The 143,700-nt window shown below is 47.4% G+C and overlaps 5 protein-coding genes and 2 pseudogenes across 5 annotated transcripts in view; 2 read left to right on the top strand and 5 right to left on the bottom strand.

Annotated features, from left to right (window-relative positions):
- The window catches only part of LOC149328184 (uncharacterized), a 14,307-nt gene extending 9,485 nt beyond the window's left edge, over window positions 1–4,822 (bottom strand). The window contains exon 1 of the mRNA XM_089558921.1: window positions 4,463–4,822. Within this exon, the coding sequence (XP_089415047.1) occupies window positions 4,463–4,822 (360 nt within the window). The remainder of the gene's footprint in view (window positions 1–4,462) is intronic.
- Window positions 4,823–20,486: 15,664 nt separating this feature from the next.
- On the top strand, window positions 20,487–64,808 carry LOC149328182 (uncharacterized). The gene is made up of 2 exons (XM_089560838.1): window positions 20,487–22,186; window positions 64,775–64,808. The coding sequence occupies exons 1-2, from the start codon at window positions 21,186–21,188 to the stop codon at window positions 64,791–64,793; spliced, it is 1,020 nt and encodes a 339-aa protein (XP_089416964.1). The 5' UTR covers window positions 20,487–21,185; the 3' UTR covers window positions 64,794–64,808.
- On the bottom strand, window positions 40,301–49,240 carry LOC149328183 (uncharacterized; annotated as a pseudogene).
- Window positions 64,809–76,256: 11,448 nt separating the features above from the next.
- On the top strand, window positions 76,257–86,543 carry LOC149328181 (uncharacterized). The gene is made up of 3 exons (XM_089560137.1): window positions 76,257–76,616; window positions 80,211–81,490; window positions 86,168–86,543. Exons 1-3 carry the CDS (start codon window positions 76,257–76,259, stop codon window positions 86,541–86,543), a joined length of 2,016 nt encoding a protein of 671 aa, XP_089416263.1.
- A 155-nt stretch (window positions 86,544–86,698) lies between these two features.
- Window positions 86,699–91,171, bottom strand: LOC149328180 (uncharacterized; annotated as a pseudogene).
- A 6,087-nt stretch (window positions 91,172–97,258) lies between these two features.
- On the bottom strand, window positions 97,259–134,668 carry LOC149328178 (uncharacterized). Its single transcript, XM_089558920.1, has 9 exons — window positions 134,650–134,668; window positions 123,466–123,522; window positions 117,172–117,397; window positions 105,182–105,338; window positions 103,929–104,041; window positions 103,277–103,403; window positions 102,513–102,713; window positions 101,304–101,432; window positions 97,259–97,459 (listed from the first exon to the last, which is right to left on the bottom strand). The coding sequence occupies exons 1-9, from the start codon at window positions 134,666–134,668 to the stop codon at window positions 97,259–97,261; spliced, it is 1,230 nt and encodes a 409-aa protein (XP_089415046.1).
- LOC149328179 (uncharacterized) lies at window positions 110,236–111,633 on the bottom strand. Its single transcript, XM_089561078.1, has 2 exons — window positions 110,809–111,633; window positions 110,236–110,295 (listed from the first exon to the last, which is right to left on the bottom strand). The coding sequence occupies exons 1-2, from the start codon at window positions 111,631–111,633 to the stop codon at window positions 110,236–110,238; spliced, it is 885 nt and encodes a 294-aa protein (XP_089417204.1).
- Window positions 134,669–143,700: the final 9,032 nt, after the last annotated feature.

The raw sequence follows: 143,700 nt of genomic DNA, 5'->3' as shown, positions 1-143,700 counted from the left end.
GACGATCGTCTGTTATCTTGCCTTCGCATTACATGTTCTGTTCATGGCCATTTCATGTTTCTCATGTTCTTGATTTCGAGTAGGAATATCAATAACCCGTGTTTTACTATCATTAACCCACTGTGCTTTCATCGCGCCTTTAACTGTACACCTATAATTTTCGTGTCCTTTGGTCGCTGAGGTTTGCTGAATATAAGTTAAGAAATTAACCCCCCCTCCCCCTTCCGGGCGGGGTACTCCAGGAGCTTGAACAAGACAGGGTGGCGAAGCTAACAGAAAATTGCTGTGCGCTTTTAGTTCTCCCCGATTATTGACCGGTATAGATAGCTGCTGGACCAACAAACAGTACAGTGTATATAAATATAGAGATGTCAAGAGTTGGCCAGTAGGGAAGAGTTTACAATATAAATAAACACATTGTGAGCAAATTGAAAGCTTGCATTCTATTGTCTCACGTAAAAGTACTGGGCTTCTACGACCGCACATCTAACTTGCTTTTGTCTAATGTGAGCTAATTAGGCTATAAGTAGATACCAATTCGAATTGTGTGATCACGCAAAACAACACTCACGTGTGTCCACTTTGCAATTGTTCATTCTTTCTCTCTCATCCCCGCACTTCGCAATTACCAGATTTGAGTATCTTGAGATATAAAAAACAGATGTGCCGAAACTTTTACAGGCCTAAAAAAAGTGCCACCCCCTTTTTTTATGAACCATGTTTTTATGCCTTGATAAGTTGTAGAGAGAGAATGCCAGCTGATTTAAACATCCAGTCTTGCCGCCTGTAGCTGCCTTCTCAAGATGAGCAGAACTCCGATATAAGTTTTGCTCTGCCTTAGTTAGAATGGAATGAAAAAGGCAGCTTGCGAGAATACGGCACGCCAAATATTTCTTCCCGCATTCTTTTAAGAGTGTTATGAATTGACAACAAATCATGATATCATGTCTAAACTGCGAGTTATTTTTGTGCTCTATGATAATAACGTGCAAAGTAGGTAAGTTCACTTACTCACGTTTTCTCATCCCATTCTCACTGTTGATTTGAATGATTGCTGTCTGTGTTTGGCAAGGACTTATAGACCAGCTCCCATATTTATTTTCTAACCTTCCGAACCACGCCAAAAAACCTTAGAGACCGTAGTTTTCTAAAGCTTTCGCCTTTTTTCTGAGACATTCCATCTCTGATTGAACCGAGTGCACTAATCCGACCTTTTAGTTTCTTGAGAAGCGTCTGTGAGTTGTCTTTGTTACATGTCAACTGCGAATGATGGGGTTTTAACGCCCCGAAGTACACATGGCCAATGAGACTCCGTAGCGGTGAAAGCGCCTGCACCATCGGCGCGACTGTCAGCTGCCGGCCATTGAGTTGCAGTCCGTTACCACGCGACGCTTACAGCGCATGCGCAAGCAGGCTGAGAAACTTTTACACCCAGCTTCAAAAACATGTGTCGTAATCGCCTTCTGCAACTTTTTGCTCTCCCATGGATTCAGTGGAGCTAGTTTGCATACAAATTCTTGTCCGATAGAAAATGAGGATTCCCTCAACGAAGGCATTGTTCGCTAGCGCTCGCACCGCCGCCCTGTGAGTACGGATTGAGTTCAAACCTCCAGTTCCTTAAGGGGCGCCGACATCGAGCAGCGCGCTGACGTTTTTGAATTTTGCATATGTAGAAATATGGCCGCCACGGCCGGGATAGAACCCGTAACTTTGCGATCAGCAGGTGAAGGTGTCTGTTGACTGCGGCCAATTGAATCTGACCAGAGCTTCTTTTGGAAAATGTTAGGCTTCTTCTCAAAAAGTACAATAGCAATTCACTCTCCTATCAGGTCCAAATATAAACCGAACAGTTCGCAACTCTACCCGTAATGAGCAAGCATGCTTTGATTATCTAACATACACATGGAAGTACTGAGAAAGGGAAGGCCTTTTTGAATAGTGAACGATTTCTCGGCAAATTTTACAGAAACACGGAGTTTGTTTTCTTCTTCCAAGTATAAAGGGCACATGGTTTCAGCTATCATAGTCCGAGAGCCTCAATCTCGAGAGTGTTAACTAAGTGGTGAATTTGATATCTATCACGCCAGGCGGCATTTCACAAAACTGTCTCGTGCGACCACCTGGGCGGTGGGAGATTTTTATGGCGTCAAAATTCTCCAAAAATGAGCGAATCGATAAGGAATGCAAATTGTTTGCAAATCAATACCAGTCAGAAGTATTGGCTGCAGACTCGATTCAAAGCCATATTTTAAAATTGCCGCACCATAGCTCCCGCTGCGGTGGCTCAGTTGTTAGAGCGCTCGGCTACTGAGCCGGAGTACCCGGGATCGAACCCGACCGCGGCGGCCGCGTGTTGATGGAGGCGAAACGTAAAAGACGCCCGTGTGCTGTGCAATGCCAGTGCATGGTAAAGAACCCTAGGTGGTCGAAATTTCCGGAGCCCTTCACTACGGCTTCTCTCATAGCCTGAGTCGCTTTGCAGCGGTACACCCTTATATACTAATAAACCAATCTCATCCTTTCTTCTGTCACTCTCTCCTCTATTTCTTTCTTGCGGCGCGGTTCGGGTATTCACCAAAATGTCAGACAGTTACTGCGCCATTTTTTTCCCCATAAATCCGAAACAGTTTGTGCTATCTTCGCTTCCGATACTTATGACAGGAGGGCTTTTGCGACTGGAACACCACAGCAGCCACTTCCAAATACCCGGGAAGGGCAGAAAATTGCAACGTATTTCTGAAGCAGGCGTTACTACTGGCGCTGCGCTGCTCACGAACAAATTAACAATCAATGCTAAGAAAACTAAATACATACTGTTCCACTCAAAGAAAAAATCAATTCTTTCAACTGATATTACATTAACTATTAACCAGTCCCAGCTTGAGTCAACAAATAATTTTACATATCTTGGAGTCACACTGGATAAACATTTACACTGGCAACATCATATTGAGGCGACTTGCACTAAGATGGCTTCCGGTTGTTATGCTCTTCTCCAGACGCGCGAATACTTTGACATCAATATCCTCCGTGTCCTATACTTCACATTAATACATACTCACCTTTCATATTGCATCGAGTCGTGGGGCTGGACGTATAGCACATACCTAGAGCCTATTAAAAAGTTACAGAAGCGAGCACTTAGAATAATTTCATTTTCTAGTTACACTGTACGCAGTAAGGCACTATTTACTAAACTACGCGTATTACCCCTCAATTTACTTCGTGAGAAAAGAACTGCTGAATGTGTCCATAAAATAATAACAAACAACCTCCCGTTTGACATATCAATATTTAACATCCCGCCACATCCAACACGGAGCCGCACGTACGGCAATTTTAACTTGCCAGTGAAAAGAAATGTATATGGAGAGCGTCTCCTAGAGTTTACGGGCGTAAAAGTTTGGAATAATCTACCACATGACCTAAAGACTGCCTACAACTTCTCCATTAGAATAAAAAAATATTACCTTAAAAAGAATGACACACTTTGAGTTCATACTTTCATTTTTTAATAGTCGTCTTAGATATTTGCCAGATATTATTTGCATGTAGCCGAATCCTGATACCTTGATTTATTTACAGATTTGTACATTTGCGTCTATTCTAAGGATGTTTGTGATTAAAAAGTGTGCACTGAAATCATTTTATCCTGTTCTTGTGTGTTGTACCCTTGTGATGCTTTGTAAATACTTAACAGCTATTTTCCCTTCGCTTTTTGTGATGCCTTAATTTTTGTATAAGTTCTACGCGTTTTGTTTGATCTAAGTTTCTTAGTTTATATAATCTGTAATATATGTATTTCTTTTGTTGATGCTCTTACAAGTGTTGAGAGTGATGTATAGCATTCTTTATACTAACTTACTGTCTTTATTTTGGTACATTGTTGCCTGCATGTTTGTATACCTTTTTTTCCATTGGACCCGTTACTAGCCGTTGGCTATGGGTCCGGGCAGTGTTTGCGTACATTTTTTGCAACAAAGACCAATAAATAAATGAATGAAAAAAAAAAAAAAAACATGAATATTGTAAGAACCGCCGTGGTGGCTCAGTGGTTATGGCGCTCAGCTGCTGACCCGGAGGACGCGGGTTTGAACCCGGCCGCGGTGGTCGAATTTCGATGAAGGCAACATTCTAGAGGCCCGTGTACTGTACGATGTCAGTGCGCGTTAAAGAACCCCAGGTGGTCGAAATTTCCGGAGCCCTTCACTACGGCATCCTTCATAGCCCGAGTCGCTTTGGGACGTTAAAACCCCATAAACCATGATATTGTAAGGCTTGCCAGACGTTGCTTCACTGCAACGGTATAAACCAGCAGGGATACGACCGGAAACACTGTAAACCTGACGTGTCTAGTGCTTCGGACATAATTTTTTTCTTTTTGTGTTGCGGTTCTTTTTTTTTTTCGCTAGTACACCCTCGCGGAAACTAGAAGTGTGGTCTCCGTGCCCAAGCGGCTCACCAGCAAGTCGCGTGCCACGTCGCGCTGGACGAAGCCTTCCTCGAGGGCGTTCTTGCAGATGTACGCGAAGAAATTTGTGCACGGCTGCTGGTTGGCGTCGATGGCGGCGAACAGCGTGGCTGCCTCGCTGGGACAGCAGAACTTCGTCCCAGTGTCACTTGTGTTCACCCTCTTGGCAGCCCAGTGAACAGCGAGCCAGGCCAGCGCGGTGGTGGCGGTGGCTAAAGCGGCCCCAGATGCGCAGCTCAGGCAGAAGCCTGCCGATCGTAGATCCTTACTTCGCAAGATGGAAGTCCGAGTCGCGGGGCGACCGGTGCCAGTTGGCGAAGGTAGGTCTTCTCTCGTCGGCCGAGCTTCCATCGTAGCTGTCTTCTTCTTCTTCGTCTGGAGGAAGGCCTCGAGGAGCGCGTGACGCTGTTAGGGTCCAGCGCCCTCTTGTGGAAGTGTTGTCTGCTATACGGCTCGTTCCTGCGGGAGCTGCCCTTCTGTAATTTTCAAGGTCGGCTGAGAAAAAAAAAACAGCTTCTCTTAGCCCTCTGACTTCTCGCATGAAAGAAAGAACGACCTATTTCATTCACAGTTTTGACAGCGCTTTTAGATAACTTCCGCTAACTTCCGCTCTCTGAATGGAACCGTTGGGCGTCCACATTAGTTAAGTGTTTTGAGATCCAAAATTTCCAGATTCTTCTAATGTCCAAGAAATTTATTTAAACCAGATTGTGGTAGTTCTGAAAAAATGGAAGTCTGTAGTAACGGCGACGTTTACCGCGTTTACTTAAGGAGTCGCACGAGTGCCTTTCATTGCTGCCTGACTTCAAGCATATGAGATGTGCGTTGCCTCGGCTCATTTTCTGTTTGGAGTAGGCGCTTATATAAGGTGAGTTTGGGGTTGTGGTCACAGTGCAGCTACTAATGTCGCTTGTTCGCCCACAGTGGGTGACTAGAAAGAAGAATTTTTTTTTATCTCCTCGCAGATGTCAGCGCCCGTTCATGCTACTAGTTGCAAAACTTCCCATAGGAAGGAAAGAAAAAAACGTTTATTCAGAGGGAAGAAGAAGTTGGTTGAAGGCAAGCAGGCGGAGTCCTGCCGAAATCCCGCCATGGGTGTGTGCCATTAAGACTGTGGACATCATCACCATCAGCATCTTCAGCTCAAGACTCCTGTGCCTCTGGCCGGCGTCGTGGAGATGGCGATGAACGCCCCTTGGGATGCCAGGGTGGCGCTGGTGAACCGAACCTCCCACTGCATCAAGAGAGAGAAACGGAGAATAAAATTTTATTGTAAAAAAGGTGGCCGGAGATGATTGTGGGTGGGGCGCTCAGTTCAGGACTCCAGCAGCTTCCGCCGACGCTTTGGTGACTAGCGCCCCCTGGTTTCCCAGGGTGGCATAGGGAGCGTCACCTCCAACTTCTCCTGCGCCACGATGGGCTGCTTAAGAGGCTGGGGTTTGCTGTGCATGTCCATGTAATATGTGTGAACATATTAATAAGGCCACATCAGGGTCATGTATCTGCGCATAATGTAGGGTGAATGCGGTGTGGGTGGTGGAGATTCGGAAAAGTCAGTGTTTGGATGCGTTTTGGTTGATAGGAGTCCGCCGGGGAATGCTGTGTATGTGGCGAGGTGTAGAGTCGCTGATTTAGGCGAACGGTCTCTAGGCGGGTTGAAAAATGGGTTGAGACGCGGTAGAAGATGCCGTTTCTGTACGCCGTTCAGAAGTTATATTCTCGAGCTAGCGCGTCGGCCCTAATACTGCCTTAGACAAGTGCATGTCCTGGGGCTCAGGTGATGCCGTGATTATGCTGGAGATGGCTGCTCAGAACGCGGAGAGTGGCGCGCGGTACACGACCACTACAGTGGGCTCCGCAGGTGGCTTGGGATCCTAAAAATGTCACAGCTGTGTTTTTGGGTATTGCTAATTTTGATCGTGATGGCTATAGCGATGGCTTCTGCCGTCGCCGGGTCCGATTCTGTGAACGACGCTTCAGGACATACGAAACTGTAGCTCACCAGAAACGGTAGCTGAACCGGTGATACACCGACTTAAAAAAATGTGACAGGGGAAATGCAGCGCCTGAATTGTGTTTGTTGCGCCGGATAAACTTGTAATACTGTAGAAAGTTGCTAATGACGTCTGCAATAAGAAAATTGCTAGTTGCTTAATTCTTCTAAAGCTACATGCCGGAAACTAACATCCTTCGAAACCAACGAGGAAAGGGATGTCTTTTTTAGTTTGTAGTTTTTAATCAAATGGGAGATTAATAAAAGCAGAAAAACAACAACTACATGCCGCCGGTGGGGTCCGAGTCCATGATCTACGAATTTAGCTTCTGGTGCTTCACAAACTGCTAGGACGGCGGCTGTCCAATCTGCTGCATTGGATGGTATTGATGTGTAGTGTAAGCGAAACTTTAGTGTGTTCACCAGCGCCGCCATCATCCCCAGCGGCGGACGTGGTACGTCCTTTAATACTACGAGCGCTGCGTAGGAACGCGGTCGAACGCAAAACTCGCAGGTCATGGGTTCAGATCTCACCGGCGGCATGTGGTTGTTTCTTTCTTCTGTTATTATTAATCTCCCATTTGATGAAAAACTACAAATTAAAAAAAAGACATCCCCTGTTGGCCTACGTCATGTGTGCCATAACCAGTACCTCTTTTCTCTCGTATGCTTCGAAATCTATTCAGACAGAAAGAAAGCTCCATTACGCTTGGCTAGCTTGATTAGACGCTTGAAATGCCTCGCAGGCGTTTCAGCCACAGTATCAACCGCGCTCTCATTCATGTCAAAACTGCATGCGAGAGCGACGTCGTCTCCTTAAGCGAACGTCGAGTGAGGTGCAACCCCCTAAGGTTTCCCTCGTGCCTTGTAAGGGGAGGCAGGGTTTGCCCCTTCTGCATTGCTTGCAGTAAATGTTTCAACCACCACCACAAGGTGCATAATCACATGACCGCATGTGGCGAAGCGGCGGTAGGCGCACAGCGGTCGGAGCAGCCGCGAGTCACGTGGTCTGACGTCACAGCCTGTAGAGGGTCTATGAGGGGTAAGTATGAAGGAAAGTGTGGAACCTACAGTTCTTGTGCTGCAGTTTAGCAGGGATGTGCTAGCACGCAAAGGGAAACTCTTCACAATCCGCATTTTTCACAAGACGTGGCGCCCTCTGGGAAGTGGACAAAATTCGTTTGCTACTTGTTGAAAACGCACGTGGAAGACGCCAGTTGCGCGTGCGAAGTGGTAAGTGTGTGCTTGACAGCTGCCGCATGTGCCTTTTACTAACGTGATCTGCGCATGCATAGCGGTAGCAGGCGGTTTCATTTTTAAGCAGTGTATCTGAAGGAGAATACGTACGCATGCGCAGAGCAGCCTAGGGAAAAAAGCTTGTCACGATATACTCGGTAATGCGTTGTCAGATCGGAGTTGTTGCGGCCGATTTCTGCCGTGATAGACGTGAGCGCGCCCCTCAGCTATCTGCGAGTGATCACGTGATCTCGTTACTTCACCATCGTGTTCTACGCTGCCCTACCAACGAAGGCGTCATTAGCAGCTGTGCTGCATTACTTGCGGGATGGTCACCACCTGTAAAGTGGATTTCAGCGGCAGTTTCGGCGTAACGTGGTGCTGAATGCTATCGCCTACGTCACATTGCCATACAGTCGGCGGAAGGTACATCTGATATTAGAATCTGCCGGAACTTGTCGTGCAGCGTATCTGCGGGTAGCGTTCAGCTAGAGCGCTTTCACCCTCGGTTCCACCCGCCGGACGTTTATGGCTTTGTTCTCGTGCCCACGTGCAGCGTCCGGCTCGGCATCTCGGCTTCTCCCGTGCACCTTTTGTTGCTCCCGTGCGTCTCGGTGCCCGTGTGCTGTGCGATAAATGTGGCCGAACAGATACGCGAAAGAGTGCGTGTGGTGTGGGGGCTACGCCACAACGTACCACGCCACCTGGGGCTGCGAAAAAAGCCCTTTACTACCAAAGGTAAATAGCCCTAGTCTAGAGCAGTGGGAGGCCCTCCTGGCTGACTCCGACCCGAGAACACAGCTTATGCTGGTGACGAGGGCCAAGGCAGCGGCGGAGGCCAACGGGATCCTGGACTAGGGAAGACCGACCACTGTAGCTCCACATCTATCTATCCCCATCCCCCTACTCCCTAACTCTTCCTTTTGAAAAAAAAAATAAATGTTTTTACTACTACTACTAAAGATCTCTATAGTCGGATACAACTTAAGTCCGCAGTGAAGCACCGCCCACAATCAGCCTCCGCGCACAGAATTCCTCCACGACAAAAAAGTAGTCCACTGCTTAAACGTTTCTTGTTACTTAAACAAGAAGCTCATCACAAGAAAAATATTACAAGCTCTAGAATTTCGATATCTGCATTGTTTGATATAGTGAAACATTAAACGCTAATTTTGTTTACAGTTGCGATTGGCAACCGAAGTAATACCGGATGCAGCCGCTCAGTGTTAGCAACTGCTTTTCTTTTTTTCAGTTAAATTATTCTCGAGCGGTCCATCGACATTCGCTCATCAAAACAATGCTGAGAGTGTCGTCACAACGTTTGGATCTGGAATCCGCGCCCAAACATTGATGCCGATCGATTGAAGTATAATTTACTTGCATAACCGGCCGCTGATTGCGGCACCAGTACTTCCATTTCTTGGTCTTTTCTAGCTTAAACGAGCTCCGTTTTTGGTGAGAGTGGTCTCTTTTTAAATTGAAGTATGGTACCCAATTGGTACAGGCAAAATTCTATTCGTCCTGAGTGAACCGTCAAGAGTCGGTGCCACTAAAATCGCCATCAGAGTGTAGACCGAATATTGTATATGTTTCGTAAGTGTACAGTCTTTTGTCATACGTTTAGATCCCAAGGACTTCGCATTCTGAGCCATGCTGCGAGGATATCGTATCCTAAAAAATTAACTTTCTTGAAGATGGGAGGAACTCTCACTCTTAACCTTCCGAGAGCTAATACTTCGAGTGTGTTGCAATTAAGAGCTCCGCTGCGCTCCTTGCAACCAAAGTTTTTCGGCTCTTTTATTTGGTCAAAGGCTGTACATTTTCTGAAGAGTAAGCCCGGAAAGTATGAAAAAGGCCGTCACCCATGCAATCTACAAGTTAAATGAAAGATTGAAACAGACCTAAAAGAGTTGAAAAAAAAACGAGCCTACAATATTTCTCAACGAACCATTATTTTGCGGCAGCCCTAAAATACGCATTAAGCTCTTTATTCTACAAATAACTTAGCACACGACACTCGCATTGCTTTCGAGGCGAAATGTTAGAGGAACGGATACTGCGCGACATCAGTGCACGCTCATTAAAGAAACCCAGGTGGTCGAAATTACGCGCATCCCTCCACTGCGGCGTCCCTCATAGCCCGAGTCACTCCTGGACGTAAAGCGCCGTTGAACGAACACAGCATACACCTGAAGGAAATAGTTGCTTGCTTTATTTTAAGATACCACGGGACTAACGCATTACAAAATATACTGCACCAGACTTAGTGTTTATCTTCCTTCTTAACAGTATCAACAGTTCTTTTCTTGAGTTATGCATTTCCGTGTAAGGCACCGGTATACAGAGCCATGCGCGTTGTAAGCAGTGACTTGCATTGGCAAGTTGCCAACGGGAGTGGCAGCTGAGCGCACTTCGAAGAGCGATTCGGCCAAATGGGCACGGGCGTGATGATTTTTCCTCACTGACGCACGAGGCTGAGCCGGCAGCAGTTAACTGCGCAGATGTTTTTACAAGCTATCCTGTCACATGGCGCGGCTTCACCTTGGTGGGTTGTTATGACAGAGATATAAATCGACGCAGCCAAAAAAATATTCTTTCTAATTTTCATCTGGTTATCACTGCACCTGCTACGTTCGCAGCGAAGCCCTTTAGTACGGACCACGTGATTCTATTTTTGTAGGACGTTGCACGCGGCTGCACCTGCGAGTACTGTAAGCCAGCGTCGTATGAAAGCATTGTCGCTATAGTTATTAAGACACCCTGTGTGCAGTCATCTTTGTCGACAAGGAAACATGAGAACCACGTCTTTTTTCGTGTTAGTGTTTGCCGCTTTCATGCGCGCGGAATCTGCTTCCCGAGGTAAGTTATCCAAAATTTCTATACTGTTGGTGCGCTATCGAAGTAGATGTAGAGCATGAATAGTGCAAGAAAAGGGTGAACTTTTGTTGGTGAGAGAATATAATTTTTTGCTCGTTATTTTTCACACTGCAATATGGTTTGCAGTTAAGCTTGCCTATTGGCCTGTAATCGATAAACCAAGTACCTGCATAAGAATAACCGCCATGCTACTGAGGCAACTGAACTGAGATATGCTTCAATTCCCTAATAAACTAAAGCTTCTTGTGCTTCTGAAAGGGGCAGAGACAACAAATTTTTGCTTGGGTGCTTTCTTCTTTTAAGTGACGCGTTAGAGAGTAGTGTACGTGATCAACCTTTTGTAGCCACCTACGACCGCTAAATTATTTATAACTTCTTGATGCTGTTTCGGTTTCGTTTTCATGAGCTGAACGGGAAAGCTTCCTTTGAGCCCATGCGTACCAGTAGGCAACGCACGCATGAACGCCGCCATGATCCAATGGTTTGCGTGTGTTGCCAGCTGTTTTGACGCTTGCTAAATCTGGGCAAAGAACGGAGTTGGAACCTGGCAACGTAGTCCGTGGGAAGATGGCGGTATCCGGAGTAGCTCTCGACGGCGCTAAACTGCTATAAACACCGCGAAAATCGCCGCGTTTGGATCATTTCCAATTGCATGTAGTGTCGCATACCGACCGTAATTTCATACAGGTGGCTTGTGTCTAGTGAGTTGTTATTCGAAGGCAAGTACCGCTATTGTGACGCGCTTGGAGTGTATTTCGTCCGTAGAGCGCGTGGGATTTTGTATGTCCTCTGTTGCCGAGTGCAAATACACGTCTGAAATTTGCTTTAGCCCCAAAAGGACAAACACAATTCGCAAAGGAGACGTATGCCCAAGGTAAATGGAGCAACTGCTCTGCCTGGTTTGTTTTGAATGTTCAGCATTTTGTTATATTAAATGTCGAAGGTTTGTTAAATTACCGCAGGCCTCTCGCATTTTTTTTATCTTTCTCCTTCGCCGAGGAAGACTGTGCTGTGTTTTTTCTGGCGAGGGACGAGCTCGTAATGGTTTTTTCAGTACGCAGCAACGCTCAAAGCTTCATCACGAACGACTGAAACAAGGTGGAGGTGGAAACGTATGCAACAGCATGTACCGCTCCGGAATCTTCCCGTTTCATGTCTAGCATTGTGCGCACTAAATTATGGGTGCTTGGTTGGTTGTCATGGTGCTTTTGTGTGTGTGCTTTTGCTGCTAATGTATGACTCTACGGTAAAACACTGACCAGAATTAAAGCGCAAAAAGACGGCACAAAGTACGAGAAAAAAACGACAGGAGCGCTCTACGTTTTTCCTGAGATTGTTTTTTATTCCTCTGGTTTCAAAGCCTATTTATGAGAATCTACTGCCGCTAGTGCTTTATACGCATGGGATAAAATGGGTCTTGCGTTTACATGTATGCTGTCTTGTTTTCATGCCCCATTTCCTGTCACTGGCTCTGTTCGGAGGGATAATGCGCGGTGTCACATGCTTGAGCTGAAGATCATAAGTGTGCCTCTTCTCCGTATAATAAACATGTTGGTAGAGTGCGCATGCATTGTCCTTGCGCGGTTGTCGTTGCGCGGCCGTTCATTTCAACAGCGTTACGGTTTGGTTTATGGTTTATGGGGTTTAACGTCTCAAAGCGACTAAGGCTATGAGAGACGCCGTAGTGGAGGGCTCCGGAAATTTCGACCACCTGGGGTTCTTTAACGTGCACTGACATCGCACAGTACACGGGCCTCTAGAATTTCTCCTCCAAAGAAATTCTAGCCGCCGCGGCCGGGATCGAACCCGCGTCTTTCAACAGCGTTGCCTTTAATTACCGCATGCATTAGGGCTAAAAAACGTAAAGGTAATAAAAACGCACTTAAGCAAGAACACCTACATCCTTTATAAGTAGCACCAATGTGTACCCTTTCAAGCAGACTGAGGACATGGCGTTAAGAAACACAAATACCGTGAAAAAGTAAACGGCAGCAATGTTCATTCGCCTGGTGTCATCCGCCTTTAAAGAGAGTCCCGAGAGCGGGAGATTTTCGTTCACGCGCTATGCAGTACACAGTTCTCGCGAAACGTGTATATGTATCACTTCCCGCGTTTACTCACAAATGATGAGAAATGCCCGATCCTTTTGGAGCTTTTTCCATGCATCAACGCACGAAGGTTGCAGCGCGGTGCACGAGACGCTAATTACTCTTTGTTGTATGCAGCTCCTTGCATTAAGTGCCTTGATTCCATAGCTTAAGCAACTTGTAATCAGATTCGAAAGCAGAAGTTTGAAATCGAAACTCCGAGAGCGTTCACTCCGGAACATGTTCAAAATCGTCCGACATTAAAAGAAATGACCACAACCAGTAAGCTAAAGATTACAAAATATGTTTAATACATTGAAAATAAGCGTAGTAAGAGTGACATATAATTAATTTCTCTGCCGCAGTTTTCCGAATTCAAGTTCATACTTCACCCATCCTTGACATTGCGAGAAAAAACTATGCTGGCCACAAAAGTGTGTTTTAAGATGGCGTCCAAGATGGCAACTTACAAGCGTGGACCGCTTTGCTAGCTCAGCTTTACCCCCGTGGCTGAGCATAGTAACTCTATGGGCTGAACGATAGTGTTATAGGTAGTGTTTAGGTCACGTCAGATAGAAAAAAACAAACAGCATATAACTGATGATAAGTCGTTCATTGTCATTCCAGCTCTTGATGCAGGTTAGTTTGTGTTGTAGTGAATTAGAACTACGTATCAAAGACAGTACTTTGTGTTTTCTTTTGTGGCTCAAGTGACATACTATGCGTCACAGCCATCGGTCGGTTGATAAAAACGAAACCGAAAAAAGCGTAGAGAAGAAATTCAATTATATAGTGCTTGTAGCTGAATACCACGTAGTAAACTATGTATTGTAATGGCTAGTGCATCATTTGAAAGAAGAAAATATGTAGTTAAAATTAGTGCCTATGGAGTGTTTCCAGATCCTTAATTCCGCCTCATCAGGGCTCGTCTTTAGGTCTTTGGTAGCAAAAATGTCTGTTAGCATTCCACGCACACTGGTAACTCCCATGGTATTGAAGCTGGCGCTAAGGAAGACCAGAGAAAAAGGACGAAACAGCAAACAAGAACGCTCTTCTTTGCAGTCGTTCTTCTTTTGACACAACAAAGCGTTCTTTTTCGTTGCGTCGTCCTCTATCTATGGTCTTCCTAACAGCGCTAACTTCAATTCAAAGAATGAGTGACCAAATAGCTCTGCACCAAGTTCTACTAACACTCCTATGACCGAGATCAAAGTGATAGCTTCCGGTTGTTTATGTTGTGCGTGCCCATCTACCAAATGGCTCAGCTCTCTACTTTTTTGAACAGAAAGTTGCCTATTCCTTGTGCTTACGTTGTGGTCGATGTGTATCTGCTGATACCGCCTGAAATGAACTCTGAACATGCTTCTTAGACACCCTTATGCCGTTAAAATGTATGCATACGGTTCCTTTTCTTGCAGCGTCTTGCATTACCGTTACTGCGCCTGATTTCCTTACGATCAGTGCGGTATGTCCATTTACGTATTTAATTTATGCAAAACCATGACACTCTTCATTACTAGGCAAGAAATGTAGCAAATATTCACATTTAAGTAAGGAATCTTGCATTCCATTTTCCATTGGCTATTATTAATGAACATAAAATGATGACCTACAGTACTGAATATTTTAAATGCCGCTATGAAGTATGTGTCAAAGCAATGTTTCAATGACTTTTTAGTCAGTTTAATAATAGCTAGTCTCTTCTTCCGCATGTTCCAATTTCGGAACATGGACGTTACCCATATAGAAAATGCAAATGTACTCTCCAGTATAACGAACTGCGCTTTTCTGCCAGACCGACTGCTACGAGAACCAGACCATCGATATTTGCACCCCTTTCAACGTAAGTGATTGTTTCTTTATCGCTAATTCTGACAAGTTTTGCCCACAATTCATACCGCAAGATTTCGGAGTGAGCACGTGGGTATTGAAACAGTGTTTAATTTTTTGCCGCATACTGGTCTTCTCATTTCAGGAGAAGGATGCAGAGAAATTTCGCGATCTGATAAGAGTGAGTTTTTTGAAAAAAAAAAAGCCATTGAATTCTGTATTCTGTTAACTAGTGCAACGAAAATTGCACCTTCGCACGCAGATAACGAAACTGGATCTTCATTCTGAGGCTGTGTACATTTATCATTTATTTCGAATGTGCACGAGCTCAGTAAACTAAAGATTTGTCCTCAATAATTCCTTTTGTTCTTTTTCAGTGCATTATCTCCGACACAGAAGACAAGGTACAATCCCAGGCGTATCTGCTAAAAGATACCGTGGCTTCTAAGCTTACAAAAGAGCAGCGAGGCCAGAGCTTCTGTACGTCCATCGGGCAGGGAGTTCTTGAGTGCAATTCATTTGGCGAAAAACTATCTTGAGAGGTTCAGGTAAGGGCTATACCGACTGGCGGAGTTAAGTTTTGCTGTACTCTCTGAAGTATTCCACGTGAGAGTTTCTCAATAACGTCATTTTATACTAATGGACTGCCGCCCTTAGATAACTTCTTTATACCTTCAATTTTCAATACAGAAAAGAACGCGAGGCTGCAAATTCCAGGTAACGGGCAAAAGAGGCATATGGATCATCGACAATGTTTTAATCTGGGAGCTGTTATAAGAACAGAATACTTGCTAAGCGCTCTGAATGCCGCCATACGAACAACTTGAGAATCACGCTACTGCAACTGCTGCCGGACAAAAAAAAAAGAATGAGTGGAATTAAGGCTACGGATGTTAGACAGTCACATAAAGCACATAAAAAAAATAAAAACAGGAAAGTAAAAGATGTGTTGAAAAATGCGAAAAAAAGGTGCTTTACGGCAGTTTTAGTCTTTTCCCCCGGATTGCGTTCTAAATTCGCTGAAATAACTGAATTCAAGATGAAAAACAAATATCTGGCTGCTTGAAAGAAAAAAAATGGTGAAAGAAAGGCCAGAAAAGCAATAGCAGAAAAGCACTAGCACTAGCAGAAAAGCAAAAAAGCGCTAGCAGACCGCCGCCGCCCAGAAAGCAGGATTTGTTGCCGCTCAAGTCACCTCATTCTCCCACAGCTTTCCTGTAGTGGGAGGGATGGAGGAGACAGCGGATAAGTGAGCAGGCCCACACAGAAGGGTAAAGTATGGGAATGGTGTCTGCAGCGCGGAGACTGAGGGAAGCCCGATAAATCCCGCAAATAATGGAGAAGTATAGATGTTCAGTTGCTTTTCGAGGCTGAAGGAGGTTTGCCGACCTATGTCGTGAAAGCAACAGATGAGGAGGCCGACAGCTCTGCCTAGCGAGGCTCAACTTGCAGATAGAAGTAGACACGGGAAGGGGTCTGCGGCTTGAAGCTACCTCTCTGACAGAATGTGAAAACGTTACTAGAGTCAGCTAAAATGAGCCTGATGGCTTCACTCTGTGCTAGGAGGGCCATGCAAATAAGAAAACAAAATAAAAGTGCTTTCCGGGACGGCTTGAACAGTGGACATATGTGATCGGGAAGTATATAGCGGCAGGCCAACCGTTAGTCCACATAGGTGTTATTTTGACTGCAAAAAGATGTTCACATGCGTTTTGAGCAGTCGACCTACCGCATTGGTTGGTGTATTTGTAATGGCGCCTACGTTTAGTTTCATTCTACATTTACATCTGCGCGAGGTTGTGGACTCGAAGCCTCCTCCGCGTTGAGGCCAGTATATTTGCATAACGAGTCAGTTCTCTTCGGTTAAATGCAGTTCAGTGGCTTGCACACACTGGTCGTCGTCATTGTTTCAGCTTGGTCGATGGCTGCGATGTGTGTTGATACTATTATTAAAGCGATAGCTTCACTACGCCAGCCACTTGGCCACGTGGTCGCACCTCGGCCGTATGCCCGTGGCTGCAGCTGTGCGCCGGAGACGCCGCAAGAGCCGTTGCCTAGCAACCGCCGCAGTGAACACCCGAACCGCAATGTAGAGGAAGAGAGGAAGTGAAAGAAGAAAGACAAAGAGGGGCGTAGTGAAGAAAATGAATTTGAGGAAAGGAAATCACGCTGTACCTGTCTGGCATATCTCAATGGACTCCCGTCATCCTTTTGTAGAGGCAGGGGGGAAGTGGCAGTGAAAGAAGGAACAAAAAGCGGGCCGTAATGAAGAAAATGTATTTGAGGAAAGGAAATTGCGCAGTACCTGTGGTGGTGGCGGATGTGTTTATTGCCAGTGATGTAAATCGTGGGGGCGAAGCCCCCTACTTGGCACTTGGATGCCTCCTCAATGTGAGGAGGAGGCACCCTTACAACGCGAAGGATAGCCCCTGGAGCGCAACCCTTCTGTGAGCGCTGGAGATGATCCGGCGCTGGTCTTGAGCGGACGAGCTGGTCAGAAGACACTCCCAGTAATTACACTCCCCTTATATACGCTCGCGCTATCACGAAGTCTTCACAAACCCCTTCTGTACCCTCCGCCACCATTCCAAAGCCAGACTAGACCATATCCTTTTCCTCTGTCCGGCGGATCCTCCCCAGCGGGGCCTGGAGCACCTTACCACTTGGCAGGCTTGAGAGACCCTACTGCGTTCTGAGCACCCGGCCAAGCAAGCGATCTCCACCGGCCGGGCTGCCAGCGTCATGATCCTCCGGGACATGAAGGTTTGAGTGCAGTGGGGCCGTGCGGGGGCCCACGGACCTGTGTGTCCCAAACTCCCCAATTGTAAATAAAGTTTTCACCACCATCTCCCAATAAGACTCCGCCACGGTTGGTGATGGGGGATGAGGGAAGGCGGGGCATGTGAGAGGAGAGTGTTTAAGAAGTCTCCTCGTTTGCCGCAAAGTTTGCATGATGACGGGAATTGGTCTGGGGATTGTGCATGCAGCAGTATTGGGTATGGAGCTGTCCGGGTTTGTAGTTGTTGCCAATGCGCAGCCTGCGCTATGGTGAGGGATGGAGCTGGGGGTGCGTATTCCCTTCGTTTGTCTCGGTAGTACGAGAAAATATCACGGAAGGAAAGCAGGCGCTCCGAGGCTCGTATCGTAGAGGGGGCTCGACTCCTGCCCGGAATGTGAGACCTCGGGCTAGGCAATGAGCCTCCTCGTTGTCAGGGTGGCCAGCATGGGCTGGCGTCCAGATGAGGTATATGAGGCGCCGGGGCTGCCAGAAACGTAGTAAACGAGCAGCGGTGCTGGATATGTAGCTCTTGGCATAATTTAAAATGGCAGATTTGGAATCGGAGATAATTTTTGTGGCAGATGTAGAAATGAGAGCAAGCACCATGGCTGCCTCTTCTGCCTCCGTGGTCGAATTGGTAATGATTGAGCTGGAGGTTATAAGCTTTGCATTATTGCCGGTATACAGTCAGGGCCATACGGGAGCCTGTCGTATATTCCGCTGCGTCTACATAGACCACCTCATGGTGCTCGCTGTACTGTTTGTGGAGGGCCCGAGCCCTTGCTACTCGGCGTTCTGTCTCGCTCAGGGTGCATGTTCTTGGGGAAGGGGGTTACATTGGGGTTAGAGCGGAAGGTAGCAGAAATGGGGACCCCCTCGGTAGGCTCTGTAATTGGGGTCAGGCTCAACTAGGAGAATAAAGTACGACCATCCGCTGAGTTTAATAGACGGGATATTTGTGCCTTAAAGGTAGCTAAGCTTCCTTGAGGTCCTCAAAAGTGTTGTGTACACCGAATTTGACGGGTCGGTCGTTGGATGTGCTGGGGGGAAAACGTAGAGCCGCTCTTGTGCAACTACGTAGGAGCGAATTACCCGATCTCTCTCCTTATGTTTGAGGGGTAGGTATGGAAGGGCATATGTGGTGTGTCTTATGATGTAAGTCTGGGTGAGGCGAGTCGTGTTTCGCAGGCCAGCCCTGCGGTTCTCTATGCGGCGAATCAGTCGAGTGGTGTGTTGAGCGCGTGTTTGAAATGTCTTTATGACTTCTCCATGCACACCGTGGGAGTGGAGAAGTAGGTCTAGCACGCGGATTTTGTGTACTAGAGGGATGGGATGGACACCTACGGTGAGGGAGATGGGTGCATTGACTGAATCGTGTTGCTTGGGCCGGTAGAGAAAGAACACCGATTTTGAAGGGGGGCAGGTCAGGCCACGCTTCGTACGTATGCGTCGATGGTGGTTAGTGCCATTTGTACGCATTCTTCTATTTCGGCATCACTACCATGGTTTGCCCAGACGGTGATGTTGTCGGCGTAGAGGCTGAAATGGATGTCGGGAATTTGAGCTAGCTATTGAGGTAGGTGAAGAAGTGCTATGTTGAATAAAATAGGGGAGAGGACGGCTCCCTGGGGCGTACCTCGTGCTTCCAGCGGGATACTTGGTAGGCTGTGGTCGCCGAAGGTAAGCGTGGCTGTGCGGTGGCTGAGGAAGTCTCGGATGTAGTTGTACATCCTGGCGCCATCTCCAAAAGTCGTAAGGTTTTCTAGGATAGCTGAGTGTGTAACGTTATCAAATGCCTTATTGAGATCCACCCCAAGGATAGCTGTAGTGTCGGAGGTCTGTGAGTCGAGAATGTGATGGTTTAGCTGCAAGAAGACGACCTGTGTGGAAACCCCTGGTCGAAATTCAAACATGCTAGTGGGCATGAGATTGTTGCTTTCTAGGTATTGGCAAAGCCTGCTCTGGAGTATATGCTCTATGAGTTTGCCAACAGAAGATGTGAAGGAGATGGTTCTGAGGTTAGAAGTGAGCACAGGTTTGCCAGGTTTGGGTATGAAGATGACTCTCACCTCTTTCCATTGTGGTGGGAGGGTGCCCAGTTGCCAGCACTCATTGAAGTATTCTGCAAGTTCAGCAATGGATTGTGCGTGGAGATTCCTGAAAGCCTTGTTATGTACCCCGTCTGGGCCGGGGTCTGAGGACGCGTTAAGTGTCTGGAGTTCAGCCTGGACATTTGCTTCTGTAATGGGTTGGTCAAGCTGGTCGTTAGGGGGGCCTACATAATCAGGGTGGTTTGCAGGAAAGTATGTGGGGAAGTATTGATTTCGAAGTTCTTAGAGGAGGTCTGGTGGAGGTATATCGGAAGAATGTATGAGTTTGGTGAGGGCGTGTAAGGGTTCGGTAGCGTTCGCGGGGGTCATCGGAACGCGGCTGGGGGTGCTCAAAGCGAAGCGTCTCCTTTCTTGGAACGCGGCCGCTCGCGAACGCGCCGGCAGGTATACGGGTGTCCCCCCACCCGCGGTACTGATTCGCACACGTGCTGGCACGGATGTCTATTTGTGTTTGTTTTTATTTTGTGGTGGAGAGAGTGCTCTACTTTACGGCAGCTGGAGAGCTGGCCAGGCTCTTGAAGAACCAATCATGTTGAGAGCACAATATGATTGGAAGCTACGAAATGTGGGCCGGGCCTTTAGGGCTTTAAAACCGGGCGCCGGAGCTGGAAGCAGGGTTCTGCGCTAAGGTGAGATGCAACGCATCTTCGGCAACGCCGAGTAGGGGCCTCCCCAAGTATTAGCCAGTTCCGCCCTTTTTGTTGTTTGTCCTTGTGCCGTTAATTTGTCTCGAGTGTCTAAACTTCTGTACGCTGTAAATATCTGTACATAAACCTCAGTTATTGCCTTTTCTTTATCCCTGCGTGTCAACACATCTTGAGACCGTCTCTGACGGGGCACCGCTGGTGCAGAGATCAAGCTTCAGTCTTCGAGTTACCAACCGTCTCTGACGGGGCACCTCTGGTGCAAAGAAGAAGAAGAAGAACCTGTGAACTGTGAAAGATCCACAGGTTCTTTCGTCTTCCTTATTGCACCAGCGGTGCCCCGCCAGAGACGGTTTGTTCCAACTGGAAGACTGAAGCTCTTCGCACCAGGGGTGCCCGTCAGAGACGGTCTTGTGTTCAGTTGAGACGCAGGGGTAAGGCGAATCATTGACGCTAAGGTCAGATGCAACGCATCTTCGGCAACGCCGAGCAGGGGCCTCCCCTAGTATTAGCCAGTTCCGCCCTTTTTGTTGTTTGTCCTTGTGCCGCTAATTTGTCTCTAGTGCCTGAACTTGTATCTATTGTAAATTGCTATACATAAACTGTACATCAGTTGTCCCTTTACCCCTGCGTCTCGAATCATCGAGAGACCGTCTCTGACGGGGCACCGCTGGTGCGAAGAGCTTCAGTCTTCCAGTGGAAACAAACCGTCTCTGGCGGGGCACCGCTGGTGCAATAAGGAAGACGAAAGAACCTGTGAAAATTTACTGGCGCAGTCGACAGGATCCTGCGGCCATCGGAAGACGGCGCAGGAAGAAGACAAGGCAGGGAGAAAGGTGACGACAAGGCGACAGGTCAGCGTTCGTGAACGGACCTGCGGAGACACGGCGGCAAGGACGCAAGGACCACGACAGTAGTCCAGCGACGCGGGACTGCGTCCGGTCAAGGAAGCAGCGCGTCGGGAACTCGACGATCACCGGCGGCGGACCAGCGGCGTGCGACAGCTCATCGCAGCGTCCGGGGAAAGTGGCGGTGGACCCCGACGCCAAGGAGCTGGCAATGCGGATCGACGCATCGAAACCGTGAGTTTCCTTGGTCGCATTGTTCACGTCCCTGTGTTCGAGCCGATAGGACATCTGAGGGGTACGGAAGGCGGTATGGAGAGCTATCCAAGCCTGCCCTCACTTGATGTGAGGTACCAAGTGGAATTAGCGAAGGCGCGGTTAGCGTACTTTCAGGCTGAACTTGCGAAAGTGAATGGAGGAAAGGCGCCGCTGTGCGAGGAGAAACCTCAGGATGTTAAGTGCGTCTTGGAGGAATTAGAAACAAAGCGCCAGCAGCTAGCGCTGGAGCTCGCTGAGCTCAAGGAGGCTAGGAAAGCTAGTGAACTAGCCAGGGAGAACTGCTCTGAGTCCCGAGAGGCGAGGCCGCCTGTGCTGGAAGACAAAGGAATATACCTGTCAAGCACAGGTCAAGAAAACAGCCAGGCAGAAGAAAAGAGGGAGCCAGCTTTCCACGAAACTGTAATCTCTCGTGAAGAAAGTATCGTGACGGAACGCAGCGTCGCGGTATTCGAGGCGGTGAACGCGCACTCCGACGATCCAGCTGCACAAGTTAGCTCAACCCCTAATGAGACCAGGGACGCGGACGCGAGTTCAGGATTGTTGGAAGTCACTCTGACAATTCCGAAAACGCAGTCCCAAGCAAGCTGTGAAAAAGAGCATTTCGTGCAGCAGGAAACGGTCGGTGAGGACAGACGTCAGATCGGCGAGCGAGTGAAAGGAGGAAGTCTGGCGTCGCCGCAACCGCACACTGTGTCGGGCATAGGGTATGAAGTGCCCCATTGCGTTGATAGTGGCAGGAGCGTTCCATCCGAGGCAAAGAACGAAGGTTGGCCTGCTGGGCCGACGGGACCGAGCGCCACACATTTGTTGAACGCACTCGACGTGTGTCCCACCAGGTCCTTGGAGGACAAGGAGATGCGTGGCGAGTTGTCACAAAACATATTCGGATCAAGCGACTGCGAGAGAGCTCATGCAGCCTCAGACTATGCCACGAAGCCGGCAAGCGCCGATCAGGCACGGAGCGGCGGTTTCAAAGTTTGCTCGTGCAGTAAAGGTGCAGATGGCCCCGGGCGAGGTGGAGTGGCAGGAGGCAGGTGCGTGGCTTTCAAATTACAAGTCGGTTCGAGGAACAGTACGCTCCGGGCTGCGGTATGTCAAATTAGATGTAGCAAAGCCGGCCGCACTGTTATAGTTAGACTGGACAAGGCTAATGTTCCTTACGCAGTACGCTGTTCGTACTGGTGCGCCGGAGAGAGCGTTCCCTTAGGGGCGTCGCATGGTCAAAGATTGGGACTTATCGAGGATCAGGACGTTGTTTTCGATCCTGGAGGGCAGCAATTTTTGAATTCTTGCCCTGCTGTGGCACCAGCCTAATGAGCCGAGTGGCAGTTAGGCGTTAATTGTGTTGAGACGCGTAGTGGCTCGAACGCACACAAGGACGCTCGGTGCGACTAAGGAGGCTCACGTGGCCACTTACGGACGTCGTGCGAGTGCTACTGAACGCTCTAGTTGCGAGTGTCGGTGTGTGTGTCGAGCAGGACGCGGGTGTGCATGCTGGTGGACTGGGTGCAACCCACCAATTTGGACGCCTTGTTACGGCGCACGGCAGGCATGCCACCGTGTGTATTTGTGGAATTTGCTTATGTTGTGTGTGCATTTTGCGTAATGTTGTGTTGGTGCCCGTGTGCATTTTTTTTTGTTTTTGGTTTTGTTCGTGCCAGTGTTTGTGTAGCTGCGGTATGTCACCCACAGGGTGGTTTTGTGACCCGTACCGATCCCTTTGTTATAATTCTAAAAGTGGCATTTGAGCCCTTTGTAGAATCTTGGGAAGGGCGTGTAAGGGTTCGGTAGCGTTCGCGGGGGTCATCGGAACGCGGCTGGGGGTGCTCAAAGCGAAGCGTCTCCTTTCTTGGAACGCGGCCGCTCGCGAACGCGCCGGCAGGTATACGGGTGTCCCCCCACCCGCGGTACTGATTCGCACACGTGCTTGAACGGATGTCTATTTGTGTTTGTTTTTATTTTGTGGTGGAGAGAGTGCTCTACTTTACGGCAGCTGGAGAGCTGGCTAGGCTCTTGAAGAACCAATCATGTTGAGAGCACAATATGATTGGAAGCTACGAAATGTGGGCCGGGCCTTTAGGGCTTTAAAATCGGGCGCCGGAGCTGGAAGCAGGGTTCTGCGCTAAGGTGAGATGCAACGCATCTTCGGCAACGCCGAGTAGGGGCCTCCCCTAGTATTAGCCAGTTCCGCCCTTTTTGTTGTTTGTCCTTGTGCCGTTAATTTGTCTCGAGTGTCTAAACTTCTGTACGCCGTAAATATCTGTACATAAACCTCAGTTATTGCCTTTTCTTTATCCCTGCGTGTCAACACATCTTGAGACCGTCTCTGACGGGGCACCGCTGGTGCAGAGATCAAGCTTCAGTCTTCGAGTTACCAACCGTCTCTGACGGGGCACCTCTGGTGCAAAGAAGAAGAAGAAGAACCTGAAATTTACTGGGCGTGTTTCTTGGTAGTAGGTGGGGAAAATTGTCTTTGGATAGGACCAAGTCTTGCAGCGGCGTTTGTAGGTGGTTTGGCTGTTTCTGTGTCTGGTGGAGGTTTCGTCCTTGCAGGATCGCGTGCCTGTCAGGTGCGGGCCCTCGCACAAAATGCACTTGGGCGTGCAAAGAGTGCCTTGTTCAGAGTGTTGTGTTCCACAACGGGGGCAGATATTTGTCTTGGGGCTGGGGCATACGTCGTGGCGGTGACCCGGCTGTCTGCAGTTAGTATAGGCATCCGGACTGCCATGGTATGGGGTGCAGCGTTGGATGGCTCCCGTGTATTTGATGGAGGGGGGTACTGTGCTTTCGTAGAAGGTGATCGGGATGTAGTGTGTCTTTCCCATGCGTCGTGCTGCTAGTGTGGTGTATTCCGGATTTCTTTTGACCATGTCTTGGTAGAGTTGTGTTCTCGTCTCGTCGTTATAGACGTTCGTGGTGACTCCTCTGGCAGCCCCGGTGGTGGTGCCACGTATGCCGCGCACGGACATGTTTTGTCTCCGATGGTGAGGGAGTGGAGCGTCTTGAGAATCTCGACTGCTGGGAAATGTGTTGTTGCCATGGTGAAAGTATTGTTGGTCGGGTGGATGCGCAGGCAGAAGTCGTCCGGTGGAATGATGTTTGAGCTGGGTCTGCACGGTGTTCAAGAGCCGGAGTGCTGGGACATCTTGGAGCCGTAGTGCACCTCGCCGGCGAACGACTACTTGAATAGCGTTAGGTGGGAGCGGTGGCAGCCGCTTGCTGCGCTGCACTGCGAGACAAGCCTCCTTAGTGGCAGGTGGTAGACGGGCCGGCGTCTTGCCGCTGCCGGTTACGGCTGCTGCGTCGCGCGACGCGTTGTTGGCGTTCGGGTGAGCTGCGTCTGAGGTAGTGCTGTCGGAGCGTTAAGGTTTCGGCGAACTGGCCAGTCGGGAGGCGTAGGCTTTATATATAACCTGTGTCCAGTCACTTGAATTTCGCTCTTCCGCGGTGATGGTGCGGCCTTCAACCGTTACCTCCATGTCAACGGCCGCCGTCGCCGACGGAGTCGGCGGAGGGGAGGAATCCGAGTGCGGCCTTGCTGTGCGGCTTAGAGTCTCGGTCCGATAATCACTCTTCTCTCAGAAAAGGTCCGAATTTGCCCGTAATGGGTGGCTTCCCTGTCCTCCTTAGGCACTTATGACGATTTTTGAGCAATTTGTGGCCGTAGGAAACATTGGGTAGGAGAAGCACATACCGTTCGCCGGAGCCGACGTTGCAGGCATCCGCTCCCGTTAGCCGCTAGCGGCGAATCCCAGTAACTGTGAATTCGCGTCCAGGGACGATAGGATAGGATAGGAAAACTTTTATTGTCCAACAGAAAGAGGGTAGCCAGAGGGCTACCCGCCTAGACGACAGCCGAAAGGTCTTTACTCTCGGCGGCGGCTTCGGCCAGTCGGACGAGTTGTAGCTGAGTTGCCGGGTCGGAGCTTAGTAGTAAGGTCTCCCATTGGTCTTTCGTGTTTTTACCTCGTCCATCCCTGGGGGCATGAGGACGTTCCCATAGTGTGTGGTCCATGGTGGCCCTAAGTTCGTAGCTTGCGCATTTGTCTGAAAATTGCCATGGGCACATAAGACTCTAGAGGGCCGGGTTTGGAAAGCTGTAAGTTTGTAACTGGCACCAGTTGATGGCTTGGTATCTGAACAAGGATCTATCCGCTGGAGGAAGTCTAGCTCGTTGCAAACGATAGTGCTGTGTAATTTCTCTCTAAGTCACCATGCGATCCCTGTCTTGAAGACCACCTCGCTCGGGTCGGCCCGGAAGGAAAAGCCTCGGGCGAACTCGTGGGCCGTCTCATTACCAGGCAGGGATGCATGTTGTGGTGTCCAGACTAGTGTGATTTTCCGGTCTATTACATGACGGCTTAGAATTGTATTCGTTAGAGGGGAGACCCTGCCCCTGCTGAAATTTAGTATGGCAACATTGGAGTCACTGATGATGTACCTCGCTTTTGTGCCTACACAAGCCAGTGCTATGGCAGCTTCCTCTGCAGTCTCTGCGTTACCCGAGAGTATGGAGGCACTTATTTTGAGGAGTTGTTTATTGTTGACGACCGCGAGGGCCATCGTGTTCTTACCATACTCCGCGGCATCCACGTAGACCACGTCCTTGTCTTTGTAGGAGCGGAAGCGTTTCTCTAGCGCCTCTGCCCGTTTGGCCCGGCGCACTAAGTGATGAATAGGATGCATATTCCTGGGTAATGGGGGTACAACTATATTGTCCCGAATTTCTCCGAGGTTATCAACTTTGGCGGTTGTTCTGTTATCTCGGCTCAGATGGAGTTTTTCTAGAATGGCCCTGCCGGTTGTGGTCCCGGATAAGCGTTCGATTTGGGACGTTCTCGCTGCTTCCGTAATTTCTTCCAGGGTATTATGCATGCCTAGCTCTAGGAGGCGGTGAGTGTATGTACGGATGGGCAATCTTAGAGCTTGTTTCGTCCACCGCCTGATAATTCTATCTATGTTTTCCTTTTCTGAAACTTTAAGATCAAGGCAGGCGGCAGCATACGAGATATGGCTTACTACGAACGCCTGCACCAGCCGCAGGAGATTCTGCTCTTTCATGCCGTGTCTCCCGTTGGCAATCCGCTGCATCAGTCGCATCGTTTGTTGCGCGCAGTTTTCCATCTTAGTTATTGCATCACCGTTATACCCGCTGCTTTGTATAATGATGCCTAGAATTCCGATTTTTTCAACATGAGCAATCACCGCCCATTGCGTTTCTAATTTGATGTTAGGGATGGTTCTAGTTTGTCTTTGATGCAGCGGTCGATAAAAAAGTTCAGACTTCTGCGGCGAGCATTGCAAGCCCCTACGGCTGACAGTTTTCCACCTCATTTATTGCCTTCTGTAGCGTACGTTCGAAGTGCGCGTCGTGCCCACTGGTCATCCACATGGTGATGTCGTCCGCATCCATGCAGAAGTTCAAGCCATCTATCCCCTCCAGCCTCTTCGGTAGTCGTATAATGGCCACGTTGAAGAGATGAGGGGAAAGTACCGAAACCTGCGGGGTGCCTATGCTGCCTTTCACTTTCACCAAAGTGAATGCGCGCAATCCTGACTGAAAGGAAATTGGCATTGTAGTGGCATGTGCGTTCCCCGACGTTTAAAAGAGCCTGGTTTTCTAGTATCGCCTCGTGTTTTACATTATCGAAAGATTTAGTGAGCTCAAGTCGCACTATTAATTTCGCATCGAGCGACTTATTGTCTAATATGTCATGTTTGAGCTGTATCATGATATCCTGCATGGACAAATGCGATCTAAAACCTATCATCGAATGGGGGTATAAGTCGTTGTCTTCCATGAAATTGTTTAGTCGCGTTTGTATCACATGTTCCATCAGTTTGCCGACGCAAGATGTGAGGGATATAGGCCTTAGATTTTCTAGATTAAGCGGTTTCCCTGGCTTAGGTATGAAAATTACCTCAGCGGTTTCCCACTGTTTGGGAATCTCACCCTTCTCCCAGCATTCTTGCATGAAATTGGACAGGGCTATTATAGATTTGTCATCTAGGTTTCTGAGCATTTTGCTGGTTACACCATCCGGTCCGGGGGCTGATTTGGTTTTCAGCTTTAGTATTTCTGCTCGGACCTCGAATTCGTGAATAGGGGCGTCTAGTTTGCTGTTGGACTTACCCTCATAACGTGGTAAGGACGTTTTGGTGGCGGAGCCAATATATCGACAACGAATTGCACCGAGGAGCTCCTGCTCCGAACCTTCAAAGTTATAACCTAATTTCTGTTAATTTTGTCGCTGTGTTAATTTACTACCTTCTGGATTGAGGAGGTGCCGAAAGAGGTTCCATGTTTTGGCGAGGCCGATATTGCCCTCAAGCCGGTCACAAATTGTTTCCCAGTTCTGATCGCAGAGTCTAAGTGCATATTCCTCAATCTCTTTGTTGTGGCGCGCTAGGCGCCTTCTGAGATTGCGATTCCACTTTTGTCTCTTTAATCGCTTTTCCATATTAGCTTTGGCCTCCCACATATGATGAAGGCGGCTGTCTAGTACTTCAAGTTCCGCACTGTCGTCGAGCGTTTTAGTCGCATTCTTAGCATCACTGCGGAGTTCCTCCGCCCATTGTTCTATGTTGGTGATTTCTGCCTTTCTCCCGTCCTGGTTACGAGCGTCGCGAAAGCGTCAAATTTGATAATATGCGGGGAGCGCGTTTGGCGGTTGGCAGGGCAAACGTCAGTTTCCGTGACAAGTATATAATGGTGACTGCCTAGGCATCGCCTGGTTAACCTCCCTGCCTTTCCGTCCTTTTCTCTCTCTCTCTCTGTTGACCTATGAGCTGTACCCGCATTCTTCACCAGGGTGAGGTGTGGGGACGTGTCAGCGCACACGCTGTTACCCGTTCTTGTGGGGGTGAGTGGATCCGTGAGCTGGGTGAAGCCCATTTGCTGTGTGTCTAGCCATAGCTCTCTCCCCTTCGTACAGGGCCGCGGGTAGCCCCAGGCAGGGTGGTGGGCATTGAAGTCACCTAGAATAACCAGTGCGTGCTTGTTGCCGATACGCATTGCTTTTCTGAAAAGCGAGTCGAATTTAACTTTCTTTTGACTTGGAGTGCTATAAATACTAAGAATGAAAATACTTATTTCGGTCTTTTTGGCCGGAATAAGTTCGACGAGGACGTGCTGTATGTGGCGGATGCCCGTGTCATGCTCAATGGCCGTAATGTTCCTTCTAACGGATGTGGTAACGTTAGGTTTGTTGCCTGCGGAGTTAAAATCCTGATAACCAATTAATTTTGACGTGCCTCCAGTTTCCTGGAGGGCGATAACCTCTGGGTGGACCTTCAGAGACGCAAGGAGCTGCTGGAGGATCGGCCTTTTCCGCCGAAACCTCCGGCAGTTTCATTGCCACAGCGAATAGCTGTTATTATTTGTGTAAATGGCCATGTTGAATTTGCTGAATGGTATTTTTCACAGTTTGCTGCCATATGTTGATGGCTAAGAGCTCATTCCTGTGTCCTTGTGTTACGTCTGTGAATCCCTGTATTGCGGAGAGAATCGACTGAATTTGGCTTTGCATGTTGGTTTCCAATGCCTGAAATTGCGCTTGCATTTTGTTATCCAGGGCCTGAATCTGGGTCTGAATGCTGGTCTCCAGTTTATGGCAGTCTTCCTCTAGCGTAAGTTCGGGTTGTGCGCCTTCTAACGATTTTCTCTTGCTGGTTAGTTGTAGGGATTTCTCCGCCACCATCGTACTCTTCAGGGTATTATTTGTGGGTTTTTCCGGTTCTGTGGTTTCTTACCTATCTGGATCTTAAGCTGCAGCAGCTTCCAAAGTTCCGCGTTTTCATTTCGAAGGGCCGTAAGCGCACCGGTTAATTTTTCCACCATGCGTTTAAGTTGTAAGATGTCCTTAGACCCTCAGGGTGGATGATTATGGGAGACCTTATCTACAAAGCTCACCCTCTTGTGGTCATCCGGCACGTTGGTCTTGTCCGTGGGTGGCGTTGACCTTTGCCGATGAGAGTCAGAGTGTCCCTCGATTTTGGGCCGGGCTCCGGTGTTCCATTTGTTGCCACTGTTGTACCGCCCCCTGGAAGCGGAGCGCTTTCGGGAGCTGCAGTGGCCCCTGTAGCTGGAACGACCCCGGGAGCCGGAACGACCCCGGGAGCTGGAATGACCCCAGAAGCCTGAAGGGCCTTTGCAGCTGAGACGGTCCCGGGAACTCGAGCGACCCCGGGAGTTGGAGCATCCCGTGAACTGGGCGTGACCACCAGAGCCTGTCCCCGACTGAAGGCGCGGGAAGGAGTCCTGTCGCAAGTGAAATCCCCCCTTTGCCCTTGTTCTTGGTCTGCTCTGTCTTCCAGACGCGTTGTTCTCGTTGTCTGTTGTTGCCTTGCTCTCACTGTCTTGCGTTCGTTCTTCCCACTGTCTCTTCTTAATTATGTGCGGGGTCCTGCACAGTTCCCTGCACTTCTTGTCTCCGAGTATGTGCCCTTTCCTAAAGAGGGCGCACTTTGGGTCACAAGTATGTTCCTGAAGGGGGTTTCTCATACCACATCTTCGACACTTAATGTTGTCTGGCTTCGGGCACACGTCGGCTCGATGTCCGAGTTGGCCACATGTCACACAGACCTCATATTCCTTCTTGTAGAGATGGCAGTGTAGCGGCATGCCTCCATAATAATTCCAGTGTGGCACTGTCTCATCTTCAAAGAGTAACAACATGGTGCGAGACTCACGGCCATGTCGCCTGGCTCACATCACCTCCGGGTTATGCGAGCACTTCAACATATCTTGAATGAATTCAACCGTGTGCGAGACCGGAATTCCATGTATAACTTCTTTCCCACAGCCATCCGGAGTAGCCAGGTAGACGAACGCTTCGACGCGTTCCTTTGACGTTGGAATGGAGCCGATTTTCAGGGACTTTTGCATCCTCTCCGGGCTGTCAGTGCCGCTAAGAACCGAGTTTTGCTTGTGGTTGACGAGTACGATAGCTTCCTCAAATTCCGCCTGTTTAAAACCTGCCGCCACCTTCGCCGCGTCCGCCACTGTTGCGTCAGTGCGTTCCATGATAAGTTTGAGGCCAGCTTTCGGTATGAGCACGATTTTATGGATCTCGGGGGAGAGGCGCGTCTGCTGCATGTCAACAGATTGCCTCGCCAGCTTCCTTCCCTCTCTCTTTATCGCCATTCTTTGCGCTGAAGCTTTGTCTTGCCTCCCATCTCGGCTCGGGTCGCCAGCTTGCTCTTCCTATCTTGTCTGCGAGAGGGCCTTGACTTTGCAATTATTAACCTTGAACCAACCTTCTTGAGAGCAGAGCTCTTCAGGCTGGGTACTCTCTCCTTCTACAGTTACCTCCATGCGAGTCATAACCGCGACAAGCCAGCCAGTGCGTCCACTTGGCGGGCGGCTCGGAGAGCCGCTCACCAAGTTAGGCTTAGCAGCCTGGCCGGGTGGCGTGAGTCCAAAAGTCTCTAGGAATTGCAAACGAGGGCTTCACTTGCTAAAAAAGTGGTATCCCGGTGGTCGCGAAGACTTCCGACGTTGAAATAGCGCAGTAGTTTGCGAGCACAAACGACAAAACTGACGAAAACATCGAATATTTGCGGAGCGCACATGGGATGCGTCCACTCTTCTCGACGCCGGCGTCCGTCGCCCCCAGCCGTGTCGACAGCCGTCTCCAGGGACGAAGAGGAAGAAGGAACGCCCAGCGAAACGCAGCGGCGAAAGACCTACTTTGCAATTCGACTCAGCGAGTTCCACTCGGCGAGCTGTAGCTATAGCGTCACTCCAGGTTTAATCAGAGCTAAACCACAGCCATTTTTTTCTCCTCCGCTGACGTCACCCACCTCTGTACACGTGGTAGTGGTAGCGGCCCAGTTGCTGCCAGTCCACTAGCAGTGGGATGCTGTCGGCGGTGGTCACAGTCGCGCTTTATAGACTTGCTGTCCGCGGGATAGGATGGACGATCAAGCGATAAACCGAGCACCGTAGAGGAGCTGCAAGTACGCAGGCACCACTGCTGCTTATATAAAACTTTCTCTTTCCAACTCAAGGTTGTTACTTAAAGAAATTGGTTCTCATATCCGCGTTTTGTCCTCGTGGGGAGTTTGAGAAGAAAAGAGTTTTAGTTTTAGTTTATGGGGTTTAACGTCCCAAAGCGACTAAGGCTATGAGAGACGCCGTAGTGGAGGGCTCCGGAAATTTCGACCACCTGGGGTTCTTTAACGTGCACTGACATCGCACAGTACACGGGCCTCTGGAATTTCTCCTCCAAAGAAATTCTAGCCGCCGCGGCCGGGATCGAACCCGCGTCTTTTGGGTCAGCAGCCGAGCACCATAACTGCTGAGCCACCGCGGTGGCTGAGAAGAAAAGAGGTGTTTCAAGTCTCTTACCCCCCCGCCCCCTTCAGAGCAAACACTGGAGCACAACGGCATCCACTCAGCTGTGAAGGCATACATCGGTGAACACTAAGATTCCGTCAGGGCAGCCGTAAGTGAGAAGAAAAGAGGTGTTTCAAGTCTCTTACGGCTGCCCTGACGGAATCTTAGTGTTCACCGATGTATGCCTTCACAGCTGAGTGGATGCCGTTGTGCTCCAGTGTTTGCCCTGAAGGGGGCGGGGGGACTGTATACATCGAAGGGGTAGCAGCACAGTACAGTCTGCCATCATTAGTCATGTAGCCCTAAGGGGTCGTAATTCAAAGGCGGTACTGAGAGCGTGTATGAAGCTGGTGTTGAGGGTTTGCGGGGTCGCGGCGGAGCACCAGACAGAGACGACCAGCGTGGCAGGCTTCTAGTTCCGGACTGCCCGTGCCGGGCGTGCGCCACGAGCACGCGCTGTCCGACTTTATTCTCTTTCTAGCGCGCGCTGTAACGCCGATCTTAGCGCCGGCGCTTTATAGCGTCGCCGGGCGCTATAGGAAAGCTTTGCAGGGGATCTAATTTGCTGTCGTCTGGGTCAGTAGGGGACACGAGCATGCGCATTCACGGTGCCGGGGGCGAGTGCGTCGAACGAAACGCACTCATTAGGCCAGTAAGAGCATGTTTGCCGCAGTTTCCTTCCCGCGAAGCAGACAGTACAGCCGAAGTTGTTAACTTGAAATGCTCTGATTTCATGCAGCTAATACTGAATCCATCGTGCGAAGGTGCGTCACGGGAAACCGTCTGCGAGAATACCTTAGCAGCCTGACGTGCGAGGACTATCTGGGCATGGTCCAGGTTACGTGCGAGAAACCTGATACCCTTATCGTTCCCGACGTCAACTACCTGGGCCAAGTAAGTGTAGAAAAGGAAGTCCTGTTTTTAATGCGGCAGCACAAAAAAACCTCAACGGGATAAAAAATATGCCGTTGGTAACAACATTCGCCCATTAAATGGAGTGAAGTGCCGTCCCCAGAATTCCTGTAGAATTGAGAGAAGTGGCGTCACGAGAGCGGAAATGACGTCACTAGCGGCAACAGGCATCAACAGTTTCTTGCTGTTGCGTTGCAAACACTTTGGTAATTAGGTATCCTCGGAACTTTTTTGCAGGTCTCACTGTGAAAATAGATTGCATCATTATTTCATCCTGACATATATAAACCAGCAAATGACTACTGTGGTTATCACATCCGAAACTTTGTCCAGTTGGCTTTCGCATTCTAGTTATTGACTTGCATATAACTGCGTAAGCGGGTTCATTGGAATACAGCATTGAGGCGTAAAGTCCTAGGCCTGAGCTGTAAAGCCGGGGCCTGCGTCGTTAAGTGTTTGTGTCCCCGACGTAATATGAAGAGAATCCGCGGCCGCTGAAGGGAGCCATTAAAACTATCGTGTCCCCCGTATTTTCGCAGACTACCGATGATGAATGTTACACTTCCCTTTGTAACTTCCGTTACAAGGTTTTTTGGGGGTATCCTGCGTTGACCTGAGTATGACGTGAATGCGTGTCTATTTTTCTTGTTTTTAAGTGCGTCCAGAACCTTGAAATCGAGCAGCTCTATACGGAAGGAGAAAGTTTGACAGTAACTATGGCCAGTTATTGCCGTCTGAATACTTAATTCGGCAAAGCTGCCAGAACCATAATATTCAACAGACTTTTTTTGTCTCTTGTAACAGGTTTTCATTTTTATACATGTCGCAGTCGGCTGCTAAAAAGCAGTTTTATCTGATATCGGAAAGGCACCTACTTATAACATAAGCATCGCTGCAACGAAATGCGTAATTGTGAGCTCTGCAAAAGCGGAAGTAACTGTCACCTGAAGACTGTCTCTTCTTTGAACCATGCACAGTATCTAAATGCAGAATTCCATTGTTTATTAGGGCTTCGATAAACGTTCAGCATTGCTGTTCTAAAAAGTTTTTGATTGTGAAAAAAAAATTATTTACATTTACCGCGCTGCATGGAAGCCGCCATTAGTCGTGCTTAAATATTTAGAGCAAGATCATGCAAGTAGAATTCAATACATTTGATATAAAACGAACAAAATCGATTGCGACGGTGCGGTATAAAGTACCGCAGCCTAGGAGTTATTGAATTTTGTGAATAAAAGGCCTTGAGTGTGGTTGATTCGTGAGCCTTAAATAACAGCCATCAAAATCGCAATGGATTTCCTTGGAACTGTTTGGGCTCAAAAATAAGCTAAAAAAATAAGAAAAAGTGACAGGATGGTATCACATTGTAACGCGAGATTCAGGAGATTCAGTGGCAGCTGACAATGTATTTATATTTCATGGTAGATTAAGATAGCAATCATGAAAGAGACTTCCTATCTTCGTAGTCCTAGAGAGCTGTTTCTGGTTTTACACGCATACTTGCTTTTTGACTGCCTCGCCTGTCAAGTCCGTCGCTCTACAATACCCGCGCAGTGTTTCCGATGATCGCCTCCTCGGGTGCGCGCGTCGTAGCAGCTGCCGCAAACTGACCGTGCGACAATCCTCCGCTCTGACTATATACCCTCCTCTTTCTACTGTAACCGCCCTCCGTTTGGTTCTGGTGGCAACCACTCACTAGTTACGCTCACATCAGACCATCCTCTGTCCACGAGAAGCCGACGTGCGAATGGTCCATAAGGTAACGCACCCACCATAGACCATGGATACTAGTACGCCGACGCGTGCCGTTATAAAAAGGAGCGATCTCTCCCTCGGTGCCAGAACAGGTTAATAAGTTGTCTCCCGATATCATCATCTTTATCATATTCGTCAGCTGGACTACGCCCACTGCAGGTCAAAGGCCTCTCCCATGTCTTTCCATGTAACCCTGTCCTTTGCCAGTTGCGGCCAACGTATCCCCGCAAACTTCTTAATTTCATCCGCCCACCTAACTTCCTGCCGCCCCTGCTACGCTTGCCTTCTCTTGTAATCCTGTGCGTTACCCCTAAGGACCAGCGGTTATCTTGCCTTAACCTTCCTGCCTTTCCTCTTCTATATCCTCCTCCTCCTCATTTACATGCCCTGCCCAAGCCCATTTCTTCCTTTCGATTTGGACTAGGATGTTATTAACCGCGTTTGTTCCCTCACCCACTCAGCCCGCTTCCGATATCTTAACGTTACACCAATCTTTTTTTTTCCACAGCTCACTGCGTTGTCCTTAAGTTAAACCCTTTTCGATAGCCTCCACGAAGGATGTATATCGAGTCACAAAGTACGGGTATCCGTGACCTGTGGCGACAAGGTTGCAAAGCACATCTTCAGATGACCTTGAAGTGAATATTGCAAAAAATAAACTCATAGGCAATTCTTCGCGAATAATTTGAATGCGTTAGAAGCCAAGCGTTCGTTATATCCGAGGTGGTACACGTAGGTTTGTTATATGCGAGATAAACGCAAAAGTACGTTACATCCTAGGCCCACACACAATTGTTCGTTGTACCCCAGGTAAGAACGAAAACTTCTTATATCGGAGGTTAACATATGAAAGTTCATTGCCACCTGCCCCAATGGCAGGTGTGCCACCTCTTACTGCTCATACGGACAGACGGCGCTCGCCATTCCCATTTGCACTGACCCTACAAATGCTAACTTATTAATAGCGTTAGCCTGCTTTAGTCAGCAAGTTAAATAAAAAGTTTGGCTCAAAATGAAAAGTCAGTTTCAGATTCATCAATTCTCGCACTTAAAAAACTGCACATAAAGCTTCGTTGAAGCTATGCTGATCGTGACCAATAATCACAAATGCCACGCATTATTTCCAGACGAAAGACTTATCTAACTTGGCTAATATAGAAAAGGTAAGTTGTAGTCTTGCTATTCATGTTATCCTACAAAGGAATCGCATTTGTTGCTACCATACTCAAATTCTGGAAAAAAGCATTTTTCAACGGGAGATATTTTATGCGCGCAATTTTTTAATATATATCAAAATTTTACTATAGCAATAAATATATCTTCAACTCTGCAGTCAGCAGGTTGGCATTTTTTTTTGCTATTAATGTTTTTGCTATGGTCAGAAGCCTTTCCCATTGTTTTTCTATGGTGATCTTCACTGCTCGATGCAAGCGATGGGAAAAGTTTGAAAGATTTTGCTACACATCGGAAGAATGGACTATTGCCTTCAATATTTAGAACACAGTACCTTAGAATATTCCAGTACTCAGAAATCTTATCCAAGAATGTTGGACACGGATAAAGGGGGACCTTCAAGTTTCGATCGCTCCTTTTATGAAAAAGGTCCTGATACGGTGTTTCATGTTGATAATTTCAGGTTATTCTACTGGCATGAAATACATTTATTACCGCTATTTGAGCCTCTCTGTGCGGGCAAGATGGAGGCACTTTCTTATGATAGCGATAACTAATAAACGGTATTTCACGCAATCTGAGGTAAATCCTAGATAACTTCTGGAATGAAAATTTTTGACCGCCTTTTTCTGTGCAGGATAGAATAAGGTTGCTTTCGACAAAAAAAAAGTAGCAATCGCTGTTGTCATTGCCTTCGAATGTGTAGCTCTACTTTTCTTCTATCGTTCCACTGGAGGCTTCACTGCATGACGAATAATGGATTGGAGAAATAGTTTTTTTTTTTTCGCTGAGTAAGTTGACTGGTTCAGTATCCGCTGAGAAATGCTGCCAACTGAACCTTGCGCTGCTTTTAAATAAAACACAAGGTTAACAGACGTTATATGCGATAACCCAAGCGGCACAGGCCGACTGCCAACCATCGGCTGTTCAGTGGCTTCTGGTAGGCAGCCGACTAAATTGACGAAACATGCTCGGCAGCTGACTGGGCCTTGAACACATGCCAGGCTGCTCGGCTTAAGACTGGCATGAGAGGTCGGGCCCGCTTTCAGCTCTGACGTAAAGCCAGCCGGGCCTCAAAAAGCTTGGCATATGCAGATGGCCCTATGTGGAACCTGCATGCACCACCGGGCTACATTTACCACGGCACCTAAACACTGAACCTAAACACTGCGCTTTGGTTTTATTCATGACTTTGGCGATAAATGAAGTTCTTTTAGTGATTGAATATCGGATTTTAAAAACAATATTTTTTCCAGCGTTATTATATCCAGCATCCCTGACATCCTACAGTGTGAGCAACATCTAGAAAGGGAATGTGCTCGTTCCTGCTTGGCTAGCTCCACATACTTTTCGTTAAATTACATAAAGGTGTCTTTCTGCCCGCACTGAACTTACACGATAACATAGCACAATTGTTGGATCACATGTAAGTCATCCGAAAGCACTGTTTTAAATCAAGATACACTGGATGCACCGGTTCACGAATACGGATAATTGAGTCTTCCACTGATAATCATTTTTTTTTCAGTGCATTTACTCCAGACTCACGCCATTTCTTTGGTACCTAGGAATCTTCCGTGGCTAATGGCTTTCAAGAGCTTGAAGTGGAAAAGTACAAAACTAGCTATTAGAGTAGTAAAGTGCAAAGAGTACAAAAAGTAGTAAATCATAGAAAACTTACGTTGTCGGCTGGTTTTTATTTTTAGTTATGTTTCCAATTAAGCTGGCCATGCGCTGCAAATAAACCAAAATTCTGTGGCACCCAAATGAAGCACCAAGACGCTCGCTACTGAGCAATTCTTCATTCATTCATCCATCAATGCTTTTGTACCATGGAGGAAGGGGAGAACTGAGGAGAGGCGGTTCCGTCACAATTTTTGAAGCCGGCTCTCCCATGCCCGCCTGCTTGGCACACGTCTCCGCGCGCTAGCGCATGCGCAGCAAACAATGCAGCAGACGACGCTGCTCTACTTAGCAATGGTGCGTATAGCCTAGCTGCGCCGTCGGCCAAACACTCCCAGCAGTCCTTGCGAAAGCACGTGACTTCCGGCCTACATTTCTGGCGTGCAGCTCGGATAGCGAGGGCCTCTCCCGAGTTTTTCTTCCTCCATGTTTTTGGCAAAGGTGACCTGAACCTTAAGTTGGAAGTGAGGTAAGGTTTAGATGAAGGCTAGGACGTCGGACTCGGAAACGAAGTCAAGAAGGTCGCTGATCTTGCGTGTGGCGTCGCCACTGGATGCCGCCCAATATCCGTATGTCTGAACGTGGAGGGCAGAGGACGGGGAGGCTCGCTTTGCCGGGGCAAGTCCGGATGTGGTGCCGTAAATCGACGTTGCAGACAGCAGGGCAGTTGAGGCAGTTATTCATTTTACCATCAAAAATAGCTCTGCTTACCCAAGAGAGAGCAGCTAGCGTCTACGATGCCTCACTCGCTCCATATATAAACAGGCTGCTACGTCCCCACTCAGTCATATCCACACCGTTAAGTACCTCCTCTCCCAAAAGTAACTGAGAAATAGGTCTTTCCCTCTCAACCATATAACGGAGCCGTTACGACACCGCTGAAGACCGAAAGGTGCCAAAACGTGAGGACACAGATTCAGAGCTTAGGGGCTGCCGTAAGTGCTTCGCTACGCGGCTTAGAAATAAACCACCGTTGCCCGGTTATCTTTGGCGCTGACTGTACATGCAGCGTGCCCCAGCGCCTGTAACAGCGACTGCGGAAATTCATTCGCGCGTTCCACTTAAAGGGGTCACGTCGTGTGTGTATTTTGGCTTTGATGGCGAATAACGAGCTAAGGCAATCGAGCACAATGCTCAAGACTAAAAAACCTTTATCCTGTCGGACTATTGTTTTTTTTAAGTGTTACAGTTTGTATGGTATATTTCCTTCTTTAAAGGGACACTGAGGAGAGCTCTGTTAATATTTTATTTACAGCAAAATCCGATAGTTCGGCTTTTTATGGCTTTGTTGCCACTTGCCCGGCAGCGAAAGATGCATTTATTTCTAAGAAATTTGGATTCGAAGTTGAAATAGTTTTTCCCGCCGCTCTGATTCAAACTTGGGATTCTGCTATGACGACACAGAACTAAGTGACGTGAAACATGACATTCACATGACGTAAACCAGACTCCGTGATTTCTGGCGGCCAGCAGTGCGGCCCAGCAGCAGCCGAAAAGAAAGCTACCGCCGGCCGCACGTTGAAGGCATCTATCGGCTATTGCGGCCGTCGCTTCGTTTACATTTGCACCGGCGTTTTGCCAGTGTTACAATGGATCCCATTCTCGAAGTCGTCAACGAAGTTCTCGCAAATAGACGCCTTTAGCGTACCGTGTACCTTGTTACCGTTAGCGGAATACCGGGAGCCCCCATACCGCTGAGAGCAAGCGCTGATTGGTCCCGGCGCTGCAGGAGCGCGCGTAGCTATCGGGTACGTGGCGCCATCTGGCGACGTCAAGGAGATTTGCGCATGCATTTGCTGCGCCTCAGTGAATCGTAGCTTCTCGTGCCCTAGAGTTGCTAGAACTATTGGTTCTAGCAACACTGTTTTGTTCTATGACGCCATGAAGCTTGTAATTGCGAGTTCGGCCTGTGGCGGCGATACCTGTATTTTGGTTCTTGCTCTTTTCTATGTTACAGGAGCTTTGTTGTCAGTATGAATGGCGTTTTTGTAATCAGGAGCTGGTATTCTGTCGATGCAAGTCAACTTCAATTTCTCCTCAGTGTCCCTTTAAGGAACCCTGCAACTTGCGATAACTCTGAAATTGCGTTCTCTCCGAAGAATAAGTTGAGGTGGAAATAAATTGCGTCCGTGTGACGTATAGACCTAGACGGGCCCTCAGTGGTACAAAGAGCATTTGCGCATGCGCTGTTAACACCACTTCTCCCACTTCAATGCAGTTTTCGCAATGCAAGCCAAGCAATCGCATGACATTCTCTCGTTTTCCTCCGTGATGGCACAAGCGTACAAAATCTGATACAGCTCGCATAGCAAAGCCTTTATCGTCACAATTCGCATCAACCGCCTTCTTGTACTGCGATGGACATAACCCAATAAGATAGGATACAATGCAGATATGTGTGCTGTTGAGCTTTGTGCGACACTTTCCTAGTTCATTTTCAGTGCTCACGAGAACGTATTTAGGGTAGGGATACAAAGGTTGGGTGCCAAAAGTTGAATTATTATAATGGCCTAGAACATTCGATCTCGTGTTGTCATCAGCAGAAAAGTTTCATTTATTTCAAACATAGCAGTGAATCTAAAGTGCAACTTGCATTCGTGAAGCTACGGTATGTCCAGCAGTACCTGTGACCAAAAAGAGCCTTGAAATCAAGCCGAAATAATAGTTATTGCTGGATTATGGGTGAGCTTCATTGAGATTTTCTGACGTGCGCTCGACTCAGCACGCGGAAGATCACAGAGCAGAATAACAGCACATGAAAATTCCAGACACGGGAAATTTAATTTGGCGTATTCAAATCACCCTAAGAAATAAGACCTCTAAAGCTTACGCCGGAGAACATTTATAGTGGAGGATAATGACACGTTTTAAGTGTCGTTAAATGATGCGTTATTTTCACGCTCAGAAATGGTCAAAATTGCATAAAGGAATATTTGATCACTGGACGGTTGGTGTCGAAAGCAGGTAAGTTTTTGAAAGCCCCTCAGGCGGCGGAAGAGCTCGTGACGTGAAATATATCTTTGAACAAACCATCGTGGATATAACAAATGAGAGATTTCTCGAAAGTGTAAAAAGCTAAACCAAGCTAAGCAGCATACATGAACAGGAAAGAGCAAGTAAGATAATCATCCGATCTTAGAAATCTACAGTACGGTGGCCGCACGTCTGCAAAGTAACCTGGTTAAGAGCCTATGCAAATAAGACAAAAAATAAACGGTAGAAAAGGCGGGTACTGAAACAGATCCAGTAATATAACCAGGCGGGTATGTCCGTCACAACAACATATTCAGATAATTCTATGTCCATCATTCGGCCTAGTAAGGTTGACGCAGTCACCGTAATCAACCACGGGGCACTGAAATGCCGTGGCAAAGTCAGCGTTGCCCCTGACAAGTTCGTTCACTACGGCTCTAGCCTGCAAAGCAATGCTGCAACGGTAGTAGGCGAAGCGGGCGTAGAAGAACTGGGCTTCGGACATCCGGTAGAGGCTCCAGGCGTCCTGCACTGTGTACCAGCTAGCTCTTGCAGCCACTGGTGTGACGGCCTCACCACGGGCTGTGCCAGCAGCCCCGACAATGGGCGGCGATTTGCAGCCCCATTTTCAGCTCTACCACACGGTGCATGTTGTCGAGGTACTCGGCGCCTGAGGCTCTCAGCACGCATTCCCTGCATGAAAAGTATTGTGAAAAATAACCTTAAAATAGGAATGAGGGGCGTTTTTAGTGCGAAATCATTGGATGGCTGACTTTCAGGGTCATGTCCGCAAGATACGGCAAAGTGTGACGTCACGAGCTGAGGAGTCTCGTCATGAAAATGACGTTACAACTACATAATACTAGTTAGGTAACGGCAAGACTAGTTAGTATGGTTAGTGATGACATCATATAAGTGTGGCGTCATGACAGGCCACGTGACATCGATGTAATGTGACGTCACACCAGATCATGTGACAATGGCGTAATGTAACGACATACCTAGCCACGTGACAACTATGCAATGGGAGTTCGTACCAGGTCCCCACTCAACCCCCTCGCCACCCCCTAATTCATGAAGGTCTAGATGACATCCCGGCGATGATCCGCCAGGGTGGCTTAGTGGTTAAAGGGGAGCTCCGGCGGTTTTTCGATGTTCATCTCGACCGATGAAAATGTGCGAAAAGGAGCGACAGGACAATCCTGAGAGGCACGAGTCGCATAACCTAGAGGGAGTGGAACGTCCGAAGGTCATTTGCGCGAAGTTGGTGCGTAGCTGCGACGCCAACGAGATAGTTTCTCGTCAACCTGGAGAGAAGTGTACCCTTAGTGAGTGTGGGAAACCTAAGGAGTCAGTTGTCGGTCCCGAGGTGCACGCGGGAGGCTCGCAGCAAAGAGGAGAGATGAACGCACCACTGCCGGAGCAAAAACAAATGAAGGGCTGTTATCTTGAGTTGGCAGGGCTATCTGTCACTGATATAAGGAAAGATGGGGTTGTTTTAAAGCCTAGAGAAAAGAACCGCATTGCGTGTCAGAAACAAGGTTCTGAGCGTGCGACGCGGGCGGATAGGTCAGACAACAAACCCCCCCAAAATGCCAGGAAGTTGTCGCCTAAAGGCGAAAATGGCAGTAAGGCCACAAAAAGCCCCAGACATTTAAATGCCATTTTTTACAAATTTGTCTGCAGGTTACGCGCAAATGGTTATCCGGATGAAATAATTTCCAGGGCTTCCGAACAGTTGATTAAATTTGTAAAAAATGGGCGACCCAAGAAGGCAAGATGGTGAAAAGACCAGCGGTGGTTCCTTACACGCACGGCTTGTCTCACGGTCTCAAGAAGGTTGCCGGCAGGTATGATGTCGATGTTGTGTTTTCTGCTCCCCACAAACTGAGCTCCATGTGCAAGCAGGTTGCACAGGCAAAGGAAGAAAAGAAGAAAGGCTGTCAGGTACGCCATGTTTCACCCTCTGTACCATGTGCAGAAAACGTGGTGTACCAAATTCCCTTCTCTTGCGGTGCTGTTTACGTCGGGCAGACCGGCAGATGCTTAAACAAAAGGCTCATGGAGCATGAAAACACAAGGAAAAGTGACCCTCTTAGCCACGTTGCCGCTCATTGTGAACAGTGCAAATGACATCATGAAAGGGGGCAAGAAAGGAAATCGGAACAAGACGGCGGGCTTCCGCGCACAAAGTTTCGCCGCAAAAAGTGCAAGTGCGCACCTGAGTACAAGAAAACCTAGGTTCTGTTCCGCCATAAAGATAAGCTCACACGCGAAATAATGGAAGCGCATCACATCCACAGGCAAGGTGACGAATGCATCAGCAATCCTTCCGTGACACTTAGCAACAGGAATTAGCATACATCACTTCACATGTGACATAGGTTTTGTTGTTCACTGCCCTTTCACACTATCATCTTACTTTTTGTGTTATGTTTTCGTATATATACCCTTCCGTCCTTCAGTAAACCCAGTTGATAGTCAGCGCTTGTCTTGTCATTGTCCCGTCTTTTTTGCGCTGTTCACCAGTATGTATGGGTGCGGGTTGAAGTGCCTGATGTGATGTGTACGCCAGAGTGATGGGTGACAGCAACTTCTGATGTGCTGTGGGCTGCACAAATTCATCTGTGACAACGGGCGTGATCTACCATTGGCTTCCTAGCGATAAGAACCTTCGCGACAATTGGATGAGAGCTGTCCGCCGTGTCAACTGGTCTCCGAGGAATCATTCCCGCTTGTGCTCGGAGCATTTCGCGCCAGATTGCTATGAAGACAGCGTGTACCTCAGAGGGAGCTTTGGACTCGCTAAGGCTTCGTTCAACCGGCGCTTGAAGGCAGATTCTGTGCCAACGTTATTCAAGTATAACCGCCCATCGCAGCGGCCAGCTGAACGAAGCGCGGCTGTCAGCTGCAGACCCGAAACACGCTGGTTCGATCCCGGTCGCTACGCTTGGACGAAATTCTAGAGGCCCGTGTACTGTGCGATGTCAGTGGACGTTAAAGAACCCCAGGTGGTCGAATTTTCCGGAGCTCTTCACTACGGCGTCTTTCATAGCCAGAGTCGCTTTGGGACGTTAAACCCCATAAGCCATAAACGAACCGCCCTAACACAAACTTTGTTCTAAGGTCGACACTGCCGAACTGCAGACGCGAGAAAAGAAAACACAGTAATGAAGAACGGGCTCATTTTTCTGCCACAATTTAGAAGACGAACTGTTTTTTGGTTTCACGGCACATAAGCAACGGAGGCTATCTTAAGTGATTAAGGCTTAGCTGTCACCAAAGAAATGATTCAAGCATGTACAATGTGGAGTACTGGTCACTGGCCAAGATCAATGAGGATGAAAATGTTGAAGTTCCGGGAGCACTATGGCTCCCTTGTTTACTAGAATTGTTCATTTTAATTGTTACGATGGTGAACAAGGGAGCCGTAGAGCTCCCGCAACGTCAAAAAAATGTTCATCTTCATTTTCCTTGTCCAATGACTGCACTCCATCACCATGATACCTGACTAGACGGTATGCTGTCAAACCCCCATCTAAAGCATGTGAAAATCTACCAGAAGCGGTGGACCAGAGGCGTCTAAAAATACGTTCGCAGCGAAGACGCCTGCCTCCGACGCCACTTACTCTGTAACCATTTTGACGACGCTAGCGTGCAAGGAATAGAGTAAATTTCATCTCGAACGTGATGGGAGCCGCAACAAAAAAAGTCTGCTGCATGCAAGAACGCGTTCTTTCAGGAGTGATCGCTTCCTTTCCGCATTATCGTCACCTGTGGGATTGTAGAGCTGTCTTCGTTTCTCGTGACCAGTCCTTCCAGCTGACCAGTTTGAGCCACATCAAGGCGGCCATGCGACTCGCAATCACCGAAGCGTCGGCGAGCAGTGGGTCAGTGGTACCGGAACTCAGCCACCCGTAGCTCAGTGATGACACGTACAGACTGGTCTCATTCGCAAAGAACATGCGGTCCGCCGTTCTGCTGTGGGGGTGTCTCGAAACCAGGGCACGCCCCGTCGAACTGTCTCATTTTTAGCGTCGAACTCGAAGTTCAAAGCCAAGAACAAGTTCCGGGGGAAGCCCTGGGAGGTCAGGTGCGGCACGGCTGGCTCTCTGAAGACCAGGTCTCCAGGTAGCATGAGCGATATGTTGGCGACTACGGCCCGGAAGTGGTCTGTGTCGTTTCCGGCTGCCATCAGCCGCCGAAGTGGGTCATATTCAATGAACCGTTGCCGTGTGGCTTCGAAAATTTTGTGCAGCTGGCGGTCTTTAGCGGGAGTCGCGAGTGCCGCCACGTACGTTACGCGCCATAGGTGGTAGCTCCGGCGTACGTGTTTTTGACAGACATCCTCGCAACGCATATCAGGTGAACTTAGCGTGTTGCCCTGTGTAATGTAACGCATGGCTTGCAGAGTGACAAGAAGCATCAGGTACAACGACGCCAACGGCTGATGGTCTGCGTCTATCAGAAGCCGAACGTCCTCAAAGAGGCCCGCTTTAGCTATGGCAGAAATTATTTTCGCACTGTCGACATCTATAAGAAACTCGAGCAATATGTTCTTGAATTGGGACGCTTCAAGATGTCCAAAAGCATCTCTAATCTCCTTCAAAGACACGGATGATCGTTCTGGCGAGGCAGCCGGAAATTTCTGTTCCCACTTCGAGACGTCCTCATTGGTATAATTGGTGCCAAAGTGCGAATTAAGGATGGAGAGAGTGACATCAGAGCAGGAAGCATCGCAGTGATGTTGGTGGTCCCCGACACGAGGTGTATATCTAACGAACATGAGCCACGGTGTTTTGCCTGCTGAACTCAATACATCGAAGATGAATGGCAGGCCGTACCGCTTATTCACCACAAGGCCCAAACGAAGTAAGCTTGCGCCACTTGTTCGCGTGGTGGTGTTGGTGATTTCTAGCACGGCCGTCGCAACATCCCGGACTCGCTGGTGCTCCTGCCATATCTCTTTGATGCACGATGTGTAAAGGGTGTGAAGTGCGACTGCAGCCTGACTGCCGTAGTCCTGGGTGCCCTTGATGATGTCAGAGGTGAGATCCAACTGCAAAAAAATGGCTTGGGTTCAACGTGGCTTGAAGCTAGTTACACGAGGGGAAGCTCTGTTAGAGATGGTCTACACTGTCTGAAATAAAATATCAAGATCAAGGGTCAAGGCTAAAGGTCAAGGTCAGGTACCCAATGGTCAGAGCAATATGATCTCGTGGTCGTACTAATATAGCTCGGGGCATACCACGACGCAGTTAAGTTTCTTTTGACCTTGTGATGCATTGAAGGTCATTGTCAATGTGGCGCCCACTGTCTCATATCAAAGGTCAAGGCCAAGGTCAAAGATAAAGGTTAAGGTCCGGTACCCTGTGGTCACGGTCATATGATCACGGGGTCATATACTACCATAGCTTGGGCCATACCACCACGCAATTCGGTTTGACCTTGTGAGGCATTGAAGATCACTGTCTGATCCGCATCGAAATCGTAAGTTGTACCACGAGGAGTAGGACTCTGGCTTTAAAATAGAATAGTGGCATAGAGCTAAGCGCCTCATAAATTATCTGTTAAGCAACTTACAAAGTTGCCTAGCAGGAACCCAAATATCCCGAAACGCGGCCACTCAAGGACACTCGCGTAACATCATTCCGTCATTCACTGCAGCAAAGGGCATCTAGTGGAAATGAAGAACAGAATTGTTGATAGCAATTTTGTGTGTGTGTTTTGTAGGTAGCTAGTACTAACGATATGACAAGCTCGAGAAATGTTAAACCGAAGATAATGTTATTGTTAACCACATGTCTTAAGTAGAACAAGACGCCGCGTCTCGACACTAGACCGTTTCATGCCACAGCTGTCAAGCAGAGATGCCCCTGTTCATAGCCACTGGTTAGTCCGTTGATGATGCGTTGCGGTTGTGCAGGTTGTGGTTGATTGATATTCAACACGAACTACTCTGGCCAGTATTTCCGGGAAACTATCCGGGGTACTGCATGTCAAATATATAAACCTCCGCGTTCAATTGCTAGGAAATGAAAATATTGGTTGGTTGGTTTATGGGGGTTTAACGTCCCAAAACGACTCAGGATATGAGAGACGCCGCAGTGAAGGTCTGCGGAAATTTTGACCACCTAGGGTTCTTTAACTTGCTCTGTCATCGCACCTACGCGGTTAGGAAAGTGGGCGCTAGTTGTGATTGGTCAAATGAGGTCATGTGACCGTAGTGCGTTGTGACCAGAAACATACAACTGTCATATACTTTCCTCTTGAGGAATAATCGTAAACTGCCGTTCATTATCTGAAAATACCTCCGCAATGCACTCGATCCGATACCCATTCTTACTCTCCTGGTTGTTTCATCTCCGGGATCCGGACCTACGGTGACTACCTGTCCTATGTAGTGGATATAGGTATTCCCTCACCAATCCCAACGCTTCGCTGCCTGTGTTATATAAGTTGGGTTCTCTTCCGACACTGTTGAACATCAGTTTACTTGATAATCCCGAAAGACGCTTGTTAGATCCCGGCCGCGGCGGTCGAATTTCAATGCAGGCGAAATTCTAGAGGCCCGTGTACTGTGCGATGTCAGTGCACGTTAATGAACCCCGTGCGGTCGAAATATCCGGAGCCCTTCACTACGACGTCCCTCATAGCCTGAGTGGCTTTGGGACGTTAAACCCGCATAAACCAAACCAAACAAAGCCACTTTTCTTTATATTAAATTTTCGACCTAATGTTCTGCTTTGCGTGTTTGGGTCTTTGATCATACTTTGCACTTTGTCCCTTGCGGTACCTAAAAAGGAAATATCAGCGAATCATCGATTTACACGTTAATCTCCATTTAATTTTATTGCCTACTCTTTCCAATCCAGATCATTAATACTTCGTGTAAACTCATGGTGAAGAGTACCGGAGAGATCGTGTCTCCCTGCCTGACATCCTGCCTGATTAAGATCTGATTTCTTTTTCAGAGAAGAGCTATGGTGTATGTGCAGCCGCTGGAGATATTTTTCAGTACTTTTACGCATGCCTCTTCCATGCTCCGGCTCCGCAATTCCTGCATGATAGCTGTAATTTAGACTGAGTCAACTGCTTTCTAGTAATTAATGAAAGCTAAATACAGCGATTGGTTACATTCTGCGCATCTCTCTGTGATCTACTTGGTAATGTGAATATGGGGTCTTGTGGGGTAGCCTTTGAGACTGGAAGCCTGGTTCTTTGGTTGTTCCGTTCGCGATGACGTCAGTAAATACCTTGTAGGCAACGAAGAGTCCGAAATAGTCGATTGTGTAATAAAGGCAGTTCCGGTGCCTTCCGGTTTTTAGAAATTAAGAAAATTGATATAGATTGCATTCAGCAGGTAAACCAGATTGTATACTTTGGTACTGCGACCATTAAATAAAAGTTACTGCTCATTTTCGCCATCGTGCTCTTCGTAGAAAATCTCGAGGTGTAAAATTATTGGAAATTTTCCTACTCGTACTAAGCAAGCAAACTTTCATTATTGAGCATACACGTCGGAGTTATGCGAAACGGTACGGCTTTTTGAATGGTCAGCAATTTCTGGGCAAATTTTTGAGCAACACGGATTTTTTGTTTTCTTCTTGTGGGTTTACACCAGGGACATGGTTACGGCTCTCAAAATCCGAGAAGATACAGTTCTAGAGTGCCGACCAGTTGCTGAATTTGATATCGCTCACACCGGGCGGCTCTCCACAAGGCTGTCTCGTGCGACCACGTGAGCAGTGGAATATTTTTATGGCGTCGAAATTCTCCAAAAAGGAGCGCATCGATGAGGTATGCAAATTGTTTGCAAATGAATAGCAGTTAGAATTATTGCCTGCACACTGTATTCCAAGCCATATTTGTGTGCGATGTCACTGCACGTTAAACAGCCCGAGGTGGTCGAAATCTCCGGAGCCCTCCACTACGGCGTCTCTCATAGCCTTAGTCGCTTTGGGACGTTAAACCTCATAAACTAAACCAAACCAAACTAAGGCCATATTTGAAAATATCCGCACCATAGCTGCCGCTGCGTTGGCTCAGTGGTTAGAGTACTCGGCTACTCAGCCGGAGTACCCGGGTTCGAAGCCGACCGTGGAGGCCGCGTTTTGATGGAGGCGAAGCGCAAAAGACGCCCGTGTGCTGTGCGATGTCAGTGAATGGTAAAGGTCTCCAGGTGGTCGAAATTATTCCGGAGCCCTCCACTATGACACCTCTATCATCTTTTCTTCTTTCACTCTCGTCTTTGTCCTTTCATTACGGCGCGGTTCGAATATCCACCCAGATATGTCAGACAGCTACTGCGCCATTTCGTTTCCTGAAAAACAAAATTTTCACCATAAATCCGAAACAGTTTGCGCTATCTTCGCTTCCGATACTTGCCAAAACAAAGACTTATGCAATTAGAACACCACAGCAGCCACTTCCAAATGCCTGTGGAAGGGCAGAAAATTGCAGCATATTTCTTAAGCAGGCATTACTACTGGAAGCAAAGGGGTAAGCCAGCAAGGATACGACTGCTAAACAGAAAACCTGCCGTGCCTAGCGCTTCCGGCATCCCATTTTTCTGGTTTGGTTGATGGTTTATGGGGGTCTAACGGCCCAGAGCGATTAAGGCTATGAAGGATGCCGTAGTGAACGGCTCCGGAAATTTCAACCACCTGGGGTTCTTTAACGTGCACTGGCATCGCATAGTACACGGGCCTCTAGAATTTCGCCTCCATCGAAATTGGACTGCCACGGCTGGGATCGAACCCGCGTTTTTCGGGTCAGCAGCAGAGCACCATAAGCACTGAGCCATTTTCTCTTTTCGTGTTGCTCTTTTTTCATTTTGCTAGTGCACCCTCGCCGAAACTAGAAGTGTAGTCACCATGCGCAAGCGGCTCACCAGCAAGTCGCGTGCCACGTCACGCTGGACGAATCCTGCCTCGAGGGCGTTCTTGCAGATGTACGCGAAGAAATCTGTGCACGGCTGCTGGTTGGCGTCGATGGCGGCGAATAGCGTGGCTGCCTCGCTGGGGCAGCAGAACTTCGTCCCAGTGGCACTCGTGTTAACCCTATTGGCAGCCCAGTGAACAGCGAGCCATGCCAGCGCGGTGGTGGCGGTGGCCACAGCGACCCCACATGCGCCGCTCAAGCAGGCGCTTGCCGATCGTAACTCCTTACTTCGCAGGATGGAAGTCCGAGTCGCGGGGCGACCGGTGCCAGTTGGCGAAAGTAGGTCTTCTCTCGCCGGCCGAGCTTCCATCGCGGCTGTCTTCTTCCTCTGGAAGGCGGCCTCGAGGAGCGCGTGCCGCTGTTAGTGTGCAGCGCCCTCTTTGGGAAGAGTTGTCTGCTATACGGCTCGTGCTCCTGCGGCAGCTGCCCTTCTGTAATTTTCAGGGCCGGCCGAGAAAGAAAAAACAGCTTCCCATAGCTCTCTTATTTCTCGCACGAAAGAAAGAACGACCAATTTAATTCACAGTTTTTACAGCACTTCTAGATAACTTCCGCTAACTTGCACTCTCTGAATCGCACTGTCGGCGTCCACATTAGCTCAGTGTTTTAAAATCGAAAATTTCCACGTTTTCGTAATGTCCAAGAAATTTATTTAAACCTATTGTGGTAGGTCTGAAAAATTTGACATCTGTAGTAACGGCGACGTTGACCGCGTTTACTTGAGGAGTCGCACGAGTTCCTTTCATTGTTTTCCTGACTTCAAACATTTGAGATGTGCGTTGCCTCGGCTCATTTTCTGTTTGGAGTGGGCGCTTAGATAACGTGAGTTTGGGGTTGCGGTCCCAGTGCAGCTACTAATGTCGCTTCTTTGCCCACAGTGGACGAATAGAAAGAAGAATTTTCTTTTTATCGCTCGGCAGATGTCAGAGCCCTTTCATGCTACCAGTTGCAAAACTTCCATTACGAAGGAAAGAAAAAAACATTTATTGAGAGGGAAGAAGAAGGTGGTTGAAGGCAAGCACGCGGAGTCCTGCCAATCCCCCGCCGTGGGTGTGTGCCATTAATACTGAGGACATCATCATCATCAGTCCACGACCCCAGTGGCTCTGGCCGACGTCGTGGAGATAGCGATATGAGCGCCTCCTGGTATGCCAGGGTGGCGCTGGTCAGCCGCACCTTCCACTGCTTCAAGAGAGAGAGACAGAGATTAAAATTTTATCGTAAAAAAGGTGGCCGGAGAGGATTGTGAGTGAAGTTCTCAGTTCAGGACTCCAGTAGCTTCCGCCGACGCTTTGGCGACGGCGACTAGCGTCCCGTGGTCTCCCAGGGTGGCGCTGGCCAGCGTCACCTCCAACTGCTCCAGCGCCGCGTTGGGCCGCTTAAGTGGTTGGGTTTAGCTGTGCATGTAATATGTGTGAACGTATTAACACCGCCCCACCAGGGACATGTATCTGCGTATAATGTTGGGTGAATGCGGTGTAGGTGGTGGAGGTTGGGGAAAGTCAGTGTTTGGATGCGTATTAGGTGTTACGAGTCCGCCGGGAAAAGTTGCTCATGCGGCGGGGTGTAGAGTCGCTGATTTAGGCGAATGGTCTCTAGGCGGCTGGAAAAATGGGTTGAAATTCGGTAGAGGATGTCATTGCTGTGCGCCGTTGGGTAGTTATATTGTTGAGCTAGGGCATCGGCCCTAATACTGCCTCAGACAATTGTATGTCCTGGGGCCCAGGTGATGACGTGATCATGTTGGAGAACGCTGGTGGTGGTGGTGAAAACTTTTAATTTCTGAAATAGAGTTTGGGAGCCACAGAGTGGCCACGCTACATGGTCGGCGTCCCTAGTCCGGGACACCGCATGACAATGCCCCGTCTCTAGCCCGTTTCACCAGAGCCCTTTGGGACTCAAGCGAGGAGCAGTTGAGAAGGGCAGTCTCCCATGCCTCTCTGGAAGGGGTAGGGGAAGGGGGGAGGTGGGGATTTTGAGTACATGCCCACACCATGTGGAAGATATCACAGGTCTCCCCACAGTGTGGGCATCGCCCATCCGTGTTAGGATCGTAATGCTTTAAGATTGCAGGACAGAGTAGAGTACCTGTCTGCAGGCGCCTTAAAGTTCGCTCCTCCGTCTTACTCAGCCCCTTTGCAGGGGCCGGGAAAAGGCGGTGGATGTCGCTATAATGCGTTATAATTTCCTTGAATCGCAGCAGCGGCTGGTTAGTCTCCGAGCCAGAAGAGCTGGGATGAGGAGCCCGGTGAGTAAGCGCTCGGGCAGCCGCGTCAGCGGCCTCATTACCTCGTAAGCCCTGGTGGCCAGGAGCCCAAATGATTCTTTTGGGTGTTGGATCAGTGGCGGTCCGTCTTAGAATGCAAGCAGCTAAAGGGGAGATCTCCCCTGCCAAGTAATGATCACATGCTTTTCGGGAGTCCGTAATGATGATTCTCGAATTGGCGTGGGCGGCAGCAAGCGCTATCGCTACTTCCTCGGCTCGCATTGAATTCGGGGCTCGAAAAGAGAGTCCATCAACGTGCATTTCCTGGTGAACGACAGCGGCCGTGTAAAATCCCGTGGGCGATGGCCCTGCTACGTCTACATAATATACACCGTGTCGGGAGCCGTGTTGTCTCTCAAGAGCCCGAGCCCGCGCTTGTCGTCTGTTTTCGTGCATGTCGGTGTCCATGTTACGGGGTAGCGGGGAGACCCAGAGCATATGGCGCCACAGTACTGGGATACGCTCCGCCTCCTCTGGAGTGCAGTGAGAGTGGCGCGTGGGACACGACTACTAGAGTAGGCTCTGCAGGCGGCATGGGAGTCTCAAAATGTTGCAGCTGGGGTGTTGGGTGTCGCTCATTTTGATCCTGATGGCTATAGCGATGGCTTCTACGGCCGCTGGGTCCGAGGCTGTGAAGGACGCTTCAGGATAAGGGGTTTGGTTGGGCGTACGAATCTGTAGCTCACCAGAAACGGTAGCTGACCTGCTGACACATCAACTCTAAAAAAATGTAGCGTAGAAAGGCAACGCCCGAATTGTGTTTCAGTGAGGAGGTGAAGACTGCAGGTCGAATTTACGCATTAACATTCATGAGTTATAGGAAAGAAATAAACGAGGCGGCATTTGCAGGAAAGGAAAATCTAATTGAAGTATAGACATGAAACTGAAAAAAAAAACAGACAAGAGAGAGAACAAGGAGGAAAAAGGAAAGGAAAACAAACACTCGCGAGAAGACAGTCAAAAAGGAAAGTCACACTTAAATTTCTTTGTGTCCCAGTGATGAGCCTGGTGCGTCGATCGAGGAGGCGTGGCTGGGCGTCGGGGCAGACTTTAGGCACGTGTGTCGGGTTCCCTTCGTTGACACCCGGTTGGCGGCGTTCTCCACGGCGGCCTCAACGCTGCCGACGAAAATAGCGCCTGTGTGCTCCGGGCACGGCCCTCAGGTCCGGTAGCCCAGGTACGCCACGGAGATGTCAGAGGCGGCCCGTGTCGAGAAGCTGTCGGCTGGGCGGGAAGAGAGGCGCCTGGATGTGACGGCCGAGGCTCCCGACGACGGCTGCCCGGGTCTGGTCACCCGGACGTCTGCGGCTGAGGCCCAAGCCTCGTAACTCGGGGCGCCAGCAGAACAGGTTCACCTCCGTCGCCGACCGCCGTCTCCCTCTTCTCTCCCGCACGTTCGTTGTTGTTGCCTACGACAGAATGGCACATACCCACACGTTCTCTCTGCCACGTATTTCTTTCCTTTTCTTCTTCGTCCGCCTCCCGTGCGTCTTCTGTAGCCGCAGTGTGGCGCTGGCTCCTTACAGTTTGATGCGCTGGATAAACTCTGAAAACTGTGCACAGTTGCCAATGGCGACACAAATACGAAAATTCCTAAGGGTTTAATTCTTCTAACGCAGGTATGACGGAAATTTACAACCACTGAAACTAAGGAGAAAAGGGATGTCTTTTTTAACTTGTAGTTTTTTTAACTTGTAGTTTTTTTAACTTGTAGTTTTTAATGAAATGGGATATTAACAAAAGCAGAAGAAAAAACAACCACATGCCGCCGGTGGGATGCGAACCCAGAACCTCAGAATTTAGCGCCCGGTGCTGCACCAACTGCTACAGCGATGGCTGTGCAATCTGCTGCTTTGGGTGGTATTTATTTGTAGTGTAAGCGAACCTCTAGAGTGTTCACCAGCGCCGCCCACATCCACAGCGGCGGACGTGGTACGCCCTTTAATACCACGAGTGCCGCGTAGAAACGCCGTCGAACGCAAAATTCGGAGGTCATGGGTTCGGATCCCACCGGTACCATGTAGTTGCTTTTTCTTGTTTTTACTAATCTCCCTTATGGAGAAAAACCACAAATTAAGAAAAGGCCATCCCCTGTTGGCTTCCGTCATATGTACCCTAACGAGCACCTCTTCTCACTTGTATGCTTCTAAACAGTTAGACAGAGCGAAAGTTCCTTTACACTTGGCTACGCTTGGTTAGACGCTTGAAACGCCTCGCAGGCGTTTCAGGAACACTTTTAACCACGCTCTCATCCATGTCAAAACTGCATGCGAGAGCGACGTCGCCTTCTTAAAGGGCAGCTGCAGCATTTTTTTGAGAATTTTGCGGTATTCAAGGATTCAAATCTATGTAGGCTGTAGGTAAAGCACGCCGAGTTTTTTTGCAGTAGCCTTTAAAATAGTGACGTAATCGACAATTGAAAACAAATGTATGAGTTTCAGATACGCCGATTCACGCTGACAAGGCGCTGACAAGCCAGAAGGCCGTTGGTCGCACGATGCTGTTAACAAATTTGTCGGGTGTACCTTGCAGGACGAATATGTGGTCTGCAGAATCCCATTTCCGTGCGAAAAATGCTACATCGGCCAAACCGGCCGTTGTGTCAATGTTTAGATAATGGCGCACAAATTGGCTATTGAAGACCCGTCTGGATCAGGGCACTTGGCGACACATTGAAAATGACTCGTGCTCTTCCGAGAATACAGTCAGTGGATGTCTAGGATTAAAATGAAAAAAAAAATGCAGTTAGCGGTCCTTTTTCTCTCCCAGTTCTTGCTGTTAAGCGCTGGTTACTACTTTCTATTTCTCATTAATTCTTTTTAATTTTATTTCACATATTTTGACGAACGGGTTCACAAAACGTACTATAAACCAGAATATGACCGAGAGGAAAGTCTGCAGGATTATTCGTTTTCACCATGGCGCTAGGCTGCTGGCCCACAAGACGCGGACTCGATCTCAGCAGCGACGGTCGCGTTTCGATAGAGACGAAATGTTAAGACGCCTGCGTACTACATGACATGACATCCTAGTTGAAATCAAGAGGAAGAAATCGGCTTGGGCAAGGGCATGTAATGCGAAGGCAAGATAACCGCTGGTCCTTAAGGGTAAAGGAGTGCATTCCGAGAGAAGGCAAGAGAAGGCCAGGACAGGGTTAATTGGAGAGACATAGGAGAGGTCTTTGCCCTGCAGTGGGCGTAGTCAGGCTGATGATGATGATGGCGATGATGATGATGTACTGTATGATGTCAGTGCACTTACAGACACCACATGTGGGCGAAATCAACGGAGCACGGAGCCCTCCATTACGGCGTCCCCCATAGCCTGATTTCAGCTTGAGGCGTCAATCCTCAGAAAACCATAAAATCAGTCTTTATCACCTTTTGCAGAATGCTAACCACAGCAGCAGCATGAGTAATAGACAAAATCACAACGTATACTACGGTGAAACTGCGTTGATCTCACAGACACTGCTGCACAATCCCCATAAAAAAAAGTGCCGCGCAGCCCAACTTGCTTCGCTTATAGAATTTCTTTTCATCGTACTTTCACTTGAATAGTAAAAAGAGTTTCACCAGGGTCGTCCATGATTGTATCATAGACCCCGCTATCGTCTTTTTGTTACCAGTCAGGTGCGAGCGCAGTGCAAAGAAGCCAACAAAAAAATTCAGGGGGGGGGGGGGGGGCACTTTGTTGGCCTAAGCCGCCGCGGTGGCTCTGGTTATGGTGCTCGGCTGCTGACCCGAAAGACGTGGGTTCGATCCCGGCCGCGGCGGTTGAATTTCTTCGGAGGAGCAATTCTAGAGGCCCGTGTACTGTGCGATGTCAGTGCACGTTAAAGAACCCCAGGTGGCCGAAATTCCCGGAGCCCTTCACTACGGCGTCTCTCATAGCCTGAGTCGCTTTGGGACGTTAAACTCACAAACGAAACCAAACCAACCACTTTGTTGACCTAAAGTGCTGTGAGGCGAAAGCCTTTAGCGCGGTGTTGCGGCTTGTGTCACTGATGTGTGGTCAAGATGTTAATTAAGTACACAATTGTTTTCGAATCGTAAATTCTGGAGACACAGGAGGGCGTTTGGGGATGCATCCGTCTGATTAGGCGCCTTTCTGCAAACACTCCCCAGCGTCTTAGACAAGGAGAACTACATATTCCAGCCCGCCGCGGTGGCTCAGTGGCTACGGCGCTCGGCTGCTGGCCCAAAAGACCCGGGTTCCATCCCGTCCGCGGCGGCTGATTTTCGATGGAGGCGAAATTCTGGAGGCCCGTGTGCTGTGCGATGTCAGCGCACGTTAAAGAACCCCAGGTGGTCGAAATTTCCGGAGCCCTTCACTACGGCGTCCATCAGCCTGAGTCGCTCTCGGACGCTAAACCCCAATGAACCGAACCGAACCAAACCTTCAAGTTTCTTTTGATCGTCCCTGTGCGCATGGCGTCCCTTCGCTTGGCTTTCCAACCGCAGGCTATTAGATAGCGACGAAATTCGTAAATTCTGGCTATTGGGCTATTATATTTTTTATATAACAATATAAAAATATATTACAATATAAAAATATAACAATATAAAAATATATTACAATATAAAAATATAACAATATAAAAATATATTGTTATATTAATATATAACAATATAATAGACATCAACAATCATAATTTCATTACCCCTCACACACTACGCACAAGCTCGCGTTTTGATAACGGGAAAATGATTCGTGAATATAGCCCCCTAAACGATACCTTTAAGTATTCATTTTTTCCGAGAACCATACGCGCTTGGAATAAATTACCTAAGAATATTGTCGACAGTCCCAGTGCGCAAGAGTTCATTAAAAACCTAAAAATGCTGGGGTGAAGTTGTACTTGTATTCTTGTATTGTTTCTTGTATTCGTGTATCCTTGTATTAGTGTATTCTTGTATTCTTGATTCTTGTAATTGTTTTTTTTGTGTCCACTCCTGCTTGGAGTCAACCGACTCTGCAGTATTTCCAAATAAAATAAAAATGTCGAGCTCAAAGTCAGCGTACTGTAAAATACGAAAAAAAGGGAATGAGAGATAAAGCTGTAAGTCCTGCGTCTTGTATGGAAGTTAGGCTCAAACCTCATGGTATCTGCTCGGTAGCATAGAAGAAGGCTACCCATTTGATAAGCCAGATCCGCACACTTCGTACATCGCGTGCTTCCTACACCTAGATTAATGCTTCATGGTGAAGAATACTGTTGATATATGATTTTGCGTGCATATCTTTGTTTAGTGTTTCAAACGCAGAAGATTTCTAGAGATATATGCGGAGCTTCTTCGTGCTCTTTGTGGCTTCATGGTGAGCATGATATTTGGTATTCAATGCCCGCCATTGGCTCCGCTTTTGTGACGTGGCCGATGCCCTAAAAACGTGATGAAGCGTCAGAAACAAGCTCAAGCGCTGAAAAAACTTAGACGCCTTTCGCTGGTGCTTCCTGACGTTTACAGTGAGCTTGCGCGCTTTGCTTTCTACTAGCAGTGTAGTCGGCTTTTAGGCCTACGTTTTGGCGGCTTCGAAAGCATCAGAGCTGAGCGAACAGAGCTGCAGAGCCTCTACCGTCGAACGTTATTAACCGTTCTATCGTCATGACATCCAAGGACCTCGAGACACTACGCGACCATCTCTGCCGTTTGGACCCAAGCGTGCAGCAACTTTACCAAGCGCTCTATTTGCCACGACAGGCGAGTTCAGGCGGCACAGTGCCGTCAGGTGTGGCTTGGAGCGAGGTATACGATTCCCTCCTGGGAGGCGTTGCGATGGAAGAGCGTTTACTTCGTATGGCCAAACTTTACGTTTGGCTGATGCCACGTAACCAACTAGGCCCGTGGCAGGTGTATCGCCTGAAGCGCGACGCGTCCCTGTTCTTCGACTGCCCAACACTGTTCCATCACGTCACAGCCGCGCTGCGCCTTCCTCACTATGACGTGGCAATGGCGGGCAACTCTCTGCACGGTGTGTTCTATGCGTGCCTGCTCACCGCCGACGAAGAGACTGGGCAATCCGAACACAAGGTGGTGTGCGTCGCCCTTTGGTCCGGACTGCCGTTGCTGGCGGTCCGACTTGAAGGAGCCAGCATTGGACACCGCTTTACGGCCGCTCTGACAGCGGCGCTGTACGGCGACACCTTCTCTCCATTGTGCGAGAACCAGGAAAACCTGAACAGCGCGTTCTCCGCGGGACGCAATATTTTAGACCAGCTTCCTAGCCTTCAAAGCGGACACCAGCAGTAAGGTGCAGCTTTGCGGAAAGCGCCGGCTGAACAAGGTCAGTTTTCCGCCGATGAAGTTGGCCTAAAGAGCGGTAAGCACTCTGTTCTTTTCCTTGTCATAAATATTGGTTCTTTGGGTGGTCACTATATCCTAAGTGCAAATACATCGCTTCTTTAATACACTTCGTTTCGTGGGTTCCTTTCGTTTAGTTTCAGTTCGAGGGAATTGTTGCGTACTTTTCATTCGATGTCGATGAGATAATGCAATTACTCTGAGGCTCTCGGGATGCGTGAGGACTAAGAATTCAAGACCACATTTAACGCTTGGAAAGACGAGGGTGTTACATTAAAATGGAGGTAGAGCGCCGATTACGTGTTCACATATAAATTCGCCAATTAATGAAGTAAAGCAGAGTTCACGCGGCTGTAATTTCATTTAGCTGCGGGCTAAGGATTCTTAAATTTAGTAATGGGATAGTTAGTGTGCGGGTGCATTGACAGGATGCAGGCCAATATCTTGAGCATATTTCGCTTCTCAGCACATGAACTGTGACGAAGCGAGGAGCTTTTATTAATGCGTTTATTTCGCTGAAATTTTCTACAGAGAATAAAGACCCTATTTTCAAACACTGCCCACCTAAAAGTACTAGCCCTCGACCCTACAATGACTCTAGGAAATGTCAGAAGGGTGTTTTCCATTTCTGAATCGTCCTTGACATTGCTTCGGGTAATAAAGCGTTCAGAGTGACGATATGCTCCTTGAAGGAACCTGGTATGGATATTGTGCATAGTAAAAACATATTTTATAACCCGGAAAAAAACACCAACAATATACCAGCCTTAAAGGCCCCGTTGGCTAGAAAATGTGGCGTCGGCGTTGTGAGCGAGAAATAATGAGAGCATGGCTTTGACAGGTGGTGTCCAGGGAGCAACCTAGGAGACAGGTGGCACACCCAGGTCACGTGACCGTGGGTAATCATTGCAACCTGCCCACCGGATAGTGAGAAAACTTTACCCCCTGGCAGGTGTCAATTAGATTAATGATTGGTCGCTCTGGGAGAGGAAACTGGGCCCGCACAAGGCAGCACCTGCCATCGTAGGGACGTGGCAAATCACTTAACCGCTGCACCACTGCGCCGGAAGGGGTGTGAGGAGACCCCATGGATCTATCAATGTATAGTACAGAATGAACTTCGGCGTATATCGAAATTAGCTCGTTACGCCATAGCGTCATACCCTTTGGCATTTTTCGAAAGCGCTAAAACAACGTGGACAAACAAGGAACAGACAGGGACGAGCGCTTTGTCCGTGTTGTTTTAGCGCTTTCGAAAATGTCAAACATGCACCAACTAGTCCGAACTGCCACTCTTCATACCCTTAAGGCGTAGATTAAGTGTTGCCTCCAATTTTAAATGAATTTAATTAAGCCACCCCGGGACTTTGTATTTAATTTTAGGTACGCGCTATGTCTACCTGCCCTTACTTTGTATTTTAGGCACTTGTTTGAAAGTTTTTGATGCATTGGGGAAAAAACTACTGTTCTAAGTCTCTGTATTGAAGGTGCAGCGGAAACGGGACAATGCTGTGCGTAATCGCATTTGGTGTCAATTCCACTCAATAGTGAATGAAATGCACCCCTTCCTGAATGCGCAATTAACAGACTCGCCTTTGTGCGCATGTGATGAGTCGCTGATTGTGCGCTCATGCACGCGTTCAGGCTCAGGAGCGATCTGCGGAAGCGGAAAGGAATCGCTGCTTCCGCCTTCACAGATAGGCGCTCTAAAGGAGGCCCGACAAAGGGATCCTTTTGATAAACCATGTTTAGATATTGAGCGATGCAATATCCGAAAAGATTCCGCGCCAAGCGGTTCGGCCAAACGGCAGTGGGTTGACCACAAGGATTTCGCCAAGCACACTTTAGAATTTCCATTGTGTCTTCGGCAATTTTTCTCGCCTAGTCATTGCTTGCTGGAGGACACAAAATTTTCGCAAGGGCCGAATGTTCTGCTTCAAAGCCAAGAGGCAATGTGCGGCATAAAAAGTATAGGAATGATAAACGTAACTGATGCATCAAAATGCTTAGTGGCTCGAGCGTTCCTTGTTGCTTGCGACCTTGCTGCGGTGTTTCAAATGTCCCGCTGTTCCGCTCCTCTCACGCCAGATGAAGGTTCACTGCGCGTTTTGTTTTAGCACTCGGCGTTTGGTTTATGGGCTGTAACGTCCTGAAGCGACGGACGCCGTAGCGGAGGGCTCCGGATGATTTCGACCACCTGGGGTTCTTTAACGCGCAAGCACACGAGCCTCTAGCATTTCGCCTCCACCGAAATGCGACTGCAGCGGACAGCATCGAACGCGCGTCGTTCGGGCTAGTAGCCGATCGCCGTAAAAACTGAGGCACCGCGGCTGCTACCTATGCGTTTGGAAGGGGATGGAAGTTGACCAAGAGGACGAGAATCAAAGCATAGCGCTAGAGATTAACGCTTAAACACACCTGATGGCAGTCGTATTGGTGCAATACAGTGGCCGGCTAAGTGGAACTGTTCGCCCCGCCAAGGGTTCGAATACTGTTCGAGGATAAATCTATTGGTTTATTTCACGCCCCGACAGGATGTGACATAGACGCTGGATGCCAAGGGTTTGTTCCAGTGCGGCTTCTATGCTATCACATAGTACTGCACTATCAGTACAGCTATACTGCGCAGCTTGCCAGCGGCAGTTACTGCCCAAGCTCAAGCACACTTGCCGTCCTGAAAACAGGCCGTTGCCATTGTCTTGTCCCCAGGAACTATGAGTGCGTCTTGCATTTTCATCAGATTTCATACTTCGCGGAGCTGCAGCGTGCTGCAGCTGTAACTTGAGAATGAACTTAACGGAGCTGCAACATTGGTATGACGGCCTAATATCAATTCTTCGTGCCAACTGAATGACGCAACCACCAGTCTTTAATGACCGCAAAAATCGCCATTTTTCAGGCGTTTGTTTCGGCAATTCGTGTCGAAGCAGCTCAGGTGTTTACAACTTTTCAGCCACTCACACCCTAACATTCACGTTCATACCTGCAGTTTCCCCTGACTGGACACGATTATACTAATTGATGGAACAATAGAAAGGCGGCGAAACAGAATTAGCAATTACAAAAACTGTCTTGAGCAAGTTTAAAGCAGCTGGATGGCAGCGTTGAAGTGCTACGGTCCTATATTGTAAAGAGGCTTAACTGTCTTCTAGCAAATCCTGGTGCCACTTCCAAATACCAGATTTAGCGACTAGCTGGCAGCGGTGGTCTGTCACGCTGAACTACCAATAATTTAGCTCAATGGGGGGAGCACTGGACTTAATAATGGGGGGCACTTCACACAACATTGTTCAACGCAGCATTCGGTGATGACTCTGTTACTATATATGACATGATTGACTCCAAAGAACCCAGCGAAACTTTTTCGGGAAAATATGCTATCTCTGATTTTTACCCCCTTTTGTTATGGACAGCGCTAGGGAATTCCTAACCGCTCGGAAAAGCTTTCCAATCCTCCATAAAATCAGGGCATTAGTGCGCCGTTGTATTAGCGGCAAATTACAAAATTACATACCGAGTGTGCGCACAGCGTGCAAATTATTGGCTGCCTACGTTGGTTTTTCTGCATTTTGGCTGCTAGTTTATATCAACATACAACTGAGCAATAGCGCCAGCCCGAATTGTGATATTTAACGCGGGCATCATATAATTTGTTTATGCCTGCAGTAGGTTATCGATCCACTTTCTTATAGTGACGACTATCTCCACAAATTCTTCAATTTCGTAGTTGATTTTCACACGTTGGCCACCCTTCATCGCACGTGTGCGCCTTTGCTACCATGCCTGTAGCGCTGTAAAAGCATGCAATTCACCAGCGCCATCCAAGGATTTTTGCGGTTGGTGATTGCTTTTCAATAACCTGCACTGACTGCGAAAACTTCGAATCTCAGCATACTTATGGGCACAGCATCAGAGAGCGAATACGTACTTTGCTGCTGCTATCAAGATGCGCACTTTGCATCTGCCACCTTGAACTAGTAACGCTTATTTCAGAGCGAATTACGCGACGTGAAAAAGCGTTTTAGACCATGTGGCCTTTTCCCCCAGAAGTGCTACAGATATGACCACTCTTATCGCGGGATTACCTGTGGCATGAGTAAAGTTGATCATTTTCGAGCGCCGGAGATATTGCTCATCTGGGTGATGGATTACCTTGAAAAACAGCGCTAGATGAAGCGGCGGTGAAGCCCAGATAACGGGATGCTCGACGCTGACAAGGAAGTCCGCACTTGGCGCAGAAGCGTGTCGCGTGCTTCGCATTCGAGTGTTTTGGGCATTTCGGGCAGCGAGCATTTTGTGGCACCTGGCTGAATTGCGGTAGCGTGAGCCCAAACGTGGCTGGCGCTGGGATTACGCTTACCTCTCGCGCATGTTACGCGGTGGTACGCCGTTTGGCACGAGTAGGCGTAATTCTGAACTGTCCGTTTAAAAGAAAAGGATTCAGCTTCCTTTGATACGCGTAGTTTCTCCCAGTTAAAGGGCACTCAGGGAGCAAGAGCCGTAAGACCCCTGTCCCTACGTCCTAAATTGGGACCTTCATTTTGATTTAGTCCTAAGTAAGCAAAGTTTAGCACGTCCATTATATCTTACTGAAGTGTGGACCGAGGAAGCGGTCTCGATGACAAAAAGGCTAAAAGCGTGCAATAAACTTGTCACCTCCCGTGATCAACAAGAGCCAAGAGTTCTACAAGAGCAAGGCTGCGTGTCGTATACGCTTAAGGCGTAGTTTAAGTGTCCCCTCCATTTTATTCTGGCTCAGCTGCACATTATCTTCACGTCAGTTTTTACGTCGGCTGTGCTGTCACCAGTCAGTCCACCGCAGCTACTTTCGCTCTCCCTTTCTCTTTTCTCCTTGCACTGCTTTTTGCAGCGAATACAAAGCGTAGCAGGACACGTGGCCTTAAACGGCTGTGGATGTAAAAGAAGAAAAGTGGCCACGCTTTTCGCTCTTTCTGAATTGTCAGAAGCGACAGAGCGAGGTGTGCCACGCCTCAACTCCAGCTTCTATGAGTTTAACAATTGGTTCGGTTTATGGGGTTTAACATGCCAAAGCTACTCAGGCTATGAGGGACGCCATAGTGAAATGCTCGGAAAGTTTCGACCACCTGGGGTCTTTAACGTGCACTGACATCGCACAGTACACGGGCCTCTAGTATTTCGCCTCCATCGAAATTCGACTGCCGTGGTAGGGATCGAACCGACGTCTTTCGAGACAGCAGCCCAGCTCCATAACCACTGAGCCACCACGGCAACGATACCGAACAGCTGCGCGGGCGACCAGCGCACTCATGAACGCCATCCGACTTGTTCACGTGGACGTTTTTCTCCGTGCTCTTTGATAAATAACATGCGCTTTTAGAGATACATCAAAATGGGAGCCTTTATTTACTATGCACGGGTGCACTGGCGCCGTTTTCCTGGAAATAGCAGCAAAAACGCAGTGTTTACAAAATCTAACCCAACGCCCGAATGTTTAATTAAAAATCTGTCTTTAAAAATTTTTTTCGCGATTAAGTCCTGGTCACTAAAGCGCACCAGGCGTCACTGCTTATCTAGAACTTGCCACTAACGTTCTGAGTGCTTTGTTCCTTGAAACATAAAAGTTACACCTGCTTACTCTCAGGGCTGAACGAATGACAAACGATGTCTGGTTGTCAAAATTATTAACTCAGTGTTCAAGCAAAGCTTGACTGCTACTGCACTGCACTGCCACTGAATATAAATTGCGGGTTCAAATATCTGCAATATACAATGGATGGTTTATGGCTCATACTTTATGGTTATTTAACGTCCCAAAGCGACTCAGGCTATGAGGGACGCTGTAGTGAAGGGCTCAGGAAATTTTGATCACCTGCGATTCTTCAACGTGTGCTGACATCGCGCAGTGCTCGGGTCTTCAGCATTTCGCCTTTATCGAAATTTGACAGCCGCGGCCGGGTTCGAACCCGCGCCTTTCGGGTTAGCAGCCGATCGCCATAACCACTGAGCCACTGCGGCGGCCTTATCCTATGAATGATTCGACGTATGTGCTGCTGAGGGGTAATGTAATACGCATGATGGTCTGAATAAGGGCCGCAGGTTTGAAATCGGTAGCCAAAGTTGGCCTACCTCGGAGGGTGGAGACCCTGGTGCAATTGCCAAGCCCCAGAGCGGGTACCTTTAAAAGCATGCATTTAGCTGTTTCTCGTTTTGCTCTTCATTTTGGTAGTGGACGTGTGTGCGTGTGCGGAGAAAATGGAGATATTGCTAGTCGTGTAAAGTGAAGAACCCTCGACACGAATGCAAAGAATGTCGCTGCATACGACGCGATATCGCAAGGGAGTGAATGATCATGTAGCTAATGAGAATTATTGTCCAGTGGTGCAGCGGTTAAGCGATGGACCACTGCCCTCCGCCGGCAGCTGCTGCCACCTGTGGGGCTTGTCCGACCCATGTTGCTCTTCACGAGCAACCTCTCGCAGCGAATCATTTATTAACTGTCATCTGACACGATGGTCAGTTTGATCGGAATCCGACGGGCAGGTTAGGATGATGCCAAAAGGTTATGGGACCTAGGCGGACCACCTGCCTCCTAGGTTCATTCTCTGGGGATTTTTCTAGTTTTGTTTTTCTCACCGTCAACGACGCCGGCGCTGACGCCGACGTCGACACTGGAATTTCTGCGACGCGAGATCCTTAACGCTCTCGCGTTAGAACGCGTGTGCTCTATTACCACACACCATGAGGGTTTTCTGAGCCTGGCTACTGAAGCGCCGTCAACGCCGCGGCCCCACACCGCTCCTCACACTGCGCCTCATTGCGCCTGTCATGTCGGACTACTTGTTTTATATGGATGCATACTGTGCTCGCCTACCGGTGCTACACACAATCCATGGGCATGCATTGCGCAAGCCTAAACTACCGCCCTATCCCTACACACCACACCCTGATTTGCTATACACTCCGACAGGCATGAGCATGCCACATCACCCCACATGCGGATCTAATTAACACTTCCACGGCCGTAAACGCCTGGCGATTTTAATTTAAGTTTTTTGAAACGTTCTCGAAGTTGAACAACATTCGTTCAGAATAATAATTTGTTTATTAAATGGGCCACTGGCAACACGATCATGAAAAAGATTAAGTAAACAGACTGCATTGTGTTAATAGCGTTCTTTGAGGCTGTATTTCTAGTGCTGCTAGTTTTTAATTCTGGTTGAGTGGCTTTTTTTTTCAGTTGTCTTTTTCTCTCTGAGTGAGCGTTGCCTTGAGTTTCTTTTCTTTTGGTTTTCAGCTGCAGTGTCGTCACATGACCCGAATAAGCGGCGACCGTTTTAAACCGTCGACATACGAAGCTGGCAGGAGGGACAGTAGCGACGTATCGTCCCCGAGCGCTGGCTCCAGAACTCTCTGCACGACGGCATCCCTACAGAATGCCCCTTGGCTGCCTTGGCAAGCACTCCTTTCGCAACCCGTGCACTTCAGGAGTTGCTCAGCGCTGCTGGCTGTTAATCAAGGCCCGGAACCTATTATGCCGCATTGCATTCGTCTAAAGAAAATTCTAGTCGCTATGTCCTGGCAAAGGACATGGCTCAGCTGGACTCGTTTTTGTCCATTTGCTTTTGTGCACCTGTCCATTAGTATTTTAATTAAAACGTTTGACAAGGTGCACCTCCATTACTGCACTCACCGAACACCTTTTTCTTTTTACAAACTTTTATAGCAGGTTACGCCAGGGCTCTTTTTGTTGACTTGTTACGTTACACTTGTTCTTTTTCAATTTGCAAGCGTCTTTTTGTTTCTTGTTTTCATGGCGCGAGACTTGCGCCAAAGCATGCATATTCAGTTTTGTTTTTATGCGTTTAGACAATCGTATGTTATTTGTACAAGCATTTTTTACTTGATGTACTAGGAGATCTAGTGTGAATTCCATAAATAAAAATGTTGTATACGTTCCGGAAGCGTACCATGGAGGCACAACGAAACAGTAATGACTATACAAACAGTCCAACGAAAAAAACTCAGTGGGCGGTTACCAGCTCTAACGCATTTTTCTGCGACAGGTGCTGCAACTCCCAGTGCTGAGTATTCGCACGTACGTTCTTTTTGCCTCGACGTCGGCGAACGCACATTTCTCTCTGAAAGCGGGGCACTTGTGGACAGAGCTCAAAACGCATTGACTTCCTATTCCACACACAACTCGGTTCCGGGTTCTGGCCATCCTCTTGCATGCAGCGTCCCGAGCACGGTGTCTCCTCTCGACGGTCGTGGTGAAAAACTTTGAAGGGAAGGACAACAGGGCATTGGTCATCGTCGACTGGTCCTCAGTGCAGTACTGCAGCTGCGTCTGGTATCCCGCAGGCCCGCATGATACGCCATTGCTGATGTTGCAGGCTAGAGAAAGGTAGAGTAGGTTGCTGTGAGAAGGGACTGGGGTGGGGTAATACTCGATGCGGTTGGAATTTGGGCGCTACTACGTGCGGTGTTGGAGAGTTGGTCGCACGTTGCTGGATGGCGGGCAGCGCGACGGGAAAATATGCTCGTGGTGGATGCCCCGGAAGCAGTTTGTATGGTGCTCTCGGAAGTGATGAGCGCGGTGGAGGTAGTTTACATTGTTTGAATCCGTAATATTCGAAGATATGCTAGAGTGTGAGTGTTTCCAACGGTGATGCGTCGCCGTTGAGGTGCCTTCACGGGCGGCATAAATCAAACTATTTGTTCGTTTCTCAGCGAAAGGCTTTGGCCTACAAGAATGATTGGGTAAAATCTAGATACACACCAATGCAGTTAAGTGTAGGGAGTGCCGGTTTTATGGATTCCGCGATGGCTTGTACGTGACGTCACGGGAGGCACTGTGGTCTTAATGCACGAATTCAGCCGATATTGCGGTAGGCGGCATCAAGAGATTTAAAAAAGCTCGCAAGATTTAACCTCGATTTCGTTTAATCAATCTAGCTGCTGCTAAAATATCGGTGCAGGAGCTCTAAAACTTATTTCGGCAATAATATAAGGAACCAGATGCAAAGAGCGCAAGGTAGGCCACAATGTACGCGATTAGAAAGCAAATTGGTAATTCAACTGGATGTCGTTTCCAATAGGCTTCACTTTGGGAAAGCGAGATGCGAACAATGTAGTGAGCTGTTTATACAAGTGATGCGACTCCCTAGAATAAATTTCGCCATTGCAGGAGTATGAGTCAAGAAAGATTAGCGGTGCGATTCTGACCCAGAAGGCCTGTCTACTTGATTTCTGCTCGGGACATGCAATCCCACATGCCAGAAAAAGGCATCTTGTTATGGAAATTACGGAAATTCTGTTACGGAAATTCTAGAGGCCCATGTACTGTGCGATGTCAGTGCACGTTAAAGAACCCCAGGTGGTCGAAATTTCCGGAGCCCTCCACTACGGCGTCTCTCATAGCCTTAGTCGCTTTGGGACGTTAAACCCTATAAACCAAACCAAACCAGAACTTAGTGACAACTAGCTCCGCAAGCTTCGTCGTCATATTGAGTACCTGCTCAAAGCCAACAGCACACTCATAACAAGATGCCTTTTTCTGGCATGTGGGATTGCATGTCCTGAGCAGAAATCAAGTAGACAGGCTGTCAAGGAATATTTTGTTGATATCACGGCTATCGGGCCTGATACGTCGCTCTGGTCATTCAAGAGTGATCAATCCACTGATGTGTTTCGAAGCAGGCGCAGCATGCAGGTACCGTCGGCCGTGCATTAGATGCTACTGGTAGCCATTATTCGTAGCCATGATTTGAAGCGATCGTAGCGGTGACTCCTTCCTCATTGTATTGATGCGCACGCAAGCTACCGCCCTTGTCAACGTTACTAGATTACCTGGTCAGTTTGCAAACTCCGCTGCAGTTCGGCGGCCAAACGTGGCCCCATTCGGCTCCCTCTCGTGAGGTGCGCTTTCGACGCTGTTGGCCCGCTCCGGTCGGTCTCTCGTCACACGAACTATCGCTATGAGACGAGCGCGCCGTGTTTCACGCCACTTTACGCCGGTAATTCCTGTTTAACGAAGATATTTCCAAGATAGGGCACAAATATTATTCTGAATGTGCAACTACAGTAGCATTAAGGCTGCGCGAACGGTCCGGGGCGGCAGAGGTACGATCGGGATGTCTGAATCATTAGCTATTTCGATGAGACATCTGGTCCTTGGTCGGGTATAGTTTTTTGTTTCATTTACTTCCCTAAAAACTAAATGACTCTTTGCTTACGGCGAACCACGACACGGTAAATCAGTGGCATGTTGCCGAAAATATCGAAACCTAAGGCCATGTGCGATCGGTTTGTAGCTAGACAGTCAGCGATGCATACGCGCTTTTTAAAAGGAGAAGCAGGACTACCACCGTGAAACTTCGACGTCATTAAAGTCATAAAACGCGAAAAATGACGGCAATAGTACAGGTCAGAATGAAAGGAGTTTATTCAATTCATATAGGAAAAAAACATATACTTCTTAATGGGAGCCACTTTTAATGGGCCAAACAGGGGCAAGAGACGTGCTTTTACAAGAGATAAGAGAGGTGCTAGAGAAAAAGTGCATTCTTGTAGCAAGAATAAAATTCAGTATCTGACAAGTGAATGCCGACATGTGCTCAGCACAACCCAAGCGAGCAAGGCTGCACTTGTCTAGCTCTTCCAGCACTTTCCAGAAAATGTTTGCAGCCTTGGAGATGATCGGTGTGAATTGCGGTCGCACATTACGTAGAACGCTTATCTTGCCTTCGTTTGTGAGCAGACAGGGCGACAGCTCGGCCGCACCGACTCACGGACGCATAGCTCGGGTGCACCGACACTGTTGGGCTTCTGTGTTGAGTTGGAGCCGGAGCCAACGCCGCGCGAGCTGCGTCGCTCGAAACGCACTTATATAAATCTGGCAAGGACACAGAGGAGCAGCGATCAACTTGCAGCGCAGTTTAACCCAACAAAGAAACGCCTGGCACAAAAACGTTTCGCTGTAGTCTTCGCTGACGTGGTCAGCGCGGCTACAGTATCGAGAAGCCCGTCAAACAGCGACGAGAGCGCCCCCGCTCGGCGGTACAGGCGAGGGCGACCTCTGCGGAGTCGGAGTTTGCAAACTGAAAAAGTAATCTAGTAACGTTGGCCCTTGTATCGTTTGAATATACGTTGCGTTCCCAAGCAGCATAAGTGATTGGCGCCATATTGGAAACTTACCGGCAAAAGCCGGTCCTACAAAGGACCAGAGTGAAATCATTCATTTGCAATATTGGGCAGATTACCTGTGCTGCTTGAGTGCGTGCCACCGACATCTGAAGAGCGGCTCATCTGCCCCCGGGGGGTCTACGTATCCCTCGCTCGAACGCCGAGATATCCATAAAAGGTGCTCCCTTGTGCCAGTGGTCGACATGCTCTGCTGTAAAAAGAGTGGAGTGCACAATAGCTCGGGTACAGCAGCGTGACAGCCTGGCTCCTCGGGTGGATGCAAGACTTCGGCTTTTCAGGTGTCGAGTCTCTTCCCTGGTCGCCGTGAGGTACCGTGTTGGGTTTTAAGGGGGTTTACATTTGCCCGGACGGTCTGCTATTGTTATTGTTGTTGTGCTTACAGTAGATGGCACATGTCCACACTGGAGCATCGGCAAGGATCGGGAGGCGTAGATTGTCATTCACCTGCATTTTTACGTGGCCTCGCTTATTACGGATGAGGGCGATGTGGCCATTAAAATGTGTATTAGGGCTACGACATTGCCTCTCAGATACAACGAACAAGTGTGCTGCATAACTCGGTAAAGCGACCGAAAAGGTGCCCCAAAATCAGCCCCGCCGCCGAAAACCTCACACTTCTGTAGAGCCAGTGTGCGAAGAGCGCCTCCCAATCCCCGTGACGGAATCTCCCCTCTCGTTTGGAAAGAACGTGGCGTCTCGAGAAAGTCGTGATTAAGGCATGATGTGTACAACGCAAACGAAACTGCTTATCAGACGTGGCCGTCGAAATGCATGCCTGGCGAGGCATCTTTCTGCACACGTTTACGGATGGCAGCAATCGGCGGCTGCCGTTTGTCACCAGCAAGTCTATCAGGCCAAGCTGCTTTGTGAGCAACGCAGGCGTACACTACAGGCCCAACACAAAGACCTGGATCACAAACGACTTTTGTTTATTCGACGAGTATGCCCCTACACTGTTAGCAAAAAAAAAACACCCAAAAGGGAGTAAATGGCTTGTCCTCTAGCGCACACCCAAAAGGAGGTTTTTTTACTCCATATGTATGGTGTTTTTGTTTACTCCCTTATATTAGGGAGTTATTTTGGACTATAAAGGGAGTTATTTTGGAGTGAAAAGTGAGTAAATTTTTTGCTACCCACAGAGATGGAGCCCAAAAATGGCGTCTTGTTTATTTATCCTCCTTCAGGCTCATTCTTACAGTAGTGACAGGGGCGGAAACGGGCAGTAGCTCTTCGGGCCGCCAGCAACCCAACTTGGGAAACTGCGCTGCCCTAATGTGACCCCGCACCACGCATTCTTTTCGCCGTATGCAAGCCCAGCGGCGGCGTAGGTGGCAGGAGTCGTCTGCTTGTCGTCTCCTTTTGCTGTACGAGCTCGTTTCGTTGGCCATGTTCGTAGATAAAGGGATGTAACATTATAATCAATATTTCAAAACTGAAAAGGAGACGCTGGGTAGTTTTCACGGTCATGCACACGCTATATTTGACTCAAAACCAGAGCATAAAAGATGAAAATACACCTGATGGTAGTTTGGAATGACAGTGTTAGCTTTCATATTCCCTTCATTAAGGCTTGGAGTTTAAACATGGCAGTGGAAAAATGTGGCCTCATGCGCTCAATCAAGAGCTCAGCGCTGACACTATGTTGTATCACAGTTCCATGTTCATGCAACACATAAGCTGTTGCAATACATTGCGTGGACCACACTGAAAAATGTCTGCGAGAATTAGGCCTAAGCGGGGGCTGCAACAGGGTGGCGACACAAACAAAGGAAAGTCAGGTATGGTTAGAGCACTGGAGGCTTCACAGGAGCAATTCAATTATGTAACGTACTGAAGGTGAAAACGGCGACAAGTCGATATCTTGTACCGCGGCAGGCGCCCGTGAAGGAGCAGAAGTCAGCAGATATCCAGCGACGATGGTAACCAAGCGGTCTTCACTCACCGCCATTATTCGACGACTGACCAGAAGCAGACGAGACGCTAGGCGGCGCGGCGGATTGCACAAAATGGTGTTTTTTTACTCCATTTCGGCACTGGTGGAGTATTTGGCACAATTAACTCCATTTCTAGGCTGCAGGTAAATCCTCATTTTTACTCCATTATTCCCTCATGGGAGTAAAATGGGGGACAGTCCACCTTTTTACTCCCCACTCATGGAGTAAATGTTTTCAGAAATGGAGCAAAAAGGGTGGACGCCAGCCTTTTTACTCCCTTTTGGGTATATTTTTGTTTACAGTGTAGGCATTAGTTTAGTGGAGGGGGTGTATACGAATGACGCATCATTTCATTTCGTTTTACTTCCTTAAAGGCCCCACGACTGAAGTATTATATAAGGGGTGGGAACTAATAAAGAAAGCATTCTTACAACTGTACATAATTTTTATACATTTTCATTGAACTTTGATAGCAGGTGATGGTGGCAGTGTCGCTTGGAAGGCCGTTCCAGTTGCAGCTGTGAGGGGAAAAAGAAATTGGCAAAGGTGACAGCGCGCGAGAGTGGACGGGCTACAAGAAAATGATTTTCTAGGACAACATGGCGAACAAAGTAAAGTTCATGCTCCTGCGTGACAACTGTGCGGAGCACCGTGTGCTGTCTTTTTGGAATGCGGTGACCAAGTTCTCCTGCCACCGAATGCGACGCGAAAGACCAGTCACTCGACATTGGCGTATCGATCACGCGTTCAAGGTACCCTATTGGCGGCGCGTCACTGCGTATATGTGCCGGTAGCTGCTTCGGGACTAGCTTCCGATGTCGCGGCTATGATCTGTTTTTTCGCAGCCAAGAAATGATTTAAACCGCTTAGATGGAAATGAGTGCATATGAGCGAATCACGAATTGCTTCAGTGGGGTAGGATTTACGCACCCGAGAACGACGGAGGACGCGGTCGAAAACCCACGAGTTCAGAACAACTTGCACTGGTGGCAATGTGTCATTCAAAGTTGGCCGGATATGAATTTGTATAGAATGACTTGGTTTGAGCGGTTGATGACGGTGACATAGCAGAGCCATACACCGATTCGGCTAAAATACTCGAGCTTAAGCATTCCTAAGCTACCAAGAAAAAGAACATTACGAAGACGATGCCGAGGAGGCCGAAGTAGCCCCAGCTGCCGTGAACGCGTCAACCGAGATTAATTAATCTCATCCCTAAGCAGCATGTTAGCACAGAGTGTCTCGGCGAAGAGCACATGACGTCTCTGGCAAAGTCGGAAAGCGCCCTTTAAGAAGCGGACACGCATATTGAGCTTCTTTAAAAAATAAACGGCACTTGCGTCTGGCTTTGTACTTTTGGCTGTAACATGGCATGCCCACTTACTACGAAACTAAAGCGAACGCCATCGGCGTGACCACCAGGTTCGTTATAAGTGGGCTCGACTGCATTAAACAAGTGAAAGAGAAAATAGAGGTAGAGGAAATGCAGGGAGGTTAATCAGAAGGATGTTCCGGTTGGCTACCCTGCAAGGGGGAAAGAGAAGATGGGCGTATAAGGAAAAGAGAGAAAAGATATTGAGGCCTGGAGCAAGCCCAGCAAGCTGAGATATGAGCGCTGAAAGTCAGTCCAACGCCGCAGAGGCCTGCACGCTTTGAGGGCTGCCGAGCGCTGCGGCATCGGCACAACACAGCGTCCGTCCTTCGCTGCCACACACAAGACACTCACGCCGAGCAGATTGTCTGCCATGAAGCAAGGTTGCTTTCCGCTGTGGTGTGATGTGATGATGTCTATGATAAAGTGAGACATCGCGGCTTCTCCTTGGAATGATGCGACTAAATAAAGGCAGATAAAACGCAAGCGGGGGTGCAAAACCGATGGGTTCAAAGTACAGCCTGGGCTGAAAAAAATGTTTCAACAAAAATGATAAATTAAACAATTCAAAATGAAATCGAGTAAAGAAAAGAAAATAATGTAATATTTGGCAAGCTTGCTCTGTGTCGCAGAAGGCGCGTAAATTTTTTTTGCCTTTGCATCAAAAGTCTCATCTTCAGTGCTGGAAATTAGACGTGCAGAAATGCACCCAACTACTCGTCATTCATCGCGAAGCGGGTAGAAGGCTAGAAGAAGAAAGGAAAAAAAGCAGTTCTTCGAATTTCCAGTTAGAACCCATGGACCAAGCCTTACAACGGAGCACCCTTGCTTGATAACTGGAACCAGTTGGCCTTCGCCGCGACGTTCATTATACATTATCTTGCGGAGAGTGTTCAAAATGAAATGCTTGTAGCTCCTTTTCTCAGGAAGCTTGAGCGCATTTCTTCAGGACATGGAGACGCACATGAGCCTGAAACACTGAGAAGTCTTTACAGAAGCAATATACAACAGAAACGAGTTTACCGTACCAGCCCTGAAAAGAATTAAAACCAGGCCGCTGCAAAGATCATTCTGATTTCCCGATGTAAACAACTAGGGCAATGCCAAAGGTACTCGCGCTACGCGTTCTCGTTGGTCGCATCACGCGCTACGTATTTTAAGTACTCTTCTTCATACTTAACCCGTAAGTAGTAGGTCTCCCGGCGGTCCTATGAGTCTTCGGCGACCTGTGTATGTCTTCTTCCTCACCCCAGTATGTCGATAATGCAGCGTCTTCTTAGTCTTCATAATATGCTGTATGAATCTGGACGTGCGACTTTCTGCGATCTTGGAGCTTTCTGATGTGGTGTCCAGAGGGGGTGGTTATGAGGAAAATTTCTTTCAATAAAGAGCTTTGCGCCTCATAACTGGGATGAACCTTCAATCTAGTGCTCCTATAGCCTTAGCTTTTTGCTGTACCCGGTTAACTAGCTGTCTTTGGTCCTCTAGACTTTAGCTGAACAGCGCAGCCTACCACTGCCCAGGTTGTGGGTTTGTAATTTTCAGAGCGGCATCACAAGAATTGAAGATTGGGTTAGAAACATAAAAGATGCTAACGCAAAAACAATCCAAATCATCCAAACTAAAACAGGAACACTCGAGATAGACAGAGCTCCTCCATTTATGGGAAGCCCGAAAAGGTCCAGTAAAACGTTGGAAAAAGCAAAGACTAAATAGAAAGCTACAATTAAAAATAGCGAAGATTACGGCAGAAGCCCAGGAGTATGCTGTAAGGCTTAGCAAGCAAAACTGGGTAGAGGTTCATGACTCGCTGAAAGGTGCCCAAAGTACGACCAAATCATGGTCGATCTTACGATGCCTAATAGGCCCATCCAAAATCAAATCGGGCTCAAGCAGAATACTAAGTTCAATAGCCCATAGATTCCGGGGTACGGACTCATATTTAACAGCCATGCACAAAAGTAGATTCGGGACCCCTCCCTGGCTTGCAAAACTCGAGGGCTAACCAAACCCCTCCCTTGACTTCCCCATAACACTGGCAGAGATCTACGTAGCAGCCCGTATATTCACAAGAAACACAGCCCCTGGAAGTGACAGGTTTACAAACGGCCTAATCAAGAACCTCAGCAACAATCTCCTCATGGATCTAACCAAGTGCATCAGCAAAGAACTGTGGGAAAAGGGCCAGCTCCCGTCGATTTGCAAACACACAGACGTCATCAGTATACCTAAAGCAGTGCAGCCTCCAGCTATAAGAAATCTCGATCCAATCTCCACCACTTCTTGCCTAGGAAAACTCTATGAACGAGCAATGCACTTGAGGCTTCAAAATTACATAGAAGAAACCAACCTATTTCCTTCATGCATGCTGGGCTTCCGCAAGGGACTCTGTAAGAAAGATGCCTTGCTCCGTATTAAAAAAGAAGTAATGAATATCTCTAAATGCGGCTAAAACCTCCTCCTCGCACTAGACTTGAAGGGAGCCTCCGACAATGTCGGCCACCACGCACCATAATGCAAGAATTAAACAATCTCAACTGCGGGGAGAAGACCTTACAAGTCCCCAGGAGAAATTGAACACTACCTAGGAAAGCAAAAATCCAGGAGAAAGAGAAGACCAGAGTTTTGGGGCTGTGGCTACAAAGCAATCTGAGGGCGGATTATACAATCAAAACTCTCAAGGCTACGGTAACCTAATATGAAGAATGATGAGAAGGGTAACCTGATATCGGAAAGGAACTAGGGAGGAAGACACCATACGCCTATTCTAAGCCCTAGTCGTAAGCAGGATTACCTACGGGCTCCCCTATCAAGAGATGAGAATCATTGATAGAAGGGCCATTGATACCATCTTAAGGGGAGCCCATAAAACTGCCCTAAACATCGCATCAACGACATCAACGGAACGTCTTTGTGCATTCGGAGTAGACAACACCTTTGAAGAGCTCAAGGAGGCGGTTTTAGTGGGTGAAAAAAACGCTTAACCACAACACGAGCGGGTAGGGATATCCTGGCGAGACTGTGGCTATGGCAGGCACTACGAACTAGTGAGAGGAAGTCCCAAATTCCGACACTTTCAAGAGAGATGTATGTAAACCAGATATTGAGGCACATGCACCACGAACGGCAGAAGAATGAGAGCCACGGTCAATGCACTGGCAAAAAAGCTATCAAAAGTCCCGGAAGCGGTATACATGACATCGCGGCCTACGCCGTGCCAGGCAGGTTCGCGATTGCTGCAGTCGACAGCCAGAAGAGGCCAATCATTAGGGCTTCAATCTATGCTAAAGATCCTGCGGAAGCGGAATCACTGGCCATAGCCATCACCATTAAAACAAAAGATCAAGAGGGGAAATCATCGCACATAGTGACTGACTCCCAACAATCCTGTAGAGACTACCTTGCTGGAAGACCTCACGGAAGAGCCAGCACACTATTAACTGCACTCTCACATTCACACAGAATAACATGGAAACCTGGCCACGAATGCCTAGCTGGAAACAATGTAGCGAATGATCTAGCCCGAGCTCTAACAAACCGGGAGGACCCGCTTCCCTACCCCACTCCGCTCCTAGGACCGTATGTTGACAGGCTCGAACACCTTAGGCTATAAAGAAGACAATTCTCACCGACCACCACACAAACAACTGTTCTCCTCTGATGCCACTGGGTGGAGGAGAATACAAACAAACACATATCCAAGTCTTTACATTTTACACAAGATCAGACCAACACAATACCCGTTACTATCCTTTTTGCGGAGCAAGCCCCACGCTGTGCCATACATCTTGGCAATACCACGACAAACCGGACAAAAAGTTAATAGTGCCACACCCGACACACACACGAGAAGTGGTAGGAAGCCCTCACCAGTGAAAACCTGGACTCGCAAGCCTGGATCATCTAACCAGTCCGCAAGTCAGCTGCCGCCAGCGGAGCCCTGGACTAGCGGCCCCAACCATCCGGCTCCTGCGAATTAATCTATGCTAACTAAAAGTTTTCGGTAGGGTACAGAGCTGGGCCAATTGGTACGTAGTTTTAAAGGCGCACACACAGAGAGGAATACATGACGACACTGGACCTGTGTCCCACTCTGTGTCTGCGCCCTTCCGCAGTTTTTTCTTTCGAATTAAAAGTTTTCTCTATCTCTTCAACAGGGGGCACGAGCACTTTACCGGGCATTTCTAGCACAAGGAGGCGCTAACCACTCGCAGTTGCACGCACTCCTCGTGGGAATTTTCCAGAAGAAGAGAAAGACAGACACGATGGAGCCTCAGCCTACGGAAGAAGACCTACTTTCGCCCCTTGGCGGCGGTCCGCCAGCGTCTCGGACTTCACTTTGGCGGGGCAAAGAGCTACTCTCAGCCGGCACCGGCCTTGGCTGCTTCTGCGGAGCCTCTCTGGCAGCGGCCACCGCTGCGCTGCTCTTGTTCACCATCCATGGAGCTGCCACGCGGGACGAGAGGAACGGCACTGGACCTCAGTTCTGCTGCTCCAGCGAGGCAGGCAGGCTGTTCGCCGTCATCGACAAACACGAGCCGCCCTGCAGTGACTTCTTCGCGTACATCTGCAAAAACGCCATCAGACACGGCATCGTGCAGCAAGACGTGGCCAACGACATGCTGGTGAGCTTTCGCGCGGACATCCTGCTAATTTTAATAACGAAAGTCTGCTAACCTGCAATTGCATTTTGCTGGTTTCGCCTGCCGGCGAGTCTGAAAGTGTTTTAAATGGCGAATTTCGCTAATAACTTTTGAATGTAACCTAAATGGTCACTCAAATCGAGAGAATTGTAAACGATTTAATCATCATCATCATCATCATCAGCCTGACTACGTCGACTTCTGGGCAAAGGCCTTTCCCAAGTCTCCTCAATTAACTCTGTCCTTTGTCAGTTGCGGCCAGCCCATCTCCGCGGACTTGATTGTGTGGTGACCCTTTCCGGCACAAACTAAGGCTCTTAAATATAAAGAATCGAGGTCCTGAGGCCAGTATGTGGCGGTGAAGGATAATTCATCAGAAAATAATATTCTGTCGGTTCTCTATCAGTTTTTTTGTATCATTATAAATGGAACCAGAGGAGGAACTTAATGCGTTCAAATGGCTTAGTCGAGTGGTTCCTATGAATATTTAATATCTGCTTTGAAACAGCTCTTGTCATTGCTGAACTACAGCTTGTGTGTCAGTTTTTATCAAGCATATGCGATAATGATATGACGCATAGCTTCTGCCTGCGATGTTATTTTTCAGTTGCGTGAAGGTCAGTGTACGGTCCTACGCAAGAGGAATTCTTGAGTTCATTGAACAAAAGCATTGCTTCTTTTGGGAGATGGTGTGCAAGAAGCAGGGCGACTGCGATCTCATTTTGAAGATTTAAAGCCTCGAGCGCACAGCATCCTTTTGCATTTTCTGAAAATGTAGAATTCGAAATACTCAAAAGAGAGAAATATTCATTAGTTGAAGGTGCTTCTTGCAGGCGGTCCACGAAATAGATTTTTATATGATTACTCTTTTGGTCGCTTAGCACGAACTATTTTACGAGTTGGTCCACTTCTCAAAAATTGAAAGGAGGATTGCTAGTGGTAGTGAGAAATTTAAATAAATCATTGCACAGGTTTTCACTCTCTGTTGGGGCCTTTGAAATCGTTTCAGGTATAACCGCACAGTAGAAGTCCATGTTTAAGAGACTGTTGAAAATGAAGGGAAGTAAACTGTTGAACAATTAATGTATGCCAAACCAACTAAAATTATCTTGGCATACTCACTAGGAGGTAACATGTCTTTCTTTTATTCACATTGCAATACATGAGCGGAGATATCCAGGTCTCACTCTCTTCTGGCGGGTTTTAGCCAAATTTGGAACGAGTACTGTCCACCTCCAGAGGGTTCTTCGGGGTCCTTACTTATGACATGGGGAAAATTTTAAAAAAATTTATCAACGCACACTTAAATTCATACACAAAAAGACTTACTCTCTTGCACGCTTGAAGGAGCCATAAAGGAGTCGTGCCAATGAAAGAAAAACAAAGCTATTATTTTTTGACCAACCTTCGGAAAGTAGTGTCTCCATCCTGCCGTAGTGCGCCTGTTCATTAGGATCAAAACACTAAAGCAAAAGCTTTCATTCTGGGCGGTGCTAGAACCCGAAAAATTGCTTAGTTTTCAGTTGAAAATTGAATGCTGCTATTTTTAAAGACAAGGGAAGCAGCCCTAATGAATTACATTGTGTTCAAGCGAAGCCTGTTGATCAAAGAACAAAAAAAAGGTGTGGTTTAGCTTTTGTTAAACCTGGTTAGTTGCGCTTGCAGTGCAATATTATGCTTGGTCGCACACAGTCGTGCTGATTGTTTGCTTGTTTAGCGTGGACATTCTTGGTTTTCATCCGCTTTTCAAGATATTCGGCCCGTTGTTCTTCTGTTTCCTCCGCACGTCTTCGTCTCCTAGCTTCATTCCGTATAACATGGCTGGACTCACATTCTGAACTTGAACTGGCTTGTTTAGCTGCTTCTGATTCTCGTCGTTTTCGCAAACGTTCTTCTCATTGCTCCTCTGTTTCATGGGCACGTTGTTTCCGCTTGGCATCATTCCGTTTAGCTTGCCTAATCCCAGCTTCTGAACTCGATAGAGCTCGTCTAGCTGCTTTGGCTTCTCGTAGTTTCCGCAGTCGTTCTTCTCGTTGCTATTCCGCTTCTTGGGCACGTTGTAACCTCTTTCTTGCATTCTTCCTAGCTTGCTTGGCTGTCGCCTTAGAGTTATTGTGCAGAAGCAGTAGATCAACTAGATTCAGATACAGACTCTTCGTCGGTGACTTCCATGGCGAGACTTCTCGAGGAGCGCGCGCACGACCGGCTCCTCTTGGCTGCGGTGGAGAGAGCAAGCTGACGTCACACATCGCCATAGCAACGGAGAGGCTGACGTCACACCATCTGTTAGGTGCGGCGTCGGCTCCTCGAGGAGCAGGGGGGTCCACGGACCACGGGACGAACGGTTAGACCTGGCGTATTATTGCTTTCGCAATAAAACCTTTTACCATGATAAAAGGTCTGCTAAAGCCCACTTTACATTATATTAGCTGCAGAAGTTGTAGTAGGAGCTTGTTCGGGTGTAATAAACAAGACACCTAAGGTTCTTGTTTGTGCAGTATTCTCACGACATTCTTGGCTCCGAAGTATGGACGGGATCTCTAGGAGATTTGTTACGCAGTGAATAGGAAGCGAAGTTGTCTGCTCGTTTCAGCAACTATCTCAGCGGTAGACTTATCTATGCTTACTCGATCCAAGCAACAAGTTTAGGCTGACGACGGCCTCCGTCGGCCGCCAAGGTTGGCCCAGGGTGTGCCAAGAAGGTTGGAGATTCAGTGGCCCCACGTTTGCCGACGTCCATCCCTACTCTATGTACGCTTATGCGTTTGAACCTGTCTATTGCGCATCACTTAAGTCTGTGCGCCCTCTGCACGGCACATAGCAGAGTTGAGTGCCGCACTCCAACATATAACGGTCATTTCGTACGCTGTCTGGATACCAACTGCTTTTGATAGCAGGTGAACGCGTCCGGTTTCAGTTGCACCAAGGGACAACTGCTTCGTTTCTTTATCCAGTTTAGGCATGGTGAAAGTCTGATTGGCGCTAACGTTATAATTATAAAAGGAATAAGCGCAACCCTCGTCAAAACTGAAAGACCACTGGGTTTCCTGTTGGGTCATGTGATGTGAATTGGGCATCGGCAGTTTTGAGAAGCCTTGAGGCGAAGGAGCACTAGTCCTCTCTCCTCTGTCCTGGAACGTGGGACTTCGCGGATTCTGCGAGAACATCAGCCATGGCGCTTCCTAACAAAGACATGAACGATCAAGATAAACTATGTAATGCATTGCCAGTCCGCGAATAGAACATCGCTCGGTACGTTTAGTACCCCAAAAGATTGTCGACGTTGCATGTTGTGCTTCATGGGATATATGTTAATATGTAAAACACTCTCCGCGTCGGGTTTCCCTTACCTTATCGCCGCTTGGACATCGAACCCACACAAAACAATCCCTAAAGATGGGGATCGGCACTCCGTGGTACTATTCGCACAATGTGACTCTAATTTCATTCTACACCTTGGTTCAACGACACGAGTGTCAATGCTCCGTAGTACGACGAAAATGACCGTTGTGAACAAATTTCATTTTGCGTCTTTAATTATATGCTTGGTCCTTGTCCTGTTGTGCAATTTCGCAGGAGGATATCGCCTCCAACATCATCAAAGGAACACAAAACTACGGCAGCCCGGCTGCGGCAGCACTTCATGCTCTCTACACATCGTGCCTCAATGAGGTTTGGCGTCAAGATCAGCGAGCCAGAGATGTCACGACGATCGTGCTGGAAATCGCCAACACCTCCAGCCGAATGAGTGGCGCAGATTTGCTACGTTTTGCCCTCGCGGTGGATAGGCGATACCACCTCAAGTTTATTTTCACTTTAATCAGCCAAACCACTAAAACACAAGGGTTCGTGTTAAAAAGGAGGCTACTCCGGACCACCGACTACAAAGCATTTTGCGACGATTCCTGCTACATGACTGCTCTCTCCATCCTGAGCGCGCATTTCGGCACTAACTACACCCGGAAGGACGTGTCCGCGTGGGAAAAAAAATTTCCACTTGACAAAAAAAGAACTGGTTCGTTGTCTTTAGAAGAGATGAGCGGCATCTTCGGCGGTCTGAAAGCGTCGCAGCTGCGGGACATATTTCTCGAGTTTCTTATCGATATTGACCAAGTTAGGGAATTTCAGACGATCTCCAAGGCTGCTTTCTTTACGGACGTACGCCTCTTGAGGAGCGACCAGCCGTTGTCCTTATGCTACATGCTACTTGTTGTCGCCCTGGATGCCATGAGCTACATTCAAAGGGGCAACACATTGAAATCGCCAACAGTGCGTAGCAAGGAAGTCTGTAACGACCACGTGTTCCAGAGTGGCCAGCTATGGCGGGTCACGTATGTAGCGGCCCTCGCGAGTCCCGCGAAAGACCAGCAGCTGCATAAGATCTTCGAGGAGACTCGAAGAAGATTCGTGGAATACGCCCCTATCCTGCGGCTCATTGCGGCGCCAAATGACACGGAGCACTTCCGGGCGATGGTCGGCAACTTTACTCTGAAGCTACCCGGCGACCTGGTGTTCCAGGAGCCAGCCGTTCCCCAAATGTCAAAGCAAGGATTCGCTCGAAACCTGTTCTTGGCGCACAACTTCGAGTTCGACGCTAAAAGGTCAAATGCGAAACGAGGGTTCCCCTGGATTCGAGACGACAATGAGCACAGAGCCAACAACCGTCTGTACTTTTTGAACAAGGCCACCATGTACGTGTCGTCTTCGGGCTACGGCTGGCTGAGTTCGGGCACCCTCGATCCACTTCTTGCCGACGCCGCGGTCATATCGAGTCGTATGGCAGCTTTGATGTGGAGCAACGTGCGGAGACCGGCGCGCTGGTCTCGAGAAACAATGGCGGCGTTCAAAGAGTTCAGGTAATGTATATTACTCTGTTGTGAATGAGGCAAAAAAAAACAAAACAAAACAAGCTATCACGAAATAACGTGGCCTAATCTGTTGCAAGCATTTTCGGTTAACATCATAGTTTGCTGTGAGCTGAAGGTTCCGCTATCCGCAGCGCAGTAGCTACCGCCCGCGGGTGTATTTCACAGCTGCAAATGCGAAGTATTCCGGCGAGGTCATCTGAAGCCGCTTGCTGTACCCTTTAGCAATGTGGGAGCCTAAAGTGACTGAACTTAATTTCATTTTTTGGGCCTCAGGTTCGGAAATTATTATGCACAACGGCCTCCGCTGCTCTCATGCCATGAAATTCATAATTATGGGTCTACGTAATATGAAGTCTGGTTAAATGCTTACCGTTCACATCACGCTTTAAAAATAACGTGGCGCTTTACGCAACCAGTCATTCGTAAAGTAATTGCTGGTAGCGTGTAGTTGTTCCGCCCGCGAATTAACGCTGTGATTAGTAGTTTCATGCCAGGCTTAGACAATGCTTTGAGTTGTCTCAGTACGGCCATCACCATATTCCGTATTCAACCTTTAAAAAAAAAGTTCACTCCTAATTCACCTAACTTTAGTTGGCCGTTTACTTTAAGATGTTGCACTAGACATTAGGATACACGGTCGATCATGGCAGTGGCGAAACCAGAAATATTTTTGGGGGCTCTGATGTGCCACCGTTAAAAAAAAGAAAGACAGCAGGCGCCCCAAAACATATCGTAAGTCATTTTTCTGCTGCAATAAAGCCGAAAGGTTAGTTGTTTCATTCACTGTTACATCCACCTTAAGCGCTTCTGCGCTATTGGACTAAACATAATCAATAACTTGTCCCGTGTACATGTCACACCACATTCATCAGCGTCACAAAGTTGGAATGGAAAAAAACATCACAGCATATCTACATTTTAGTCTTTACTAACACGTGGATCACGTGAATGGAACCTTCCCGGAGAAATTCTCGACATAAGTGATAACGAGCATTTTCGGACCGCACTAACATAATTAACAGGATGAAGAAACTGTTTTGTAACAGTTATTGCATTAGTTTATGTATCTTGTTACTTGTAACCACTCCTCTCGAATGCGTTCGGCCCTGAGGGTTCAATAAAGTATTCAGGTTCTAATGCATCTTTCAAAAAAATATTTAGACATGTTGTTTCAGCTTTAAAAAAGTCTGTTTGGAAACATTGTTTATTGCTGAGAACCTAAATGTTAAATACGCAGCACTATAAGCAGGAAACTCGACTATTATAGACTGAACGAGGGACAAGATACCAGAAAGAATGTACAAAAATGCACTAGTAAAATGAATTCAGTACTGTATCATGGCGATATAACACTTATACTCCGCGCAAATAGAGAAGGAGCGCACTCGTAGTACCTTTTCTGAAACTTTGAAAACCACCAACAAGTTCTAGGAGTTACAGGCCGATAGCCTTCACCAGCTGTACAGCAAAATCATAGGAAAGTGCTGTCGACATATGACTGACATTCGTAATTTAATATCGGCGACTTTTAGAAGGCATCTATGTGGATTTGAAAAAAAAAACATGAACGACCTACCACCTTGTTGTCCCAGAAAACACCATCGGGGAGGTGTTCATCCACAAGCAGTATGGTATCGGGTCTTCTTCGACCTCGAGAAGGTCTGTGATGCCACGTGGAAGTTTGGTATCCTTCGTGACTAGCAGACCTAGGTATACACGGAAGGATGCCATACTGCTTGAACGACTTTAAAAGCACATTTTGCGCCCGCCTAAGAGCAATTCTTTCCATTACTTTCACACAAGAGAACGGCGTACCCCAGAGGTGTATTCTAAGCACGGCACTTTTCATTTTAAAAATGAATTCCTTAGCTAAAATAGTTCCCAAGAGCCTAATGCTTTCGGTTTATGTAGATGACCTACATATAGCATGCACTTCGTTCAGCATAGGTATGTGTAGAGAGACAAATACAAATGTAACTAAGTAAACTAGCTCTTTTGGCAGACAGAAATGTATTCGAGTTTTCTCCTCAAAAGACAGTAAGTGCTCTGTTCTGATTGAAACGGGGCCTACTGGTCGATCCTAATCTATACTTGAACCAAACTACAGTGTCATTTAGGCAAGAACACAAATTTTTAGCCACCATTTTTTGACAAGAAACTCGCATTTCTACCGAACATCAACAACTTAAAAAGATTCTAGAGCCCTCATTGTCCTAAATGTGGTCTCAGGAAAGCGGTGGGGTTCCGTTAAGAGTATGCCTTTTCCAAATCATTCGCTCTCTGGTGCGCTCAAAGCTAGACCAAGGGTGCGTACAATGTGGTTCAACAAGAGCATCCTACTTGAAACCATTAGACCCTGTTCGTTATCTTTATTATCTGGCGCATTTAGAACATTGCCGGTAGCCAGCATTTACGTTGACGCTAATGAGCCCGCTTTATAGGATCGAAGAGTGGCACTCGCATCTATTTACGTCATAAAAATGCGTTCTTTAACGAAAAATCTCTGCCATCCCGTTGCCACCAGGTGCCCATGCAAAAGACTATTCAACAGCAAACCACATTTTATCAGTCGATTAGTACTGTGCTTCGAAGATCAATGCGAAGAGTTGGAAGTACTAGATGCTGTACTTAACATTATGGTACACACACTGACACATTTACACAAAACGCAAAAGCCAGAGGAGCATATACTGCACGAATTCTTTGCACTGAAAGAACAATGTGACACCTACACTGCATTTTATACTGATGGCTCAAAAACAGAAATACATATTAGAGGCGAAGTAGCTCATGACAAAAATTAAAAAAAAATACGGCGGCCACAGTTTGCATCGCTTTTTACTGCCGAGGGTTAGGCTATCTTCACAGATGTAGAATAAATTGTAAAAGAACAACGAAACCAGCATTGTCTACACTGATTCTCTGAGTATGCTCAAAGCTCTTCACTCTAGAAATGCTGCTAAACCTATGATAGGAAACATTTTACATGATACAGTCAGTCACAACATTAAAACATAACACTGAATTCTAATAGGCCCCAGCCGTGTCGGGATGGTAGGAAATGAAAAACCAGATGCGTGCTAAGCACATGCATGATGCATGCTCAGCACATAAATGTGAAATACGTTAAACACGTAACTAACTGTTAGTTAGTCATGAGAGAAGGCAACAGCCACAGAAACCAAGTTGCTCAGGGGATTTCAATTAATTAATTTATTTTCTGCTGTTGTTCAATTTAGAATAATACTGAATATGTTATGGCTTAAAGCTAATTGATTAGAAAAGCAGAAGAAAAAACAACCACATGCCGCCGGTGGGATCCGAGCCCACGACCTCCGAATTACGCGTCCGGTGCTCCACCGCTGAGCTACGGCGACGGCTGTCAAATCTTCTGCTTTCGGGGGTATTTATGTTTACAAATAACCTAACCTTTGAGAGCGTTCAGCAGCGCCACCCACGACTTTAAGCGGCGGACGTAGCACGTCCCGAGTTACCGCTGATGTGACGTAGAACGTCATCGAACGGCGAGGGTGGAAGCTGTGTGAGAACCCTCTTATGCTTCCTATGGCGTCAAGGCTGCCAGAGGAAGCAGAGGAAGCCATAGGAAGCATAAGAGGGTTCTCACACAGCTTCCACCCGCGCCGTTCGATGACGTTCTACGTCACATCAGCGGTAACTCGGGACGTGCTACGTCCGCCGCTTAAGAACGTGGGTGGCGCTGCTGAACGCTCTCAAAGGTTAGGTTATTTGTAAACATAAATACCCCCGAAAGCAGAAGATTTGACAGCCGTCGCCGTAGCTCAGCGGTACAGCACCGGACGCGTAATTCGGAGGTCGTGGGCTCGGGTCCCACCGGCGGCATGTGGTTGTTTTTTCTTCTGCTTTTCTAATCAATTAGCTTTAAGCCATAACATATTCAGTATTATTCTAAATTGAACAACAGCAGAAAATAAATAAATTGAAATCCGCCGTGCAACTTGGTTTCTCTGGCTGTTGCCTTCTCTCATAACACAGTTAGTTACATGTTTCACATTTATGTTTTCAGCAATAAATAATGATTCCAAACAGACTTTATTGAAGCTGAAATAATGTGTTTTAAGTATTTCTTTGCGGTGCGCAAATAACCGCGATAATATCTTTTGTTAGTCAGTTAGTTATTTAGTTAGTTAAACAAACAAACTAACTAAATGACTGATAATGATTCCAAACAGACTTTATAAAATCCGAAACAATGTGTTTTAAGTATTTCTTTGCGGTGCTCATGCAACCTGGATAATTTCTTTATTTAGTTAGTCAGTTATTTAGTTAGCTAGTTAAACTAACTAGCTAACTAAATAACTGACTGACTGACTACCTATATCCAGGTTACATGCGCACCGCAAAGAAGTACTTAAAACACATTGTTTCGGCTTTAATAAAGTCTGTTTGGAATCATTATTTATTGCTTAAGACATAAATGTGAAACACGTAGCTTTATAAGCAGGAAGCTCGACTATTATATACTAATGCGAGACCAGTTAACCGAAAGAATGTACAAAAATTACAAAAATGCCCCGAAAAAAAGAATTCACTACTTTATCACGTGGATATACCCATTCTTCTCCGCGCAAATAGATAAGACAGACCCTTATATCAAAACCTTCGGCTGCGGCTACTTAAATGCAGGCAGTGCGAGGCGCGCTCATCACCCGCAATGGACCCCAAAGGCGCGGTCGAAATGGAGGCGTTGAAGATGGGTCTGCGCATCGCCGCCGCAGTCGGGTCAGCGCCAGCTGAGCCTGCAAGAGGCGTCGCACCTGCGTCGCCAAGACCCTGCTGGTACACAATGCGACCTGCCTTCAGTGTCCTCTGGATGTCCGAGGCGCAGTTCTTCTACGCCCGCTACGCCTATTACAGCTGCAGTGGCACATTTGACGCCACGCTTTTGGTGAACGTGCCACTGTGGCGAAACGCTGACTTTGCCACGGCGTACCACTGCCCGCCTAGCACGGAGGCCGGTGAACCCAATCAATGCGAGAACGTTACGCTACCTCACGGCTGATGCAGCGATGTGTATTTGTGTGCGGAGACGGTTGCCTGGTGATATGTTTTTGTATGATTTTTGGTTTTTGATTTGTGTGTTCCCTCTTGCGATACCTGTCGACCAGTTGGCTTCGTAGCTATGAGACGTTGCTCTCAATACTCCACACCAGCCGATCATCTAAGCATTTTTAAAAAATTATGTATGACTCTTGCTGACCCTTATCTGGTATGAACATTTGTGTGTTAACTCATGTCTATTATCTTCACAAAGAACTGTGAGAACAGCGCGGTACTTTTTCGGCGTGCCTTCTGAGATATTCGCGAGAACTGACGTGTCTGGGCGATAAAGCCCTGCCACTATTTGCCCAGCATATAAAAGCTCAGGAAATGATGTAAAAAAAAACACAACGCAACAAAGCTAAACATTGATGCGTCATAAATTTTCCTGCTTCGAATTCTATGAAGTATCCTTTACAAATGTTATTTAAGGGTGCGCAAACAGTATTTTTTAGAAATCTAAGTGTCGTTTTTCCGCCGCATCGAGTAAAAAATTAAGCAAAAAATCGAAAACGAATCGCGTTGTATTAAATAGAGATCGTATAAGAATCAAATTTTTTCTAGGGTATTCGCTACTTGTGCGATATTCGTAAAAAAAACTAATATCTTGCGAAAGAGAAAGGCAGTGGCGGCGTTGTTCACCGATTCTGTATCCTAAGGACTTTTCGTTATCACTGTCAAAATACTCAACACTGATCACTACTTTACTCGATGATAGCTTTATCTTTGCAACGAAGAGGAGGCTGCGCGGGCGTAGTGGTCGCAAGTCTGCCATTTCTCCAAATAGAACGCACGGTAATGCTTCTTGACGAATACCGCGTTACTCAGCGTTCTAGCCGTTTCTCTTGTCTCTGGTGCATCTGGTGTTTCGAAGGTTCTGGGACGACGTTTACTAAGAAAGGTTGGCCTGCGATGGGACGTTGCAGACGACTATACCAAGTGGACTCTAGATAATTGCTATATCACGAACTTGTGCCGCTTTTTAAGCGAGGCTTGTTTGCACTCCTTTTTATAACTTTCTTTCCTTTTTCATTATGCCTGATGGCAAACAGCTCGAATAAAAAAAAATACTCTGCCTTGTACAGAGCCCATCCACGACCCATTGCGGCGGTCTTCAGTGCCGAATACGTTTTCACATACCACGTGTACGCGCTATAAACTATTGGCACACATTTTGGAAGGCTTGGGTGTTGAGTTTGTTCTTTTTCAATGTGTTCTTGCGTTCCGCTACTCACACTCTTAACCTCGGCCACACACTGCGCTGAGATCTGCTTGCCGTTATTCGAAGGGTTCTGCTTAACATTCTCGTGCTTCATTTCAGAAGTTTTCGCATCTTCGGGTCTTCTCGTGGACAAGGAAATACCTTTGTCACCTGTGTCTCCTCAACGTCTTCTTGCTTATTTTGTTTACTAGACCTTGTCTTGGTAGCCTGCATCTCTATTCTAATGTCATGCAATGCAGTACGTAAGTTCGCAAACCTTTTGTCGACGGTAGCCATGAAAAGTGCTCTGCGCTCATCATCCGCTCTTATCACGATCAAATGTGCTCGGATAAGCAAGTGCAGTATTTCGCAAGCTATCTTCCCAGTTTGTTTTCGGTGATTGCAAATCAACCTTTTGCGTTTCATGTTTCTTCTGGATGAATGCTGTCAAGGTATGTATTCTTTAAGTCATATTCTCTATCGTCTTGGACTGTACGCATACTGAGGACACAGACAGTTGTCTGTCCCCGTGCAGTGCAGAGAAGTGTGTCGCTGTTTCTCTGAAAGCTGCTGTTTGAGCGGTAATATTGGCCAAGGCTTCCTTGACGTTAAAAAGTTCGTTTTTAACAGCTTCGATATCCAACTTTATGCATTACTTAGGTGAAACACCTGATGGTGTCGGTAGAGCAAATGCACCACAGTTTGACTCTCTATGTGCTATGATCTCCCTGTGAAGAACTCTCGCTCCGCAGCTTCGAAAGCGTGATACTTGGTAAGCTCAGTTTGTGTGGAAGTGCTTCTTCATGCTCGAAGCATCCGTGACAACTTCACCGCCATTTGGATGGTTCCAGCAGCGCACCTGCAACGAACAGATATTGATGACTTACGGTTATACGCGTATGCGTTGCCAGCGTATGCGTTGTTATTTGAGTAGCGGGCAACCGACGGTACTGCGACTATTGTAGTGACCAGAGAACCGTTCGCTTTCTCAACTAGCCCGAATCCTACCAATATGTGCACATAGCAAATCGTACGCGTTGAAAGCCTGGAGGCTATTGTATTTATGTTTGAAGCGTGAAGTATAATATCGAGTGGGAGCAATCCTTCAGGACTAGCTCGAGACAGCTAGGCCTCATGTTCCGCTGCTTTGGAAACTTTCCTTCGTGGCTGTTTTCTCCTCACAGAAAAATCGCTTCCTCGGGAAGCGTAGTGAAAGTCAAGCCTCTACCGCAAGACGTTATCACTTCTCAGAAGACACGGTGCATACTCAAATCCGATTAGTACAGCCCAGCCGATAAGCACTTACTTCATCGGAGTGACGTAACCCACCGCGACTGCGACGGTAACTGCACAACACAGCTGCATGAAGAAGCTGTTCCGCCACCGAAACAGTCACTTCGTGGTTTCATTTGCTGTGCACTGTGCTGATACCCTATTGCTCGTAAGGTATAAGGTGTGCGGCCAATAGTAAAAGGAGCTCCCGAGGCCGAATTGGGAACGAAAAAGAAAAGGCTACTTAGGCTCCTACATACCGCTATTGTTTATTATGCACTGCACAGCCATGAGAGCGGACAACGCTTACCGTCAGTCCGTGTGTTACACGCCGTCTTGAGGCTACTGTTGAACTTCGCTTAAAGTAGCGTGGTTTTCGTGCACCATATTCGTAATAAGGCATTTGCGTTACGGCTACTGTGTTGGGCGGTTGTCACTGGCTCGCGGTCCATGCGAGACAGTCACTAAAAGTTACTCCGCACGTTCAGAGTGAAGCTGATTAATTACAACCAATGAGACCTCGACCATTTTCATGTCCGCATATCGAGCGTGGAGCGTACCACAGTTTTATGTGTGAGGCTGACATAATTGTGAACTTCGTGTAATATGAACACGTTGCCATGCGCGCGTTATAACAATTATATCGCGGAATCCTTCGAAACGATTGTACTCTAGCTTGTGAAGGCTGCTTGGTGCATGGTACTGCTACCATAATGGTCAATATTTGTGTCTATTTTTGTCGCCTTTCTGTGTTTAGCAAACCAGTAGAAAATATTTTAGGTTTCCTAAGCAGCGTAGTGAGCGTATAACAAATTCGTACGATGTGCATGTGAGCGTTTTAAAGCAGTGCCTACATGCGGATATACAATAGGACAACGACCTGCGCGGCCTCGGGAGCATTAAAACTAGCCATTTTTGATAACAAGAACAACAAAAAAAAACATTCAGCAAAGCCTTCAGCGCATGCAAAGACAAGCATTCAGTCGAGCCTTCCGCAGGCTCGAAGAGCCGGCGAGATCGGCGGCTCTCCGCGACACGCAGCACGATCATGTTTTCGAGCCAGAAGTGATCAAATCAGGGTCCTCACTTGTCCTTCGAAGCTTTGGCCGAACCGCAGTGTCGTCTTCCCACTCCTTTACAACCGTATTAGCAGAAACACTGCCTGTCGTAACCGAACCTTCAGATGCAGCAGCCTGCGCGACGGGGCGCGCGCCGAGCAATCAGGAGGTGTGTAATGGCGGCGTGATCACGTGATCAAATATGGCAGCCCCCATGATACGGCGCTGTAAGGCGTCTATAGAGGCTTTCATTGCGCGTTTGTAAGCTATCGTTGTTGTTGGTGGGCCTTGATGTAATTATGTTTCTATTTAGTACTTGCATGCATGCGCGCGATTTTGTGAGTTGGGAATATTGTTTCACAATATATTTATAAGAATGGACAATGTCACAAATATCGGAGTACATTTGGAAAGCTGGCGCTGCGCGGAAGGAATGGCTCTCGCCCGCGCCGTGGACGACTTGGAAAGCTTAGAGCAACGACCCCTGTCGCCGCCTCAGAGTGGGTAACTTGAAGCCTGCTGTGAGAGGCCCTTTGCTCTACACTCGGGCTAGGCGGCTCCGGGCTGCAGAGAAGTATTTAGAACTTTTAAGGCGAAGGCCTTTAACGCATCATCGTTGTCGACAGAAGGTTGTCAGCAGAGGTGTCACGCTTTTCGATTGGTCGAAATGGTTATGACGTCAGAGTGCGCGGATTCGCTCCCTTTGGAGCAGACGACAACTAATAAAATAGTTTTCGTCCGCTCCGACAGGGGGCGTAAGGCGTCAGTAGGTGACTACATTACATACCTCATTACTGCGAACAGAGCCACCGAACTCATCGAAGGAGAGAGAGAGTCGCGCTAAAGAAGCAGTCGAAGTCGGCAGTCAAAGGGTGTAGTTTAATGTGTAATCAAAGTGTGTAGTCAAATAAAGCACTAGTACACCACAAACAGTCAGTCTCGCAGTCAATGCCAAACAGTGCGCCAGGAAAGGCTTTCGCCTGGCAGCACTTTAGAGAGCCAAAGTGTCCCTGAATATTTTGGGCTCTCTCTTCGCCTCACCAATGACGATGCAGGCATTGGTGGGAGGATGAAAGGGCGGTTATACTGTCGATGCGGAGTGTATGTGTGCGCCTGGCTTGGCGCGAAGCGACAAACAGCCGTAGCGCGCTCTATACAGTCGGGGACAAAAGTCTCCGGACCACGTGTTCCTCAAAGGAAGCTTATAGCTCTACTATCAGACAGCGGCTGGAGACCGCACTTGTGGAGATGAAAGAGCAAAAATTTAACTTTTATCTCCACAAGTGTGGTCTCCAGCCGCCGAATTATAGCTGAGCTATCGGCTTCGTTAGAGGAACACGTGGTCCGGAGACTTTTGTACCTGACTGTACATAAGGGACGTTCAGCGCCCATATAGCAGTTCCAGCTTACGAGAACCGCTCCCGCAAAACACTTGCGACCACGCTGGTGAGGCCCAGCAAGGTACTAGACAGGTAGCGCGCCAGTCTTCGGGAAGGCAACAACGTAATCCTCCGTCGGACTGACTCACAGCTCAGTGAAGAAATTGCGTTTTTGTGTTTGCCTCTCTCGTGTCCAAGTGCACTTTAGTTGCAGGTTCTCCCTTGTATTGTTGCCTCTGTTACGTGTTGCGTTGCGTCCGTTGCATCGTTTCAGACAATACTGTGCATGTTTTCTTATGAATGCTATGTTAATCCTCTGTATCGTCTCTTCGCTACACAAAGGACGTTTTGTTTGCGAACCTTAGACTCCGACCGCTTCCCTGACTTGCCATTGGCGAAACTGTGCAACAAACGACATCCCCCTTTGCCACTCTGTAGCTCGTTTCTGGCTGAGCTTGTAACGCTAAGTTGAGAGCATCTCGTGAAACACCTGAACAGCTACCCCCACGCTGTTTAATGGCGTCTGGGAGCACAACAACCTGTGCGCATTGGTGGCGCACTTTACTCCGCAAGACTGAAGTCTAAGAACCAGGCGGCCCCCTACGAACGACTGCCCAACGAACGAATGACACGTAACCATTCTCGGCCTTTGCCAAGAATGTGAGTGTACTCAGATAAATCAGTGTGGCGTCTTATGACTGAGTTTCCTCTTCTTCTTCTTCTTCTAAAAAGGGGCTGCGATGAATTTAGTCGTTGTTGTTGGCCTAACAAACGATTATACATAACCGCACGGTGGAATCGCCAAAGAAGGAATTTATAATTGAGGCGGCAAGCGCCTCATTTCCTCTACAGATGACTTGAGCATGCTTCGTACTCCCTTAGAACTCGGCCTGAACTGCCATGATTTGGCCATAGGGTTGGAGCGATAGTGCCTATCACCTGCTGTTATCCTTGCGTGAGAGACAAGGTAAATGTTCTCATCCGTAGTTTTTACAGTAGCAGAGCAGTGTTAGAAGCATCTTTCTCTTTATTTGCAGACAATGGCGTCTATGTCGGCCAGTATGTTCAATACCGAAACTTTGAAGAAGCGCCTTACTTTCGCAAAGCGGGAGTTGTGAGGAATGTGATGTTTGTGATCGCAGTCCACAAACTGTGACGTTTGTGATCTCTCCTTTTTACTACCTGCATGGCCCGCCGGCTGGAGATGGTACAACAGCAGAGCTGCAGGCATTGCACAGACGTGGCTAGGGTGGTCAGTCTTATTTAATACGTTAGCATTAGAACGATCATGCGAACGAAAATCCGGCGTCTACCTGTCGGTGTACAGTCTGCTAGAAAAAAAAAATCCCTCCCTTATTTACGAACTCGAGTGGAATTCAAACCCCAGGAAGCTCGAAGAAGTTCCATGCCCAGTATTTTTGGACAAAAACACCGTGAACGAGGACCAGTTGATGAACGCAATTTTTTCATATACTGTAAGATTTCATTGTGACAATGAACATATCTGCGGATCTTTCTTCGGTAGGCCTGCATTGTTTTGCTATTACCGCTTTTGCTGTGGTCAAGAGCGTTCTGTTTGGCTTTCTCTGGGGTCCTAACTGCTCGATGAGAGTGAAGGAAACACTATGTAAGAAAGCTTTTGCTACGCATTGGAAGAATGAACCATTCCCTTCAATATGTCCACAAAATACCTAATATTCTAATATGCAAATATTTTCTCCAATAATGTTGGACATACAATCGCTTGCCGCCGCTTTAGACCATCGAGCCAAGGTCGCAGGCCTTTTCATGCGTTAAGCTGGAAACAACTGCAAGCTTGTGGTTGTTGCCTCTGCAGCGATGGAATATGCTCATGGCATGGGATTGACCAGGGTTTGGTGCCAGTCCAAATAGGGTAAAAATTCATTCAGGCTTATCTCAAGCGGCTCATAAAAAAAAAAACTGAGGAATCTAGGGCTATCCTTTGGAAGTCTTCGTCTTCACGAAAAACTTCAAACCTCTCGTGCTGCGCATTCCATGCGCCGAAGGCAGACTTCAAACTAAACAGCACGCGGAGAATTCAACGCGCGTGCAAAATTTCAACGGGTGACCGCTTTGAAGCCAACGCTCGATCAAACTGGGCCCCTTATTTTAATAGATTTGATCGTGTCTGAAATGATTTCAAAGAATAGTAAAGCATGACATGGAACCTTTCTCGCCGCTAGTTAAGCTGCTAGCCTCTTGCGCTTTGCGCTATTTTCGCAGCTGCACCCAGGCGGCGCCACAAATTCGTGCCGCAGGGGTTAGTTTTCACTCCTACGGCAAAGGTCAGTGAACTCACGAGATCGGTGCCCACGTGCTAACGCATTCCTCTCGACATATATGGCGTTTATGCTCGGAAATATTAGTTTGAAGAGCAGACACGCAGAAACACCTCTTGCCGCTCGGAATTAAGCACGGCTATGACATGGGGAGAGAGGGGAAGTAGGCAGGCTCTGGGAGCGCACCTACCGTATTTTAGATAAAAAAAGATGCCTGGGGCTCAACGCGGCTTGAACCTAGTTATACGAGTGAAAGCTCTGTTAAGCAAATCAAATGTCAAGGTGAAGGGTCAAGTTCAGAGGTGAAGATCACGCGCACAATGATCATAGTCATATTATCACGTGTTCATACTACCATAGCTTAGACCATACAACCATGAAGTTAAGTTCTGTTTGACCTTGTGAGACATTGAATCTCGTTGACATGGTGTCCACTGTCTAAAATCAAATGTGAAGGTCAAAGGTCAAGGTAAGATACCCAGTGATCTGTCATATGATCCCGTGGTCATACTACCATAGATTGGGCTATAAGCACTACGCAGTTAAGTTCGGTTTGACCTAGTGAGGTACTGAAGGTCAATACCTCAGCAACATCGGAGTCGTTAATTGTGCCCCGAGGAATGGAGCTGTCACTCTAAAATACTTCCCAAGGTTCGTCGTCACCACCCGTGCCTCTCACTTGAGCTGCGGGCACGGTGAGGGAGCGTTATTACCACCTCCGGTTCATGCAGTCTGTGTGAGGTGGTCACTTGGGAGGTGAAAGTATCGATTTGCTACAGGCCAGGCTTTAGCCTTCGCTTCAGCCCTACTACGGCGTGTCTCTTTGAAGAGGGCGGGGGGCTGTGGCACGATACCTTGCGTGGAGCGAAGGCGAATTAGCGCTTTCATGGCGTGGCTTCTGTTCGCGCTATTTAAGGAATATGAGCCGCGGTAAGCGGGAATGGACGGCACGGATTCGGCGCCCCTAGGGCTGACTGACCCTCTGTGCCCTGCTAAGCACCCTGCTGCACCGCTAGCTCAATAAACGCGAATGCTAAAGAGGAAAAATTTACTTTGGTCTGACACTGTGTTTAAGCAGCACCTATCGTGATTTTTTCCTGTGTTTCCTCGCCTGTGTCCTTGCATTCAATGCAGCAATATTTTGCCAAGCTTTCTATGGAATTTAATTTTGTTATTTGAGTTTGATCTTAGTTTACAATTCATATCACTTGTGAAAAATATCCAGCTAAATTTTTCTATTACATTATTACGATCCCAGAACGCAATTCAAAAATTCATTTCAAGAGAAAAAAAGAAGCTGAGACCGGAAAAGGAGAAGACATATCGGCTTCCATACGAAAGCCTTGTTCACTGAAATTTATTCTAGAAGAGCGGAGCTTAAATGCGCTTCAATAATCGTCCCAAGCATCTTGCGTATGTTGGCGGTAGGTTTCCGGCGTTAAGATTAACTCTTTTTTCAGTAGTCTGAATCACCACGGACTCGAGATACTGGCGTGGAAGCCAGTTTTCTTTGGCGATGATAGAAGTCCCTTCCCAGCAGATATCATGACCTGCCGATACGGCCTGCTCCAAAAGTGCGTTGGAAGTGACTTTCTTGTTCTTTACGTCCAACATATGTTTTAACACCATTCATTGATTCAATCATTCATTCATTCTAACCCAATTCTGAGTGGAAGGGCAAGACATTGTGCGATAAGTCTTTGCCACGTTCTTGTACCTACCCCCTTTGGCCAAAAGTAACCGAGCAACAGGTTTTTGCTTCTCAACCGCGTAACGGAACCTTCAAGGCAGCCCTAAAGACCGAAAGGTGTCGGAACATGAGGGCAAGGGCTTCTTCATACTTTACACAGAATCAGGGCTTAAAGGGGCTGCGAAACACTGCTTGGGGGGATGCCGGCTATACTTCAGGTGGGTTCTTTATGTCACACAGATGCTGACTTAGAAAGAATTACAGGAATCGATGCACAGGAACGGGAGTTATTCAGTGGAGAAATTTCAAAATACAAGCAAACAAAACGCTGCCCTCAACTCGATTTTGGCGGGGCTTCCCACCCCTATTTCGCTCTCCCAATGACGGCACCTGGCGCAACCAATCAAAACAGCCAGCCAGAGCACGTCGCGGAAGTTTGTACTCCATGGTTGCCTGCTCCCTGTAACTCGTTTTTGCTTAGACTGGCAGCGTCGTTTCCATGCCAGAGCGCCCCTGGTGATGTATTTTTATTTTACTTGCTTTGCAGGGCTTTTCTCTAAGACAAACAAGTTGTTTTGTTGATCTAATATAAAACGCAGACAGGCGCAAAATGTGTGTCTATTTATTCACACAATTTGCAGTATATTTACTGTTTGTCCGATCATCAAGCTCGCGCCAGGTGATGTCATATCCGCTGCTAAAAACCCGCCACTGTGTGGCGACACCATCAGAGCCATGAAGTTGTTTTTGGGAGGACATTAAGATATTAAAAAACGGAATATACGCGGTATTACCGACGCTAATAGCACCATTATAACTCACTGTATGCAATCAACAGGCAAAACAGTTAACTAAGATTGTGTTTCTGGGCTCCTTTAAGGGCTGCCATGAATGCTTCGCTACGAGGCTAAGAAACAAACCACCTGGGCCGGGTTACTTTCGGCAAAGACTGTACACAGCACATAGTTGCACGCATATTTAAAACTTTGCACGTTTTTAATGACCGCGGCAGCTTGTGCACTGCATTTAGAAATGCAAATTCTATTTACGTCAGTTTTAGTCCATTTAAAGAAATTTGCCACACACTGGATTTACAGCAAGTGTTGCATGAATGGCTTCCTCCGGCGCGAATATGAGTTTGAATTTGTCGAGAAACTTCGCTTACCAGACAGTACAATATGCTCTGCGCAGCTGCAGTTGCAGACACTATCGAGTATCTGATATCTCCCATAGAAAGTCCCAAAAGACGACTGCCGGTCTATTTTACCACCTAGAACAGCGAAAATTGTCTGCATGACACAATCCAAAGACACATGGCACAGTACAAGAGTGCACAAATAAACTCTAATTCCTCAGTTTTATTGAAACCGTCACGGGCTGGGAGATTTGAGCTCCACTAAAAGGCACGGTCCTAGCGGAAGCGGACAGTGAAGAAGGCAAACGACAACATGGAGCCCTAACTTTCAACTTTATTTGAAACTCACTCTTTCGGAGCTATGTGTGATATGGGGAACGGCATCTCATGCCAGATGACTCAGGGTGACACAATATAAAATGTGATCACATTGAAACCGAGAAAGAGCCAAAGGGAGATAGTGTAATCGTCCAGTGCGGACAACTAATACCAACAATCTTCTCCCTTGTGGGCTCTCTCATCTGTTCCATACTCATTTTTTTTTTGTCAGCACAGTAAATCTGAAAAGTTGTGAAGGTAAGAAGACGGTTTGCTGCGAAGAATTCTCCTTTGCTCAGTGATGCTGGGGCTTCTCAACAATCATCAACCGTATCTGTGACATGCTGGATGGTAATCTAACATATGGCAGTACATTATCATATCCGGCACTGTGTAGAGGTCTTGGAAAAACGTGATTAGACTCTGGAGCCAGCGCAGCTTGTAGAACCCCGGGTCCGAGTAGTCAATGTCCATGGCGGCTATGATGTACTTGAGAGACGTGTAGTTCTGCTTGATATAACATAGCTGTTAACGTAGAAGAAAAAAGATATTCATGATCGTGGTACTCGGCTTGGAACGCTAAGACACATGTCACTGTTGCAAATAGATCCACATGGCCGTGCCTTTGCAGCAATCGGAGTCAGCTCCGGGATTATACAAACAGCTTCAAAATGCCTGGGGTTCAACGTGGCTTGAACCAAGCGACAAGAGCGAGAGCTCTCTCAAGCATGGACTCCATTGTATCAAATCAAATGTCAAGGTCAAGGTCAGATGTCAAGGTGAGGTACCAATGGTCATAGTCATATGATCACTTGGTCATAATACCATAACTTGGTTCATACCACCATACAGTTAAGTTCTGTTTGTCCCTATGAGGCATTGAAGGCCACTGTCGATGAGGTGCCCACTGCATCATATCAATTGCCAAGGTCAAGGGTCAAGGTCAAAGGTCAAGGTCAGATGCCCAATGGTCAGTCATGTGATCACGTGATCGTACTACCTTAGCTTTGGCCATACCACCACGCAGTTAAGTTCTTTTGACCTTGTGAGGCATTGAAGGTCATTGTCTCATCCACATCGAAATCGGAAGTTGCACCACCAAAAGTACAGCTCTCGCTCTAAAAAGAGCTTCGCGTGTCTGCTTGCAAACAATAGTGCCGCGGACGTGCGCGGGAGAATTTGGAATTTGCAGCTAAAGCCACGTTATGTTCTCTCCGACGTAGGGTTATAATCACGGGATTTTTAAGCATGAAATGCTTTTAGCTCCCGTTGTCGGCAGTGTGGTGACGTCACGCCGAGACCGAGAGCCATCATCCGGGCACTGAAATCCACTCATCCGGGCACTGAATTCCAGTCATCCGGGCACTGAATTCCACTCATCCGGGCACTGAATTCCAGTCATCCGGGCTCTGAAACGAGAACATCCGGGCACCGTACGAGACTTAACGAGATTTAACGAGACTCTCTAAGCCCTCCTACGCGACCGGCATGCAAGCGCCGGTTGGTCTCCAAATGACAAAAAATAACTGCTGCCAGTGCCTTCTCAATGTTTATCAAGATATCAGTGGAGCTGTGGGTTTGATAATGTACGGAATTATAATTTCCGAGTTCTAATAACGCATGCAAAAAGCACATAAATGCCACGTTACACTTCGTTGTCATACGTGATCCGGGGGAGAAGCGCTGCGTTCAAAGGGCAAGGCAACGCGCCGAACGGGTGGTGGCGTTCCTCCCTTCCTTTACGGTGCGGTTCGGGTGTCCACCGAGATGGCAGAGAATTACTGCGCCATTTCCTTTCCTCAAAAAACCTTGCGTTCAAATGGCAAGGCATTGCGCTGAACGGGTGGTGGCGTTCCTCCCTTCCTGTACGGTGCGGTTCGGGTGTCCACCGAGATGACATTAGGCCCGTAAACATTTCATGCTTACTCTACTCTCGTTTACGGGAGAGGCAGAGATTTTAAGCATGAAATGCTTTTAGCTCCCGTTGTCGGCAGTGTGGTGACGTCACGCCGAGACCGAGAGCCATCATCCGGGCACTGAAATCCACTCATCCGGGCACTGAATTCCAGTCATCCGGGCTCTGAAACGAGAACATCCGGGCACCGTACGCGACTTAACGAGATTTAACAACTCTCTCTCTCTAAGCCCTCCTACGCGACCGGCATGCAAGCGCCGGTTGGTCTCCAAAGGAGTCACAAAAAATAACTGCTGCCAGTGCCTTCTCAATGTTTATCAAGATATCAGTGCAGCTGTGGGTTTGATAATGCACGGAATTATAATTTCCGATTTCTAATAACGTGTGCAAAAAGCACATAAATGCCACGTTACACTTCGTTGTCATACGTGATCTCTTAGGGGCTTCGCGCATCGAAGCAAAGGCGTACAGGGGCCCGGGGGAGAAGCGCTGCGTTCAAAGGGCAAGGCATCGCGCCGAACGGGTGGTGGCGTTCCTCCCTTCCTTTACGGTGCGGTTCGGGTGTCCACCGAGATGGCAGAGAATTACTGCGCCATTTCCTTTCCTCAAAAAACCTTGCGTTCAAATGGCAAGGCATCACGCTGAACGGGTGGTGGCGTTCCTCCCTTCCTGTATGGTGCGGTTCGGGTGTCCACCGAGATGACATTAGGCCCGTAAACATTTCATGCTTACTCTACTCTCGTTTACGGGAGAGGCAGAGTTTTTTGATAAGAAAGCCTCACTTCTGGCAGGAGATATACGGACCTGACCTATGCTTCTGGCCCCAATGCCGCTGATGTCAAGCTACAGTCGGAGTCAATTTGACATAACAGATGTTGAGGTAACTCCCTATTCCGAAAACATATTACCGGGTAGGCTTTAAGACAATCGAAACATAACATGCGAAACTGCCGCTTGACAACTGAACCTGTTCCAATAGGCCCGCTTGCTTATGTGAACCAAGTTCCCCATCTTGTGTTGCATTATGTGGATCCATACGTGCAAGATAACGAGGAGATATTCGGGACATCTGGATAGGTTAGGCCACCGTTCCTTGTTTGGCATCATTCGGCCTGCGAATAAGCAGGGAGGAGTAAAACCCACAAGAACCGAAAACTGAGCGAAATGAACGGATCCCAAGGTTAGGTACGCGCGCCTTACCCCCGTTACTTTAAAATGTGGGAAAAATTGGTTTGGTTTATGGGTGTTTAACGTCCCAAAGCGACTCAGGCTATGAGGGACGACGTATTGAAGTGCTCCAGAAGTTTGGGCCACCTGGAGTTCTTTAACGTGAAACTGACCCCAGGTGGTCGAAATTTCCGGAGCCCTTCACTACGGAGTCCCTCATAGCCTGAGTAGCTTTGTGAAGGGCCTAAAATGGCACGTGTTTTTTTTTGTACTCAATATGTCAATTCGGATGTACCTGAGGCACCAATAAAGGAGCAGTCTTTTATAACAAGACGGGTGGGTATATACCCGTAGCCAGCCTAAGCAGACCAGGTGAAGCCAGTGATTTGATCGGGGCTTCGAATTGACTCTTCCGTCATTTCTATGCATGTATGTCACACTGCTGGCCACTTGCGCCGGCATGCAGTTCGACTAGATTCACTAGCACCCCCCACTTACGCCTCCCGGTCTTTAACCATTCCTTAACCCCGTTACTTAATCATACTGAGAATACTCCACAGTCCGGAAGCTTGGAGGCAAGATATGGGTAAAGAAAAACATTGTTCATGAAAGCCGTGAAGCGTTCGGACTCTTTTCAAACCTGAATAGAAATACAAATCTTTTTTTTTTTTGGCTTTTGTGCGTCTTCATGGGCCAGTCTGTCGTTTTTTAGCCCGTGTGATCGACGGAGCGTTGCGCTTCATATCAGCATATGACAAAAGAGTGAATACACTAACGTAGGCTTTCGTTAGGAGCCCACAAAAAACGCGTATCAGGACTGTAACACAGTGGTTACAGCCAAAACAGGCTCAGCTAGCTGCATTGCAGCCTGCATGCCGAGCGTACGAAGTCGCAAGCATATCCGTGCCATCTGTACGCACCGCTCAAAGGAAGTAGGTAGCCGTGGGAAAAGAATAAAAAGGATAAAAGTTGCTACCAAGTGAGAGGTAAGTGCTGAAAAAAAATAGAGGACAACGGCGCCTGTTTTGTGCACTCTCCTGCATATTTCTTCACTTTTTGCACTGCTCTTGGCGCTCCATAAAAACGAGCAGTAGCCCAAGAAGGGACAGCTAATCGGGCTAATATTGTGAATGGATCGTTTCACTATTGTCCTTTGTGGGACCAGCCTCTTCCAATACATGTCCTATGTTTGCCGGGTTACCTGCGCTGCTTGGGAGGGCAGTCCGAGCTAATAGCTGCGCTCGTCGGAAGTGGAGGAAACCAACCTTAGGATGAAGCCAACCTCACCTTGTGTCTGAGCGACCCCGATCCGTCGTTTATGTACAGCCAGCACGCGCTCTTGTCGAAATAGAATTCGCTGGAGGTGTCAGCGTCCCACGAGAAATGCCCTTCCCAAGGCGTACGCGACTGGCAAACCTGCGCAGAGATCACCCGCATTTCTTTGGGGCAGGGTTCGCATGGTAATCAGCAGAGCCACGTGCAAAGCACTATCGCTCAGTTAGTCAATTTATTTTGAAGGATTTTATAAAATTCTTTCGACCTTCCTCGGTATACTGGGTATACTCTATGAGACAGATTTTGTGGGCACCTCATCTGAATTTGCAAGAATGCTTCAGAGCACAGAAAAATGTTATAAAATTTTGCTTTTCTCCTAATATAAAGTAGCGGTTTTGGCAATATGTAACGTGAAAGGCGAACACTATGTGCTTTCTCAAAAGTATTTTTTTTACCAAGGTAATGCGATTGCGTGTTTAAATGAAAGGACGCGGTTAGACATGAAATGCGCCCAGGAGGAAGCCACCAAAAGATGTTACAGGTTGTCGATGTCCAAGAATGCTGAGCATGGATACTTTTGTAAGCATCAGGTGTAATATGGTAATGTTTTATTGGCCAGAATAATGACCTAGAAAGGCTTGTAATGATTTGCAAAATTAAGCTGTTTTATGCAAATATTTCAAGGTAATAGCGGAGGCTAATTGACCAACGAATAATTGAAATCCGCGATTAGGTATATGGCACAAACAGTGCATAACAATATGTCTTTGTAATACACACGCGTACCTAAGTAATGACCAGTAACTACAATCGCAGAGAGGGTAACAGGCGCTCAAAAATTTTAAACAAAAGTTATACTGTTGGCAGCCAGAAGGTCTAAACCGGCACAATTCGTGTTTAAAGTGACTGTTTTTCTTTTTTCTCTTGCTACAAGATCACCACTGCGACTTCTAACATTGCCATCGGACTTTTATACTTTGTAAACAGCCGAAAGGCTTCCAGACTATTTTTGTTAAGTCTTGTTCCCTCACTTACCGTAATAACACCTATGATCTCAAAAAACTGCTCAGGTCGTATGTACGATACACAGCAAAACGATGTTGGATGAATCGATGCCTCGGACTGTTTTAACACTCCCTATCTCAAGCTTATTTCCACGCGTTTGTGTACACATATTTTTATTTGAGGGTCCTTGCGGAAATTTACATTGCCCGGTCTTACCTCCAGGATGCCAGCCAATTGAGGTCCAGGGAACGGCTTGCACGGGCCCATGATCAACTGTTTAGTCGTGTCGCTGTCAAACTGTGAACATTGACTCGGGTAGCGGGGTTTGTAGCGGCGAAGTGGAATTCCCACAGACATAGCCAGCGTCGTGGGCAGCTCAGCATCACCAATAGTCTGGAACACCTCGTGCCAGAGACGCTGTGCCGTTGTTCAGTACGTGCGAAAGAGAGAAAAGCAAGTAATAAGCACCGACAGTTGCTTAAGGCATAAGTGTGTGGCTCTATTCTTTTAATTGTTTACTAACTTGTTATTTAAACCTGCGCACGTTGCATACACTCTGTTAACATTCACCGTGCTAATCACACCCCAGTCCTTTAGCAAAGCCTTCTTACGGACGAACATTGCTGATAAGACTAAGGCAGGGATTCAGACGCTGGCAGAGGTGAACATCCAACAGCGTTTCTGGTCGCTGTACCTCATGAAGTGAATGTCAGGTAAGGTGGCCGCTATTGCAGTTATCTTGAGGCTTGATATCGGGTAAGGTGGACGTTTGGTTTCTGCCAGTGATTTCAAGTGCGAAGCGTAGTATGTTAGGCATTAAAACCCGGTTAATTCATTTGTTCGCAAGAGCGTGTTATGAAAGAACCAGTCCGGTCCGGTCCCGGGTCAGGAGGAAGTGACGCGATCCCAAGAGCTCCGTTGGGAACGCAGGTTTTCACTGTGCTGGGAAAAAAGGATATCCCTGAAATTCGAGCGCATACCAGAGAGAATGGGTAATCCGGGCTGGGGCTGTCAACGTATGATGGAGACATCATCAGGCAGTTGGGGTTATTCTTGTCCTCGCCCACCTGGTGTGCCAAGCCAATCACGATATCCACCAGTGTAGTCCTGCATCGACATAACATTTCGGGATTTTATTTGATTACCACATCACCACTGTATGTTCGCTCCCTGTTCTACTTCTTCCTTATCCCTCCCTCTCTCTCTCTCTCCCACTGCTGAATAGCAGGCCAGGTAGACGTTGCCGCTGGCTCACCTCTTCAACTTTCCTCTCATTAGTCTATTTTCTCCCTCACTCACAAGACGTAGATCACATTAAATGCGCTTAGCAGTATCTGGTTTTATAAACTTTCATACCTTTACCAGGACGGTAGCAGTGATTTCGTAAATGATAAGGGAATGAGAGAGTGAGAAAATCTAGAATGCCTGACCTTATTCGGCCCATTTTTACGAAAAAAGTATGCTGCAGAGCCAGTGAATTCTGCACGCAGCAAAAGCCTAGGAAGAGCTAGCACAATGTCGCTTAAATAAAGAAGGGTGTTCGTAACTGCAAGCGATTACCGAAAGATTTCCTGTGTCTTCAAAGCAACAGGTTTGTGTAGTCTGCTCGAGATCATTCCCATTCGCTCTCACCTCAACCGCTCGACGACGAACTCTGCAACTTTTACATTGATGATTGGCAGCGCGACTGCTGTGTAGACGGGTCTCTCGTTGATGTCCTTGTCAAGCATCAAGGAGGCAATAGTCTGCGGAATAAATACGCGGAAACATTGAGAGTAGTCATGTGGCCCCTTTGCTGTAACCGCCTGATTTACTCTGTTGTCTCAACGTTGCCTTAGAATACGCAGTATTGTAGAAGATGAAACCAATTAGCCGGTTAGCCTCTCGAAGGTAGATGAAGGCCAGTTTCGTTCATTGATTAGTTGTGCGCAATTATATCCGAAAGCAGCGGTGCGGTCTATGAGGTGTCCGCTGTTCGAGGGCTCCGGACAATTGCCCCATCTGGATTAATAAAGGCCCTCGGAACCTCAGAAAACGGCTATTCTTGCAATGTCTCCTAGGAGCGGTGGCTCCCGCGGCCCGGATCGAACGCACCTATCGGTGCTCAGTAGCCAAAAAACTTATCCCCTGATTAAAGAAACAAAGAAACACTGTGGAGGAAGAAAAATTCCAGGGGTGCAAATATGTCTGTTTAGAGCATTGCGAAATAGCATTTCCTTTAATGTTGCCGATTATGTTGCTGCGTGGTCGTTTCTTTATGTCTGTGCCGTTGCTAAGTCGCGTTTTCGTTCTATCCTCGGTTCTACTACATTCAAAAACGTGGGTTCCGTTCCTAGAGTGTCTAGTAACTACATGAATGTACTATTTAATTATTTATTTATGTTAATTATGTAAGGAATTTATAGATACAATATAAATTACCGACAAATGTGTTTATTATTAATTAAACATCTTGGCGAGTAATTATTCACTCATGCTGAATAGGTAGTTATTTGATGAACTATTCTATTGTTTACTCATATAGTGCATGACTGATAGTTCGTGCGGGCACGTTCTGGTAACATGTCCTGTATACGCCACTCACGAGACAAGAAATACTTTGACATATTTCTAATTCTAGAAATATAATTGAACTCTGTCGATCGGGTATCGTGTTATAATACTCAATGAGCACTCTCACACAGATCGGAGTCTTTATAGAGAACAAAAGATAAAAACTAAAGACAGATGTCTTCGCCGGCGGATTTCGCAAGTATAGAACAGCCAAATAGTAAATCATAGCTGATATTCGTCGAGTGAAAAGCTCCTCATGTACTTTTGAAGAAGGCGAGAGATTGCGCAATGAGTTCGGAAGGCAGAAAGAGCATGCCAGACGCGAAACGTACCCATGCGTTCATAATCAGGTCCGCAATATCGGTAACGCTGACATTAAAGGCTGGTGTGTTGACGTGGCCGTAATGATAGATGCGCCGCTTCCAAAGGTTTTCCAACTCCGTCTTCGTAGCGGGATCAGACGCGAGAACCATTGTATTCCTCCGCAGCCTGGCCGAAGAAAAAATAGAAAAATAACCATGCATTATAAAGGCGGACAAACCGCAAAACGAGAGACGACGACGCAGAAACGCTGGAGAGGAACAAGGCTAACACTGGAGATACTTCTGCGTCTCCTCTCTGCGCCATCAGCTACAACCACCACCAACATGTCGTCTCCTGTTATAAGTAGGACACAGATGTCGCTGCAACTGCGTATGTAGTACAGATCCTAAGTCGTCCCCACGCCACTTCGAAGTGACGGCAATAGTATTGGCGTAGTTGTTGAAATTCTGACAGACGGCCGACCAATTTGACGTACGACGTCGAGTGCTGTTTTTGGTTGATGTACGCTACATTCTTGTTTTGTTCAAGCACCTGTCCGTCGGATAGGAGAATAGTGGACCTTACTTGTTAATTATTTTCTTTTCTTTGAGTAACTCCAACTGCCTGTGGTTCGTATTCGGCTTTGGTTGTCAGCCGCTCTCAGAACGGCTTCTTCGAGGTTTATTCTCTCACATAATGTTTTCATAGCGGCCTGGATATTTCGCATAGACTGGCCTGGCTGATATGATAATTTTTGCCTTACGCATTATATCTTGTATGGCATTTGTGTGTATGGTATATAACATGATGTATATATATATAGGAGGTTTCTTCTGTGCTCTTTTCGCTTTCTCGTTTTCTTTTTTTCTCTTGCCTACTCTCTCTGTTGGAGGGTCAAACTTCTTTATTTTTTTAATTTTTTTTTTATTTTTTTCTCTGCCCTCGCGGCCAGGAGAAGGAACAAGTTCCTGCATTTTTCTACGAAAGTTACTGCACGGCCACGCACCTGCCAAGCACCTCCGAGCTGGACACGCCTCTCAATAAGTAAGCCTGTGGTGCTTAACAAAGCAGAGGCCGTATCTGGTCGTTGTATTTTCTTACTGAGTACATATTCGTCGCACTCTCCTATTCTTTTCTTTTTCGTGTGGGTCGCACTGCCTCTAATAATTTTTACGTGTATTTTTCTGCTATGTGCTTTGTGTTTCCCACTTACCTGTTCTGTGCCCACCCCTAAAAAAGGGGATGCATTAAAAAAGTAAAATCACTCCTGAAGAAAATCGGCCTTCCGATCGAAACGTCGAGTCGAATAAATATGTTCCCTTTAACGAAGCGTATACATCGCTATATATATATATATATATATATATATATATATATATATATATATATATATATATATATATATATATATATATATATATATGCGATGTCAGTGCACGTTAAAGAACCCCAGGTGGTCGAAATTTCCGGAGGCCTCCACTACGGCGTCTCTCATAGCCTTATTTATTTATTTTGTAAGAGGGGATTGTGGCTCAACAGTACCTTTGTCGACTTCCAACGTCCAGCAAAGGTCCAGGTAAACGTTAGGGCTGCGAGCGAGCTTCACGCCTCTGAATCGTCGTCGTCTTTCACTCACACAGCTCCCCCCAGTGAGCGAGCGCGCCTGCTAAACTACAATTACCTCCCGGCGAAAAAGGAGGCATCCTGCCGACTTAAGGAGCACACACGGTAGGCGGATCCTAGTAAGGCTTGAGACGGTCGATGTGCACTGTTTCACGGCCGCGACGGCGCGCATCTTGGGACGGCGAAAGCGGTTCAATGATGTAGTTAACAGGAGAGGTCTGGCAGACGACACGGTACGGGCCTTGGTACTTTGAAATCAGTTTCGTGGAGAGACCGGGACTGGTTGAGGGAACCCAAAGCCACACGAGCGAGTCTGGGGTATAAGATGGAGGCGGACTGGTAGGGGCGCGAAGGTGCTTCTGGCGATTCTGATCCTGCGTTGTAATAGATCGGGCAAGCTGGCGGCATTCCTCAGCATAGGTCGCCTCTTGAGAAAGGGTAAGGGACACGGAAGCATCAGGGCGATACGGAAGCACAGTATCCATGGTACAGGTAGGCTCGCGGCCGTAAAGAAGAAAGAAGGGAGAGAAGCCAGTTGTGCTCTGTGTAGCAGTGTTGTAAGCATATGTCACGAATGGGAGAATGCGGTCCCAATTTGAGTGGTCAGAGGCAACATACATGGCGATCATGTCGCTCAATGTGCGATTGAAACGTTCACTAATGCCATTCGTTTGAGGGTGGTAGGCCGTTGTAGAGCGGTGAACAATGCGGCATTGGCGAAGCGGGGCTTCGACTGTGTCTCAGAGGAAAACACGGCCGCGGTCGCTCAGAAGTTCCTTAGGGGAACCATGGCGTAGAACGAGGTGATGCAAGATGAAAGACGCAACGTCGTCTGCAGACGCGGATGGTAAGGATGAGGTTTCGACGTAACGGGTAAGGTGATCGACTTCCACTATGACCCAGCGGTGTCCAGCCGGAGTGATGGGAAGGGGCCCGTAGAGATCGATGCCTACGCGGTCGAATGGGCGCGTGGTGCAAGGCAAAGGCTGCATCGGAGCAATGGAACGGCGAGAAGGGGTTTTACGACGCTGGCATTCCGCACAGGAGCGAACATACTGTCGGACAAAACGGTACATTCCCCGCCAGTAGAAGCGGAGTCGAAGGCGCGTGTAGGTCTTCACCACACCGGCGTGAGCACACTGGGGGTCGGCGTGGAAAGAGGCGCATATGTCGGAACGGAGGTGCCGAGGAATGACAAGGAGCCATTTGCGCCCGTCCGAAAGGTAGTTGCGGCGGTAAAGTAGGCCGTCCCGTATGGCAAAGTGGCGGACTTGTCGACGGAGAGTGCGGGTCGCAGGTCGCTGAGATGGTGAAGACAGGAGAGCGAGGAGGGAACCGATCCAGGGGTCCTGATGTTGTGCAAATAGCATGTCGGCAATATCAAGAGAAGAGGCATCAGTGGTGGCGAAAGATGTGGAGTCGAAGTCACAAGGTAGCGGGGAGCGCGATAGTGCGTCGGCATCAGAATGCTTACGGCCAGATCGATAGATGACTTCAATGTCGTACTCTTGTAAGCGCAACGCCCAACGAGCAAGACGTCCTGAGGGGTCTTTGAGGGACGAGAGCCAGCAAAGGGCATGGTGGTCGGTAACAACAGAGAATGGGCGACCGTATAGGTAAGGTCGGAACTTTCCAATAGCCCAAATTATTGCCAAGCATTCCTTTTCTGTTACGGAATAATTCCGCTCAGGCTTTGTCAAAGTGCGGCTGGCATACGCAACAACATGGTCGGCGAAGCCGGGCTTCCGCTATGCCAGAACGGCTCCGAGGCCCACGCCGCTGGCGTCAGTGTGAATTTCAGTGGGCAGGCTGGGGTCGAAATGGCGGAGGATCGGCGGGGAGACAAGCAGGCGGCGAAGCGTGGTGAATGCCGCATCACAGTCTGCTGTCCAAGACGAGAGGTTGGCGTCGCCGGCAAGAAGATCGGTCAGAGGAGAGAGGATGGAAGCGAAATTGCGCACGAAGCGGCGAAAATAAGAACACAGCCCGATGAAGCTACGCAGCTCTTTCAGGGATGTGGGTCGAGGGAACTCAGCGACTGCGCGCAGTTTTGCAGGATCGGGAAGGACGCCTTCTTTGGAGACGACGTGGCCCAAGATGGTAAGCCGCCGGGCTCCGAAGCAGCACTTCTTCAAATTCAGTTGCAAGCCGGCGTCGGTCAAACATTGCAGGACACGCTCGAGGCGGACCAGGTGGGACGAAAAGTCTCGAGAAAAGACTACGATATCGTCCAGGTAACAGAGGCACGTGTGCCACTTGAGTCCGCTGAGAACTGTGTCCATCATGCGCTCAAATGTGGCCGGCGCATTGCACAAGCCGAACGGCATGACGTTAAATTCGTAGAGGCCATCGGGCGTAACAAAGGCCGTCTTTGGCCGGTCAGCAGCATCCATGGGCACCTGCCAGTATCCGGAGCGGAGGTCCAGTGAAGAAAAGAATTCCGCGCCTTGCAGACAGTCGTGGGCATCATCAATACGGGGAAGTGGATACACATCCTTTCGCGTAATCTTGTTGAGGCGACGGTAATCAACGCAAAAACGGATGGATGCGTCCTTCTTCCTCACAAGAACAACGGGGGAGGCCCAGGGGCTTTGAGAAGGCTGGATGACACCGCGCTGAAGCATGTCGTTCACTTCTTTGGTAATGACGGTGCACTCAGGGGCCGACACGCGATATGGGCGCTGGCGCAAAGGGGCATGCGTGCCGGTGTCGATGCTGTGTGTGACGACGGATGTGCGGCCAAGAGAGGTGTGTGGGAAGTCGAATGACGGGCGGAAACGTTCAAGTAACTCCACGAGCTTTGCACGTTGATGTGGCGAAAGGCTGGCATCGATAGATCGGGAAAACACAGAAACGGTGTCTTGGTTTGGCGCAGCAGAATACGAATCAATGGCATCTATTTGGACAGGGGCAGGTTCTTCGGAGACGGAGTATGGGAGAGCATGGTCGACCGATTCGACATGTCCCAGGCATTCGCCACGGAGAAGCGTTGACGGGCAAGAAAAGGGGTTCGTAACGTAAATTGCGCTGTGGCCATCGCAGATAGTGAGAAGAGCGAACGGAAGGAGGAAACAGTGGCGACGGGCAGCAGCAACAGTCGGAGTAAAGAGAACAGTCGAATCGCGAACGCAGAAGCAAGAGAGGGGAACCAGGGCGGCAGAGAAGGCAGGGATGTCAGTGTCTTTTCCAACCAGCATTTTACCAGGTCGGGGAGAGGTGTCGCACGGCTGGGTGGCACAGAGCGGAGACAGCTCAATGCTGGCACGGGCACAGTCGATGATCGCATGATGAAAGGTTAGAAAGTCATAGCCCAGAATGACATCGTGAGAACAGCGGGACAGCACGAAAAACTCGGCGATATACACAACATCCCGGATAATAACGCGAGCTGTGCATGACGCTAGAGGGTGAATGCGGTGCGAGCTTGCAGTGCGGAGGCAAAAGTTCGAAACAGGCGTCGTCACTTTACGGAGTCTTCGGCAAAGGGCGGCGCTAATAACGGATACAGCAGCGCCCGTGTCTACAAGGGCAAGAATGGCGACGCCATCAATAAACACTTGAATAACATTTGCGGGTGACGACGGAGGACTTGGAGAGTTCGATAGAATCGCAGTTCTTGCCTCCGGAACTGCGGCTGTTAGTTTTCCTCTGGACGGGAAGGTGAGCGTCGGCGCATGGGAGAGAGAGATCGGCTACGCGGAGAGGGCGACCGGCGTGAACAGTAGGAAGAGCGGTCAACAGGGAACGAGTCCGCAGGGGTGCCGGAGGAAACGGGTGGTGAAGGAGGCATAGGGTCGTAGCGGTATGGGCCTGTCCCGTCTCGGAAACTCGGCTCGTGTTGGCGACAAAGCCGTGCGACGTGGCCCGGCAAGCCACAGGCATAACATATGGGGCGGTTGTCGTGTGTGCGCCATGGGTTCATGACGGCGCGGCGAGGTGGCAGACGACGATGAATAGGTGCCGGCGGAGGTGGCAGCGGCGCGACAGGTGGATGGGAAACATAGGCGTCGTGGCGTCGTGGTCGGGCGGCAACCTCGGCATATGTGAGAGGGGCAGACACAGGTGGGAGCCGAGGGCTGGAGGGCAAAGCGTCGGTGACCTGCTCTTGGATGGCGCGTCGAAATGTGGGATCAAGGGATGGCGGAGAGTCGCCAGACACAGGTAGGAGGGACAGTTGACGGGCCACCTCTTCCCGTATAAAGGCCTTGATCTCGGGAAGCAGCGAGGCGGGGTCAGAATCTAAACTGCAGACAGCCGGCGCAGGAAGTGACGCGTCGTGCACGCCGGAACGACGAGTAGAAGTTCTCTGCTTCCTGAGGACGTCATAGCTCTGGCACAGCTGTATGACATCCACCACTGTTTGTGGATTCCTTGCCAGCAACATCTGGAACGCTTCGTCGGAGAGACCCTTCAAGATGTTATTAGTTTTGTCCGACTCCGGCATGGATGGGTTCACGCGCTTGCACAGGTCGAGGACGTCTTCTATATAACTTGTGAAGGTTTCGGTGGTGGACTGAGCGCGGGAGCGGAGGCGTTGTTCGGCGCGCAATTTGCGCACAGCCGGGCGGCCAAATACCTCCGAGAAACTGGTCTTGAAGGACGACCAGGTCGGCAAGTCGGCCTCATGATTTCTGAACCACAAGTTGGCTACGTCGGTGAGATAGAACAGGACGTTACCAAGTTTGGTGGTATCGTCCCACTTGTTGTGGGCGCTGACGCGCTCGTAGGACGACAACCAGTCGTTGACATCCTGGTCGTCGGCACCACTGAAGACGCTGGGATCGCGCTGCCGGAGCCCGCCAGAACAGAAGATGGTAGGCGAAGGGATGGGGGTTGTCTGGCTGGTGACTTCGGGCATAACGGACGGCGAAGGTAAGGTGCGGCTACGGAGCTCCAGGATGTGAGGGGGAACGTACAGCAGCCTCCACCAAATGTAACAGGGGATTGTGGCTCAGCAGTACCTTGGTCGACTTCCAACGTCCAGCAAAGGTCCAGGTAAACGTTAGGGCTGCGAGCGAGCTTCACGCCTCTGAATCGTCGTCGTATTTCACTCACACAGCTCCCCACAGTGAGCGAGCGCGGCTGCTACACTACAATTTATTCAATAAACCCCTAAAGGCCCTCAATCGAGGGTATTACACAGGGGGGAGCAATGACACACAACGCAAAATAAGATTGAGCAAGCGCCAAGGTGCAATACATAGGAACAGAAAGCACATGCAGAAAACAAAAAAAATAAACAAAAACCTGTAGTATACATTGTAATTTACACGAAAAAAAGAACAGAGAGTGTTTTAGAGGCATAACAACCGCAGGAACAAAACAAAATAACAAGAAAGCTGAATGCAGCAAGTGGTAAAATCAATTAGTAAAGCTAAACAGACATTTGGGTAATAAGTTCCTGAAACTTATTAAGATCCCGTTCAGAAGTGATGTGTGATGGTAGATTACTCCAGTCGACTATAGTACGTAGTATGAAAGAGTTAGCAAACGAAGAAGTGTGGCATGATATGCGTTTAACTTTCAGCGGATGGTCGCGACATGGAAAAAAAGATTCAGATGATTAGTCGCTTAGTGGAAAGATTAGTCGCTTTGGGACGTTAAACCCCATAAACCAACCAACGATATATATATATATATATATATATATAAGGGATAACAACATCTTAAAGGCAACTGCTTAAAAAGATAAGTTGGGAAGTCACATAACCTGATATCTGATGCAAAAGAAAGGTTTATGATTTATTCATGGCCTATCGTCTTATCAATACGTGACTGAATTTTTTAAGGCGAAAGCCTTTAATGTCTCATCGTTGTAAGCAGCAGTTGTCGACAGAGAATGTCACGCTTTTCAGTTGGTCGAAACGGTCGTGACGTCACAGTGCGCCAATTTCAAACGGGGCCAATTGTACTTTGGCTAGTAACCATGCAACCAATTGAAAGGACCATATAGTGATGCTCCAAGTGGGACTGAGCTTAGTTAATTGCTTTATTACCCAATTAGCCTAATTAATTTCTCTAGTCAGGCCATATAAATAAATAAAACCTAGGAAGAAATTGGTCGAGCTCGGGAATCGAACCCCGGTGTTCGGAGTGCGAGACGAGCATGCTATCCATTCCGCCACGCCAGCTCGATTGTTCGGAATGAACAAAGGTGCGTCTAGTGAATACGGTGTCTTCGTTCACTCCCATTTTCCTCCCTTCCCGTTACGGCGAAGTTTAGGTGTCCACCGAGATATGAGAGACAGATACATTTCTTTTCCTCAACAACCAATTTACCGTCGAGCGAGGCGTAGAACCGAATGGGCGATGGCGTTCTATGGACTCCCTGACAGCGTTGCAAGACGCTGTCGCGTTCCACTCTTAGAGGCGAAGCTTAACATCTTAACCACACATCAGTGACCACACTTTAGGTCAAAAAAGTGCACCCCCCCCCCCACCCCCCTGAATTTTGACGGGTGTCCACCGAGATATGTGAGACAGTTACTGCGTAATTTTCTTTCCTCAAATACAATTTTCATTTTCTTCATTACGGGCCATCTTCGTCTTACTTCTTTCACTCTCACTTCCTCCCTTCCTCTACGGTGCGGTTCAGGTGTCCACCGATATGACAGAAAATTACTGCGCCATTTCCTTTCCTCAAAAAGCGTTGCGTTCAAACGGCAAGGCATCACGCCGAACGGGTAGTGGCGTTCCGTGGCAGCGCTACAACACGCTGTGGCGTTCCACTCCTAAAGGCGAAACTTAAGCGTCATTAATTAGCAGTTAATTATTATTCTGGCATTAATCAGTAATTAACCATTAATCAGTGCTTTGTCATCACTTAGTAATTAGTACTCAATTACATGTGACGCCACCAGTGCCACAGAAGCAGTCAAAGTAGTGCGGAAAACGCTTTCGCCTCTACGCACTTTAGACAGCCAAAGTGCCCCTGAATTTTTGTAAGAGATGGCATATTGAAACTTGAAGCCTTGTATTACCAGCGGCTTTCCGAAGCTATCTATCTAGAGGTTAAAGCAAATGGCGAACTTTTCTTTTCTACTTACAATAAGAGTTTACCTTATTACGCTTTCAGACACCACTCCTTTTGTAAACCTTTCATTAGAACGAATTATGGTATGCAACTGCTCAACTGGCAAATTCCTAACTGCTTGAGTCTTTTCCCGCCTTTAATCGAAATCATTAATTGTAGTTCTTCCCTGATTTCCTTCAGGAAAAAGGGGAAAATTTATTTTCTGTATAACTTGTAAGCATATCTGCAGGATTTGGTCAATGACGCTGCTTGCGAATAGCATACCATAATAAAGTGTTGTCCTGTGATTTTATTATTTTCCACTGCGTGAGTCCATGCCCACCGATTGGTTCTGTATTTTATTATTCAACTTATTCTGTCAATTGATTTTGTGCTTAGTTTACACAATTGTATAATTTGACTACTTAGTGCTGGCTTCAATCCTGCTCTTTTTAATTTGCTCTGTAGTCGACAGATTGCCTCTGTTCAGGTGCAAGTTTGCTTTATTTGCAGTCATTCCTATGTGTGTGCTGTTTGTGCTGCAAGTTATGTAGGGACATTGGCCCAGTCAGGTGTTCATTGCTATCGTCTTTTGCCTCTGCCCCTTTGCACTACTTCTGTACCGTCTTAAGCACAATAAAGAAACAAACAAAAATACTTAACAGATTTATTCAACGTTTCGACCAGGGACTGGTGTTTTTAAAGACCAAGAAGACCAGTCCCTGGTCGAAACGTTGAATAAATCTGTTAAGTATTTTAATGTGACTTCCACAACTTATTAGATATATATAGCACAAAAAATAAAAGCACTTGCTCGCTAGAGGTAAAATGCGAAATTCAGAAAGGCTTCATTTAGGTAAACATGTATTGCTAATCGACGTTTCAGACAGAGCCTGAAATTTTCAAGTCTTCAAAAAAGGACAGGCTCTGTCTGAAAAGTCGACTAGCAAAAAGTATTTACCTAAATGGAGCGTTTCTGAATTTCACGCATATATATATATATATATATATATATATATATATATATATATATATATATATATATATATATATATATATATATATATATATATATATATATATATATATATATATATAACGGGGAAGATCTGAACTGTGTCTCATAGAAGCAATGAATCGCGATTAAAATTCCTTGTAAATCGTTTTCTGAGTTCTTTTCTAGTTTGTTGTAAATCAGCACTTTTTTCATGCAACTTTACAATGGGAATTGACTAACATCGTTTTGTACCATGCTTAGAAATTGCTAACACGTGGACAATTTCGCCATTAGGCGTGACGTCACTGGAATACTGTGTTAGTTTTTACAAAACATCAAATATCCGTGTAAAGCTTCATATATATGAGAATACTTTATAACCGCCAATTGTTTTCGGAAATCTTCTTTAGCAGATCACCCTTGAAAGACAGACCTGAAAGATATCTTCCAACAGCATTTTTCTTAACACGCGCACAGTGGCCAAGGTGCATACAGGTGCGCACAACAAGCCAACGTGTACACAGCAAGCGCCAAGCGGGCGCCAACACTCGCGGGTGTAGGAAAAAACGTCCCCGGAAAAAAGGTGCCCGAGGAAGATTTCATTTCATTTTTTTCACGTACTGAAAGGACATGAGGGGGCGAGAGAAGAAAGCTGCCTTACGGGCAGCTTCACAAGATCGCACCCCCGTTACATATGGACGAGGGCAGACACAGTACATGCGCGAAACATTAGGAAATTACATATTTTGTAAAGCCACTAGAGTAATTAGATAACAATTATTATCAAAACACATGACAACTCTATAAATACTGTAATAACATGCAAATTTGGCAAACCAGAGAGTGGCAATTTTCCATTGCCGTGTAAAAACATGTCGACATAATACACACCACTTTCACACATACATGTACACATCAACTGCATTCATCAGAATTCATATATCATAAATAAAATCAACTCTACAAGACGTCAAGGTTTCTAATATGTTCATGCATTGTATGGCCTTTATTAAGATTATTTAACAGTCTTGGAATTACATTACACAACATTTGCATTCCATAGTTCCAACATTTGCATTCCCCCTAGGAAGCGCCCTCTAGCAAAAAAATGTCCCCAAGTGAACAGTCACGCAAAGAATAATTCTTCCGGAACAACTTGACAACAAATTGCCCTGTATATTGTACTGTTCCTTGAATTGGAGAATAGATGTAGGCGTGAAGTATTTTGCAGTGCCAGACCACACCGTGGTCATGCAGACTTCATTCTCGGAAAAAAACAATACCGCAGCGTTTAAATTTAGCCCACTTTTAGCGCTCTGCATGGCCTTACACCACATCTGCTAAACCGTACACTTACCTTGCAATCGCCGCTGCAGGCGGGAAGCTGCTTTCTGCTGGTGCAGTGTGTAGACACTGAGCTACCGCCTCCTAAATATTGGATTGGGCGCATGTGATAGCTCGATGATTGCGTAGAGGCGATGCGCAGTGTTTGTTTCACGCTATCATTAAGCTATAAATGAGACTTGCAGCATTAAACGTATTTAGCTGATATCGTTTTTTGTATATCAAGACGCCCTTCTCATCTAGTGTTTTTCCCAGCCTTGAGCAATAATCCACACCATCACTTGCGTTGTGTTGACCATACCGATGTGTTCAGTGCCAGTGCATTGTTCCACCGTTAAACAACTTAAATCCGCCTCATGAGGTAAGAGCCCACTAGTGGCATTGAACACATGTTAGGCCGATGCTCAAATTACTGCGTGTTACGAGGCGTTTCATGGCAACCATCTGGGGACATTTTCTCCCAGATCGCAAATGGGAGCATTTTTCCCGGGGGCGTTTTTTCTTGGGAAATTTTTCCTGGGAATGTTTTTTTTCCGGAACCCCTCATTCGCAGCAAACTTCGGCAGATTGCCCTAAGTAATTTTCTGTTTTGATACGCTGAGCCCATTCGCCTTCACTTATTTCTGCCCATCATGTCTTATTATGCTTTGGTTTATGGTTAATAGGGTTTAACGTTCCAAAGCGACTGAGGCTATCAGAGACGCCGTAGTGAAGGAGTCCGGAATTTTAGACCACCTGAGGTTCTTTAAAGTGTAATGACATCGCACAGTACAAGGGCTTCTAGAATTTCGCCTCCATCGAAATCCGACCGCTGCGGCCGGGATCGAACCCGCGCCTTTCGGGTCAGATGTCTTTTTAACAAGACAAGGTTTTAGCAGCGCGGTCATATGACGCCCCTTCTTAATGTATTCTTTCTGAAGCGGCGCTCCATTAAAGTTATCAAGACAGTAAGGCGCTAAGTGTTTCGACACGGGGGGGGGGGGGGGGTGTTGCATAGTGCGTTGATAAAAAGATAACCGCAGCGCGCCAGCCACGAAACTCACCTATAGTCGAAGCCGATCCCGAATTGAGTGACCTTATGTGCACCAATGGCGTCAAGGAATCGCTGGAAGTTTGTTTTGAAGGGCTCGCTCAGTGTGCTTCCGCCTGGCTTGTACAGTGAGTCGTAGAAAATAATGGTGCAGACACCGTCTGGCGGAAGCTCGGTGTTGCCCGTGCTGAGGTGATCGCCCATAGTGCAGATCAGGGAAGTATTCGGGAGACGAGCCTCTGCACAACAACAAACGTTTACAAAGAGTCCTTTAGAGGGTAATCGGACATCGCTGATGAGTTCGTAACAACGCCGTTGATGTTTTAAAATTTCTTGCACTGCACACCCTGAAAAAAGAAGAGGCTCTGAATGTACACGAAAAAATATTTGGAACACGGGTGTGCGTCGAAGGGAAATAAACTGCGTTCCACACGCTAGAATTTCGTAACAATAGAGCTCAGGCTTCGACAAACTGCAGATGTATTAATAGTGATAGCAAGATAAACGAGAAAAACCTGCTCCTTCAAACAAAAATATAATATTCATGAGAAAAAGACTGTTTTGTCTACAATGAATCTGTCTTCTGTTTCTACAACCGCAACAGCTTGGCAAACATTGCAGTTGGTTTTGAAATGCAGAAGACACTGGACATCTTTGCGAAAAAACTTCTAGGACTTCTAGGTTTGTTGAAGTGTTAGGTGCTAGTCAAATACTAGTAATAGAAAATCTTTGCCTGTTGCTTGAATGTTTGAATTTGGGACAAGCGGTCTTATTTTCTCCGGCTGCATTAAAGTGAGGCAACGCTTTTAACAATGAGAAATAATGCGTTGATATCATACGTTAAATAACGAAGGGAATCAGCGAAGGAATGCAAAACAGAGCTTGATAGACTGCTAGGGCTAGTGGCACTGGTTAGGCACTGTCACGTGCTCTTGTCAATACGTACAGATTTCGCAATTACCTGAAGAATTGCAAGAAAAGAAAAGCTATATTCTTCCGAATGGACACCCGAGAGAGTATTGAAATGCGATGCGAATACGAAGCATACAAATAAGACAAAATTGTCACGCAGAGGTAACCGGAGCCCCGCAGTCGGGAAGACATCGAAATGCTTACAAGAGGGACTCTCTATTGGGCTAACTCGTACCCCGTAAGAAAAGAACAAATTAGCAGCGCGGATAGCAACAGGCGAACTCGGTGGTCGTCGATGAACACAATAGTAGCTGCTCTCGGCAGCGTTCAGTTTAAGGCAGACAAATTGCTTTCTATATATGATGCGATTGACATCGATGGTAATATCACACAACCTAAAAGGAGTTGCGCGTGGCTGCGGTCATTCGAGAAAAATTTGGCTACATCTCACGACAGCAAAAAATTGTAAAGCCGCATGCTGGCAGCCTTGAGGATAAGCAAATTCAGACTACAAAGAATCGCGACATTACCCCACTTTATTGAACAGTCGACCCGATGTGCTGGGACATGGTGTAGGACAGAATACGTGCCAGGCCGCCTGCTCTGCGTCGACTTACACAGAAAGTATGTCAGCAATAGTCTTGTTAAGGCGTTCCATGAGGCCGTTATTTTGCGGATGGCACGCAGATTTTCTCTCTTGTGGTTTGTCTGACTGTGGGGCAGGATAGTTTGAATGAGCTAGACTGTTAATGCTGCTGCACTGTTCGTTATGACTACCTCGGGGGCGCCGTGTAGCAGGAGAAGGCATTCCACAAATAGTATCACAACTTCTGCAGTGCCGATCAGGTTGGCGTTTGTTCCGGCGTATCGGGTGAGGAGTAGGTCGCTACTATTATCCTCTTCCGGGCACTGACGTCGTAAAAGAGCTGAGTAGGTCCATGCTGATTTGCTGTGGTGGTGTCGTCTTCAGAAATGTGCTGGCGTGGCAGAGGATGCCGTCGCTGCTGGCAGTCTAGGAAAGATTTAACGATCTGTACGACGTCCGTGGATGGTCGTGAAAAGTAATAGTTGTTTTGAACTGGGCATAGGCTGCGGGTAAACCAGAGGTTCCGGGCTGTAGGTTCGCCACGTTAATCATGAAAAATGTCCTCTCGAAGCCTGTCAGGACAAACGAGAAGGGCAATGGTCTTGCTGGACGCCAAGCTCTCCACGATGATTGCGTTTTGCATACAGGAGGAGGAAAATACAGGCTTGAACGCTGTAGGGGGCCAAGAAATCTTGCCTTCCAGGCAATAGATGAGAAGGTCTAGGACGGAGTCCGAGCATTGCTGCTGCGTAGCAGTGCTGTTGGCGAAGAGTGCAAGGAAGGAGTCGTCGCTGTCATGTTTCGGAGCTATATCGACAAGGGCTCGTGACAAGCAGTCAGCGTCATGTTCTTGCGCCAGGCTTCTGGACTACGCTGTCGTCTAATTCGATAAGGCGGAAGCTCTGTTAAGCGTGGTGGCCGGAGGAATCCTCAAATTGGCAAGTCAGCACTGCGCATGCAGGTTGCTGACAACTTTGAATGGTCGCCCTTACAGGAAGGGGCGGAATTTCATGTAGCCCAGATGATGGCGAGACACTCCTACTCGGCTGTCGAATAGTTAGCTGCTGCTTTCTACAAGCACTGGACTGCATACGCGCTTACCTTCTCAAATCCGTCAGGCGTCGTTACTCTCGCCTGAAGTTTGTTGCTATTACAGCCTTGCCCTTCCCCGACCACCTTAGAGATAAATTCTGCAAAGGGATGCCTTGGTCCAGCAGCAGATGCATATTTCATTACATGACGCCGTCAATATTTTTGGCATAGAAACAGCTACGGTGACCATAATGCTTGAACGTAGGGATATGCTCACTTCTTTGTCGAGCACACTGAGCGCTACATGATTCGTCAGGGTCGAGTTCGAAGGCATGGACTCCTCCGTTGAGAGTGTGATGGACTCTAGCATGAGCTCAATGATTGGTTGGTGCTGCATGGAGAAGTCCGCGCGTAGAATCAGGTCTCGGGAAAAGCCGCTGCGGTAGCTCTTCGGGTATAGCACTCGGCTGCTGAACCGAAAGTAGCGGGTTCGGTCCGGCGGCGGCGGTCGAATTTCGATGGGGGCGAAATTCTATAGGCCCGTGTACTGCGCGATGTCAGTGCAAGCTGAACCCCAGGTGGTCGAAATTTCCGGAGCTCTTACTACGGCGTCCCTCATAGCCTGAATCGCGTTGGGACGTTAAACCGTCACAAATCATAAACATCACGGAAACACTAAGCGAGCGCTGTGAAAGGTGCACGGCGCGTGTCTCCGTGGTCCGTAACTGTTGGAGTACACTATCGCGACAAGGTGGTGAGATGGCCTCCGAGTGCGCGCATATGCGGGCCGTCTCAAACTGTCGTAACCTTCTTTAGCTAAGCGGAGGACGGCTCACCGATGATTAAGAAGAGAGAGAGGTGTTCACCAAGGCTTTGAAGTTGCGGCCCTGGATAGTCGTTACTTCGTACTCTGCCGCTACTCGTCGATCGTTTTGTAAGGCGATGGCATGGCTGGCGAATCGAGTCCTATATGGGGCGTTGTCTTCGCAGCACTCAGCAGCGTTGATGTGGCTTTGTGAGCCGTTTGGTCGGGTCCACCACTTGAGTGCGTGGCGTCATGGTCGTTGGAGGATCTTCGTCGTTTCGCCGGGAAGGAAACTAACATCAAAAGGCTGCTGCCTTCATTTTGCCCTGTGGGGGTGGAAAGCTTACCTCTGGCGGCTGCGTTGTACCTGCGGTGCGGTGGGGAAGCCGCGGAGATATCAGTGTCCCTAACGTTGATGAGTCGCTCTATGTGTGATCAAGCTGACGCAATTACTCTGACTGCGTGTGATCGCTGGCCGGGTTGTAGTCGCACAGCGCCGCAGGGGAAGCGTTTGTTCCCCATTCCTCGATAAGGGCAGTGCCGGATAATGTGCCCTGGTTCACTACAATGAATGCAGAGCGGGTGGCGCTTATCGGGAGTTCTCTAGACGTGTACTTTCCTTGGCGTAGCTCTTTGGTCCAAGGTTGGCAGAGCGGGTGGCTGCAGAAGTTCAGATGGTGCATAACGTTGCTGGGGCGGGCTGACATGGGTCGTTGGCTGCGTACCACCGCGGCGTGGGTCATTGCAGCTAGTCTTGCTTTGCGTATTATCGTTTTTTCAGGACGCCTATACCTTGCGGGAGTTTCTTGTGGACATCGTCCGTTACTGCAGGAGTATAAGGCTGGGCTAGCGACGAAAGGATTAGGCGGTGTTCTCGAAGATGATTTCGCGAAATCCGTCTGGCACGTTTGAGGTGTTTAGGGTTAGCATATCCATCGGTATCGCTGAAAAGAAAAGTGCCTGATGGTCGTACAGGAGCGCCTGGGCATTCAAGATATCGACTATCAGCGGTTTGGTGGGGAACTCAAATTGGTTCAGGGGGATTCGTACCAGCTTGGTGAAAAGATGTTCCCTGCCACATCGCATGAGCAAGTCGGCCATCTTGTCTTCGAACATGGCGGTGTCGGCTTTGCTGAAAAGGAGCGCCATCTCTGCAAAGTACATTTTCGCAGTCTTGTGGGAACATTGCAAACGGGTCAGGAGCAGGCGGTCTGCGCTTTCTTTGTGCCCGACGCTTCTGGTCGTTCCACGTAGTTGGCTCTCCAAGTTCTTCCAAGTAGTCATAGAATTTTGCATGGTTTTCACACTGCGATGTTCATGGGTCATAAAATGCGTAGACATTCCGGAGCTTGGCGTCGTTGTCCTATGGGTTCAGCGCAGCCACTCTGCCGAATACGTCAAGCCATTCTGCTATGTCCTGATGGGTATGGCCACACAATATGGGCTGCTCATGACGCATGCGAAAACCAAGGGTGACTTCTTGAGCCACCGCGGCGTTATTTTGGGGTGCATAGGAAAACTACAGGACAGCATCGCCATCAGATGTCGCATAGTGGGGACGGAAGTCCGGCAGTCAGGAAGGGACCCAAAGGCTTGAAAAAGGCATTCTTTATTGGGATCTCTTGAGCGCTCAAAAAACAAAAGAAATTGGCGGCGATAATAGCAACAACCCTGCTCACTGGTCTTCGATGAACAGAACTCTCACTGCTCTCCGCCGTGGTCCGTTTAAAGAAAGCAAATTTCTTTCTAGATAAGGCCCTAAGAGCACCTACGATAATATCCTTGAACTTAGAACCAGTTCCCCGTGGTTGCGATCATTCGAGATGTATCTCGTTACAACATGGGTCAGAAATAATGATTAAGTGACATGCCGGCGGCTTTGAACATAAAAAAATTAATACAATGTTTCGCGCCAATAACCCTCTGTGGGACAGCACACATTTTTTTTTGTAAAGTCGAGGAAAAACTTTTCATTGCACGAGCCACTGACGTTCCCAGAAACGGTTCCTAACAAATTTCACAATTTTAGTACAAATAGTTAAGTGGAACAAACTCGGACATATTTGTTCCGTTTCCACTAAATGGAGATGAAGAAAATGGGACGTATTTGTCGAATTGACCTAGGTGGGCTAACTTACTGAGTTATTTTCTTCTAGCCACTTCATGACCTTGCTCACACTTGTTCGATAAATCTTGAGCTTGTTCGCACTACGTCGCCCGTCTTGGAGCACCAGCGGCGTCTACTCGTTTCACTATCACAGGGTTGTGTCCTTTGTCCACGAGCCGAACATCACCGCAGACGCCAACTATTTCCGGCCATTTTTTGCCCTCGATGTTGTCTCGGAAGGGCTGCTTGGTGCTTGCGTTCTGAATTTTAGTTACTAACAGTTTGGCGCCCAAAAACAAACTACATACGATGTTTGAGCATAACCGCTAAATATTCAATCGTTAAATGTCCAGCTATTTTTAGCATGCTAACAAAAAGCTCTGCCGCCTTATTGCTTGTCATGTGAAATCTTTGGAACAAGTCCATGTTGAGATGTGGAGTTTTTCCTCCTTAGGCATAAAAAAAGAATATATCACCGGGCATTTTGATCTTGTTTTTTTTGCCAGATCGAATATAGCCAAAAACTTGCAGCGCGCCCCCCAAAAAGGACGAAGTTTAGAGGTCTCGACTCGCTACGTCATCTAGTGGACGCGGCTGAAACCACTTTTAAACAAATCATTGGAACCTTAAGATAGGTGGGAGCGCATTATAAGTGGGACTGCTGTATCCCAGTGCCTCACAACCTCTTTAGTATGGGGAACAAAATGGGACATACGTGTGCCATTTTCTTGCGAAGGGATAATATAAACGCCATGCGGACACTAGTGTATACATTTAGCGACCGCTAATCCGCTCGAAAGATTAGTGCCACGGGCAGCTCTCACCGTGGTAATAATCCAGTGAGAAAATAATCAAAGAGCCTCACGTGTAATAGGTGGTCGAGTCAGACCAGGTGTAGTCGTGCTATTCTGCTTCGTGGACTCTGGATTAAAAGAGAAAGACAAAGACAGTATTATAATACCTATTGTTGGTTTCTAAAATAACGGTAATGTTATCGCGCGCAATCTGTTTGACGGCCGTAATATCAGCTCCTCATTATTAGGCAGAGGAATTGTCGGTCAAGTCGGACCTGGTGTAGTCGTGCTGTTCTGCTTCGTGGACTCTGGATTGAAAGAGAAAGACAGACAATATTATCATATCTATTGTTGGTTTCTAAAATAAAGGTAATTTTATCGCGTGCAATCTGTTTCACGGCCGTAATAATAGCTCCTCATTATTAGGCAGAGGAATAGTCGGTCAAGTCACACCTGGTGTAGTCGTGCTGTTCTGCTTCGTGGACTCTGGATTTAAAGAGAAAGACAAAGACCATTATTATAAAATCTATTGTCGGTTTATGAAATCACGGTAATTTTATCGCGCGCAATCTGTTTCATGGTCGTAATAATAGCTCCTCATTGTTAGGCAGAGGAATAGTCGTTTTAGCCATACCAGGTGTAGTCGTGCTGTTCAGCTTCGGGGATTCTGGAACAAAAGGGAAAGACAAAAATCATTATTATAAAATTTATTGTCGGTTTATGAAATCACGGTAATTTTATCGTGCGCCTTCTGTTTTAAAGCCGCAATAATAGCACCTCATTATTAGGCAGGGGAAACTTTTCGAACGAATGAAGCCTACAGGATTATCGACGTGATGGTGGGCGATCATAGTCATAGCTCAAGTTGACATGTACCGGCATGTCCGTTTTCTAAGAGAGCAATTCAGGCAGAAGTCTGCCACGGAGTTTAAAAGATATGATGGCATTGCTGCCACAGCAACCAATATAGCACAGTAAAGGGCTAGAAGATTGGAGGGTGTACTAAAGCCGACCAACCACAAAAACTGCAAACGCAGATGGCATATATGTGCGGGGTCTCTACAACAACTGAACTTGCTCTCTCTGTGAATGGCAGAAATTAGTGAAAACAGGCCATGTAAAGAGGTTTTCGAAATACACTAGGATATAAAGCCTGGATAACCTCGTGACTAGAAGCTATGATTTCTTCATGACATCAACGGTTTCTGGACATGAACGTACTTTTAAGAAACTGATAAAAACCTTGGATCTTTACGGGTATAGCACTGACCCTGAAACTACCCTTGGATGGCGGTTGCAGAGCGATGGAGCACGATAGATGCACCAGGCATGCGGTAGTAACATTGATATTTGGGACAAAAGATTCCTTGCAACCAAATCACCTGCGCACTTGGGCGCTCAGCGATATTTTTTGCACTCTTGGAAGTGCAAAACAATCCACTGCGTTGATATTTTCGTCGACAAGAGTTAGAAATGTTGATGGCACTGTTTTGAATGCTCGCTCGACGTTTCGCTGGTTTTCAAGGAAAAACAGAAGTTATATTTAGGCGAAAAATATTTTCGGATTGCCAAAACATGCTTACAAATGAATTTATACGAAGCTGTTGCTACTGGTGGATGTTTACGGCTGTTTTTCGCTGAACAAACGCAAAGGTACGGCCTAGGCATTCCTTGCCTTTGGAAAGACATGGCACGATGTACATGTTCTAAATTATATGTATGCGCTCTGTGTCCAGGTACATCTAAAGAATATTCCTTCTCATTTGAAATCTTTCGCTCAGTTGAAGGAGCCTTGGCGAGGCGACTGAAAACCATCGTAATGGGGAACATAAAACTGACTGATAAAAACCACACGAAAATTGCACCCAAAAACTCAAAACATATTTAATTTGCCCTCGAGTGCTTTGAATAGGTTAACGTGGATTGCAACGCCCACCGTGGTCAAAAAGCTTTCGGGAAAAGATCACAAATTCTCACCGGATGTAGTCGTTGCATTGGTCCACACGACTGCAAAAAAGACAGACAAAACAAATCTCTTCAGTACGGCACCCGGTACTGGGTTCTAATAAGATGGTTTGTTAAAGTACCCAGCTTGACAGGAGGTCTAAAAGATGGCGCTTCTGCGGGGCCACTTAAAAGGCGGCTTACTTTTCTCATCTAAAAAACGGATTTTAGAGCGGGGATGAGTCTTGACTTGAAGATTCGCCGAAGGCAGTGAGACTTAAGGCCACATACCTAATCATCCGGCATACCACCTTTCTTCTCAGAAATCAATGCAGAATGCACCTGGTGTTCCGCTTCGTGTAATACCCTGAGATGTGAAAAACTAAGCTGATGTCCTTTTCTCGTAGTACTCCTTTGTTGAAAAGATTACAAGCCGGCTAACTGAGTAGCATCGACGACTGCCATAGCCTTGGCTTCCTGTTTGTTTCTTTTTTGTTTATTCATGTTATTACATGGAGAGATTACTGAAATGCGCCGCTAATTTCGCCCATGTAGCTAGCCACCCCTTCAGAATTTGCGTAAAGGTTGTCGCTGTAACATTTATTCATCGACATTTCTCGCACTGCCCTCCAGTTATATTTTCCAATAGCGAACATCCATGACAGTTAAAAACTTCATCAGGGGCCATCTAAATTTTGCAAGATCATTCACATCAACCATAATCATAGAGTATAGCCTCTTATTACACGTTCCAACACAAATTGTGACACCTTACTCGTTCAGACAATGCCACCAAATTTTTCGCAATTACTTTACAAATTACCTTAATTTCTGGGGCTCGGCGCGTATTCTGAAGGGCTCAGTTGAGGGTGAAAGAGTTTTGCTTTTCTAAATTATTCCCATCACGTATGTAGCCCTTCAGAACGAGTTCTGCCATCCAGGCATAAACAGTTTACGTGCACAATCGGCGAAACTATAGTTTCATCTTGGAATGCGATAACCGGTGGAATTTCTCTCATATTAGGCAAAATCAGAAGAGTACAGTGTATAGTCGAAATCGATAGATATCCGGGTATTGCAAACTTCATCATTTTCAACTTCTTGTGCATTAAGAAGTCTGTACTTCGGAAATCATGATAGACTCTCCTTTTTGCCCTCTCATTGTTTTACACGTGCTTCCTACATTATATTTGCCTCTTATATTTGAGCCATTCCTGATTTCTAATCTTTCCTCTATTTTCATCCTGCCTTGTTTTGCGCCTAATTTCTTTAAGCCTGGTCACTCTGCTTAGACACGCTGTTTTGTGTTTAATTTTCCTGCATGCCTCATGCACGGCTCTTTTTTCCAATCTACAACATTTTTACTGTTTTTGCCGTTGAATGCTGGCTTTGTGTGTTTCCAAAAGGTGCCTTTTTATTATTGTTTTTGGTCTGTAATGACTGAAGGGTTCAATGCACCACAGGAAGACGACACAGAAACAGAAATAAAGGAAAAATGCTTTGTTTGCTACGTTCTACCTGTATATTAATGCGAAAGCATTTCTAGGCTATGTCGGCGGGGTGGTGACACCAACCCGTGTCCGCAAAACGTGTCTGCCGCAGTTGTGACGTTCTCAGAAGAGCTAGCATCAAATGAATGACTGCGATCGATAGAGGATGATGGGAATATGCTGCGCAAAAAACATTATGCCAATAGGATGATTAGTGAATTTATTAGAGCCAAAAATGTCAAAAAACATCAAAATAACAGGGATGTCGATATAGTGAGCGGACGGGAAAACAGCCGTGGATGGCAAAATAGTGGCAAAATAGGTAGAGGAGTAAAAAGAAAGTCTGAAATGAATTTAAACATATTTTTGAGTGATAATTAATCGAACAAAACTGCTCATTGAGAGAGAATAATTACTTATATATTAGCAACAATTCATCCACTCTTCATACTCATATGACGTCACCATTTCTTAATTGAAAGCATTATCAGGACTACCGCCCCTTTCGTTCCGTCATCGCATTTCAAGTCTCACCCTTTATCACATATTATTTCATTCTTCCCTCAATCGGTCACCGTATATCACAGCTGCCGCATGCATATCTCACCGCACCAGTCATCCCCTACAGTTGCCCGGCCCCCATCGCATACTGCCACCTTTTCTGCTTCATTTTTCCTTCGACCAGCAACGGACTGGAACGGCCTACCCCGTGACATCGTCAACATCGCTTCATCCTCTACTTTTCAAGAACATGTAACCGATCACCTTCAGTGCTAAATAATATTCGCTGTTTTGTTTGCTCATTTCATTAAAATCCCACCCCTTATGTAATACCCCCGATAGAAGGGGCCTTTAAGGTAAATAAACTGAACTGAACTGAACAACCATTGAACGATTGAATAGGCTGGACGGCGATATAATAAGTTGACAGGAAATGGTTGATTCAGATGAAAGAAGGTATAATAAGAGTAAATAAATCAACCTATAATAAAAGCATAAGAGAATTGTGCTAATTCAGTAGTTATGTTAATTAACAAACAAAAAGAAAATGGTAGAGAGAGAGAGGCGACGAGTGCCGAAGAGGCGTCAATGCTTTCGCAGTCTCTCAATGCGGGTTGCCGCAGTTATCTCTAATTTTGTTGTTCGAAGCTTTGTAATACTTTTGTAGGTCAGCGTCCGCGTGTCTCATGTCTTTTCATTCCTTGTGTCGTCGCCCTATGGTGCCCAGTATGCTTCAGTGACCCAGTTCCTCTTCCGTGGTGATCACCGACTACCGCACATTTTTTTCCGCTCTTTGCTCAGGGGGCTCGTTTAGCGAGACATCGTGCGGACCCAGTATCATCTCTTGACTGCAACTGCAGATATTTCGTCAAATCCTAATTTTTTTTTATGAAATAGAGGGTGTGCAGAATAAATCAGAAATATTCTTCCTGGAGTGGACGAAGCTGTTCAAGTATTGCTTTGTTGGCCTAACAACAGCGACTTTGTGAAAATCTGTTACTGCGTGAGATTCCTGTTACTTCTCAAAACGGCGTCTTTATGAACTACTTTCAAGATCGGGCGCACTTTGAGCGGGCGTGCGAAGCTTGTCGATGGGAGTGGCTCTAACTTGAATACGGACAGCTATTGGTTGGGTGGGGCGCCTTGTTTGTGCACTGTGCCCCTTCGTTCTCGTCTTCTATCCGAATATAGGCCTCTCTAAGTGTTGACTTCATTTTTATCTACACTAAGAAAATGTTTCAACGTTTTACTCTTAACTTTGAATGTTATGTACCTTTCAGATAAGTTAATAGTCGTAGAAAGGTGAACGTCGTTTGAATCCAGTTAATTTAAATTCCAAATAATGCAATGCAAGTCGATGGGTCTTACGTTTCTATAGTTCGCGCTGTTCAGGTCTTTGAATAGGATTTTAAAATTTTACAAGAACTTCGGCCATGCATAGTTTTTTTGCGAAGAAAGACGAATATCTTCGCACATCTGTGTGTAACAAAATGCAAGATTATTTAAAGAGGAGGTGCTGCAGAAGATACAATTTAAAAAAAAATAACGTATATGATATAACTGCATTGGTACAGTAGGAAAGTGTGTTGTAATTGACAAAAAAAAACTTATTTTCTTCGGCATAAAAGTCGTAAATACACCGGTGGAAATTCTGCCTGGGCACACAAATGTATATACTAAGCGCAGAGCAATGCATTGGGGCACTCTGCGACAAATACCATGCCCACCTACTCCTTTCGGTAAATATGGAGTAAAACTTACCGGATGTGGTCGTAGTGTTCCGCTTTAGGTGTGCTGGAAAGAGGGATAGAAAGAGGCATTCAATACAAGATGTAGTCCCGGTTTCTGAGAACACATTACATTTTCCGTGCGTGAACCGGTTTCCCACTTGACCAGAGTGTCTGACGAAGATCGCTAAGGGAGCAACCGGATAGGCATCTTGTTGCAGCGCGACTTACGGGCTTCTGGAGCTGATAATGATGAAAGCAAACGTGCGCATAACATTTTTTTCTAATGGAACAGCGAAGGCATCAGTCGTTAGCAAGAGAGAAAATGTTTTTCGCCGGTACCAAGTTGAAGGCCCTGCGGCTCCCGGCCCAAAAAACTACAAAATGCACGGCCAGAATTTCAGATGTGAAAGGAAGCAGTAAACTAAGAAAGGATTGTAAAGCAAGTAATATCTTTCAGGTATTTACAACAACTAAAATAATTGTTTAAATAAAGCTAATTCTTACGCTGCCAGGTTGAATTCCTGTGGCCGGGTAAAAAATTACGTTTTATTCCAGATGATAAGGTGCTGATAGAACAGTGGATAGTTGTTTTCATCTTCCCAAAAACACCGCACCTCATAGAGACGCGGCACTGTTCTGAGTGCTTTCCAGGAAAGGCTTTCAGGGAGGGTTTTATTTCCTACAAATGAAATTTTGAAAGGTGGAACACTTGAACGTTTTATTCCTATACGATGTTCTTTTAATGCAAGGTTGTAGAAAAAAAGACTGAAGAAGGAACATGCGCTGAAATATATCATGGATGATATTGCAGTGCCTGTTCAGGCAGTGTTGTTGGACGCACATTCTCATTTCTTTAGCAGTAATACTATCAGCAGCACTTAGGGGTTAGTGAAAACGAGGCAGCTCTGTCCACTATGTGTTAAAAGAGGAATGGCATGAGTTATTTGGTGCATGAAAATTTTGGAATGCATCTGAAATATTTATCTTTGCTTAAAATTGAATTCAAGTCATTATTTAAATGCAGTCAATGGCTTAAAACTAAATAAAATTCAAGGCTGAAAAAGAATGCTGTGTGTGCAAATTTTACTAAATGCACATATCTTTCTAAGACATGACTTGAGCAAGAACGTATTATATGTAAAACTTGCAACTGCGTAACACTCTGTACAGGTCAATACAGGTGTTCGTCCCATACGATGGACCCGTTTTAGCCTGGCGGGAATTTTACATTATTTCGTGAATGATTTTGCATGTGATAAGCAATTGCTGTATATCTGAGCTAATTGCCGTCATTTTCAACGGCGTTTCTAAAGGCTGATTGCCATGGTTTGTAACGTTTACCTTTTAAATGCGTTCTTATTTAGACTGTGCCTTATCCTATGTAAAGTTTTATCAGCGAGGAGCAAGTCAGACGCATTTACTGGCGTCCATTTCTGAATTTTTAGGTAAACCTGATGAATGCTGGAGAAAGCTCATATTATAATTTATACACGGTGCGCAGTTACAAAATATGAACAGCCATGTATTGCAGTATGCACATTTCTAACGACGCATATACGCATTGATTAACATGTTTAGCATACTTTATATTCCTTTTGCGTATATGAGCGCCATTCCAATAATGTTCCGCCGTTACCGTACTGAAACTTATGTTATATATACTGCTGCTGTTGATTTTGCAGTTTTCTACCCTTCGCTGTAAAACGCTATAATCTCGTATCCTCTTAAATGGTCAAGCACTTGTACAAAGGGATCACGCATGAAGCCTTCTGCCCACTGAAATTTGCGTTATGGAAGACACCTACAGCGTATAGTTTCCGATTGTGACGGAGTGTCTGACTCTGAAATCTTGTGCTTTTGCTAGCGGCTCAAGGTTTAGCAAGGATCACTGAAATCTTAACACCGCCGAAGCAATGAGAAAATAATCAGGCTGAAGGATGGTTTACTAAGCCGATGGAAGTAGTGTAGGGAATACCGTTTGCAAATATTTATGAATACAGATTTCGAGAGCGCCGATCTGGCCCTCAACGTTTTACTGAAAGCGCAGCCCGAAGCTAAAAAAAATTTGGTCTTGAAACGCTGCCGTGCAAAGTTACGAAGGAGATAATTTTTTTCGTGCAGCCGCAATACATCCTTATTCAATGTATGTAATGTTATGAAGTCATGATTTGGAACGCGGTTTGCTGTTGGCGCCCTCTGTGCTAATAATTATCGAGCAGGACCGCAGTGTCATCCTGAGTCGAGTGTTTATTTAGTGAATTAATTAATTAATTAATTAATTAATTAATCAATTAATTAATTAATTAATTAATTTTATATTTATTTATTTATTTACTTATTTATTTATTAGTTACCTGCATCGCCCCGCAGGGCATTACAGCAGGGGGTACAGACTTCATTGTAGCTATAAAACAATTATTGCAGTGCATGGAAAAATGCATCATTAAATGCGATCCGTACAATGTTCGATGGAAAACTGTTCCAGTCCCGAACAGTGTCATGTTGTAGCTTATATAGAGATGTTAAATCCTAATGGTAAAAAAAAACATTGTGTACGCTAGAGTTGCTCTTTTTATTCCAACTGGGAATGCTGAAGCGTTGAACCTTATGGCACTTCTGTCGAAGCTTTGAACTCAGATAAATTTCATGGCGCAGTTGCTGCAAATCCGTACAAGGTATGAGCTTAGAAAAATTTCAAGATGTAGAAATATTGTTTCATGGATAGTGAAAAAGTCGTTACAATACCATGGCTACCAGTTCAACAGCCCCCTCACCTATTTAAGTAACAATCTGTTCTATTTGTTCCTGCCGATAGTGTCTATCTTTCTCATTTTCAATGAGTGAAATTTCAATACACTTTCTGAAATTGTGGAACTTTATAGCTAGTACACTCAACAGGAAGCGTGTGAGTTTTCCGTATCGCGAAATTTCATGAATTTCACGAAACCACTAATCATAAGGAGAACTAAAGTCCACTGTGAAATCAAAATATGCAGATGTTATTTCGATAAAAAGCTTAAACAGTACAGCTTAGGGGCACCCACAGTTTGGCGTAGCTCGCAAAAATCCATGGAAGCACTTTGTGCCAATCGGAAAGGTCACCCACTTTTTACCAACGATTGAAAATAGGTTAACGCTCACCAGGAGTATTCGCAGTGTTGAGCCACAGGAACGCTTGGAAAAAAACAGAGAGAGAAAAACACAATTCTTTATGCAACAAATAGTCTTGATTGGCAAAAGCAGGATAGACATTGAAGCTCGTATCAAGTTTATAGTGCCGGCGAAGGTCAGAAAAAAAAGCTACTTTATAATTTACTATGGAGAATCTTTCTAGATGTTTAAGGTTTGAAATACTGCAGCTCAGAATGGTAGATAAACGTAATTCGCAGAAAGCACACGCACATGTATTCGCCTGGCATTTTTCAGAGCAAACAGTCAAGCCTAGCGGCCTCAAGAACAATAAATAAGAACATCAATGCTGCGCCCAGGTCGAACAGCTTGGAAAGCAAGCAAGTGAAAAGCACACAACAGCTGTATCTTGCCGGTATTCAGCTACGGGGCAGAAACGTGGAGGCTAACGAAAATGGTTCAGCCTTAGTTAAGGACAACGCAGCCAGCTATGGAAAGAAAAATGATAGATACAACGTTAAGAGACCGGAAACTGGCAGAGTGGGTGAGGAAAAACGCGGATTAATGACATCTTAGTCGAAACAGAGAGGGAGAAATGGGTTTAGGCAAGGCATGTAATACGAAGGCAAGATAACCGCTGGATATTAAAGGTGACAGAGTGAACTTTCAGAGAAGGCAAGCGTAGCAGAGGGCGGCAGCAAGTTAGGTGGCTGGATGAGATTAAGATGTTTGCGGCTATACAGTGGCCGCAGCTGGCAAATGACAGGGTTAATTGGAGAGACATGGGAGAGGCCTTTTCCCTGCAGTGGGTGTAGTCAGGCTGATGATGATGATGGCAGAACCAAGAGGATTGTTGCAAGAGGGAAACTTCAACACGAACAGATCAACGCCGGCCAGTAGGAGAGAGAGGACGACGACTACCCTCTAAGAGGGGATATAAGAGGGAAGCATGGGACGCTGAGGAAGACTCCGGAGACTAGGCTTAGTGGTGAAGAAGAAAGTCACGCCGTAGGGAAATCCTAGAGCGGTCTGATGCCTTCCGCTGCAGAGTCGAGGACTCCTGCACAAGCCTCTTAGTCGTTAAGGTGAAAGAGGTCTGGCCCGCTCATTCCGCTTTGAAATGAAGGAAAGACTCGCCGTAGGAGAGATCCAAGAGCAGTCACACACCTCCCACCCCGACGCCGAGTTCGATCAAGACCCGGATGAAGCATGGCCCACTTGCCCGTGCTGCCGCCGACCAAGCGCTTCGCTACCCCGTAACCGTCACTAATGCTGCAGACTCCCTCAGCCTTCACCGAAGGAAAAATCCCTTTGTGCGCGTGCCGATTACGAAGGACTTGCCAGCGAAAACTTCGCACTCTCGGGTGAGCCGCAAAGGCACCTGTAGCCCCACTGTTTATTTTACGGTCTTTCTGCTTCCTTCCTTTCTTTGGCCTTGTGCCTTTGCGCTGAATACTATGAACTTAATTTATGATCAAACATGTTTGCTTGTTTGCTCATCCTGTGTCTCTTTTCCTCAACTTTGTGTGGACCAACGCATGGGAATGCATAAGCCGTACTGAGCGCGCCACACATGCTTGCTAGACGCATGTGGATCTTTCAAGAAGTTTAACACGCACAAGTATGTAAACTTCGCCGTCATTCCTAAAAAGAGTGAAGCCGACAGTGGTGTGCTTTGCTATGCATTATTACAATCTTGGTACGAACTGTACGGGCCCGCTCTGCGTGTATATTTCATGGGCCCAAACATATCTAGAAATTATGGACAACACCACTAATTCGCGGGAAGTTATTTATAAACGTATTTTTTTTTCGTAGATGAAAAGATTGAAGCACAGGATTCAGATTACCTGCAGATCTGTCCTCGGGACGCTTCTAATTTTCTGCTATTTAGTGTCAAAAATAGACCCTTTCGTTTTTTAAGACAACCTTAGCTACTAAACGTGAGCGCAGGAATAACTTTAAAAGCTATATTTTTCTCTACTTCGGAAGGGAAGACCAGTCCTGGCATATGTGTTTATGACTTTGCGTTACAATATTCTACACTTGTGACATAATAAAAAGTGGTTTCAAAAAAGTTAGTTGGAATTGCTGGTCCGAAAAAGAGTTCACAGATCTCACCGCAGTCGCAAAGCGCCATTCATATGTACATTTGGTATAGCCACTAAAGGGTGTTTTTCTTTTTGTTAATTCGTTACGACAAGTGAATTCAACATATTTTGTAACCAGAAGAGGAAAAGGAAAAACAAGGTGATTAGGAACGGTGTTAAATGTTCGGCAATGCCGGTCCTATAAGAAAGTTTCACTCTGATGCAAAGTAAGTAAGCATTGAGAGAACAAAATCTGGAACAAAATCATCAAAAAGGATTGCCGTTCCTTGTGTTCATCGATTGTATAATTTGTTTTCGTACAAAGCTTAATACTGACACGCGAAGGACCGCGAATAACAGGGCTTACTCACCTCTAATAGTGGCGAACATCGTGACAACAAAGAAGACAAAGACAACGACGCTCATGCATCCTACCAAGACCCACGCTTGAGGCGACGGGCCGACACTATTGAAAAAAATAGGCGAAGATGTTCACCATTAGGCACTGTGTACATTATATTCATCATCACTGTGAATAGAAATGTCGCTTCAAGGAAATTATGCGTAATTTTGCAGCAACAAATAAAAATCAGTCTTTGTTTCAACTGAAACCATGGAGCTGTACACTTTAGTAACTCTCTCGGTGTATCATAATTTTGCTTCTTCGCGGACGGATAGCCTTTTCGCCTAGTCGATTCTTATACCGCAGCTGCCTTCTAACGCTCCTTGATAGCTATTGCGACGGCGTAACACGCGTTGCCCTTGGGCTGATTTGTGCCGACACAATTGAAGGAGCGAAGAATTGTGTCAAAGTGCCACCTGAAGGTTTCGAGCAGTATATGGACGGCGTAAGGTAAACGGCAGGCACAAAGAATAGTTTCCTATAAAAAGTTTTGAAATTTTCTAAATATTTTGAGTTCACAAACATCGGAATTTCTCGACCCAAAACAACGTATTTGTAATTGTCTCCATTTGCGAGGGCTCAATTTGCTGGATTCTTCGCCAGCACACGTCTTCTGAGCCTAGTATCACAAATCAGCAGGAATTTTCAGAGATATGAAGGCCTCGTTGTGACATATATTTAATAAAAGCGAATAGCTGCGGATACCAAAAATCCACAACGGAATGCTTTTTTGCGGTGCTTCTCAGGGGTAAATTAAAAGCGCAATCGTTTTTTACATTAACGTTAACAGACAAGCAGAAAAAAAAACTGGCACGTCTAATCCCTTTGTGTGTTGGCAATGCGGTAATATTCGAAGCTGTTAATGCCTTTTCCGGAAGCGACTAACGAGCCTTGTCAGACCCAGATTGCTCTACCTGAGCTCTTCGTGTGCACCGCAAAGCGTTGTTAGCAGAAGGAGGTTTAACTCAGACAATAACTTGTCTAGTGAGGCTGCCTTTTGAGATCACTTCTGGCCACCAATTAGGCATTCCCTGCTCTTGCGCGATCGCTAATGAAGTCACTGCCTACCAGCCAATCAGGGATTTTATGGACAACTCCCGACGGCACCGGGTTTTTTCAACGGTCAGGGTTTACGCTACCACACAGAAGCCCAAGTCGCCAGTGGCATACCATTCCACCATCTTCGTATGCCACGTAAGGGGCTCTACTAACTGTAACGCGGCGAAGGGCGTCCAATCTTCGATTGAGTGGCAGTGAACTGAATTCTAAATGTTAGGTTACATAGAAAACGAATACGCTCGAAAGCAGAAAACTGGGAAGACGCCGCCTTATATACGTTGATAGAGCACCGCACACGACTTAAAGAGATCATGGGTTCGTATCCCACTGGAAATATGTTGTGCTTTGTTGTCCTTTTCTTGGTTTTGGTGTCTAGAGGCTTCTTCCAAATGACGAGGTCAAGGTCAGTTTGCATGGGTCTCGAATGGGTTGCAACAAGCAGAAGCGACATCTCTAAGGCGGCGGAACTGAAGTGCTAATATGAAGTGCGAGTAAAAGCACAAATGAGTGAAGAGTAATCGGTCGCATATTGTTAATTTATAGCGATTTAAAACGCAGTTCAAGTTATTCGTTTATTTATGCTTTTTTTGTGTTTTTCTTCCCAAAGTGCAAAGCTCTTTTAATGAAATGTGTAGCTCGCGTTCCCTCACAGTAGCGGCCTGCGGCTCTTACGTCATTCACCTTGACAAACGTTGACCTTCGCTATTCTGCCGCTTGCTTGCCGCTAGCTGTCGACTGCACCCCGCCTTGGCATGCGGATCTCGCTTTTTTGTGACTTCACTGCGTGCAGCTTCTCGACCTTTATCAGCGGGGATCTCAAACGATTGGTTACTTTTTATCAACGTAGTACTTTCCTATCACCTACGTGCGAACGCTGCTTTTTTTCTTCCATGCCAGCCGCAATTTCAGACTCACGCTGCTGCTTTCGGAAAGAAGGTGTGGTTCGAGATGAAGGCTTCAACTTGAGCGCGACGCACGAGGAAAAGACGAAGGAAGAAGACACAACGTGCGCGGTTTACTGAAAATAGCGGCGGTGCTCTTCTCTCGTTGTGCGTGCTTTTCTCATCTTTGCCTCGTGTGTCGCGCTGAGACTCGAGTTGTTCAAGGATTTACTCCTCCCACCGAAAACACCTGTCTATGACGTCAAGTTTTGTTGTTTAATTATGACGTCATATTTCAGTTGCCGCACACTTCGAAGACGGCGCTGGCTCCACACCATTAGCCGCACCTTTTGAAGGTATGGGCTTTTATATGCAAGCAGCTTTGCAATTTAATCCTTGAGGTGAGGTTTTATTGCCCTTGTGACGCGCGTCTGATTACGTACAGCCTTCTACTCATTCCCATTTCGGTGTGTTACGCTCTCTGCGTTGCACTTACAAAGGAGCGTTGCCTGAATGCGCTCAAGAAGTCATTACTTGCATATTGGTATGCGAACGGGAGATTTACATGGATACATTTTACCATGGGGCCGCTCCTCAATTTAAGAGGGCCTAGTAAAGGCGGAGTAAAATGTAATGGTCGGTACATCATGCTTCAGTGTTTTCGTTTTCGCTCTTGCCCTTTAAACTTTTTACGCTTTTGCTTACACTGAGTTCGGTCATTGTCAAAATAAACAAGAGCACAAAATAAAATTGAGCATGAGTTACATAAGTTTTTGCTTTCGCACTTGCCCTTGAAACTTATATTTTTGCTTACACTGAGTTCGGTCAGAGTCAAAATAAACGACAGCTGAAAATTGAATCGCGCAATGCATGATGAGCTCCGAATTCAAAGCAAACTGGAAAGTGGCGCCGTTGATTTTGAATTCTAAGGCGTGGTTACACCTCTTTTTTATAAGTAACAAAGCCGGTTTGAAATTCCTATCAAATAAATAATACCTCTGCGCTTTCACGATCCCGTTTCTTGATATTTTGCTCGTGCTTGAGTCTGACCCTTTTGTAGAATTACCACATCTCATTCAGAGACGCTGCGCTCCGACCCCTTTGCTATCTCCGGGGTCTACGTTTGAAGACTACACGGCAGCTTAATGGATGATGGACACCTTCCTAAAAGCAGAATCCCCTTAAATATCCCCATTCGCTTTCCATAGTTTAATATTTGTTGAATTTATACAAAGCCGTCGACTGCAATGTCTAGCCGGTGTTTTGCTTTATAGGTATGGCAAGAAGGTAAGTACAAAAGAAGAGCTCCGTTGAGGATCGATAGAAAGGGTAGTACTTACTGGCGTACTTCCTGGTCTGCGAAAGAAATAATTTGGAAGAAAGTTCTTTTTATAATCTCTGAATAGTTACAACAATTCCCGTTTTCTAGACTAATGTGACGAAAAAATGAATAATTTCGCCCAAGTATGCTCTCGTATTCCATATTTTCTAATGTGAATTCTTGGTTGTTTGAAAACAGTGCTGTATATAGCCAAGATCACTCATCCACGCCAGCTTAATTAGGAAAGCTTCACTGTTAAAAACGCGGGAATAGGACACAGCAGTGTTCAGTATTTGCGCGGCTAAAGCTGTGCAATAAAGTAGACGGGTTGTAGAATGTGCATTTTATGTCACGTCGCTATTAAGCTATATCCGATCAGGACTTTGACGCTGATTCGTCGGACTGCTAGTCATGTCGGCTGCCGATTTTCCGAATCCGTTTCTTCAACAAGATTTTTGATAGCTTCTATTAAGAACCTATATTTAGTTACTCATAGTGTATGCCATTATTTATGGGGTTCCGGTCTTAGACCACCCTTGATATCGACACCTATGATAACCGATTTCCTCTTGAGCTTTCCGAACCTTAGATCTTCTTCCACATTTCTTGTCTACGTCTTGCTCGGTCCTCCTTTGAGGATCTTTCCCGTTTCCAAGCTTTGCCTTTTTTATACGTTCTTCAATCCACATCATTAAATGACACCACCATGCAAATCAGTTGGCTTCAATTCTTCGCTCAGTTTGTGTGAGTTTTCCATCCGCTCTCTTTCCAGATCTTTCCAGAGTGTGTTCTAGCATTTAATTCCACAAATTCATCTTGCGCGCAGATTTCACAGAATAATTTTGTCGCGAAGGAAAGCCCCAGCCGATAAACAAGCGCTAAACATACCCCCCCCCCCCCCCCAGCATACTTTGGCAGTTTAATCATACAAAAAAAACTTCGCTTTTGTACTGTTTGGAAAAGGATACGATGGTCGAATCTCGCCGAGCAACATGCTACGACTAGCTCGATTGAGGATTCTGATGGAATGATGCGGCCGTGTCTGTTTCCGGTGAGCATGACATATTCAGCGAGACTTTCAAAATCAGACAGAAATTACATTTAAGAAGCAAAAACCATACATCTAATTTTTTCCCACTTGCAGAGAGTCAGTATTGAAAAATATAACGCATGCACCAGTTTTATATCCATTCAGCAAAAAGCGGTGACATCGTGCAAAGCACAGAATAAAGAACATACTCTTTCGTCGTCGCCTTGCCAAATGAGGATTTTATACAGTGAAAACATTTTTCCCAGATTGAGATTCCTCTAGAAACCGTCATCGCGAAAGTGGCATAGGCCCGTGCGAATGCGGGTATTCATTGCTTTCTTCTCACCCTTGCTGCAGTAGGATGACCCCGCAGAGGCCATTTACAGGTGAAGCTTATGCGCCGAAGTACGCTACGCCAGAAGGCCTAGTGTTCTCATAAATGCAGCCATTCAGGCGGCTCACATGAAACACTAGAAGTCAGGGCGGGTTAACGCACGGAGGAACACGCTAGCAGGTTTCAAGATAAGCCAATGCACTGCGGTTTTGCGTGCCCGATTGCAGCCTTGTGGTCTAGTGCAACGCCGTATGTTATGTTATGACTTGGTTTATGGAATTTTAATGTCCCAAAGCGACTCAGGCTATGAGAGACGCCGTAGTGAAGGGTTCCGGAAATTTCGACCACCTAGAGGTAAGATCTGCGCTTTTATTTTACCACGCATGTCATATTGGTGAAGACAGGTATCGTCTACTTTGAAATTCTTGGTGTCGAAATTCTCAGCTTCAGAGTGGGTTGTCCCCACTGCTGAAGATCAAGCCAGTGTGGTTAAGATGACTAATGCAAGCCTTTGTGAGCCTGCTACTGTATACATGTTAGCATTGCGCAGAATCATAACACTTAGTAGACAGCGTCTTCTCAAAATATGGCTACATGCTCATGCAGGCAAAATGGTAGGCGCACAAGTAAGTAAGATGGCACAAAGACCAACTACTTTCAACGAACCCATGCATTTGTTTCAGCTGAAATTTGGTCATTATTCAGCTCTCCGACATATAGCTTTCGTAGCAGTGTCTACACACAACCACATTGTTTCTGAATATTGCCACGTATCATTGTACTGTTTGTTCGTTCACGCTCAAGGCTGCAGGAAAGGGTGTTATCACTTTTGTTCGTGACGCGAGAAGCGACCAGACTAATCTCGATTGATCGCAGCCATGAAAGGCTGCATCTAGGTTTTTCTAGATTACTGTAGATGATCTTGTCCTGTTATCTGGAAGTTTCCTTGCCGCCTTTAAATTGAGCGATGCCGCGAGCGGCGGACATTCGTAGTTCGACGACCGCCGAGCACGCCTGTTGCTTACGCCGCCGCCGAGTGATTCAGTTCTTTTGAGGGCGCAAGTCAGCCCAAATAAAGAGCTTCGTTTGCAAGTATTTCTGGTGTCTTCCTGACCGCTGGACTGCCGTCACTACAACGTGACATCTGGTGGAGGTGCTGGGTAGCCTCCCATGTTCCGGACACCCCCTACAAGTCGAGACGCCAGCCCTTTGAGTCATCTACCGCAGGACCTGAGTCCAGTCCACCGCGCAAGCCGACGCCTGCAAGGGGACGCACCTGAGTTCGGGACCCTGCCGGACCCTACCCGGAAGCGAAAGCAAGTACCAACGTCCATCATGACTTTGCCCCAGACGACCACTCCAATCATTCTGCAGCAGCCCCGGGTGCCACCAACCTTCGACGCTTCGCCTGGCGCCGACCCCGAGGAATGGCTGGAGCAGTTCGACCGTGTGGCTGTCTTCAACAACTGGGACGACGCCATGAAATTTAGGTACGTCTTCTTCGCCCTGGAGGGACCAGCAAGAGTCTGGTTCGAGAATGAGGAAGCCAGCCTTGCCAACTGGGAAACCTTCAAGGAACAGCTTCTGAAGACCTTCACAAACGTCGTGCGAAAGGAGAGAGCCCAGCAGCTGCTACAGTCTCGCATACAACACCCAAACGAGACCGTTGCAGTGTATACTGAGGAGATGAAGCGCCTCTTCCGGCGTGCCGACATGAACATGAAGGAAGAAGAGAAGGTGAAGTTGCTTATGCGAGGAGTTAAAGAGCAACTATTTGCCGGCCTCGTTCGCAACCCACCGAAAACCGTCGCGGAATTCGTAGAAGAGGCATCCACAATGGAGAAAACTCTCGACGCCCGAGCCCGCCAGTATGACCGCCAGCAGCGCTTTTTGTCAGCAAGCTGCATGGACACCGCTAACAATGATAACCTGCGGGAGGTTATACGTGAAGTTGTGCGAGAGGAGCTCCGACGGTTGCTGCCAACGGGAACGCAGCCGCAACTTTCATCGCTCACTGACGTCATCCGGGACGAGGTTCAACAGGCCTTGGGTGTGACGCCGACACCCACGCAGCCTCTGCAGCCCCCAGCCATGACTTACGCCGCAGCTGTGCGCCGTCCTGCACCTCGACGACGAGACCCAAGCCCCTATCGCCCTCAGCCAGCTGCGTTGGACCGCCGCCCACTCGCCCCAACCCGCCCGTCCTACGAGCGACGCGCGCAGCCGAGGAAATGCGACGAGTGGAGAACTCCCGAACAGCGCCGCCCACTATGCTTCCACTGTGGCGAAGCCGGTCACGTCCTCCGGCACTGCCCATACAGAAGACTGGGCATCCGAGGGTTCTCTTACGACGCTCCACGACCCCGACCCGGCCAGCGACCAGCCGAAATCGAGGAGTTTTTACGTCGGGAAGAATACTCATCGCCGAGCCGCCTATCACGTTCCCCGTCGCCATCGTCCCCGCGCTTTGTTTCTCCTAGCCGAGGTTACGCCGTGCGTGGACGCTCCCCCAGCCCACGAAGGTTAAACTAAATAAAGCAGCCTCTGGAGGTGAGGTTGCTTCTAAGCGCAATGACAAAGATCCTCCATCGACGAGTACTCAAGACCATGCCTCAACTACGACGACAACACCGACGACGACAACACCGACGACGACAACACCGACGACGACAACACCGACGACGACAACACCGACGACGACAACACCGACGACGACAACGCCGACGACGACGACACCGACGACGACGACACCGACGACGACGCGGCCAGACTTGAAGCTTTTACCGCTGCCCAGTGAAGTAACGTCGCAGTACGCCCACCGCAGCCTCACTACTCGACGAAGCCGAGATCGGACACCGAGGACAACGTACAATACCAGAACGCGAACAAGTGACCTTGAAGTTACGGTCGACGGTCACGCGGTTACTGCCTTGGTGGACACGGGAGCTGACTACTCTGTCATGAGTGGCCCACTCGCTGTCCGACTCAGGAAGGTGACAACAACCTGGGATGGCCCGCTGATCCGCACCGCAGGTGGCAACCTGATTACGCCGTCAGGACGCTGCACCGCGAGAGTTACTGTAAATGGGAGAACCTATGCGACAACCTTCCTGATCCTACAGCAATGCTCGAGAGACGTGATTTTGGGAATGGACTTCCTGAACGAACATCGGGCGATCATCGACCTTCGATCTAAGTCGATCAAGCTTTCCACGGAAAAAGCCATACCTGTTGCGACGAGCGCGACTCATCACGTTGCCTTAAACGTCCTCGATGAAGCATTGAGCGTGCCGCCCCGATCAAGTGTTCTCGTCTGCATAGGTACTGGAGACATCGAAAATGCCGAAGGTGTTATCGAGGGGAACACCCAGTTACTCCTGGATCGAGGATTGGGCGTCGCGAGGGGAGTCGCCGAAATCCGAAATGGCCGAGCCCAGGTGTTGCTAACCAACTTCACCGAAGAATACCGGCATCTAAACAAAGGTACGACGATCGCTTTCCTCGACGAGCTGGCAGACATCAGAGACGTATTTGCCCTACCCGACCAACCTGCAGAACTATCTGAACAAGGCCATCAACCCACGTTCGACATCAACCCAGCATTACCCCGGAGCAGACAAGACCAAATACGCAGTCTTCTTCAAAGGTACACCGATTGCTTCTCATCAGCATCGAATGTGCGACGAACCCGGCTTGCCAAGCACCGCATTGTCACAGACGAACACGCACGACCACTGCGACAGAGCCCCTACCGCGTATCGCCGTTAGAACGCCAAGCTATCCGCAAGCAAGTTGAGGAAATGCTTCGTGACGACGTCATCCAGCCATCGAGGAGCCCCTGGGCAGCACCGGTCGTCCTAGTGAAAAAGAAAGACGGCACCCTTCGCTTTTGCGTCGATTACCGCCGCCTGAACAACATTACGAAGAAGGATGTCTACCCCCTCCCCCGCATCGACGATACACTGGACCGGCTGTGCAACGCTAAGTACTTCTCATCGATGGACCTGAAGAGCGGCTACTGGCAAATTCAAGTCGACGAAAGAGATCGCGAGAAGACCGCGTTCATCACGCCAGACGGACTCTTCGAGTTCAAGGTGATGCCATTCGGCCTCTGCTCTGCCCCAGCGACGTTCCAGCGAGTAATGGATACGGTGCTCGCAGGCTTGAAATGGCAGATTTGCCTAGTCTACTTAGATGACGTTGTTGTCTTCTCATCAAGCTTTGAAGACCACCTCAGAAGGCTTCGGATAGTGCTGGAAACGATCAAGTCTTCAGGCCTGACACTGAAACGAGAGAAGTGCCATTTCGCTTACGAGGAGCTGCTGTTCCTTGGTCACGTCGTAAGCAAGGATGGAGTTCGCCCAGACCCCAAGAAGACGGCTGCGATCGCAGAG

The sequence above is a fragment of the Amblyomma mixtum genome, chromosome 9 (genome assembly GCF_055824585.1).
Source record: "Amblyomma mixtum isolate Tamu chromosome 9, ASM5582458v1, whole genome shotgun sequence".
NCBI classification, from domain to species: Eukaryota; Metazoa; Arthropoda; class Arachnida; order Ixodida; family Ixodidae; genus Amblyomma; species Amblyomma mixtum.
Note: the sequence above shows the minus strand (reverse complement) of the source record. Positions and strands in the feature narration are given on the sequence as shown.

Bases quoted from the DNA above. Each gene is read 5' to 3' on its own strand.
- LOC149328182 (XM_089560838.1), top strand. From the start codon at position 21,186: ATGGAGAGCTATCCAAGCCTGCCCTCACTTGATGTGAGGTACCAAGTG.
- LOC149328178 (XM_089558920.1), bottom strand. The intron at 103,404-103,928 runs GTGAGAGCGAAT...ATGTCGATGCAG, and splicing joins TTCGTCGTCGAGCGGTTGAG to GACTACACTGGTGGATATCG. The intron at 102,714-103,276 runs GTATGCGCTCGA...ACAACGGCACAG, and splicing joins CGGATTACCCATTCTCTCTG to CGTCTCTGGCACGAGGTGTT.
- LOC149328181 (XM_089560137.1), top strand. From the start codon at position 76,257: ATGGAGCCTCAGCCTACGGAAGAAGACCTACTTTCGCCCCTTGGCGGC. The intron at 76,617-80,210 runs GTGAGCTTTCGC...GCAATTTCGCAG, and splicing joins ACGTGGCCAACGACATGCTG to GAGGATATCGCCTCCAACAT. The intron at 81,491-86,167 runs GTAATGTATATT...ACTTAAATGCAG, and splicing joins GCGGCGTTCAAAGAGTTCAG to GCAGTGCGAGGCGCGCTCAT.
- LOC149328179 (XM_089561078.1), bottom strand. From the start codon at position 111,633: ATGCCCGAAGTCACCAGCCAGACAACCCCCATCCCTTCGCCTACCATC. The intron at 110,296-110,808 runs GTTGCCGCCCGA...TTGCCCTTGTAG, and splicing joins CCCCTCTCACATATGCCGAG to ACACGGGCGCTGCTGTATCC.